General features: G+C 43.8%; 2 protein-coding genes across 4 annotated transcripts; both read right to left on the reverse strand.

The window, feature by feature from the left end:
- Positions 1–3,583: 3,583 nt before the first annotated feature.
- On the reverse strand, positions 3,584–11,401 carry LOC106562672 (SKI family transcriptional corepressor 1 homolog-B-like). The gene is given in 10 exon segments (XM_014127643.2): positions 3,584–4,043; positions 4,400–4,465; positions 5,142–5,216; positions 5,660–5,734; positions 6,757–6,825; positions 7,044–7,142; positions 7,232–7,319; positions 8,167–8,961; positions 8,963–9,914; positions 11,115–11,401. Coding segments are annotated over 9 exon segments (2,307 nt in total). The 5' UTR covers positions 9,905–9,914; positions 11,115–11,401; the 3' UTR covers positions 3,584–3,945.
- Positions 11,402–21,148: 9,747 nt separating this feature from the next.
- LOC106593578 (dual specificity mitogen-activated protein kinase kinase 5) lies at positions 21,149–120,322 on the reverse strand. 3 transcript variants are annotated; one of them, XR_006757579.1, is made up of 22 exons: positions 119,865–120,322; positions 119,695–119,743; positions 116,631–116,698; positions 101,832–101,901; positions 100,175–100,215; positions 95,779–95,837; positions 93,897–93,951; positions 89,335–89,399; positions 79,823–79,862; positions 78,433–78,501; positions 77,599–77,680; positions 76,798–76,859; positions 73,455–73,503; positions 71,726–71,799; positions 69,049–69,099; positions 68,707–68,795; positions 65,277–65,306; positions 58,366–58,392; positions 57,986–58,018; positions 34,785–34,846; positions 33,193–33,238; positions 21,149–22,924 (listed from the first exon to the last, which is right to left on the reverse strand). XR_006757579.1 is itself a non-coding variant. In XM_045689584.1 (22 exons), the coding sequence occupies exons 1-22, from the start codon at positions 119,994–119,996 to the stop codon at positions 22,817–22,819; spliced, it is 1,344 nt and encodes a 447-aa protein (XP_045545540.1). In that variant the 5' UTR covers positions 119,997–120,322; the 3' UTR covers positions 21,156–22,816. The 3 variants fall into 3 exon arrangements, 2 of the variants coding, with proteins under 2 accessions (XP_045545541.1, XP_045545540.1); XM_045689584.1 differs by having other exon boundaries at positions 21,156–22,924; positions 68,724–68,795; XM_045689585.1 differs by lacking the exon at positions 116,631–116,698 and having other exon boundaries at positions 21,152–22,924; positions 68,724–68,795.
- Positions 120,323–144,179: the final 23,857 nt, after the last annotated feature.

A 144,179-nucleotide genomic window follows, 5' to 3' on the forward strand; every position in this document is an offset into this window, starting at 1 on the left:
ACATATGCTGTATTTGAAAGCTAGCAAGAGGCACATGATGCACCCACAGCAGAGCGAGAGAGACAGCAATGACTTGGTGCACATATCTGCACATATGTGACATAGTACACCATTTTCGGGGGAACACTTTTAGCATGTGAGTACTACTTTCAGAACTACTGGCTAAAAAGTATACAAGAGTACCGGAGAATCCCTTTAATAGACCAATAAGACAGAGAGTTCCAAACCTCTGCCAATAATAGTTACATTTTCAGTTGTCCCCTCCTCACTCAGACCACTCCCAGACAATCCTAGCTAAATTCTTGCTTGAGAAATTGCCCTTCACTAAGAAGCAATTTGTGTTTGTTTTTGACCAGTTTAATTGAAAACAATCACCGTAAAGTACTTAATTGTTATCCAGATATGATTTGATATGGAGATAAAAACAGCTGCATTGGACCTTTTAAAACAGTTCATAGTGTACTCTCTCTTCAACTACAAACATTTTAGAACGTTGCCCACCCTGAATACATCTTTATAATATAGACTAACAAGGTGTCTAAAGCACCCAATAAATGAGTTCCAATAGGATTGGTAAACACGCAGCAACAGAAAACTAGTTTGGAACGAGAAAGCAGTGGGATTGGGCACTGCTTCAGAATAGGGACCTACCGACTTTACTTTATAAATGCTGGACATTCATGAGCCAGTAGATGGCACTATCTCCATTGTAATTCAGACTATGGTAAATACAGATTCCCCACTATTTTTCTGACATTTATAGAGCCCCCAAAGTCCTCATGAAAATTGTTAATATGACTATGTTATATCTAATCATGAATAAGATAATGCCCCCCAGCTTTCCAGTGTTGTACTGATATCTATGCATTTTCTTTGGTTATACCAGACATGGCTACTCCTTATCCCTAAGAGGGACATGAATAGAACACTGGGTGGAGTACGTTACTCCCTAACAATGCAATTCATCTTCAATGTAATGATTGATGACACAAATCCATTACGGATTACTTTAGTCAACCATAGAAGGCTCATGTGGAGGGGTATTTGAACATTTTCCAGTCCCCACCTGTTCAATGTGATGTCTACAGTGACAGGACAAGTGCAGGTTAACTTTGTATTGGTCTTTGTCAAAGGAGTCATTTAGAGTTAGATTCTATGACCGATGTTGGCATAATGAACAGGAACAGACATTATTTCATGGCCACTCTAATAGGTTGATGTACAAACCATACCCTTTCATTCTCATGTTTGGCCAGGCCATTTTGAACAATTGTAACAAAAAAGCAAATAAATCTGAAGTCATTCACTGTGAAAAATGGGTTCACTCATTACACCTGATATTTAAGTGGGCTTTTATATGTTTGGGCGTACCACGACAAACAGTTTGAGCGACTTTCAAAAGAGTATTGTTTTGTATTGAGGGCAGCCCTCCGATACTATTTACCAAGGGTGTAATGGGTTATGTGGTCTGTTCATTCTTATAATTTAACAAGACTTTTATTCATGGCTTCTCACAATCATGTATACAGTCATACTAAAATATATCTTAAAAAATATCATGATAAAAACTGAAAAATAATCCTACTTCAACGGTATCTGTTAATTATTGTAATGTAATCAATGTCACTATGTCAGTATTTCACTCAAATGTCAGTTGAACTTGTGAAGTTGTGCCGAGTCAAATGTTGAATAGTTTGTGATATTATGAGGCTTAACAAGCCAGTAAATATATAAATGATCATATCGATACTGTGTTCCTGATCTTAAATAAACCATGTACAACAGCAAAAAATGATCACATCACTTGTGTTCAATGCCATTCTCACGTGGATGGAACAGGAACATGAAAACTACGGTTCATAAACAACTTCTTCAGTATACCTTGTGTAAACATGTTACAATACCCACACGAGTGGTTAGTATTCAAATGAAAAGGTGCCTTCATGTGGGGAGCAATTACTGTCAAAAAAGATTCATATTCAACATGCATCACTGCCATTATGCGAGCATCTCTTACTCTCTTGTGCCTAGGGACAGAGGACCATCTAAAGAGCATTTAATCAATAGCTATTAGGCTTCACATCAGAATAATTAGATTTCACTTTTAAACAGGGCTATTCCCCTGACAGAATGTCGAACATAACTTGACTGGACTTCTGAGACAGCCCATGTATGGAATGAGTCGTTTGATATGATATAAAACAAAAAATTAAACAACCTGGATGCTAAATAAATTTTAAATCAGGTTGTTATTCCTTAAAGGTTCCAGCAGGTGTCAGTATCGTTCCTATTAAGAGACAAGGCAAAAATAGGATTCACTTTTTAATCGTATTTTACATTAATTTCTGATATAATACATACATGAGTCTTATTGGCCCTTAATGGGGTCACAATAACACTTTTTAAAGGTCTTATATATCGTGGAAAAAATAACCAACTGGCTTGGAATTGATAAAAAAAAGAATTGTTACAGAAATCAACTGAACAACATGGAATTCAGTCACAAATGACAGTTTCAAGTCTCTTTACGTGGTGTCTTGGTTTCCTTTAATCTCATCCCCACTCATAACTCTTGCCATGCACAAAGGATTGACATGACAAAATAAAGCCTACAAGACATAATGAAATACACAACAAATAGGTTTGGTTTCTGTGCCTGTGGTTTATTTAATGTATGGTAGGGTTCTGACCATGATTCAAACCCTTTATTAAGTACAACAGAAGCTGGGTGTGTCTTGTAACCGAATGCTCAAATCATACGGAAGAAATATACCTTTTATAATGAATATCCTGTACATGGTATCTATGTATGATTAAAAACAATCATAGTCGAGACTGAATGAACATTCTATTCACTGTAAAAGACTCATCTGTTGGGTGACATTTTAGGCAAATGGAACCTTTTTAATTAGCTCAAGGTTGAAAGGTCATTGGTTACTTCGAAATAAGTGCTAGAATAAATGTTGGTGCCATTAGAACAGTGTTTCCCCTTCCTGGTCCTGGGGACCCAAAGCCGTGCACATTTTTGTTTTGGAACAACACTCACACAGTTGTCAATAATCAACAATTCATCATCAAGCCTTTGATTTAAATCAGGTGTGTTAGGGCTAGGACAAATAACTAGAAGGGTGCAGCACCTTTGGATCCCCCTGGTCAAGCATTTGGGAAACGCTGCATTAGAAGGAAGTGTATTCTATACATTAGATGCTTAACAGAGTTTACTTTATTTCTTAGTACAGTGTGGTCCAGATCAGTAGTAATGTTGCCAATTTTTAAAGTGCTTTACATCAATAATATACATTGTTAAATGTTTCAGATGGACAGAACAGATTAACGACTAACTTAAACACAAATAAATATATGTAAAAACACATAGATAATGTGGTAAAACAACCCAAGAATGCTAGGGTTCGTGTTACTTATGAAATATCACATTATACAACTCATTGCACATCTCCACATATACATACATATATATATATATATACACACATATATATATATATACACATATATATATATATATATATATATACACATATATATATACACACATATATATATACATATATATATATATATACACATATATATATATATAAAGAGCAATGGATTATGATTCAAAGGGACTTGCTGTGTCCATATCAAGAGCTCTTTACAACTTGATAACTGTCTATAAATACAACACATACAATGGACCAGTCGTTTGGTCTTGGTGTATCTTCAAGAGTTCTTTTCAATGGAAGGTCTAGTTCTCCTAACCTCCATAGCCACTTCCTCTGTGTTAAATAAATAGAGCTGGAGTGTGTACACAGGTTGTGAATCCTTGGATGACTGGTGAGGGAGGGCAAAGAAGTTACGGAGAGACTGTGACTACTTGAGGTGGGTCTCTCTCTTTTTGGCTGCAGTGAGCTGTACTGGAGTCAGTGGGGGTCTTGTGGTCTATTATGGAGGCAGCAGAGGGGGTTTGAAAGTACAGGCTCCAGTACAGTGGCGAGGGGTCAGCATCTTGCAGGAGAAATGGTGCAGGGCATCATGAGCTTCTAGGGAGAAAGGGGATGTGTCACTTCAAACACTGGGCAGATTAAATGTATTTGTTGTATTTCTATCCACACTATGTATTCTATAGTCGTTCTTTCCTCTAAGTTCAGTCTACATGTCACAGTATTTCTTAGCAATATCAAATGTGCTATGAATTTGCATATCATAAGGACACACATGCTAGCGAAGAATAAAAAGTAGCACTTGCATAGGTACGGTTGGACAATAATTTGACAAATATTACTAGTCATATTCAAAGTCCATTAGAAGGCTATGCTCTTGCCCAGCTAGCCATTGAATTAATTCACAAATGGACTGAAACTGGATACATGTTCTGTTTTTGGACCATATAAATTACCTTTTAGCTTCTGTTGTATTGCATAACGCGCCTTTCTTTCTTGATCCAACTCGCTGCACAAAGTGTCTAAGCAAACAACAAATGAATAAGAAAAAAAAAACGCAATAATTGAGCTACAAAGCGGTGGTTTGTAAACTTTGAAATGGATGACTGTAATTTATGTTGTTCACCCTCGGGTATTTTGAGTGACCTCTTAGTGTAGTTGAAGTGTGTATTTACACTACTGCGTTCCAGTAACTCTAGAACTAGTCTATCCGTGAAAGGGCGGCATCAGCTGTTGTCGTCTACTGTATGTAACTGATACGACGATACGTAATGGTCTGCCTTTTACATTTTCCAGTGCGTGATTTAGGAGAAAATAACATTTACAAACAAAACACCGCGAAATCAATCTCTCTATGGTTTGATATTATTGCAGTTCATTCGACAATTTCCAGTCAAATCGCAAAAAATGTTGACTATTTTACAGGAATGGTAAGCTATTATTTGTAGATTGTGGACATACAGCCTAATTCTAATGACCGAATTTATGCAAGTGTCACTTTCCCCTCTTCATTCTTGTGTGGTACAAGGAAGCACAAAGTCAGTATGACTGTTCTTTTACATGCATGTTTTCATACTTTACAACATCAATGCTATAACGATATGGGTCATTTCATTCAATTTAAGTCGGGACATATTATTTAATTTATTAAAACACTGACCGTTTAGCATATTCCGATTATTTTTCCTGGAGACTCACCTCGGACAATATGAAGCTGTTGGACCATCTCTTCTCTGTAGGACAGTTCCCTCTTCATTTGGTCCTGAAAATTATCTGCATAGTGAGCAAGCAGACAGCTACTATTAACACAGTGCGCAAGTCCAAATAACATAATTTGAGCCTAATGTGTTCTCAACATTATGACATATGGAAATTAAAATCACTACATTAAAATAAAGACCTCAATGTGTGGGAAACAGGAGCAGCTCTCGCTTTTGAAGCTAAACAATAATGTACTTCCATTTCAGCACCATGCCGCTGTCCACTAATGTTTGCTTCATTGTAGTCAATATGTTTGCTGTATGTCTCTTTATGTTTAAACTCATTCTGATACAGGCCAAGATGGTGGAAACGTGAATGACTTTAACTCTTAAAAAATAAAGTTTTTTTTTTTTTTAAGAGCTCGAGTTACGCCTGTTTCCCCCGTGTAAATCTTTCATCTCAGCTGTACCTCGACTCTATGTATGTTTAAGCAGTAGGACAATAAAGCGTCCTACCTTTTAAACTTTGAAATTCGCGTTCCAACTTTTTTCTGAGCTCCACTTGTTCGACAAGCTGTTTCTGAAGTTCCTCTGCAAAACGAAGCGGTCATCACCATTATCATAATCGTCGTTGTAAAAAGGCAATAGGCAAAGCAGTAAATTCCAAATGTGGCTTTCCACATACTAGGCCTATATATTGCAGACCTATCTTAGATAGCCTGTTCAACAATTAAAGCATTTGATTTTGATTACAGGCCTAATACAATACAAGCCTATGGGTAAAAACAACCACAATGTTATCCGTGGTTTATTTCCCTATAGTATCGTAATAACTATTATCAGAAGGCCTATGGTTGGAACGCTAACAGTCGTTTAGCCTCACTGTGTCTCCAAGCATGGTATTGCTAAATAATTAGCTCCACCGCCTCGGGGTTAGAGGCTCGAGCGCCGCAGCTTAATGGCTGGGCTCGTTAAAATATTAATAGTGGGAAAACGATTTCGTGTTACAATAAGTAGAACAATTCCGTTTCTCATAATTTAACATTAGAGGAGGTTAACGAATGAAAAACAATTCAAACGTGACCGTGCAAACTTGTGTTAAGCTGTAGGCATAACATTTTTTTATCAAGCGATTTAAAAAAAATAGATTATTAGACAGATCATTATAGGTATTATTTTGTTAGTGCAGTACCTAGATATGGAAGGGAAAATCTCACCAGTCTAACATATTAGACTGGTGATTCCACACGTCGTAGCCTACACAAGACTAACATGGAAAATTGTTCTCATGTTCCATGAAAAGGCTTATAATAAACAGCACCAGGGTTTTTTCGAATGTTGAAATTGTAGACTTTGAGGAAGTAGAGCTACAAATAGAGCCGCATTCACACGTGTTCGTTATGTTTAAAATATAACTCTGTTAATTCAATGCTAAATATGATTTGTTTTTAATTCACAGAACCGACAATTATGTTTAGTGATTTCCACCTTGCTTTGTTCAATTTACGATGAGATCTAATGACTTGAAACGAGGCCTACTTGTCGGTCGTTTTGCATTAGGCTAATCAATATAAACAAATGTCAATGATCATTGATAAAAGTCAAATGATTACCTTTAGCCATGTTTTCGATATCTTTTTCGTGGATCATACTGACGTCATGCTGACGTAATGCCCCATCGCCTGCAAGAGAAATATTAAAGATGGCATCAACTCATTAATTCATCTAATTTACTCAATTTTCTGTTATAAATTATCATATTTGGAACAGTAAAAAGTGAGAAACCGTCGGCTAACAATTTCCTAACATAAAATATAATACAATAGGCTATATTACCATGGCAGGCCTACTAAACTTTTACACACTTACACATAACACACTCAGAGAGAGAGAGACTCACATGGTGGGCTTTCCTTTGCTTGGTCCTGAAAGGCTCTCTGTGGAACGTCCTCTCTTGTAGGAGAACGTTGTTTATGTGGGTCGGAAACATGGAGGACACCTGATAAAGAGAGACAGTAATAAGCGACGTGCCTATTTGCATACAGAAACTATACCATGAATATGTACTATGCAAAATAATAGACCTACCGTTCGATTGCAATGGGCTGCTGTGTTTTGATCCAAACGTAGATGGACCGGTCAAAGGCATGTGTCCATCCTTTTCATGTGTGTACACCTGCAAAATTAACCATCGCCATTATAGTCAATACAACTGCAATTATCTATAATTCTCTTAATTTCACAAGCAATTCTTTGAGCGGATATACCCACGTGACACGTCTCCAATTTATAATTATAGGGAAGTAATTCAATTGTTGTCCACCTATCTAAATTGCAGTTTGACTGACATTAGGACGAGGCCGACGCAGGCCTAACCTTTTCCCAACACACTACAAGGCTCGCAGTAAACACTCCAAAACAGAACCACTTGAATTATCTTTAGAACAAAAGACAAGACACAGACCAAGGCTCCCACTCAGCGACCTTATTAAAACAGGCCTACTCCATTCTCAATCTCTTTCATATTGGGACGATGCTCTTTTTTGTAAATGTCATTGCCAAAATGTATTTTAACAAAAGATAATTTCCATATTTGTTCCAACCTGCCAATGTATGTCTAAACAGGCTCAGCCTTCTGTAATGTCAGGGGTTTCAACAGCACAATAAAACCCCATGCGAGAAGTCCTGGATATAGTTCATATAAGTGTTTGTTTTCATTTGACCAAAATATGAAATCACCTTGCAAAAACGCGTTGAATACATCACATTAGCCTACTGTTTAGGCTTCAAACTGTTAACAGCTGCCAGCCATATCAACATCCTATATGGCATAGGCCTATGACTATTGGAACATTAAATATAGCATGATGACCATGCTTTATGCCCATGCACTTACAGGACCAAACATCACCCATTATCATATGAGATCCAAACAAGTCTCCGTGGATTGATGCATAAATTATTTGACAAACGTTTGCGTAAATAGATTGAACATCACAACATATGGACCTTGGCACACGTACTTCGTACACGGGTGTATCATGGCGCTCTGACACCTGTCCACCCTGCCTCTCGTCATCAGAGGACCCGGAGTGGGGATCTTCCGGGTGTGGTCCTGGACTTGTCCCCAGCTCTTGACTATCTTCAGGCCCGGAATGGGCTGAGTTGAGGGGCGGGGGACTCTGACGGTCCTCCACGGACAGTTGGACTGACTCTTCATCCTCTTGTGCCCTGTTTGACTCCACGTCAACGTCTGGGTCGTCCGCGCTATCCACATCCGGGGACATAGACCTATAGCTAGAACTTTCACTCACGAAATCTGGCGATAGGTAACCAGAGCGCACACCGCTGTACGTGTCCCTGTTGCCGTATAGCTTTGCAATGCTTTCGGCGTCTTTCACCACAGGTCTGAACGCAGAGATGTAATTTATCTTCCGTGGAGTTGTGGGGGGTCCTTCCGTCGACCGGGCCTCATCCCCGGATTTATCCTCGTCGTTCCGGGTGGATTGTGAGCTAGAGCACCGCTCGCTGTCGTGAAAGCTATCCTTAGGTGTGTTTGCGCACCGGTCACTTTGATCCGATAACTCGAGATCACTCTGTCGGACACTTAAGAGCTCTGTGGGTGGTTTGGCTGGTGACTGTTGATACGGTGGCATCGGTAGGCCACCGGCTGTAGGCCAGAACATCGGGAAAGAGGGATAGATACTGTCCTTTGCTCCTGGCCAAAAGACACCCGAAACGTTGGTTTTAATTGTCTCTCCCACTCCGTCGTCCTTCTTTTGACACAGTCCAAACGCAGGGAATCCATACGGGTGGGGGGAAGAGCGGTGGCGGGATCTTTTGAAGCATCCCAAAGCTCTTGCTGGGCACAGGGATAACCGGGTAGTTCCGGACGCCATTTGACAGACTGATGTTAGGCCTACCTCGGTCTTCGTCACAGCGCAACGTTTTATGGGGTACCTCAGGGGAACTTCTTTGGGTTGGGTTACTGGTGGAATGTGACTTCAAAGGAGAGGACATGGATGACCCACTCATAGGTAGCGTCCTCTTACGACTTCCCCCGTTGAACATCGCTTTAACATCCTCCCACGCGTGGGCAACATCATCTGACGAGCTTTTGTCTGTTAGTTTGAGATGGCGCCTCCACGAATTGAAGTTTGCTGCGTCTGGCTGTGTATACTTGGACTCGGGAGTGCGATGGGAGTGGAATATGAATTTATTCGGGGAAAAATACATGTTGCAATATGTGCATTTAATGCACTTGGCCCTCGAGCTGTTATACCTTGCAGGTATGAAGCTACCTCTGCTTCCCCAAGCGCATTCATGAGAGACATCAAAAGCGAAATTTTCCGGTAGCTTTGGTGGGTTGTGAGCACCTAGGAATGATTTACATAGCCTCTCCGCCTCCCGCTTGGTGATCATACCGCAGCGCCGCGAGGAGATTGGCATGGCGCCAGCGCGCCTCAGTATCTCGAGCTGGACGGGCGTGCACTGGACGCAGGTGATTCCAAGAGCAACGCGTCGGTTATGGATTTCGTTGTAACTGTAGTTTTTTAGCAATGTGTTGGATATCTGCGCCAAGCAAAGTCTTTCCTGGCCATCTATGACCAAAGACACGATGTGCACTCCATACAACGCGGTCTCGCTGACTTGGTTAGGCTTCAGTGAGATGGGGCTGGAGAAGGGCTGAACGTCCTGCTTGGAGCTGGGGGAAGAGCTGGAGTCTCGTCCCGCTGGTTGTTGATTGGGTATCGACTCCATTCCTGGAAGTCTGAAAATAAAACAATAATTTTAGGGTAGCCTATTGCACTACCATATAGGCCTACAGTTGGCATAACTCCTGTCAAAAAAATGCACTAGTCCTCAATTGTTTGCAATTCATTCCAAATCAACAAATAAATCAATAAATAAAGTTCATGAAATTATAGCTTTGTAATTAATCTTACCAATAGGCATATGCACGCACATCTCGTGCAATAATAATAATAATAATAATAATAATAATAATAATAATAATAATAATATGGTCAAGGTCTTAAAAGTAACGCAGAAGATCAGTGTTATTCTATACTAATAACTATGCATTATTATTATTATTATTACAACACACTTAGTGTTATTATAGAACAATCAAAAACATTTTCAACCCAGCATTATTCACAAAAGACAAGGATTAGTTAGTTATTCGTTTTTGGTGACCCAGTTGTAAATAAATACATAAATAATAGCCTAATAGATAAAATAGGTCTACATAATTTAATATAAACGTTCAATTTTATACGAGCATGTTTAGTAAAGGCCTATTAATATTACGTTTCTAAACCATCCGAAAGCAAATGTTTTAACATGACCTATTGGATTGTATTTTTGTGTAGGACTATGCCAACTAAGGCTATCCATGGTCAGTTAGTTGTTTATTGACGGGACCTTTTCCTGTCGTCTTTAAATCGGCTCAGAGGCGAGGGTGATTACTTAAGAACTACATAAGATCCTTATACGCAAAAGAGCAGAAGGAAAATACACTCTGAGCTGCGCCAATGCGCTTACCAGAGAGGAAAAGAACAGCTAAGCTGCTTTCTTGGTAATTACACGGGTTCAATTGTACGTATTTGATCTGTTAATAAAAGACTAGCCCTATATATAATTAAAACATCGCATGCGTGTCTCCCTAGATTAACGTTAGTACAACGGCTTATAGGCCTACAATAAAATCTAAAAATCGACTTTTACAAAAGGCAAATATTTCCCTCACATTTAGCATCGCACATCCGTCACATCGTTTTTGTTTTACGCAAAGGTTGTAAGTATATATTATATAAGTCTTCCGAAAATAATATATTCATTGGAAAATAAATGAAAGGTAAAACTTAGGAAAAACATGTGAAATATGAAGCTGTTGTGCTGGTGATGAGACATAAATATTTCAATAGAAAATACACAAGACAACGAATTGAAAGAGTAAGATCCTTACCTTTCTTTCTGGAAAAGAGCACAGTACTCCTAGGCTGAGGAAACAACTTTTCATCAAAAAGTTGAACAAAAATCACCGACACAAGCAAAGGTCTAGTCCGAGATAAAATATACTGTTGCTGGACCAAGCGTTCAGACTAGCCTAATGTTTCTCTCTCTCTGTAGTGTCTCTGTCTCAGTACAGTGAACGGACTTCCATCCTCTTCGACTCTCACCGGCTGAGTGGCGCACGAGAGAGTGACCGCATGGCAGTCCTCGAGCCTTCGCCACTCCTCAAGACAGCAGTCGACGCTCCTCACTGAAGAAGTGACCGCTAAACTAATGGATGGCAAGGCACACCCACTTAGCGTTCCCTCTCTTTAACTATATTATCTCCTGGACAATGAAGGAACAACAGACACTACTAGGCTATTACTTGATCCATTTAAACTTTACTCAGTGAATCTTTCATAGAAGTGGAAAAAAAATATTAAGAGAAAGATAGATGGATAGATATAGATCTATATAGATAGATATATATTGCATTAACATGGTGTGCTAAGTGGTAAGGTGCACTTGATAGATTTCTATATTGACACAATTAATGACCAACGATATTTTAATAATAGACAAATAATTATAATTATATGGGTGCATTTATTTGTCCTATTTCACACATGTAGGTACAAGTGTGTATTATACCCATGTGCTAATTGGAAATGTTTTTATGATTTTTTTGTTTTGTTGCCTATCCCAACTCTTCATCGGAGAGTAACTGCAGCTACCAAATGCCAATGAAGGCCTATATACTATTTCCACTATTAACAAACGAGCAAATTTAGGACAAAACTGAATATGATATCGAAGGCAACAAAATGGCTGAATGCATCATTTATCAAGTTACATGACCATCTGTTTTGCTTCTCGTGGACACGCAAATCAATTCCAGCCCTTCTGGTAAAGACGCCATGAATTTTAAGGCTCGCGTGCTTTTGTTCGAATGTCAAACAATTGGACACGTTTTAAATCACATACTGGGCATTCTTAGATTCTGCATTGAAAATGGACCGAATCCTAGATGAGCGGATAACTTGCCTCGGGCGGGACTGTCATATGCTGCTGCACACCCTCCCCCTCCCCTCTCTCAATACCCACCACCCACGAACCAAACTGTCAGTAAATGAAGCAAATTTGTTGAGCACACAGGACACGGCGAGAGCAGATTGCGTCTTCAAACAGAGTGATATATTAGATCAATAGGCTGAAGTTAGTGATGAAACCCAATACTGTAAGACCATATTAACTATTCAGAACCTGATCAATGCCCTTCAGTTAACCCCAGTAAGCCTTGTGCTGAGGTAGCAATACCTTGCCGGGGCAGAAAGTTCAAGGAAAGGCATGCTAACTTTTCTTTTTAGTTTAAAATAACATTATACTATTTGCACATGTAGGCCTAAATACACGGGTTGAACAAAATGTGGGTACAGTCTGAATGACAGAAGTTTACGTTTTGTTTGAAATGTTTAAAAAAAAAGTTGTTTTTCCAATTTGTTTTTTTATTGTTTAAGGACTTACTAAAATTGCCATTTGTTTGTTATTTTAAAATGCACATGTAGCCTGAATGCCTATATTCCCAACATTGTCTGTCCTAAATGGACACTGATTAAAATGTAATTAATCAAACTGTCCGGGCCAAAATGTGAACAATTACCACAATCAAATAGGAGTTAATAACGTCCACAAACGCCCTCCAGCCAACCATTGCTAAGTAGACACCATTAAAGTAGAACATCTATGCCCTTTAAACCTAGCATAAATTATCCTACACATTATATGTTGCCATTGACAACTACAATTTACATTATGGATAAGCTAGCTGCATATGTAGCCTACCTAGGTCTAGATGAACTGAAAACAGTTATGCGACAGATGTTTTGGGATTGACACCCTCTGTCTCGTAAAATAGATATCACGACCTTTTAAAACATCTATGGTTTCTTTATTAAAAAACAGATGTCAAAATAAATTATATCTATGTAGGCCTATTAAATAGCCATGCAAAACATTAGCCTATACTGAGCATATGGCCAATAATTCGTCTCTTCATAAATTTGGCCTGTTCAAATGTTATCAATCATTATTATGCTGATGAATATGAAAATAATTGTGAAAGTTGGACTTGGTTTTCTCTGCAATGCCCACGCACCATAGTCAGATAGCGAGGAAGAGGGTCAGTTTAACTCCCTGCAATATTGATAGAAGAGGAAACCTAAACCCGACCGGCTCCGTCGTGTCGTCTTTCACAATCAAACGGCTTTCCTGCAGCCCAATAATAATTACAATTTTATACTGTAATTATTCCTATGTTTTTAATTATTTAGACCACGGACTGAATACGCCATTGTCACCGTTTATCCCGGAGAAACGTGAGCTCACGTGGCTCTCATTAAAGACTGGAGTTCAGCGCAGGTATACAGCACGAGAGCAGCGCTTTTAATTAGCGGATTCAGCGGTCATTATAGGCGAGCCCTTTATTACCGCTGGATACACATCAATGACATCTTTTCTCGAAGAGTAAATTACCTTGAGACTCATTTATATGCATTCAATTGTTTAAACAAACCTGCGCTACAATATTAATGCGTTCCCTGTTTAAGTCGGTAGAACTCCAAACTCTGTAGAGGTGAACGTAATGTAATATTTAATACGCGGGTAGATTGGATATTGACAGTGACATTCTTTATTCTATCACTTTAACATTAACTTTTGCTACAACATAAGAGTAGGCTTTACCAAGTAGCCTGTATTCCAGTTTAGATGCATTATTGGAAAGTTTTTTTTCTTCATAAACCAATGTGACCAAAATAAACTTAAATCCCAAATGTTGTCACAGCAAATGACAGACATGGTAACAACCTACACTAAAATGATAGTAAATAATGAATTAGGATGTGAGGGACATGTATATATAGACCAGAGTAGGCTAGGCTACTATTTGCACTCTATCATATATTGAAGTAGTCAACAACAGATAATAAACAGAGAGGAGTTGGGTAAAAGGGGCTTCGCCAATACCGGTATATGAATGAAGGCATTATTAGCAGGTAGCATCTCGCAGGGCGCTCCACGGTGGTTCAGAGTGCTTATAGCCACATTGGAGGTGAGACATTATTAGCAGGTAGCATCTCGCAGGGCGCTCCACGGTGGTTCAGAGTGCCTATAGCCACATTGGAGGTGAGACATTATTAGCAGGTAGCATCTCTCCGGGCGCGATATCTTCAGAGGCTGGTGCGGCTCCATCTATGTTTTTGGTGCTAACCCGAAAAGGGACCACGAATATTTGACAACTTGGTTAAATGTAACATGAATGAATCTGAATAAACTATAATTCCATTAAAGTGATCAATATATATATGCCGATTAATTAGAGGTCGCTGCTAAACCAGGCCTACACTTCGTAAAATTGAGAAATTACGCTTGGCAACATATGGCAATCTAAGTGTTGATCCATTTTATATTTTGACTAACATAGGCTGGTCCAATTTACACTCTGCTAAGCTTGGAGTGAATCAGAATAAAACACATAGGCTCATAGTCTATTAATGCAAACGAGACATAGGTTCCAGTTTACTTACTGATACTACAGTTCTTACTGACACTAGTTAAATGTTTTCTGATTGTCTATTAACATACACGGAACTCTTATTTCAATCAAATCTACTTCTAGAGGCATTTCAAAATAACAAATAAAAGTAGGCTATATTAAACATTTCATTCAAGGTAAATCAGTCCTTTTTGTAAAAAGCCTTCATGGCCTTAAAGCAAGTTCCAAGTGGAAAAGATTGTCACATAAATCAAAAGTGCCTAATTCAGGAGAAGTTTAATAACAGAACCGATCGAGAGCGAATGTTCTATAATTAACAGTTGTATCAGCACCCTATAAAACCGTGACCCCTATACATTCCATTTTAGAAGCCAATCAATCCGCTTCTTACATATTGATCTCCCTGTGCTGATAGGCTACACTTAAATGGGCTCCCCGAGTCCTTTTGGTTTCAAGTGAAAAGAGCATTTCGATTACACTTTTTATTGGGAAAAGATTGCTCCAAGAGGAACGCGTTGAGTCGAAAATTAAACGGTGACATTTTAATTACTGGACATTGATAAAGGGATCCGGGTAATGGCGGAGCACAGCGCCGACGCCTATTGTCTGACCTGATGTGCTAATCAACTTGGACTGCTCTGTAAAAAGGTCACCGGGCGATACAATAAGGGCGCGTGCCTCGGTGGCAAATGGGAATATTAAGGCCCGGGATTGAGTAAAATGGAGACGCATCTCCAAACAAAACCCGGTCAATATCCCAACGGGGATGTTGATGGTAAAACGAGATTGAGCATCCACGTCTTCATCAGACAATAGGTCACATTTAACATCCCTATACATCATGTTTTACTCTTTCTATTTAGTACACCATTTGCATGGTATCAAATGTTCATTTCGAATACTTTGTATCAATTTCCAAACAAGCCTAGAAAAAGGTAGGCTGTTTATCAAATTGATTATCTGCATGGGTACATTTGAATCCACACAAAATGGATAATCATCAGAGCAGAGAGAGGGAGTGGATAGTCACTTGCGACCTCATCAGTTGTGACCAACTCTACTAACAATCTATTACTGCAGACATCCCACTTTTATGCTGCGAAAAAAACATGATTGGGTTGGATACTTACAGTACAGTCTACTTACTTACTTCTACCTTTGTGGTGGGGGGGGCTTGAGTTCCTTAAAGACCCTGAGAGCTATCCTGGGGGTGAGGAGGGGGCCCTGGTAACAAGGTCCTCCAGATGGTTGGTTGGATGTGGTTCTTTCTAATGATCCCACCATGTATTAACTAGATCATGGGTTCTCAAACTTTTTGGCTTCTTGACCCACCAATGACATTGTCTTTTGTGACCCAGGCGCAAAAATATACAGACTAAAAAATATAATTTTGGCAGTGAAGATAACTGCAAATTTCCTGCAATTCTACACATTTAGTCATGGAGCTGAAGTAAAATGTTGCAGTTTTAAAGCCACATTTTTTGCAATTCTACACATTTTGACATGGAGCTGAGAGAACATTTAGCAGTTACGCTAATATCCTGCAATTCTACACATTTTGACATGGAGCTGAGAGAACATTTAGCAGTTACGCTAATATCCTGCAATTCTACACATTTTGACATGGCTAATGCTGTGTTCTTATGCTCAAACATAACAAAATCACTGGTGATTGTCTAGCTTTTATTTTGTTGATTGTAAGTTCTCAAAGGCCATAATTTTAAAATATATAGTCCATTATCTTTTCTGCATACTTTCGAGTTGGTTTTAGTGGTTTCAATTTACACTTAAAACATTTTTCTATCACGAAAATGTATTTGTGGAATGCACAAAAAAATGTCATTCCGCAACCCACCTGGACCCCTGCCTCGACCCAAAGTGGGTCCTGACCCACAGTTTGGGAACCACTGTGCTAGACTGTAATTATTATGCAAACACTTTCTTGTGGCCTTATTTTGTAATGGGGATGAAGATGATGAAGTTGATAAGTGGCTAGCTAACAGCTAGCTTGAGTCTCCACACATCTGGTTTCCCTGGTTGAACGTGGTTTAACGTCTCAAGAACAGTACCTCTTTGCAGGGCAGTGTTCCTAATATTCTTAGTCCAACAGGTACAGACCAAAACCAGCAGAGGGATGGCAAAACTACTCTGCCAACGTTCTGTCTTTGCAGGCAAAGACGCCCTCACTTCAGGTTGTGCTCAACCGTTTAAAAAACATTTTTATTGGCATTTTCACCCAAGGGCATCTGTCTCAACCCGGTGCAAAAACAAAAAACACTGGCCGTTAGTAGTCTTGAAATGCCCAGGGTTAAAAATCGGACTCAGAGGGGAAAATACATCAACTTTAGTTTTATCCTGGAGTCACCCTGAGATGTGAACTCCTTCTGTGGTTTAGATTTACAAAAAGAAAAGAAAAAATCTAACATTTCCAAATAAAAACCCAAACTGAAATACAGACTGAACTTTAAAGGACATAGTAAGGTCATCTTACAAAAAAAACACAACTAAATTGTTATTATGAAAAGTGAATCACTTTAATCCATGTCTCATTCATCAATTAATCCAGTTCATGAAACAATTCAAACTCAAAAGGCATCCAATTTGCTACAGCTAGTTTGGACATAGAAATCTTTTCATGGTCATGGGTGACTGGGTACAGCTTATATTTTAAAACGCTCATGGTTATTGCAAAAACACTGGGCAATCTTTCAGTGAAGAGAGAATACATTATTGGTCGTAGAAATACAAGGACATTAAGATTTTTGTTATTGTTGATGCGGTTATATTATTGCACTCTCTTCCCCTGATCAAATGAATGAATGGTGATTTACATATCACATTGCACAACAACACATTAAACCAATTCAACTGGCATACTCAGACTGGGTGTTCACAGAAGGCCACTTAAACCGCATTACGGCAAAGTCTGACACAACTGTCTGAAAGGTTGTCACTACAGTGTCTAACAGAGTCTCTGCATACCAGATAGCTTTAAAAAAAAATCTGGGTCTGTATGTGTCAAGCGTCTCAGAGTAGGAGTGCTGATCTAGGATCAGGTCCCCCCAGTCCATGTAATCTTACCGTTGGGATCTAAAAGGCAAAACGGGTCCTAAATCAGCACTCCTTCTCTGAGACGCTTAATGCAGAACCATCTATTAAAGCACTGGAGAGTGCTGCCAAACCTCTCATTGCTGGGAATCATTTGGAGAACAAAGTGAAGCAAATGTTTCCAGTGTACCATGTAAAATAAAACAGGAGTAAAAGCTGATTGTGCTGAACTGTGAATGACTCCTTTATCTGATTTCTCTTTAAATATAATCCCCTCACACACAGACAACTGGTCCAGGTTTCTCTATTGAAATATTCATTAAGAAAATGCAATACCGCCTGCACCAAGCAACCAAGGCATTAAAGTGGAACTGACAGCATTTTAGCAACATGAAATCTTATTAAAATCCTGTTCATATAAACCCCCAGGAACAATTACACATTTTTTATATACATTTTCTGACAAGCGAGCACTTAGATATGGTCATTTTCACATTTTTATAGAATGTTTGGGAATGACGTAGAGTAAGGCATGTGAAAATTCTATAGCAATATAGAGTGGGAAAGTGTCTGTGTGTTTGGACAATGAGTTGACACTGCTGTAAATAAAACCTATTAAAAACATCTGTCTCGTCCAGGACCGGAGTCTACACAGACTGGTGCGCCAATCAGAGCTACAGTAGGCCTTTATGCAAATAAGCAATTTGTCACAGGGCCCTGCCATCATTCACTATGAACTGGACTGTGTGTTTACAGGCAGTAGCAACAGCGCGACTTTAGCTCATTAGAACGCATTCGCCAAAAAAATACACCTGAATTTATTTCTGCAAATAAATGTATGTGAATACCACAGGAGTCTTACATTTGGGAACTTTACAGTCCTTGATCAAACAACCATGAAAAGGTAGTCTCTCTCTACCTCAGTTATGCACATCAACAGCAAGATCAACAACTATTGCTAGCCAGAGGGAGATGGCCTAAAATCTAACAAGAGACAGTAGATAAAACCTCTCAAATTATTTCAGCTAGTTGGCAGTCAGAATTGCACTGATAAACGATGGGGAATTGTAGCCTGCTCACTGTTCTGCAGCCTGCCTGACAATGCATGCTTGTCCCAACCCAGGTTTTGACAACTGAATGGGAATTTGCCTGCCTGCCTGTCCATTTGATCGATGCCAAATACATTTGATTGACAACTAAGGGTGCGTTTGTAAATTGCTTCCCGTGTGTTAGTGCACTCTGCATTCATACATTTGGAGCGTTGTCAGATTGTAAATTCCGCACCGTTAAGTGCAGTGTGTGCTCTGGACGCTATGGCCGAGGAGTAGGGATGATCCCAGCCTTCCTCAACGGCAGTCAAGCATCCAAGCTAACTGCCTACAGTTGGCTAGCTTGCTAGCTACTTCGACACAAATGAGAGAACATCTCACTCTGACCATTTTACGCACCCTAGCAAAGCTGGTTAGGCTGTTTTCATGTTATCTAGAGGGTTAGTGACTAACGTTAACTGTGCTGCTGGCAACAATTTAATGACGTTTTTGCTTACGTTTACTGACACGGTCATATTCATCAGTTGTTCTGCGCTCTGGCACTCAGACGAAAGTGCTATGACATCGGAGTAGACAGCCAGAATGAATTGACGAATGCAAGATATATGCTAACTGATAACAGTCAGCATAGCTAGCTCAACATGGCTAGCTAGCTAGCAAAGCGATTCACATTTCTTGCTAGCTAACCAAATGACACCTGCATCTGTAACTGGAGACACCAAAAAAAAGTGAGGGGAAAAAGTCGGTCTTTCACTCACCCAATGACTTGACATCTTCCCAATACCTCCCATAAGCTAGCTAGCTAACGTTTGGCTCGGTGCTTTTACCTTGCTAAATAAATAGATACGCTAGCCCATTAGCCACATTATGACTGACTTGTGAGCACTGCCCTTGCTAGTTTGATTGTATTGACATTCCCAGCTGTTTTTGTCCAAAATATTGAGTCATTGAAAACAAACCAAGCATCCCGAATGAAACAAACCAACTATCCCGAATTGGGTGGAGGCAGCAAACAATGTACCAGGCCAGCTGCGATTTACAACCTGATAGCAATTTTTTGGGACTATATTAATCATGCATTAAACTGTATCCATTTATTCTGACAACAATGCCTTACTGTACGTCATGGATTTTCTTGTCAAATATAACCTATTTTTAAATCCTCTGACAAGTTGGTTTTGTAGCATAAACTGGGAATGGTATATTTTTTATTGATATGATTGTCTGTTTAATATCTGCAAAGAAGTTAAAATGCTGTCAGTTCCACGTTAAGAACAATCAAATGAAGTCAACGTTAAGGAGTATATTTGAGGGATAATATAAGTATGGTTATACAGGTGGTGGGTTAATAGAATCATCAACAAAAATCCAGTGCTCTTCTCCAAATTAACATCAATAAAAAATGGAAAGTACTTTAAGACTTTTCTCAAAGTTGTTGGTTCTTGTGAAGTTTGTTTGTGTTGCATCATTAACAGGTTTGGAAGAATGGAAGAGTAGAACTCCATGGCACTGAGTAGTTGAAGAGTCCCCACAATGTGGCCTGGTAAAGGTTAGGATCCCCATGCAGTGCTTCTACTACTACTACAGGGCTCTACGCTGACCTTTTTTTACAAGGAGCACGTGTGCACCGAAGTTGAAAAATTTAGCAGCACACAAGGAAATTGAAGAGCACAATAAAAAATATTTGACGTAACAAGCCATTTTCTTGTAGTAATGGTGCAAGCATGACTGTCATGAATCTACGCTCAGTGTATTCTCCATGGCACTTAGGGGCTGCGGTACAGTGAAGCAATCATTGCAACAATTATCTAGATGATTTTCACACAGCAAAATATTTAGACACATATGTGAGCAAAATGGTCGCCCTGTATCACTACTACAACTACTACTGAGGCCATTATACACTACACGACCAAAAGTATGTGGACACCTGCTTATCGAACATCTCATTCCAAAATCATGGCCATTAATATGGAGTTGGTCCCCATTTTGCTGCTATAACAGCCTCCACTCTTCTGGGAAGGCTTTCCACTCGATGTTGGAACATTGCTGTGGAGACTTGCTTCCATTCAGCCACAAGAGCATTAGTGAGGTCAGGCAATGATATTGGGCGATTTAGGCCTGGCTCGCAGTCGGCGTTCCAATTTATCCCAAAGGTGTTTGATGAGGTTGAGGTCAGGGCTTTGTGCAGGCTAGTCAAGTTCTTCCACACCAATCTTGACAAACCATTTCTGCATGGACCTCGCTTTGTGCACGGGACATTGTCATGTTGAAACAGGAAAGGGCCTTCCCCAAACTGTTGCCACAAAGTTGGAAGTACAGAATTGTCTAGAATGTCATTGTATTCTGTAGCGTTAAGATTTCCCTTCCCTGGAACTAAGGGGCATAGCCCGAACCATGAAAAACAGCCCCATACCATTATTCCTCCACCAAACTTTACAGTTGACACTATGCATTGGGGCAGGTAGCGTCCTCCTGGCATCCGCCAAACCCAGATTTGTCTGTCGGACTGCCAGATGGTGAAGTGTGATTCATCACTCCAGAGAACGCGTTTCCACTGCTCCAGAGTCCAATGGCGGCAAGCTTTACACTACACCAGCCGACGCTTGTGTATGGCTGCTTGACCATGGAAACCAATTTCATGAAGCTCGCGACAAACAGTTATTGTGCTGATGTTGCTTCCAGAGGCAGTTTGGAACTCGGCAGGGAGTGTTGCAATTGAGGACAGACGATTTTTACACTACGTGCTTCAGCACTTGGTGGTCCCATTTTGTGAACTTGTGTTGCCTACCACTTTGCTGCTGAGCCGTTGTTGCTCCTAGACGTTTCCACTTCACAATAACAGCACTTACAGTTGACCAGGGCAGCTCTAGCAGGGCAGAAATTTGACGAACTGCCTTGTTGGAAAGGTGGCATCCTATGACAGTGCCATGTTGAAATTCACTGAGCTCTTCTGTAAGGCCATTCTATTGCCAATGTTTGTCTATGGCGATTGCATGGCTGTGTGCTCGATTTTCTACACCGGTCTGCAACGGGTATGGCTGAAATAGCCAATTCCACTAATTTGAAGTGCTGTCCACATACTTTCGTATATATAGTGTATCTCGATGAGGTAAAGTAATGTCAAAGAAACGTCATTGTAAAAACATTAGGCACACACACGGTTACTGCCGTACACACCGGCACACCTCGACATTCACTAGAAAGCGACCAACAATAAAGCGTAACAGGTTATCCGAGCGTCATCCTGGAAAATAGCACTTCTTTGTTATTGTAAAGCCATTTGGGTTTTCAAGTCCCATCTCATCGTTGATCACTTACTCTGACATTCTGTCTAAAGTCTCTCTGAGTTAGAAATAACTAAGTAGGCAAACAGTCACGGAATAAGTCCCACTCAATTGTAAATTCATTGATGAAGCAGCGTCAACACAGAGCCAGGTTTGGAGTGTAAGAGTCCAGGATACACCATCAAGACATCAGTCAACGTGCTAAGGGCCCAGATAACAAAGTTCCACTTGCAATGAACTTTCAGTTGAAAATATACAGTATCCTCTTGGCTTACTGAAGTTGGACGTACAGACGCCCTCTTTACACCATGGACGTCATCAATACGTTTTAGAATCCGTGTCTTTGATATTTACTGTCCACTCCTGGGGTTCACGAATGGTCAAAGTCCAGAGAGATTGGGGCATGATATTAGGGCCAGGACGATACCAGTATCACAATATTGTTTCTATGGCAAAAATGAAAACACAAAGCAGACCAAACGCTTTAGTCCTTTAAACACCTGCTGTATGTAAAATATTGTGAGCTATAGATAGAAAATAAATAAATGTGACTCTGGGTGACATCATAATGATATTTTGTTTCCAACATTAGGGCAGTTTTCCTAACGAAGTTAAAAGCGCTTCGTGTTTTGTTTCTTTGCCACGATATTAACGAGTATAGAGATACTGGTATTATCCTGGCCCTACATGATACCTTTGACCGCTAACTTCTCTGTGGTCTCCTGTGTTTACGGGGTCACATCTGTCCCTGAGCCTGGGCTCTCCTCTCCTCTAGGCAGCGACACACCCACATGGACACCACCTCCGCATTGCCATCGTCGTAGAGCAGGATGAAGGCATGGTCCTGCGGACAGAGAAGGTAGAGAAATTGAGAGAGATTAATAGTGTCTCAGGTATGGATCCAGTGATTAGAGTATACTGTACATTGGTCGTGGCCTATGGAACAGCCAATCTCTCAGAACATCTGGAAAAATTACCACATTGATCAATAAAAACACACTGAACTAAAAATAATCAATTTTTTTCCCTCTTAGAAAGGAGATCAGTTCCGATCTCCTTTAGGATTTTTGTTAAAATTATTTTCAAGGACAGTCAGAATTGACGAGCGGGAGCGTCCACCAGAGCTGTTCCCAGAGAATTGAATGTTAATTTCTCTACCATAAGCCGCCTCCAAAATCGTTTTTGAGAATTTTTTGAGACTACGTTTATGGCGTCGTGTCGGTGAGTGGTTTGCTGATGTCATCGTTGTGAACAGAGTGCCTCATGGTGGCGGTGGGGTTATGGTATGGGCAGGCATAAGCTACGGACAACGAACACAATTGCATTTTATCGCTAACAATTTGAATGCACAGAGATACCGTGATGAAATCCTGATGCCCATTGTCGTGCCATTCTTCTGCTGCCATCACCTCATGTTTCAGCGTGATAATGCATGACTCCATGTCACAAGGATGTGTACACAATTCCTGGAAGCTGAAAATGTCCCAGTTCTTCCGTGGCCTGCATGCTCACCACACATGTCACCCATTGAGCATGTTTGGGATGGATTGATGTGTACGACAGCGTGTTCCAGTTCCCACCAATATCCAGAAACTTCGCACAGCCATTGAAGAGGACTGGGACAACATTCCACAGGCCACAATCAACAGCCTGATCAACTCTATGCGAAGGAGCTGTGTCGGGCTGCATGAGGCAAATGGTGGTCACACCAGATACTGACTGGTTTTCTGATCCACGCCCCTAACTTTTTTTAAGGTATCTGTGATGAACAGATGCATACCTGTATTCCCAGTCATGTGAAATCCATAGATTAGGGCCTAATGAATTTATTTCAATTGACTGATTTCCTTCTATGAACTGTAACTCTGTAAAATCTTTGAAATTGTTGGTTTATATTTTGTTCAGTATACATACTTAATAACAAAGAGTGGCTAGAGTCTTTGACAATTTTTATGGCCTTCCTCTGACACCGCCGGGTTTGGAGGTCCTGGATGGCAGGGAGCTCGATCGCAGTTATGTACTGGGCAGTACGCACTACCCTCCGTAGTGACTTGCGGTCAGATGCCAAGCAGATGCCATACCAAGCGGTGATGCAGCCAGTCAAGATGCTCTCAATGGTGCAGCTGTTGAACTTTTTGAGGATCTGAGGGCCCATACCAAATCTTTTCAGCCTCCTGAGGGGGAAGAGGCGTTGTTGTGCCCTCTTCACGACTGTTGGTGTGTGTGGACCATGATCCTTAGCGATGTGGACGCCGAGGAACTTGCAGCTCTCGACCTGCACCCCTGCAGCCCCGTCAATGTGGATGGGTGCGTGCTCGGCCCTCCATTTCCTGTAGTCCACAATCAGCTCCTTTGTCTTGCTGACGTTGAGGGAGAGGTTGTTGTCCTGGCACCACACTGCCAGGTGTCTGACCTCCTCCCTATAGGCTGTCTCATCGTTGATCAGGCCTACCACCATCATTCCATTTGCAAACTTAATGATGGTGTTGGGAGTGGTGGGAGGCCATACATTCGTGGGTGAACAGGGAGTACAGGAGGGGACTAATCACGCACCCCTGAGGGGCCACCGTGTTGAGGGTCAGCGTGGCACTATGGTGTCACCAGAGAGACACATTCAGTCAGGACAATAACTGCTACACCAAGACTCCAGCACAAGGCTTCTCATAGTCAATCAACCAATGCTCAAACCATACAAACACCAAATACATATAATCCTAACCATATAGAGTCCAACTAGCACTGTAGAGATGGTGACAGAGGTCACATGACGTGTGACACATCAGTGACAAGTGCACCATGCACTGATACAACCTCATTTGGAGAGCCATGTGTCGGTGATGACCTCCGCCGGTTCATACAGGGGTCAAGGGTGAAAGTGGTGGGGGTTGTCACGGAGACGGGCCAACGGTGACTGACCGCTACATTTATTTGGTGTGTCGAGTAGAGGGACAATTAGATAAACGACCAAAGCCACCGCTCTTTAAATGGACTTGTCACCCCTGGTTTCCCTGACACAGGACCTTCACTAACAGGCACTAACAAACAGAGCAGAGTGTTAATAAGAGTCCAATCTGGCCAAAAACAGGGGATATAAGGACCAGGGACCTTGTATGGGGGACAATGAATTTAGCCAAATAAAAAAATGAATGGAGGATGGATTACAGAGGGTAACATTGGAACAAGGACTTGATGGTGTTGAGGTGTTATATACAGTAATGTAAGTGTAGTTTGTATAAATACTTTACTTCAATATGTTTGGATTCTGTCATATATTTTACGTTTAAAAGGCAATGTTCTGCAACCATATCCCAAGTTACACCCCTAAGATAGACGCATAACTGGCAGTCCAGTCTGACGGGTCCGTTCCTCTCAGATCCAGTCCAGACAGGGCCGGTCCAGTCCTGTGTCCAGTGAGTCTGAGGGACTAGGAGAGCCCCATCAATCCTGGTGTCCTTCTAATGGGCAGCTGGGGCTAAGATAGACTGAGGTTAATTACTCTCATATCAGTGTATGTGAGAGAGAGCGATCTGGAGTGGACGCTCTTGGATGCCCCAATGTTCTGGGTACCCATCTCATCAATCATTGCTGTGCCTGTACAGAGAGAGAGAGGGGGGAGATGGAGGGAGTAAAGGGAGGGAGAGATGGGGTCCAGAGTAATGTCTTTAATATCCAGCTCCTGCTCTCTCTTCACCTCTGCTCTCGACCCTAACCCTAACAGACTGGCCACGTCTGATGGAATCTGACCTGAATGAAGGGGGGGACTTGGCTTCTGTCTTTTTAATACCCCATAGACAGATACACACAGACGTACGCACACACACACAGTTTAAAGACAGACATGGAGAAAACACACTAACTCGGACAAAGTTATTATTGGAATCCCAGTTGAGATGGTGTCATATTCAGGCTAAAATTAACACACGCACACCATGTTTTTTCAAGGCCAGCCAAATCTCCACAATGCGTGGACAATAAAGCTTTTCTAAATGTCACACACACACGTACGTCAGGGCCACGCGACCCGCCATTAATTAAAACACCTGCCACCAGAATTAAGCCAAAAACCAGGAGGACGTTATTAAGAGTCAAATGGAATAAATACTCTTTAGTTAGGTCATTTAAGGTGCTACAGCTTTACCTTTCCAACGAGCGCGTGGAGGATAGAGGGAGAAAACTCATTTAAAAAGTACCACTACATTAATCACAGTCTCAGCGCATCAAAGTGGGATAATCACCTGAACGGGTCGTTCAAATAAAACTGCCACAAATCCCAGGGGAAATTCTACCTTACTCTTTAATTGTTTGGAGTTCTTTGATAGGCTTTTTAATCGAAGATTAATTTATGCAATTTTAAGTAACTTCTACATATGATTAATAAGCTTGGAAAATTAAACGGAGTCGGAAGCAATTATAACAAGTGGCTGGTCATCACCTCATTAGACGTTGTTGGAGGAACGCGACGCAGTGGATGAGTGTGTGTGTGAAAAGCCATGTGTGTGTGTGTGAGAGAGGGGTGGGGAGAGAAAGAGAGAGAGGAAGACAGACAGAGAGAAAGGTTGAAAGGTCAGAAGAGTAACTAGGTCTTTGCAGATTTGCATGCTAATCTCCAGCTCCCACAAGGAAACTGACTGGCAGACAAGGGAGGTGTGTGTGTATATGACGAGGGCTCCTTGAGGTGACATTTTACTCCAGTACTTCCACTAAGTGTGTGTGTGTGTAGGTGTGTGAGAGATGGATTCTATATGAGATGATCCGTTACTCCAGTACATCAACTTAAAAGAGGGATGTGTTACATAGGCCAAATGGCACCCGTAGAGATGGTTAAATACCATATCTACCTACAGTCTGTGCTGAAAGGGAGCTGGCTACACTAACTTGTACCCTTGTAGTTATTCAACCCTGACTTTCTTGTCCTGATGAGGAAAATGAGACTCAGGGAACATTCTCTGGGCAGCAGTATGATGAGTTGACAAGCTTGGAAAGGTTTAAATTCTGTGACAGAGAGAGTAAAAACAGCTGCCATTAGGCTTTTATGACTTATAATCATGAATAAGAAGTTAGCATTATATAAAATATGTTTGCATGGTTATGTTCAACTGGTAAACACAGCCCACTCCCCCAAATCCAGAATTTTTCAAATTCTCCTATTTCACTTTGTGTAGCCTTCCTGAGTAAGAAGCCTTACTATGTTCAGTGTGAGGCCCTAGGGGTCAAATGTGATAAGAACGGCCCCGGTGTTAAAGTGTCGACACAGAAATGTCTGAGACGCTGAGAAAACTTTCCATCTTGCTAATGTGTAAACAAGTGGAGGAGATTGGAGTCCTTTTAAAATCCTGTCACTCACACGGGTCCCAGTGGTGATGGTGCGTGAAGGATGGGACTTTAAATCTCAGTTCTCTCTCTCTCTTCTGGGGCACCACAGGAGTACTGAACCCTTCCACCTCTTTACACCCTTAACAGCCCCTGCCGCACCTTTCAACCCCCCCAAACACACACTCAGATTACTACACTCAACAGTCATTTTTACATGTGGGTTTCTGCAGGGTTTTGGCAAGTGGAGGCAGTCAGGGTCCTTGATGGAGTTGGGGACTGTCTAAGACTCGACACACACAACACACACGCACGGCCCCTTTTGTCACAGACCAGGGGGCTCATCTGGCACCTCTGGGTAGGGGGGTTTGAAGGGGGCCGGGGGGGGCTGCGTTAGGGACAAAGGTGCTAAAAGGCTCGTTGACAATGAGGGCCCTCCGGTGGGGAATAGAGGAGAAGAAGAGATGTCAATCAAGTCACAATCAGAGACAAGGGGATGGTGGGAGGGAGTGGATCAGACACACACGCACACACCTCAAAATGGAAAGGGTGAGTACAGAGGCCCCTTACAGCGTTACAACAGCTCTTAACAAAAACGAGAGAGAGAGAGACACACACAGAGAGAGAGACACACAGAGAGAGAGACACACAGAGAGACAGAGAGAGACACACAGAGAGACAGGGAGAGAGAAAGACACACAGAGAGACACAGAGAGAGAGAAAGACACACAGAGAGAGAGAAAGACACAGAGAGACAGAGAGAGACACACACAGAGAGGCAGAGAGAGAGACACACAGAGAGACAGAGAGACACACACAGAGAGACAGAGAGAGAGAAAGACACACAGAGAGACAGAGAGAGAGAGACACATAGAGAGACAGAGAGAGAGAGACACACAGAGAGAGAGAGACAGAGAGAGAGACAGAGAGAGAGAAAGACACACAGAGAGACAGAGAAAGACAGAGAGACAGAGAGAGAGAAAGACACACAGAGAGACAGAGAGAGAGAGACACACAGAGAGAGAGAGACACACAGAGAGACAGAGAGAGAGAAAGACACACAGAGAGAGAGAGACACATAGAGAGACAGAGAGAGAGAGACACACAGAGAGACAGGGAGAGAGAAAGACACACAGAGAGACACAGAGAGAGAGAGAAAGACACAGAGAGACAGAGAGAGACACACACAGAGAGGCAGAGAGAGAGACACACAGAGAGACAGAGAGACACACACAGAGAGACAGAGAGAGAGAAAGACACACAGAGAGACAGAGAGAGAGAAAGACACAGAGAGACAGAGAAAGAGAAAGACACACAGAGAGACAGAGAGTGAGAAAGACACACAGAGAGACAGAGAGAGAGAAAGACACACAGAGAGACAGAGAGAGAAAGACACACAGAGAGACAGAGACACAGCGAGAGAGAGAGAGAGAGAGACACACAGAGAGACAGACATTCATTGCAGGGAGGAAGGAACGATGCATTTCAGAAGTATTCCTACCAGGTCAGACGACACTAGACTAGAGCATGGTGGAGCCCTGGTAATGTCCTGGGAGCAAGCCAATGGAAAGTCCTCAGTGTCTGGCCCAGTATGTCATCGGATTATGAACCCCTTGATAGGATATCATGAGGTAATGTCCTCCTAATGAAAGATGCATCAGTGGAAGGAGAACACACTGGCACTTTCCTGACAGACACAGCTGTTGTGATGCAAGTCCTGAACACATTATTTCCAAAGAGGGACACACACACACACACACACACACACACACACACACACACACACACACACACACACACACACACACACACACACACACACATAGCCATTCTGATTTCAGCTCACACTCTACTGGTTGACTGACCCTCTGCCCTGATGTTGACCTGATGACAACAGAGGGACATTGTTGAGTCGTCAATTTAACAGGTTCTTTCTCTTTCAGAAATGTTATCCTAGTCCCTATGTCTCCCAGTTGTAGTTCTGGGTTGGCCAGTTAGCTCAGTTTAGCTATGAAACATATCAGCTGTGGTTACCTGGACTTAAAGTCAGTGTAAACCGTTATTACCACTTGTTATAACATGAAGGCTGCTTTCCCAGACACAGATTAAGACTAGATCAGACTAAAAAGCACTTTAAATGGAGAAACCCTACTACAATGCTTTTTATTCCAGGACTCGTTTTATTAATCTGTGTCCAGGAAAACGGCAACAAGTCTCTCTCTTTCTACCCGCTCTCTCTCTCCTCCCTTTCCCTCTCTCTCCTCCCTTCCTCTCTCTCTCCTCCCTTTCTCTCTCTCTCTCCTCCCTTCCTCTCTCTCTCCTCCCTTCCTCTCTCTCTCCTCCCTTCCTCTCTCTCTCCTCCCTTCCTCTCTCTCTCCTCCCTTTCTCTCTCTCCTCCCTTTCTCTCTCTCCTCCCTTTCTCTCTCTCTCCTCCCTTTCTCTCTCTCTCCTCCCTTCCTCTCTCTCTCCTCCCTTTCTCTCTCTCTCCTCCCTTCCTCTCTCTCTCCTCCCTTTCTCTCTCTCTCCTCCCTTCCTCTCTCTCTCCTCCCTTCCTCTCTCTCTCCTCCCTTCCTCTCTCTCTCCTCCCTTTCTCTCTCTCTCCTCCCTTCCTCTCTCTCTCCTCCCTTCCTCTCTCTCTCCTCCCTTCCTCTCTCTCTCCTCCCTTCCTCTCTCTCTCTCCTCCCTTTCTCTCTCTCTCTCCTCCCTTTCTCTCTCTCTCCTCCCTTTCTCTCTCTCTCCTCCCTTCCTCTCTCTCTCCTCCCTTTCTCTCTCTCTCCTCCCTTTCTCTCTCTCTCCTCCCTTCCTCTCTCTCTCCTCCCTTCCTCTCTCTCTCCTCCCTTCCTCTCTCTCTCCTCCCTTCCTCTCTCTCTCCTCCCTTTCCTCTCTCTCTCCTCCCTTTCTCTCTCTCTCTCTCCTCCCTTTCTCTCTCTCTCTCTCCTCCCTTCCTCTCTCTCTCCTCCCTATGTTTTGTGTCCCTCTCCCCTCAGGCCCTTCATTTCCGTTCTCCGTGATGAGGCACGAGATGAGGTCACGGCCGCGTGCCTCTGTGGCGAGGGTCTGATTGTCTCACGCGCCCCTCCCCCCCCACCACCACCGTGTACATATTAACAGTCTATATACACATTCCATCTGTATGTTAATGCAGCTTGCCACAGCTGGAATCCCCACTACAAAGTGCCGTCGTTCACTAATAGTTATTATCTTCACGGCCTTATTCCTCCAGGAGAGCCGGTGGAAGACACGGCAAATTGTGTCTCTTTACGATTATGCCTCCGTGGGCTCGCTCATCAGCTTGGCATGGATGGTGGATGAGGATGGGACGCGGCTCCCTCTGATTATTCATATGGCTTTTATTGACGTCATTCCCGCTGTGGGGTTTTATGGTATGAGCATTAGTGGCTGTTAGTGATGCTGGTGTCCTGGGATATGTACAGTCTGTTTGGTTGTTGTCTGACTGTCTGTCTGACTGTCTGTTTGACTATGGGATGTCCTACTAACTAACTAACTGATAGAACTAAACTAAGCAGAGATCAATGCATTCTCTAAGAGAGGGAGAGAGAGAGAAAGGGAGGGTAGAGAGAGACGGAGAAAGAGGGAGGGGGAGAGAGAGAGATACAGAGAGAGATACAGAGAGAGAAAGATATGGGTCTGAGTCTTCAGCTCTCTTTCTCTCCCCTCCTCTTCCTTGTGTGAGAACACACTCACACACACACACACACACACACACACACACACACACACACACACACACACACACACACACACACACACACACACACACACAATCTATACACACAGAACCACAGTCTCTCCCTTCCCTGTCACAGCTCTTAAAAGGTAGCTGGTGTAAATTGCTGTGGCCTTGTGCGCTAACACCAGATGAGAGAAACCCATCAAGCCAATACTTGGAGTGAGACAGACTCAGTCAGACTCATTGGGGGTTAGAGGGGACATGGAACTCACGTCTAGACAGATATGTCTGTGTGATATCTTCCTACAGTCATGTTTTGGTTGACTTCCATAACCTTGGGAGGTTTCTATGGTCTGTAACATGGTAACTCACCATAAGGTTGTTAGGAGGTTTCTATAGTCTGTAACGTGGTAACTCACCATAAGGTTGTTAGGAGGTTTCTATAGTCTGTAACGTGGTAACTCACCATAAGGTTGTTAGGAGGTTTCTATAGTCTGTAACATGGTAACTCACCATAAGGTTGTTAGGAGGTTTCTATAGTCTGTAACGTGGTAACTCACCATAAGGTTGTTAGGAGGTTTCTATAGTCTGTAACATGGTAACTCACCATAAGGTTGTTAGGAGGTTTCTATAGTCTGTAACATGGTAACTCACCATAAGGTTGTTAGGAGGTTTCTATAGTCTGTAACGTGGTAACTCACCATAAGGTTGTTAGGAGGTTTCTATAGTCTGTAACGTGGTAACTCACCATAAGGTTGTTAGGAGGTTTCTATAGTCTGTAACGTGGTAACTCACCATAAGGTTGTTAGGAGGTTTCTATAGTCTGTAACGTGGTAACTCACCATAAGGTTGTTAGGAGGTTTCTATAGTCTGTAACATGGTAACTCACCATAAGGTTGTTAGGAGGTTTCTATAGTCTGTAACATGGTAACTCACCATAAGGTTGTTAGGAGGTTTCTATAGTCTGTAACATGGTAACTCCCCATAAGGTTGTTAGGAGGTTTCTATAGTCTGTAACATGGTAACTCCCCATAAGGTTGTTAGGAGGTTTCTATAGTCTGTAACATGGTAACTCCCCATAAGGTTGTTAGGAGGTTTCTATAGTCTGTAACATGGTAACTCCCCATAAGGTTGTTAGGAGGTTTCTATAGTCTGTAACATGGTAACTCCCCATAAGGTTGTTAGGAGGTTTCTATAGTCTGTAACATGGTAACTCACCATAAGGTTGTTAGGAGGTTTCTATAGTCTGTAACGTGGTAACTCACCATAAGGTTGTTAGGAGGTTTCTATAGTCTGTAACGTGGTAACTCACCATAAGGTTGTTAGGAGGTTTCTATAGTCTGTAACGTGGTAACTCACCATAAGGTTGTTAGGAGGTTTCTATAGTCTGTAACATGGTAACTCACCATAAGGTTGTTAGGAGGTTTCTATAGTCTGTAACATGGTAACTCACCATAAGGTTGTTAGGAGGTTTCTATAGTCTGTAACGTGGTAACACACCATAAGGTTGTTAGGAGGTTTCTATAGTCTGTAACGTGGTAACTCACCATAAGGTTGTTAGGAGGTTTCTATAGTCTGTAACGTGGTAACTCACCATAAGGTTGTTAGGAGGTTTCTATAGTCTGTAACATGGTAACTCACCATAAGGTTGTTAGGAGGTTTCTATAGTCTGTAACATGGTAACTCACCATAAGGTTGTTAGGAGGTTTCTATAGTCTGTAACATGGTAACTCACCATAAGGTTGTTAGGAGGTTTCTATAGTCTGTAACATGGTAACTCACCATAAGGTTGTTAGGAGGTTTCTATAGTCTGTAACATGGTAACTCACCATAAGGTTGTTAGGAGGTTTCTATAGTCTGTAACGTGGTAACTCACCATAAGGTTGTTAGGAGGTTTCTATAGTCTGTAACGTGGTAACTCACCATAAGGTTGTTAGGAGGTTTCTATAGTCTGTAACGTGGTAACTCACCATAAGGTTGTTAGGAGGTTTCTATAGTCTGTAACGTGGTAACTCACCATAAGGTTGTTAGGAGGTTTCTATAGTCTGTAACATGGTAACTCACCATAAGGTTGTTAGGAGGTTTCTATAGTCTGTAACATGGTAACTCACCATAAGGTTGTTGGGAGCAGGTCTCTCTTTAGGGAGTCTCTTCATGCTGAACAGAGAAAACAGCACAGTTTTATCACAATGTTGTTTAAGCATACAGAGACATTTTCAAAGGTAAGACTATTTCATTTTTTGGTTCATTAGTTACATTTTTCTATAAGTAATTTCCTAATGAGCATTTGTTCCTAATGAGCATCCAAGGACATTACTGACAAACCTGACAAGCCTAATTGCCAGATTGTCCCAATGGTGCTTTTGTTACACTATGAGCCCCACGCAGTGCAAATGGTATGGCTAGTACAATTTAACAATAAACTGTGTGGACAACCAGTCCATATTCCTTATACAAGAGGTCTCCTTGATGTTGTGTGTGTGTGTGTGTGTGTGTGTGTGCGCTGGCCTACTATCATTTGAACAATAAAGCCGATCAAAACCATCTTCATCAGCACCACTCTAACCACCAGTGCCAGCTCACACACACACTAAGTACCCAAACAGTCATTGACCCTGTGTGAGGCTCCTGCCAGTCCTGAGAATGAGGAGTGGAGATTCGTCAGGGCGACCTACATAGGGGACTGTGAAGGATTAGTAGTGGTTCTAGAGAGGTCCGTCTGGAGCTAACCGAGTTACTGTGTGATGAATCACAGTGGGCAGGGACCAGGGACAGGACAGGGACCTCTAAGAATAGCCTGGGAGGTGGCAGTGCCAACCTGGTGCCAGGGCTGGGGCGGGCACGGAGAAGAGAAACAGAGACCTGGCCTGTTTGAGTAAATAAGGCATAGAGATAGGTAAACAACAGCTGGCGGTGTGTAGACACACGTACAAGGACATACACATGCAGAAACATGTACACACTGTTATGGTCCTGCTTTTGGCCGGTAGGTCAGTCCATTGGGTACTTTCCCCCTGCTGTGTGTGTGTGTGTTTATTTGTGAGAGCATTTGGCTAACAGGGGGCCAACAGACCATGAGAGACATGGTCAGTGTAAATATTGTGCTGTGCTGCTACAGTAAAGAAACAAATCAGAGAGTTAATTTGTCCTTCAGGAGAGCCTGGTATACTGAGATAAGGCCTGTCCTTGTTATCCTGTCTCTGCTAGCTGCCCCATTATCACCCAACACCATTATCAGACAGGAGAGTGGAGGGCACTACAGTGGTAATGCATGTCCTACATGAGTCATCAAGTTCAAAAATACAGCCTACTAAATTCATATGAACGATTGCATTTAGTGTACTAAAGACAATGGATTTTTTTTTTAAATGAACATGGTTGAGGTCTGGTCTTTGGCAAATGAAATGCATTCTATCCAATTGTTTAACTTCATTTTTAAACATATTGAATCTGTTGATGTACTAAGCTTCTGTTTTTAGGTTTATGTCTGTTCAGATGAAACCAACACATTAAAAGGCTGATAAATGAGAGAGTGAGAGAGAGAGAGCGAGAGAGCGAGAGAGCGAGAGAGAGAGAGAGAGAGCGCTCGAGAGAGAGAGATAAGGGTTGTCTCACCTAGCTATTTTAAGATGAATGCACTAACTGTAAGTCGCTGTGGATAAGATCATCTGTTAAATGACAAATGTTAAAACATTGGACTCACCACTGTGTGATGAAGTGGACAAACTTCTGGCTGAACTGACCCACAGGAAGAATAGGAGGGTCCTGGGAGAAAAACAAGGCCACAACCGAACAACTTAGACCACACAGTATAAAATGGAAGCTGGGAAAGAATTATCTCACAATGTGATTTCTAATCTGTCACTAAAAGCTAAACCCATTTCTTAATTTTGTTGAAGAGATCCACTTTGACAAACATTACTAATCAACATATGAATAACTTGAAATATAACCGAAATGAGAGATTTAATTATACAAATCTAAAAATCCAAATTCTTCACAATCACTGTGCCTAGATCTGGTTAAGAATACAAAACCACAATTCCTCACAATCACTGTGCCTAGATCTGGTTAAGAAAACAAAACTACAATTCTTCACAATCACTGTGCCTAGATCTGGTTAAGAATACAAAACCACAATTCCTCACAATCACTGTGTCTAGATCTGGTTAAGAATACAAAACCACAATTCGGAGAAACCCCAAACCCTGAACTACATAGAATTCTAGTTATTAAAACACATTTTGCTGAGAAAGGCCGGCCTTGATAAAGAGGGTATTTCTAAACGCTGCGATACATTGTCTCGTCTTCTTAGTAAAAAGAGGTAGCTGCACCTGAACCCCACCTATTGTTGAACGAGCACAATGGAGTCAAGGAAAAGAATCTCCTTCAGGAATCAGTGAGGGGGGTCGGGTGAGCACAAGTGTGAGCGGCACCGGTCATCTTCGTTCCGATAAAAACATTAAAGGAGATTTCGCCATGAAAGGCGAAACATTTTCCTGTCAGATTGCAACAGTCATTTATTTTACATGAATGCCCTCTGAAGTCTATATTTTAAAGTATATTTTACTTGGCAATGGCACAGTATAAAATGTGTTTGAGGCATGAATACAAATGAAAACTTTATTAAAATCATATTATAAAGGTAGTTTGTTACAGTTTGATAGTCAAACACTAAAAGAATCAATTTGAGAAATGTTTCACCCTGCTGTGCACTCAACAACCACAGTCAACTACCACAGTGAACAACCACAGTCAACTACAACAGTCAACTACCTAAGTCAACAAATACAGTCAACAATACTGTCAACAACCACAGTCAACAACTACAGTCAACTACCACAGTCAACAACCACAGTCAACAACCACAGTCAACAACCACAGTCAACAACCACAGTCAACTACCACAGTCAATTACCACAGTCAACTACAACAGTCAACTACCACAGTCAACTACCTAAGTCAACAAATACAGTCAACAATAGTGTCAACAACCACAGTCAACAACTACAGTCAACTACCACAGTCAACAATTACAGTCAACAACCACAGTCAACAACCACAGTCAACAACCACAGTCAACAACTACAGTCAACTACCACAGTCAACTACCACAGTCAACAACCACAGTCAACTACCACAGTCAACTACCACAGTCAACTATCACAGTCAACATCCACAGTCAACAACCACAGTCAACAATTACAGTCAACAACCACAGTCAACCACCAGTCAACAATTACAGTCAACAACCACAGTCAACAACAGTCAACAACTATAGTCAACTACCACAGTCAACTACCACAGTCAACTACCTAAGTCAACAAATACAGTCAACAATACTGTCAACAACCACAGTCAACAACTACAGTCAACTACCACAGTCAACAATTACAGTCAACTACCACAGTCAACATACAGTCAACAATTACAGTCAACAACTACAGTCAACATCCACAGTCAACATCCACAGTCAACAATTACAGTCAACAACCACAGTCAACTACCAGTCAACAATTACAGTCAACAACCACAGTCAACAACTACAGTCAACTACCACAGTCAACTACCACAGTCAACAATCACAGTCAACAACTACAGTCAACTACCACAGTGAACAACAACAGTCAACAACCACAGTGAACATCCACAGTCAACAATTACAGTCAACAACCACAGTCAACTACCAGTCAACAATTACAGTCAACAACCACAGTCAACAATTACAGTCAACTACCACAGTCAACTACCACAGGCAACAATTACAATCAACTACCACAGTCAACTACCACAGTCAACAATTACAGTCAACTACCACAGTAAACAATTAGTCCAGTACCACAGTCAACAATTACAGTGAACAACCACAGTCAACAACCACAGTCAACAACCACAGTCAACTACCATAATGAACATTGTAGTGTGAGACAGTCAACTACCATAATGAACATTGTAGTGTGAGACAGTCAACTACCATAATGAACATTGTAGTGTGAGACAGTCAACTACCATAATGAACATTGTAGTGTGAGACAGTCAACTACCATAATGAACATTGTAGTGTGAGACAGTCAACTACCATAATGAACATTGTAGTGAGACAGTCAACTACCATAATGAACATTGTAGTGAGACAGTCAACTACCATAATGAACATTGTAGTGAGACAGTCAACTACCATAATGAACATTGTAGTGTGAGACAGTTAACTACCATAATGAACATTGTAGTGTGAGACAGTCAACTACCATAATGAACATTGTAGTGAGACAGTCAACTACCATAATGAACATTGTAGTGAGACAGTCAACTACCATAATGAACATTGTAGTGTGAGACAGTCAACTACCATAATGAACATTGTAGTGAGACAGTCAACCACCATAATGAACATTGTGAGACAGTCAACTACCATAATGAACATTGTGTGAGACAGTCAACCACCATAATGAACATTGTGAGACAGTCAACTACCATAATGAACATTGTAGTGTGAGACAGTCAACTACCATAATGAACATTGTAGTGTGAGACAGTCAACTACCATAATGAACATTGTAGTGAGACAGTCAACTACCATAATGAACATTGTAGTGAGACAGTCAACTACCATAATGAACATTGTAGTGAGACAGTCAACTACCATAATGAACATTGTATTGTGAGACAGTCAACTACCATAATGAACATTGTAGTGTGAGACAGTCAACTACCATAATGAACATTGTAGTGAGACAGTCAACTACCATAATGAACATTGTAGTGAGACAGTCAACTACCATAATGAACATTGTAGTGTGAGACAGTCAACTACCATAATGAACATTGTAGTGAGACAGTCAACTACCATAATGAACATTGTAGTGAGACAGACAACTACCATAATAAACATTGTAGTGAGACAGTCAACCACCATAATGAACATTGTGAGACAGTCAACTACCATAATGAACATTGTGAGACAGTCAACCACCATAATGAACATTGTGAGACAGTCAACTACCATAATGAACATTGTAGTGTGAGACAGTCAACTACCATAATGAACATTGTGAGACAGTCAACTACCATAATGAACATTGTGAGACAGTCAACTACCATAATGAACATTATAGTGAGACAGTCAACTACCATAATGAACATTGTAGTGTGAGACAGTCAACCACCATAATGAACATTGTGAGACAGTCAACTACCATAATGAACATTGTGAGACAGTCAACTACCATAATGAACATTATAGTGAGACAGTCAACTACCATAATGAACATTGTAGTGAGACAGTCAACTACCAAAATGAACATTGTAGTGAGACAGTCAACTACCATAATGAACATTATAGTGAGACAGTCAACTACCATAATGAACATTGTAGTGAGACAGTCAACCACCATAATGAACATTGTAGTGAGAGACCGTCACAGAGGACTGGGGATGGAGAGACCGGGGGGGATGGAGAGACCGGAGGGGGATGGAGAGACCGGGGGGGATGGAGAGACCGCGGGAGATGGAGAGACCGCGGGAGATGGGGAGACCGCGGGAGATGGAGAGACCGCGGGAGATGGAGAGACCGCGGGAGATGGAGAGACCGAGGGGGATGGAGAGACCGGGGAGATGGGGGAGATGGAGAGACCGGGGGAGATGTAGAGACCGGGGGAGACCGGGGGGAGATGGAGAGACCGGGGGGAGATGGAGAGACCGGGGAGATGGAGAGACCGGGGGAGATGGAGAGACCGGGGGAGATGGAGAGACCGGGGGAGATGGAGAGACCGGGGGAGATGGAGAGACCGGGGGGAGATGGGGAGACCGGGGGGAGATGGGGAGACCGGGGGAGATGGAGAGAAGACAAAAATGAAGTGTGTTAGAGGAGAATTGATGCCAAAGAGCAGTAACCCAAACCTCTTCAGCCAACAGAATGAAGACATTTAAACGGTCAAATTAACTGGCTTTAAGCAGCACTCCTACATGTGAGTTGCAAAATAAACATTTCTAAGAGCCACAAATCAGAAAGTGGTTTTATTACGATCCCAGTACTGAATCAGAATATAAGGAGGAACATTTCCTTTCTTAAGGGCCAAGCCCATCTTCTTCAGCCTTCTTCAGCCTCCCCATTGAGACCGTGGGCAAAATTAAAAATGGCGGTGTTCGCTTTAGCAATCTCACTAGTATAAAGACCTCCTCCATTCCTGCCATTATTGAAAGAGATTGTGATACCTCACATCTCAAAATTGGGTTACTTAATGTTAGATCCCTCACTTCCAAGGCAGTTATAGTCAATGAACTAATCACTGATCATAATCTTGATGTGATTGGCCTGACTGAAACATGGCTTAAGCCTGATGAATTTACTGTGTTAAATGAGGCCTCACCCCCTGGTTACACTAGTGACCATACCCCCCGTGCATCCGGCAAAGGCGGAGGTGTTGCTAACATTTACGATAGCAAATTTCAATTTACAAAAAAAAACAATGACGTTTTCGTCTTTTGAGCTTCTAGTCATGAAATCTATGCAGCCTACTCACTCACTTTTTATAGCTACTGTTTACAGGCCTCCTGGGCCATATGCAGTGTTCCTCACTGAGTTCCCTGAATTCCTATTGGATCTTGTAGTCATAGCAGATAATATTCTAATTTTTGGTGACTTTAACATTCACATGGAAAAGTCCACAGACCCACTCCAAAAGGCTTTCGGAGCCATCATCGACTCAGTGGGTTTTGTCCAACATGTCTCTGGACCTACTCACTGCCACAGTCATACTCTGGACCTAGTTTTGTCCCATGGAATAAATGTTGTGGATCTTAATGTTTTTCCTCATAATCCTGGACTATCGGACCACCATTTTATTACGTTTGCAATTGCAACAAATAATCTGCTCAGACCCCAACCAAGGAGCATTAAAAGTCGTGCTATAAATTGTCAGACAACCCAAAGATTCCTTGATGCCCTTCCAGACTGCCTCTGCCTACCCAAGGACGTCAGAGGACAAAAATCAGTTAACCACCTAACCGAGGAACTCAATTTAACCTTGCGCAATACCCTAGATGCAGTTGCACCCCTAAAAACTAAAAACATCTGTCATAAGAAACTAGCTCCCTGGTATACAGAAAATACACGAGCTCTGAAGCAAGCTTCCAGAAAATTGGAACGGAAATGGCGCCACACCAAACTGGAAGTCTTCCGACTAGCTTGGAAAGTACCCTCCTATGTTGAACATAATAAACGGCTCTCTATCCACCGGATGTGTACCAAGCTCACTAAAAGTGGCAGTAATAAAGCCTCTCTTGAAAAAGCCGAATCTTGATCCAGAAATTATAAAAAACTAATCGGCCTATATCGAATCTTCCATTCCTCTCAAAAATTTTTGAAAAAGCTGTTGCACAACAACTCACTGCCTTCCTGAAGACAAACAATGTATACGAAACGCTTCAGTCTGGTTTTAGACCCCATCATAGCACTGAGACTGCACTTGTGAAGGTGGTAAATGACCTTTTAATGACGTCAGACCGAGGCTCTGCATCTGTCCTCGTGCTCCTAGATCTTAGTGCCGCTTTTGATACCATCGATCACCACATTCTTTTGGAGAGATTGGAAACCAAATTGGTCTACATGGACAAGTTCTGGCCTGGTTTAGATCTTATCTGTCGGAAAGATATCAGTTTGTCTCTGTGAATGGTTTGTCCTCTGACAAATTAATTGTAAATTTCGGTGTTCCTCAAGGTTCCGTTTTAGGACCACTATTGTTTTCACTATATATTTTACCTCTTGGGGATGTCATTTGAAAACATAATGTTAAATTTCACTGCTATGCGGACGACACACAGCTGTACATTTCAATGAAACATGGTGAAGCCCCAAAATTGCCCTCGCTAGAAGCCTGTGTTTCAGACATAAAGAAGTGGATGGCTGCAAACTTTCTACTTTTAAACTCGGACAAAACAGAGATGCTTGTTCTAGGTCCCAAGAAACAAAGAGATCTTCTGTTGAATCTGACAATTAATCTGGATGGTTGTACAGTCGTCTCAAATAAAACTGTGAAGGACCTCGGCGTTACTCTGGACCCTGATCTCTCTTTTGAAGAACATATCAAGACTGTTTCAAGGACAGCTTTTTTCCATCTACGTAACATTGCAAAAATCAGAAATTTTCTGTCCAAAAATGACGCAGAAAAATTAATCCATGCTTTTGTTACTTCTAGGCTGGACTACTGCAATGCTCTATTTTCCGGCTACCCGGATAAAGCACTAAATAAACTTCAGTTAGTGCTAAATACGGCTGCTAGAATCCTGACTAGAACCAAAAAATTTGATCATATTACTCCAGTGCTAGCCTCCCTACACTGGCTTCCTGTTAAGGCAAGGGCTGATTTCAAGGTTTTACTGCTAACCTACAAAGCATTACATGGGCTTGCTCCTACCTATCTTTCCGATTTGGTCCTGCCGTACATACCTACACGTACGCTACGGTCACAAGACGCAGGCCTCCTAATTGTCCCTAGAATTTCTAAGCAAACGGCTGGAGGTAGGGCTTTCTCCTATAGAGCTCCATTTTTATGGAATGGTCTGCCTACCAATGTGAGAGACGCAGACTCAGTCTCAACCTTTAAGTCTTTACTGAAGACTTATCTCTTCAGTAGGTCCTATGATTAAGTATAGTCCGGCCCAGGAGTGTGAAGGTGAACGGAAAGGCTGGAGCAACGAACTGCCCTTGCTGTCTCTGCCTTGCCGGTTCCCCTCTTTCCACTGGGATTCTCTGCCTCTAACCCTTTTACAGGGGCTGAGTCACTGGCTTACTGGTGTTCTTCCATGCCGTCCATGGGAGGGGTGCGTCACTTGAGTGGGTTGAGTCACTGACGTGGTCTTCCTGTCTGGGTTGGCGCCCCCCCTTTGGTTGTGCCATGGCGGAGATCGTTGTGGGCTATACTCGGCCTTGTCTTAGGACGGTAAGTTGGTGGTTGGAGACATCCCTCTAGTGGTGTGGGGGCTGTGCTTTGGCAAAGTGGGTGGGGTTATATCCTGCCTGTTTGGCCCTGTCCGGGGTATCATCGGATGGGGCCACAGTGTCTTCTGATCCCTCCTGTCTCAGCCTCCAGTATTTATGCTGCAGTAGTTTATGTGTCGGGGGCTAGGGTCAGTCTGTTACATCTGGAGTATTTCTCTTGTCTTATCCGGTGTCCTGTGTGAATTTAAATATGCTCTCTCTAATTCTCTCTTTCTGTCTTTCTCTCGGAGGACCTGAGCCCTAGGACCATGCCTCAGGACTACCTGGTATGATGACTCCTTGCTGTCCCCAGTCCACCTGGCCGTGCTGCTGCTCCAGTTTCAACTGTTCTGCCTGCGGCTATGGAACCCTGACCTGTTCACCGGACGTGCTTGTTGCACCCTCGACAACTACTATGATTATTATTATTTGACCATGCTGGTCATTTATGAACATTTTAACATTTTAACATCTTGACCATGTTCTGTTATAATATCCACCCTGCACAGCCAGAAGAGGACTGGCCACCCCTCATAGCCTGGTTCCTCTCTAGGTTTCTTCCTAGGTTTTTGGCCTTTCTAGGGAGTTTTTCCTAGGGAGTTTTTCCTAGCCACCGTGCTTCTTTCACATGCTTTGCTTGCTGTTTGGGGTTTTAGGCTGGGTTTCTGTACAGCACTTTGAGATATCAGCTGATGTACGAAGGGCTATATAAAAATAAATTTGATTGATTTGATTTGAAGAGGCGCTGTTGCGCCTTCTTCACCATGCTGTCTGAACGTGTGTGTGTGTGTGTGTGTGTGTATTTCATGTGAATGTGTGTGGAGAGCACAGGCCAGGTCCAGTAGATGTTGTCCAGTAGATGTTGGCCTCCCTCCCGCCATAGCTCCTCCCTCTCCCCTCCCTCTATAGTTCCACCCTCCCCATCCCTTTATAGTTCCACCCTCCCTCTATAGCTCCTCCCTCCCCATCCCTCCATAGCTCCTCCCTCCCTAGCTCCTCCCTCATCCCTCCATAGCTCCTCCCTCATCCCTCCATCCATAGCTCCTCCCCCCTCCCCCCTCCATAGCTCCTCCCTCATCCCTCCCTCCATAGCTCCTCCCTCCCCCCTTTATCACTCTCTAGGGAGAGTTCTGACCCAATCAACACCGTATCTCTCTCCTATCCACACCAGACTGCACACACCATTCTAAGGGTTGATAGAGAGGGTGGAATGGAAATGACCCATCTGAGAATTTATTACGATATGATTTTTCACACAATGACGCTCCATCCTGTTCTCTATGCTTTCTAGTGTGCCAAAAGTCTTTATGGAGAAAACAGGGTGAAAAGGGAATTGGAGAGAGGAGAGGGAATCTATCTGTTGACAGGAAGTTGCCGTGTGACGCGCTCCGTAGAGAAATGGTCCTCCAAATCGGAGGCTATGCTACATGACTGCTTTGCTAGCGCTGACTGGAATATGTTCCAGGTCTCAGCCGATAGCGTCGACGAGCTAATCACCTCCACTACCGGCTTCATTAGGAAATGCATTGTGGACGTTGTCCCCACAGTGAAGGTTCTCTGCTTCCCCAATCAAAAGCCCTGGATTAACACAGAGGTTGGCGCTAAGTTCAAAGATAGGGCTACTGCACACAGGGCTATCGCAGCCCACCCTGAGGCTATGGCTGAGGACACAAACAAGTACAAGAAGTCCTGCTACGACATCTGCAGAGCCATCAAACAATCAAAAGGATAATATACTGTAGGAACAAGCTGGAATCCTATTATACAAGCTCTGATGCCCTCTGCATGTGGTGGGGGCTACAGTCCATTACGGATTACAAAGGAAGACCCAGACGTGATCTACCCAACGATGCCTCTACCAGATCAACTCAATGGATTTTATGCACGCGTCAACAAAAACAACAGCGAGCCATGCATGAGGGCCCCCGCCAGCACAGAGGACTGTGTGGTCTCGCTCTCCGAGGCCGATGTGAGTATGGTCTTTAAATCAGGTCAACACTCACAAGGCTGCGGGGCCAGACGGTATTCCAGGGCATGTTCTCAGAGCATCCTCAGAACAGCTGGCAGGCATATTCACAGTCATTCTCAACCTCTCCTTGCCCCAGTCTGTAATCGTCACATCTCATACTAACCACCATCATTCCTGTTCTCAAGTACTCTAAGGCTGCCTGCCACAATGACTACAGCCCTATAGCACTCACATCTGTAATCAGGAAGTACTTTGAAAGGACGGTTATGGCCCATATCAACTCCATCATCCCAGACACCCTAGACCCACTTCAATTTGCATACTGCCCCAAACAGATCCATATACGACACAATCTCAATTGCACTGCACACTGCCCTCACCAACCTAGATAAGAGGAATACCTATGTGAGATCGCTATTCATTGCCTACAGCTCATAGTTCAACACCATAGTCCCCTCCAAGCTCGGGACCCGGGGACTGAACACCTCCCTCTGCAACTGGATCCTGGACTCCCTGACGGGCCGACCCGAGGTGGTGAGGGTAGGCAACATCACCTCCGCCAAACTGACCTTCAACATGGGGGCCCCACAGGGGTGTGTGCTTAGTCCGACTCCAACACTATAATCAAGTTTGCTGACAACACAATGGTGGTAGGGCTGATCACTGGCGACGATGAAACAGCCTACAGGGAGGAGGTCAGTGACCTGGCATTGTGTTACCAGGACAACAACCTCTCCCTCAACATCAGTAAGGACGAGGAGCTGATTGTGGACTACAGGGGGGGGGGGTGAGCATGGCCCCATCCACAGTAGACATATTCACAGGGCTGTAGTGGAGCGGGTCGAGAGCTTTAAGTTCCTTGGTTTCCAAATCACTAAGGACTTAAAATGGTCCCTGCCATCCAGGACCTCTATACCAGATGGTGTGAAAGGAAGGCCTGGAAAATTGTTAAAGACTCCAGCCATCTAAGCCATAGACTGTTCTCTCTGCTTCCGCATGGCAAGCGGTAATAAAGCATCAAGTCCGACACCAACAGCTTCAATCCCCAAGCCATAAGACTGCTAAATGGCTACACAGACTTTCTGACTCTGCACACAAACAGGACTCTACAAACTCACTCACATTCCAACACGCACACACTTAATTTGCTCACACACATTCATACTGACTTTATACACACTTCCTAACAATCATCATATACACTGGTGCTACTCTGTTTATCATATATCCTAGTAACCTTACCCCTATACATATCTACCTCTATCACTCCAGTATCCCTGCACATTGTAAATATGGTATTGGCACTGACCCTGGAACTGACCCTGTATATAGCTACTGACCCTGGAACTGACCCTGTATATAGCTACTGACCCTGGAACTGTCCCTGTATATACAGTTGAAGTCGGAACTTTACATACACCTTAGCCAAATACATTTAAACTCAGTTATTCACAATTCCTGACATTCAATCCCAGTAAAATTTCCCTGTCTTAGTTCAGTTAGGATCACCACTTTATTTTAAGAATGTGAAATGTCAGAATAATAGTAGAGAGAATGATTTATTTCAGCTTTTAATTCTTTCATCACATTCCCAGTGGGTCAGAAGTTTACATACACTCAATTAGTATTTGGTAGCATTGCCTTTATATTGTTTAACTTGGGTCAAACGTTTCGGGTAGCCTTCCACAAGCTTCCCACAATAAGTTGGGTGAATTTTGGCCCATTCCTCCTGACAGAGCTGGTGTAACTGAATCAGGTTTGTAGGCCTCCTTGCTCGCACACGCTTTTCAGTTCTGCCCGCAAATTTTCTATGGGATTGAGGTCAGGGCTTTGTGATGGTCACTCCAATAACTTGACTTTGTTGTCCTTAAGCCATTTTGCCACAACTTTGGAAGTATGCTTGGGGTCATTGTCCATTTTGAAGACCCATTTGCGACCAAGCTTTAACTTCCTGACTGATGTCTTGAGATGTTGCTTCAATATATCCACATAATTATCCTACCTCATGATGCCATCTATTTTGTGAAGTGAAACAGTCCCTCCTGCAGCAAAGCACCCCCACAACAGGATACTGCCACCCCCGTGCTTCACGATTGGGATGGTGTTCTTCGGCTTGCAAGCGTCCCCCTTTTTCCTCCAAACGTAACGATGGTCATTATGGCCAAACAGTTCTATTTTTGTTTCATCAGACCAGAGGACATTTCTCCAAAAAGTACGATCTTTGTCCCCATGTGCAGTTGCAAACCGTAGTCTGGCTTTTTTATGGCGGTTTTGGAGCAGTGGCTGCTTCCTTGCTGAGCGGCCTTTCAGGTTATGTCGATATAGGACTCGTTTTACTGTGGATAAAGATACTTTTGTACCCGTTTCCTCCAGCATCTTCACAAGGTCCTTTGCTGTTGTTCTGGGATTGATTTGCACTTTTCGCACCAAAGTACGTTCATCTCTAGGAGACAAAACGTGTCTCCTTCCTGAGCGGTATGACGGCTGCGTGGTCCCATGGTGTTTATACTTGCGTACTATTGTTTGTATAGATGAACGTGGTACCTTGGAAATTGCTCCCAAGGATGAACCAGACTTGTGGAGGTGTACCATTTTTTTCTGAGGACTTGGCTGATTTCTTTTGATTTTCCTATGATGTCCAGCAAAGATGCACTGAGTTTGAAGGTAGGCCTTGAAATACATCCACAGGTACACCTCTGATTGACTCAAATGATGTCAATTAGCCTATCAGAAGCTTCTAAAGCCATAACATAATTTTCTGGAATTTTCCAAGCTGTTTAAAGGCACAGTCAACTTAGTGTATGTAAACTTCTGACCCACTAGAATTGTGATACAGTGAATTATAAGTGAAATAATCTGTCTGTAAACAATTGTTGGAAAAATTACTTGTGTCATGCACAAAGTAGATGTCCTAACCAACTTGCCAAAACTATAGCTTGTTAAAAATAAATTTGTGGAGTGGTTGAAAAAAAGAGTTTTAATGACTCCAACCTAAGTGTATGTAAACTTCCGACTTCAACTGTAGCTACTGACCCTGGAACTGTCCCTGTATATAGCTACTGACCCTGGAACTGTCCCTGTATATAGCTACTGACCCTGGAACTCTTTCTCGTGTGTGTTTTTGGTTTACTTTATAGTACTACTGATATTGATTACTGCATTGTTGGGAAGGAACTTGCAAGAAAGGCTTTTCACTGTACTTGTGCACGTGACAATAAAACTTGAAACTTGAATGTCAAAATAATATCTGTAATGTGTGTTTGCATGAGAGAAAAGGAAGCCTATAAATGGCCTAGTGACCAAATAAATGTGTAACAGCGCTTGAGCAGCTTGCTTCTTTTGGCTGTACGGCCCACTGGCACACACAGCCCCAAAAAAGGATGTTCAGTCAAAAAGAGGGAGTGAACTGTTTAAATCGATTCTATCGTAGTCCATGTGGGTTTTAATGACATTATGAAGGGCAGCGCTGAACAGTTGAAACTGGATTTTAAAGAGCTGATTGACTCTCTGCTAGACACTAACAAAACAACCCTCATATCTGGCCTTGTGCCCTCTCTGAATCGTGGCATTGAATGCTTTAGCAGGATTCTTTCTCTTCACAACTGGCTATGTGATTATTGCAGCTCAATGGGTGTAACTTTTGTTGACAATTTCAATACCTTTTGGAAACAAAACATGTTCTATAAGGAGGATGGGATCATTTGGGTTCCTGGATCCTTTCACAGCATTATAAGGCTGCGTTGAGACAATGACTTATCAATGACCCATGTCCAGCTCAGTTAATCCCTACCATTGTGTCGCTGAGTCATCATAATGCTTTAGCAAATGTACATTATAGCAGGGGCATTGGTAGACATAATGTAAGTAACCTAATTTATGTACCTCTAACTGCCCTGAATGCCTCTGCTGATCCTACAGCTATTGTATGCAGCAATAATGTGTCTATGAACCAGATTTATAATGTTAGCACTGAGATGGTGTGCCCTAGTAGGAAGTCCAATGTGTGCAGCTCACCCGCCACTAACATAAATAACATGAGAATATCTACTTATGCTAAGCTCCCAGTAAAGCAATGAAAACAAGCAAGCATCCCAGAAAAGTGCTCAAAATAACCCACGTTAGAAACAAGGTTCATGAAATTAATAACTTGCTAGTAACAGATGATTCATATTCTGACTATCTCTGAAACTCACTTAGACAATACCTTTGATGACACAGTGGTAGCAATACACGGTTAGAACATTTACAGAAAAGACAGAAATGCTAGTGGTGGAGGTGTTGCTGTTAATATTCAGTACCACATTCCTGTATAGATTAGAGAGGATCTCATGTGAAATACAGTTGAAGTAATATGGCTACAGGTTCATCTGCCTCACCTAAAGCCCATTCTGGTGGGAAGCTGCTATAGACCACCAAGTGCTAACAGTTAGTATCTGGATAACATGTGTGAAATGCTTAATAATGTATGTGAGAGATATTTTCTATATAGGGAAGGCTATTCAACAAGCACAGCACTTACACAAAGAACTGATGAATGGCTGAGAGAAATTGATGATAAAAAGATTGTGGGGCTGTTTTAACATTATCGATCATTATCTGCTGCTGGAGAAACATATCATGGCTTTACACCCCCTGCTATATTGTGGATAAAGAGTTACCTGTCTAACAGAACACAGAGTGTGTTCTTTAATGGAAGCCTCTCAAACAATCCAGGTAGAATCAGGAATTCCCCAGGGCAGCTGTCTAGGCCCCTTACTTTTTTCAATCTTTACTAACAATGTGCCACTGGCTTTGAGTAAAGCCAGTGTGTCTATGTATGCGGATGACTCAACACTATACACGTCAGCTACTACAGTGACTGAAATGACTGCAACACTTAACAAAGAGCTGCAGTTAGTTTTAGAATGGGTGGCAAGGAATAAGTTAGTCCTAAATATTACAAAAACAAAAGCATTGTATTTGGGACAAATCATTCACTAAACCCTAAACCTCAACTAAATCGTGTAATAAATCATGTGGAAATTGAGCAAGTTGAGGTGACTAAACTGCTTGGAGTAACCCTGTCATGGTCAAAACATTGATACAACAGGTGCTAAGATGGGGAAAAATCTGTCCATAATAAAGTGTTACTCTACGTTCTTAACAACACTATCAACAAGGCAGGTCCTACAGGCCCTAGTTGTCACAGCTGGACTACTGTTCAGTCGTGTGGTCAGATGCCACAAAGAGGCACTTTGGAAACTTGCAATTGGCTCAGAACAGGGCTGCACGGCTGGCCCTTGGATGTACACAGAGAGCTAACATTAATATGTCATGTCAATCTCTCCTGGCTCAAGTGGAGGAGAGATTGACTTCATCCATGCTTATATTTGTAAGAGGTATTGACATGTTGAAAGCACCTGTTTAACCTGTCTGTTTAAACAACTAGCACACAGCTCTTACACACCATGCATACCCTACAAGACATGCCACCAGAGGTCTCTTCACAGTCCCCAAGTCCAGAACAGACTATGGGAGGTGCACAGTATTACATAGAGCCATGGCTACATGGAACTCTATTCCACATCAAGTAACTGATAGAAGCAGTAGAATCAGATAAAAATACACATTATGGAACAGCGGGACTGTGAAGCAACAAACATAGGCACACATGATAACATACGCACTATACACACACATGCATTATGTGGTAGTTGAATATGGGCCTGAGGGCACACACTTAGTGTGTTGTAGATATGTGGTAGTGGAGTATGGGCCTGAGGGCACACACTTAGTGTGTTGTAGATATGTGGTAGTGGAGTATGGGCCTGAGGGCACACACTTAGTGTGTTGTAGATATGTGGTAGTGGAGTATGGGCCTGAGGGCACACACTTAGTGTGTTGTAGATATGTGGTAGTGGAGTAGGGGCCTGAGGACACACACTTAGTGTGTTGTAGATATGTGGTAGTGGAGTATGGGCCTGAGGGCACACACTTAGTGTGTTGTAGATATGTGGTAGTGGAGTATGGGCCTGAGGGCACACACTCAGTGTGTTGTAGATATGTGGTAGTGGAGTATGGGCCTGAGGGCACACACTTAGTGTGTTGTAGATATGTGGTAGTGGAGTATGGGCCTGAGGGCACACACTTAGTGTGTTGTAGATATGTGGTAGTGGAGTATGGGCCTGAGGGCACACACTTAGTGTGTTGTAGATATGTGGTAGTGGAGTATGGGCCTGAGGGCACACACTTAGTGTGTTGTAGATATGTGGTAGTGGAGTATGGGCCTGAGGACACACACTTAGTGTGTTGTAGATATGTGGTAGTGGAGTATGGGCCTGAGGGCACACACTTAGTGTGTTGTAGATATGTGGTAGTGGAGTATGGGCCTGAGGGCACACACTTAGTGTGTTGTAGATATGTGGTAGTGGAGTATGGGCCTGAGGACACACACTTAGTGTGTTGTAGATATGTGGTAGTGGAGTATGGGCCTGAGGGCACACACTTAGTGTGTTGTAGATATGTGGTAGTGGAGTATGGGCCTGAGGACACACACTTAGTGTGTTGTAGATATGTGGTAGTGGAGTATGGGCCTGAGGACACACACTCAGTGTGTTTCTGATATGTGGTAGTGGAGTATGGGCCTGAGGGCACACACTTAGTGTGTTGTAGATATGTGGTAGTGGAGTATGGGCCTGAGGGCACACACTTAGTGTGTGGTAGATATGTGGTAGTGGAGTATGGGCCTGAGGGCACACACTTAGTGTGTTGTAGATATGTGGTAGTGGAGTAGGGGCCTGAGGACACACACTTAGTGTGTTGTAGATATGTGGTAGTGGAGTATGGGCCTGCGGACACACACTCAGTGTGTTGCGAATTCTGTTAGGAATGTATTAATGTTTTTGAAATTGTATAATTGCCTTAATGACATTATGAAGGGAAGAGTAGCTGCTGCCTTGGCTGCTACTAATGGGGATCCATAATAAATAGCTGCTTCGCTGTTAAAATACCTCTGGGCAGCTGTCCCTATTCCTGACATATCGATCACAGAACCCAGAAAATGATGATACATGCACCTATTTAAACTAACAAAGGAATGGCTTACTATAATATCACTCTACTTCCTAGTGCTGCTGCTGCTTGGATGAGTAACATCTCTCTCATACACACACTACAGGCCAAATGCTTCAGTGGACACGCCGTTTAGAGAGAGAGCGAGCACCAAACTATTTTCCCTGCAGAGTTGTACTGTGTCGCAAACGCTGACACACATACACGAAACAAACATGAATGTGTTGTACAGTACACACACACCTGAAAATGCAGACACACACATGCACGACACGCACAAACACACACACACTCATGCATGTATTCATGGTCCCAGCTGAGGACAGCGGCAGACTTTGATGTATAGCGTTCTGAGATGAGCATGATGATGAAAGCCACGGTCCGTGTGTCTTCTCTCTGACCGCCGTTACACCCCCCCACCACACACACACACCTCAACCCCCTGTAACACATACACACACACACCGAGCAGTAAATATACATGTCATTGGCCCAGTGCAATTATCAGGCAAAATGAGATCCGTAATTACAGGGCTAGGGAAATTAAAGCAGAGTTCTTGTTAGTGGAACGCTTTGCTGCTCAACAAGTAGAAGAGACAAAGAGATTAATGAAAGAGAGGGACAGCAGGAGCGATGTGTGGATTCATGGAACTGGGAGATTGTCTCGTTCTAGATTTGCTTTTAGAGAATCGAGGCCAAATGTCCTCGTCTGTCCTCCCAAACAGAGGTGAGTTATGTGTGTTTGAAAAGAGAGAAAGAGAGAGAGAAAGAGAGAGAGAGAATACATGAACAAAAGGCAGTCCAGTAAACTGGTTCAGTAACACACAATCATTTTCCAGCTAATTTCACCCTCTCACCTGAGCCCCAGACTCCCAGCAGTCCCATGGCAACGTGGCGCGGCGTGTGTGTGAGTTGCAGCACTCCTGCTCTCCCCCGAACACACCTCCAGCTACAGCAATATCAATGATCCACTTAAAAGAGCCCCGTTTGTGTGTGTGTTTGCGTGTGTGTGTGTAAATCACACACAGACATTTTCAAATGAAGAGGGATCCAGATGATGATAACCGGGGACCTTTGATCTCATGCAAATTAATACAGAAATATTTAAACCATAACTACTACTGTAGACCTGGCTAGTCATAACTACTACTGTAGACCTGGCTAGTCATAACTACTACTGTAGGCCTGGCTAGTCATAACTACTACTGTAGACCTGGCTAGTCATAACTACTACTGTAGACCTGGCTAGTCATAACTACCACAGTAGGCCTGGCTAGTCATAACTACCACTGTAGACCTGGCTAGTCATAACTACCACTGTAGACCTGGCTAGTCATAACTACCACTGTAGACCTGGCTAGTCATAACTACCACTGTAGACCTGGCTAGTCATAACTACCACTGTAGACCTGGCTAGTCATAACTACCACTGTAGGCCTGGATAGTCATAACTACTACTGTAGGCCTGGCTAGTCATAACTACTACTGTAGGCCTGGCTAGTCATAACTACTACTGTAGGCCTGGCTAGTCATAACTACTACTGTAGGCCTGGCTAGTCATAACTACTACTGTAGACCTGGCTAGTCATAACTACCACTGTAGGCCTGGCTAGTCATAACTACCACTGTAGGCCTGGCTAGTCATAACTACCACTGTAGCCCTGGCTAGTCATAACTACTACTGTAGGCCTGGCTAGTCATAACTACTACTGTAGGCCTGGCTAGTCATAACTACTACTGTAGGCCTGGCTAGTCATAACTACTACTGTAGGCCTGGCTAGTCATAACTACTACTGTAGACCTGGCTAGTCATAACTACTACTGTAGACCTGGCTAGTCATAACTACTACTGTAGGCCTGGCTAGTCATAACTACTACTGTAGACCTGGCTAGTCATAACTACCACTGTAGACCTGGCTAGTCATAACTACCACTGTAGGCCTGGCTAGTCATAACTACTACTGTAGACCTGGCTAGTCATAACTACCACTGTAGGCCTGTCTAGTCATAACTACCACTGTAGACTTGGCTAGTCATAACTACCACTGTAGGCCTGGCTAGTCATAACTACCACTGTAGACCTGGCTAGTCATAACTACTACTGTAGACCTGGCTAGTCATAACTACTACTTTAGACCTGGCTAGTCATAACTACTACTGTAGGCCTGGCTAGTCATAACTACCACTGTAGGCCTGTCTAGTCATAACTACCACTGTAGACCTGGCTAGTCATAACTACCACTGTAGGCCTGGCTAGTCATAACTACTACTGTAGGCCTGGCTAATCATAACTACCACTGTAGACCTGGCTAGTCATAACTACTACTGTAGACCTGGCTAGTCATAACTACTACTGTAGGCCTGGCTAGTCATAACTACTACTGTAGAGCTGGCTAGTCATAACTACTACTGTAGACCTGGCTAGTCATAACTACTACTGTAGGCCTGGCTAGTCATAACTACTACTGTAGACCTGGCTAGTCATAACTACTACTGTAGGCCTGGCTAGTCATAGCTACTACTGTAGGCCTGGCTAGTCATAACTACTACTGTAGACCTGGCTAGTCATAACTACTACTGTAGACCTGGCTAGTCATAACTACTACTGTAGACCTGGCTAGTCATAACTACTACTGTAGACCTGGCTAGTCATAACTACCACTGTAGACCTGGCTAGTCATAACTACTAGTGTAGGTCTATCTACAGTATTTGGTTGGCACACTAGATTACCCTCTACTTCCTCCATATGCCTACTCATCCCTAGTTCTACTGGACCACATTTGCTCTTCATATGAGGGACGGCAAAGACTCCTCCGTCGAGCCCAGGTCACATAGATCCAAGCCAGCCCATACCATCCCAGCCTGGCCCAGTCCAACCCAGCCCATACCATCCCAGCCTGGCCCAGTCCAACCCAGCCCATACCATCCCAGCCTGGCCCAGTCCAACCCAGCCCATACCATCCCAGCCTGGCCCAGTCCAGCCCATACCATCCCAGCCTGGCCCAGTCCAACCCAGCCCATACCATCCCAGCCTGGCCCAGTCCAGCCCATACCATCCCAGCCTGGCCCAGTCCAGTCCAGCCCATACCATCCCAGCCTGGCCCAGTCCAAGCCAGCCCATACCATCCCAGCCTGGCCCAGTCCAACGCAGCCCATACCATCCCAGCCTGGCCCAGTCCAACCCAGCCCAGCCCATCCCAGCCTAGTCCAACCCAGCCCATACCATCCCAGCCTGGCCCAGTCCAACCCAGCCCATACCATCCCAGCCTGGCCCAGTCCAAGCCAGCCCATACCATCCCAGCCTGGCCCAGTCTAACCCAGCCCATACCATCCCAGCCTGGCCCAGTCCAAGCCAGCCCATACCATCCCAGCCTGGCCCAGTCCAAGCCAGCCCATACCATCCCAGCCTGGCCCAGTCCAAGCCAGCCCATACCATCCCAGCCTGGCCCAGTCCAAGCCAGCCCATACCATCCCAGCCTGGCCCAGTCCAACCCAGCCCATACCATCCCAGCCTGGCCCAGTCCAACCCATACCATCCCAGCCTGGCCCAGTCCAGCCCAGCATCCCAGCCTGGCCCAGTCCAGCCCATACCAGCCTGGCCCAGTCCAACCCAGCCCATACCATCCCAGCCTGGCCCAGTCCAAGCCAGCCCATACCATCCCAGCCTGGCCCAGTCCATACTATCCCAGCCTGGCTCAGTCCAAGCCAGCCCATACTATCCCAGCCTGGCCCAGTCCAACCCAGCCCATACCATCCCAGCCTGGCCCAGTCCAACCCAGCCGATACCATCCCAGCCTGGCCCAGTCCAACCCAGCCCATACCATCCCAGCCTGGCCCAGTCCAACCCAGCCCATACCATCCCATGTCTAACCATTCCTTACCCACCCTCTCCCATTCTCAACCCATTCCCAGCCGGGTCTCTCCACTCCGCTCCTCACCTCATCTCCTCTCCTTTCCTCATCACCTCTCCGCTCCTCATCCCCTCACCTCCTCTCCAAGTCCTTGGTCTGCTAGAATGGAGGGTGGGGCTAGCCGCTAGCCCGAGAGCTCCCGCTACCTCTCTCTCGTTGCCAGGGGAGAGCGGCGAAGGGCGAGGGAGAAAATAGTTTGAGTGATGCCTTCGCCTTGGTGACTAATGAACAGTTCAGCTGGGTCAACCCATTACAACTGCAAGCGTTTAATTATTAATTACACCCAATCTATACTCTGTAAAGGACGAGCTTGGTATGTTTAATGTGTGGTTGGTGTGTGTAGGGTTGGGCTCTCTCCTGGCATTGTGTTATTAGCGCGTGTCAGTGAGGAGCTGAAGAGGAAAGGAGAGTGGAGACAGAGAAAGGTCCCTTGTTTTAGGGGGAGAAAGGAGTGCTGCGTGCACACACACACATACACTGAAGAAAAACTACACTGAACAAAAATATAAACACAACATGTAAAGTGTTGGTCCCATGTTTCATGAGTTGAAATAAAAGATCATAGACATTTTCCATATGCACAAAAAGCTTATTTCTCTTAATTTTGTGTACAAATGTGTTTCCATCCCTGTTAGTGAGCATTTCTCCTTTGCCAAGATAATCCATCCACTTGACAGGTGTGGCATATCAAGAAGCATGATCATTACACAGGTGCACCTTCTGCTGGGGACAATAAAAGACCACTCTAAAATGTGCAGTTTTGTCACATAACACAATGCCACAGATGTCTCAAGCATTGAGGGAGTGTACAATTAGCATGCTGACTGCAGGAATGTCCACCAGAGCTGTAGCCATAGAAGTTGTTAATTTCTCTTCCATAAGCCTCCTTCAATGTCATGTTAGATCATTTGGCAGTACATCCAACAGGCCTCACACACACACACACACACACACACACACACACACACACACACACACACACACACACACACCCACCCACACCCACCCACACCCACCCACGCCAACCCAGGACCTCGACATCCAAACTGTCAGAAACAGGGAAGCTCATCTGTGTACTTCGTCGACCTCACCAGGGTCTTAACCTGACTGCAGTACCACGTCGTAACCTGTTTCACTAAATATCCTCGCTGTTAAAAATATATCATTCTAGAAAGGATTGATACACAACATTACATGTAGACTGAGGGGTACACTGCCCTTGACCCTGGCGTGTGTGTGTGTGTGTGTGTGTGTGTGTGGGTAGGACAGGGAAGTGTGTCAAGGTTCTGGGAACATGTGTTGCTAAGAGTCAGAGGTCAAGGTTAATGCTACATATTGGATGGCCTGACATCCTCTGTGCTCCGTAGACTGGTCATGCTACATTACCCCTGCCCGGTGTGTGTGTGTGTGTGTGTGTGTATTAAAGCACTTGAGTGTGTCTCTATATTAACCTTATGTAGCCTGGCAACAAGGGCTTGGCCATATTTGTTGCGATCAACATTCCGCACATTGACAAACAAACCCAGGGAGGAGATGTGGTTAAATATGAATTACATTGTCAAACTATTAAATATAGAAACCAATTCAACAGGGCACCACTGAAAAAGATACCCGTCTGAAATGGGGTTCCCTGTATAAATAAAGGTTCGATAAAAATTGCGTGTTTTCACATAGTATAAGCACTACGAAGCTAAAGTTAGCCTGTTAGCATTCCTATAGACTTAACATGGTGGGTTAGCTAGTTAGGTATGTGTAGGGTCCAGCCTTTTGGTCCAGTTCTGGAGGCCCTCTGCTTTAACTGCTACTTCCAGCATTATCCACTAGTGTTGCTGCAGGTAGAAAATCCTAGGAAATGTTCTGTAATTGACACAATGTCTCCAATCCAATCAATTATGTCTGTTTTGGCACCCGTGTGTTTTGGGGAATACCATTTGTAGTGATTCAACACCACTCTTTGCTTCATGCTGATGTTCTCTAACGGGGTCATCGGAAGTTGTACAACGGGTCAATTAGGGGCAGTTAAATGGCAGGAAATGAAACCAAGCATGGACGTATAAAGAAAATAACAGAGAATTCAAGATCAGAGTATTGACTGAAATAAAAGTGTCAAAACCCCGCTGGGATGCTCGTTGCAAATGTCAACAAATATATTCTGCAAAACCTGCTACCTTAGAATACAAAAGAAAATGCACAATAGACCGCCATCTGAAATGAAGCAACAAAAAGCTTGTAAAATAGATCTGGCTGAAGAACTAACAGCTGTTTGGACTGATAGAATGTAGTAAGCTTCCTCCCAGTATCTTCTATCCCTGGCCTGTGTGTGAGAAACTAGAAATACAAATCATTTTAAAACAACTAAAACTAAATAAAAACCATCAATTCAGGTCTGAAAACTAACTGAAACTAAACTTCAAAAAAAAAAAAATCATAAAACGAATAGAAATAAAAACACAAAACTATAATAACCTTTGAGTAGAACGACTTGAGGCAGCAGTGTGTGTGTCTATCAATGTGTGTGTGTGTGTGTGTGTGTGTGTGTGTGTGTGTGTGTGTGTGTGTGTATGTCTATCAATGTGTGTGTGTGTGTGTGTGTGTGTGTGTGTGTGTGTGTGTGTGTGTGTGTGTGTGTGTGTGTGTGTGTGTGTGTGTGTGTGTGTGTGTGTGTGTATCAATGTGTGTGTATAGAATGGTTCAAGGCAGTAGTACGTGTATCTCTATCTGTGTGTGTATACGTGCATCTGTGATCTGCCTGTGTGTGTGTGTGTGTATGTGTGTCTATAGAGCCGCTCAGGGTGGGTGCAGCCTGAGTGCGTGTGTGTGTGTGTGTGTGTGTGTGTGGAATGGCCCAAGGCGGTTGTGTGTGCGGGGCGAAGGGGGGGTGAGTGAGCGCGAGCGAAGCCGTCTGAGCACTGTGCTTCATTAGGAAACAAAATATAAGCTTTCCACACCATTAGGAATGACTTTAGGAGAGAAAGCACATAAGACGCCGACTCACCTCATCAACGATGCATTGCAGTAACTGGAGAGGCTTGAATGGGGAGACAGAGAGAGAGGAGAGAAGATGGGTAGAAGAAGAAAACAAAATAAGTATTAGTCTACATGCGACGTTACGACAGTACGGTGGCAGAGAAAATCACTAATGTAATAAAAAGGTATTTACATTAATCAAATGCACCAAGCTCCGGCACAGCCATCGCCTCCTGAATGTTTCTATTATTCTATAATAGCATCTAATCTAATACTGGCAGTTAAGGCCCGCTGTATCATTTCATTGCAACAACAAAAAAAAACGCAATTTGTGGGACGTTTCAAATGAGGGATCTACTCGAGAGTGAAACACTGTCCCCCCCCCCAAAAAAATACATAAAATCTCACCATTAAAGATCCTTGGTTTTTCTGAATCTGTAAAGGCAGACGAAGACAAGAAGATGAGAGAGAGGCAATATGTAATTAGCATGTCATAATCAAAAGCACACACTTGGACACATTATGATCACTGGGAGAAAGTGATGGTATCCCCGGTGGGCATGTGTTAACACCATTTACATAATAATAAAAAAACACCCAAACGTTAATAGTCTTGCTCTCATTTGGGAAGGGGGAAGAGATTCAGCAATGTTAATTTCATCTTCCCTGCTATCCCCTCCAGGTTGTCTAAAGATGCAGGGTTGTAGAATGAATTGTGCATAATGTACATTTCAAATAGGAATCTGCAGGCTGAGCAAACATTTCCACTCAAACAGAGAAAAATAATTAAATGTTCTTAAAAATAAAAAGGTAAGAGGCTAACATGGGGCTCTGGTCGACCACTAAAATGAATAATTAACCAGTCATCTCTGATGACAAGTATCTTGCACTACCAAATGACAAGGGCTCAGTATAGACTATTTTGCCTTCATCCATCACCACTCCACAGAAAACAAACAGGTTCCAACACAAAGTACGTGAAAGTCCAATGACCTAAAATGCTGGCTTTGTTCATCAACAGTTTGAATTATTTTACTTCAGATATAAAAAAAAACAGGCTTTGAAGTTTCTTTCATGGCTGAAAAGCTCAACACAAGAAACGGAGTTGTAGTCAGACAGTGAGAACGTTTTTAATGCACAGATAACAAGAGACCCAAGCTCTTCTGCTTTGAGCTAGATGATACCAAGAGACCCAAGGTCTTCTGCTTTGAGCTAGATGATAACAAGAGACCCAAGGTCTTCTGCTTTGAGCTAGATGATAACAAGAGACCCAAGGTCTTCTGCTTTGAGCTAGATGATAACAAGAGACCCAAGGTCTTCTGCTTTGAGCTAGATGATACCAAGAGACCCAAGGTCTTCTGCTTTGAGCTAGATGATAACAAGAGACCCAAGGTCTTCTGCTTTGAGCTAGATGATACCAAGAGACCCAAGGTCTTCTGCTTTGAGCTAGATGATAACAAGAGACCCAAGGTCTTCTGCTTTGAGCTAGATGATAACAAGAGACCCAAGGTCTTCTGCTTTGAGCTAGATGATACCAAGAGACCCAAGGCCTTCTGCTTTGAGCTAGATGATAACAAGAGACCCAAGGTCTTCTGCTTTGAGCTAGATGATAACAAGAGACCCAAGGTCTTCTGCTTTGAGCTAGATGATAACAAGAGACCCAAGGTCTTCTGCTTTGAGCTAGATGATAACAAGAGACCCAAGGTCTTCTGCTTTGAGCTAGATGATAACAAGAGACCCAAGGTCTTCTGCTTTGAGCTAGATGATAACAAGAGACCCAAGGTCTTCTGCTTTGAGCTAGATGATAACAAGAGACCCAAGGTCTTCTGCTTTGAGCTAGATGATAACAAGAGACCCAAGGTCTTCTGCTTTGAGCTAGATGATAACAAGAGACCCAAGGTCTTCTGCTTTGAGCTAGATGATAACAAGAGACCCAAGGTCTTCTGCTTTGAGCTAGATGATACCAAGAGACCCAAGGTCTTCTGCTTTGAGCTAGATGATAACAAGAGACCCAAGGTCTTCTGCTTTGAGCTAGATGGCCCATTATGTTTAGTCAATTAGTTGCTTGTTTCGTAGGCTCTTTTGATAATGCGTTAAAACTCTTATTGATTCATTCTCTTAATGAAATGACAGCTTTGCACTGGTGGTAAATATCAAGAGGCTCCTTCATGGCCTCTACACATATTTTTCCTGATTCAGACAGGTTATGGGCGACTACAGAAAACAAATTCATTCAGAAATAATTACTAAACAAAATTGCAAGCTGCTCAGGGGTTGAAATTGGATTGTTGAAGGCAAACTTATTTGAGTTGTACTTTGTTATTTTCCTACAAGGTAATTGGATCTGGCGTCAACAACGTGAGCCGTAACAATGCCGTCCCATCTTTCCATTTAACATAGTCATTGAACGATATAACTTGATGATCTAATTTACACATCACAACGTACTATATATTTGTCCTGGGGGTAATCAGTGCTTCATATGATGATTACGGTCTAACAAGAAATGATCCTTTCAATGAGTCCCTTGTTGTTTCTGATACAGAGTTGGTTTGAAAATGACCACTGTGGACAACAAACTGGAGAAGATTGAATCCTGCAGAGGAAAACAACAGGGTTCTGTGTTTCACATTCAGGTTAAAACACCTCGAATCATGAACAATAACCCCAAATAAGAGTAGAGGCAAAAATATGGACTTTTCAAGTCTTGGTTTCAAAATGGTCTCTCAATCTGACACTCAAGGTCAACCCAATGAAACTCCCTCGTTTCATCACAGTCATCAATCAAAACAGAATAGACCGACATGGTTATAAGCAATGGTATTCCTACTCAGTCATCTCAGTCACCAGGTAGAAGCTGTTCTCACAGTCTACAGAAAGGGAGACAATGGTATTCCTACTCAGTCATCATGTAGAAGTTGTTCTCACAGTCAGAGCTGCAGCACAGTCTACAGACAGGGAGACAGTACTGTATTGAAACACTCAATACTTCCATTGGTCTCCTATTTCTATAGATGTTAACAGCTGTGTTGATCTGAAGGCAGATGTTCCAGGGTTGAGGGGAGCAATAGCTAGAGCATCAAAAAGTACAAAACGTTCACAGACGGGGGAATGCAGCCTCTGCATAAAGCATTCAACATTTTGGGAAAATGTGATACTTCATCATATGAAAGTCCCCATGTCACAACGCAATATGGGGATAGTGTCAAAAGAGTCTACATTACTCAATACTTGGGAGTGCAATCACTGATCTGTTAAATCCCTCTACAGTTTGTTTGACATTTTTATGTGATCCCTTCATAACAACACCATCAAACATATTTGAACTACTTCCTGTTCTTGTTCTTCTTCTGTGGAACAATTTAAAATGGAGATGAGGAAAATGCAAAAAGAGCCCAAATCAATCAGGGGGGCGCTGCCCCGGCGGCTGTATACACATCACTTCCCGTCTGCTGTCTTCAAAGACTTTCAGAGCCGTGAGAAAACTCCATTAACTCCTCACAACGAATGCAAATGGATCACAACATGGGGTGAGGAGGAATTAAAGAGGCCGTCTCTAATCAATGACAAACACAGGATGAAAACGCTGTGGAGTGTGTTCTGTTATCGCCACCTCCGCCCGTACTGTTACTGTTAATCCATACTCCAGGCAACTCATATAACACACACACACACACACACACACACACACACACACACACACACACACACACACACACACACACACACACACACACACACACACACACACACACACACACACACACACACACACACACACACACACACCTCAAAATGGAAAGGGTGAGTACAGAGGCCCCTTACAGCGTTACAACAGCTCTTAACAAAAACAAAAACACCCCTCTGCCCTTCAAATCCACCCACATCCCATACCAAAACACTGACCCCATTCTCCCAAAACCACCTATCCTGAGCAAATCTCAGGTGCTTACAATTTATTCCATTCTCTGTATTTGTGTTGCTGCCACAGTCGGGTGGACTGTGGAGGGTGATAGCACAGGGGGCTTCTGCGCAGACAGCTGACAGCCTGGGCCCGAGGACGTTGGCCGGCTGCGCCTGGTGAAATGAAGCTACCCGTTCTACCAGGGATCTGCTACAGCCTGCAGGTGAACTGTCTGTAACGCCATATGGAGCAGGGAAAATGAACAGAGAGATGAGGAGAGCACTGGCAGCGGGAGATCTCCCTGGTGCACACACTGTCTCTTGGTGTAGCTTTAAATTCCATATGTAGGAGGGGAGAGAGAGAGAGGATGGGAAAGCGAGAGCGGGGGAAACAGTGAAAGATGGGGAGAGAGAGAGAGAGAGAGAGAGAGAGAGAGAGGGGGGAAACAGTGAATGATGGGGGAGAGAGAGAGAGGGGGGGAAACAGTGAGAGAGAGCAAGAGAGAGCGAGAGAAACAGTGGAAGAGGGGGAGAGAGAGGATGGGAAAGCGAGAGCGGGGGAAACAGTGAGAGAGACGGGGGGAATAATGAGAGAGACAGAGAGAGAGGGGGAAACAGAGAGAGAGAGAGAGAGGGGGGAAACAGTGAGAGATAGAAAGAGAGAGAGAGGGGGAAACAGTGAGAGAGGGGGGGAAACAATGAGCGAGAGAGAGAGGTGGAAACAATAAAAGAGGGGGAGAGAGAGGATGGGAAAGCGAGAGTGGGGGAAACAGTGAGTGAGAGAGGGGAAAACAGTGAAAGAGGGGGAGAGAGAGGAAGAAGAAATAAATTAATGGGGTGTGAAAACATTCAACGCTCCACCACAACGCCTATGGCTCCATTTGTAAAGAACAAGAAATAAGTTTGTCTTTTTTCTTCCTCTGGTTATTTAGGCTAATTTATGAATCAGATTCTGGCGGAAGTATACTGGCTATAGATTGGATTGAATATATTGGAGATATTAAAGTGTTACCAGAGGTCTCATGCCTATTAAAAAGAGACATGAAGATGCTGAGAATGACGCTCCCTTCCATACAAAATGGTGGATATGTAAATACCAGAGAAGAACAGACAAGCCCACATCTCTCCGCTTCTTATTCAAAAACTGTGTGCGTGTGTGTGTGTGTGTGTGACTGTGAGGCATTCATTATTGTATGTAATCATACAGTGTCTATTAACATGATAATGGCCATGTTAATAGACACTGCTGAAGATAAGAGTGGCAGCACTCTGAAATGAGACATGCCCGAGGCCACACACACAATAACCATGGAGACCTCATGTACGTCATCACAGCAGGATGAACACAGGGGGCACAAACACACGTTTGACTGGTCGCCTCAAAACAAGTTTAGTATTTCCCATGTCTCCAGGACGAGTATTAACAAAACTGATTCACTATGCAGCTTAATCACTGTGTAGCGGGCTTAAATCCTCTTAATTATTCTCTTCAAGACATCCATTTATTACAAACCCCCTACAGAAACACATCTAGGGATAACTATCACAACGACCCTAATTCACAGGTCTTACTCTGCGTACTAAACATCATAAACAAAAAATAAACAATGCCACAGACCCGAGACAATTCCTCTTCTGGACATGCAGCTACGGTATCTTACAGCTACGGAATAGATTCACAACCATGATACACTTGGCATCATATCCCAGTTTCAGTCAGTCAGTGGTATGGTCTCCCTCCAGTCTTATTTGGGTGTTCCAGGCCATCCACAGGCCTACGGTCATGGTAGCCGTGAGTAATGTTCATTAGATTGGTTCGCAGCGTGCCTGTTGGGTTAATTAGCGTTGGGAAACAAAGCGGTCACCAGCGCAGAGCTTGGACTAATGGTACTAGGGCTCTGCTCTAGCCCACTGGGCTCCTTTAAAATCAGCCTCCACGGAGTTTACATTTCACAGCTTGGAAACTGTGTACCTTATGAGTCACATATTAAAGGGGCAGTCCATCGACATTTGACTTTAAAAATAATCATATCTTGTTCTTGAGCACGAGAAATGTAACAGGAAGTTGTGTTGACGATTAAAAGGTCCCAGCGTATTGCCTTAGCAGTGGGTGATGCATTGGGACATCGAGACATGGACCTGAAAAGTGCATCGTAGAACCTAATGTCCCTTTTTTTTTTTAAAGCCAATATGCAGTTGCTTCATCCATTTTTGGACTTCTAAATGAATGAAATGTACTGATTGATTGTTGGAGAATATAACCTATAAATGTCTCATGAGCTTAGTTCAACTGTCGTACCCCATCTGAACCCAACATAAGCTTGTTTTGCTCCAATGTTTGTAAATAAACACTATAAAACCTCACAACATCATTAAAACTATATTTTGATAGGTCAGTCCTTAAATTCATAGACAGAGTTATGGATGTAATAGTGGTTAGATTTATCTAGCCCCAATTCCTCAGCTATTTACAGAAACAGGTGCAGGGAGAACGCTTTGTTATTGTTCCAACTGCTGATTGATGCATTTAGCAGATGCTCTTATCCAGAGAGACTCACATTAGTGAGTGCATACATTTTCATACTTTTGTTGTTGTACTGGTCCCCCGTGGGAATGGAACCCACAACCCTGTCGTTATAAGCACCATGCTCTGCCAACTGAGAAACACGGGACCCTTTATGTAGAAAGGACACATGTATTATTTGTAGGTATTTGGGACAATAATTGAGGTACCTGACTCCAGCCCATTTATTTCACAAAACAATGTTCTTTAAGACCTACATTTAATTATTTTATGGTTGTTTGGAGGTTTATAGAAAGTTCTACATACTCAGTAGCCATTTTGTCTTGTCATTCCATTTTCCTCTCAGAAGAATGAATAATGGAAAGTAAGTCGGAGTAGTTGAAGCACACAATGGATAAAGTAGATGTCACAAAGCCAGGTGACCTTTCAGAAAGGTCACTCTTGATCAAGTGAGAAGACCTTTTTGTCCAGTGACACATCATAAACAACACTCAAAGAATCAACTCAATAACCATCATTATAGCCACCATCCACATGGCTTTCCAAGATGGCCGCTGTGCAGCCAGTCACGCGAGGTAACCAAGTTCAGCATGCTCAGAGGAGGATTATGGTACTAAGCCCTCATTAGGGCCTAATTAAAGAGCTGATGGGATTCAGCAGACCTCTTCTGTGGCTCAGCAATTACATTTGAAGATGAGCGGGATTGTAGGAGTAGGGTCAACATGGAGAATGGATAAGAGAGTCGCTGCCGGACCACCAGTGACATCACACACAAAATTAAGGGAGTGAGAAAGACCCTATGACCATATGTTGTCATGACACCTTACTGTGTGGCTTCTACATAGCCAAACATGATACCATGTGCATGGAATGTAGTGAGGAAGGGACTCACCTGTGGATAGGGGAAAGCGCCCAGTGCCAACTGTAGAAAGAGAAAAACACGACAATAAGGGTGACGACAAAGGCATCCTGCTAAAATAATAAACTGGCCTACCGGGACTATCAACACTTCAGTTACGGGGGCCTCCCGACTGGCGCTGTGGTCTAAGGCTCTGCATCACAGTGCTAGCTGTGCCACTAGAGATTCTGGGTTCGAGTCCAGGCTCTGTCGCAGCCGGCCGTGACCGGGAGACCCATGGGACGGCGCACAATTGGCCCAGCATCGTCCGGGTTAGGGGAGGGTTTGGCCGGCAGGGATGTCCTTGTCCCATCGCGCACTAGCGACTCCTGTGGCGGGCCGGGTGCAGTGCACGCTGACACGGTCATCAGGTGTACGATGTTTCCTCCGACACATTGGTGCGGATGGCTTCCGGGTTAAGTGGGTATTGTGTCAAGAAGCAGTGCAGCTTGTTTGGGTTGTGTGTTTCGGAAGACGCACGGCTCTCAACCTTCGCCTCTCCCGAGTCCATACAGGAGTTGCAGCGATGAGACAAGATTAACTACCAATTGGATACCATGAAATTGGGGTGAAAAAGGGGTAAAAAAATAAAATATATATAATATATACACACATATATATACACACACACCTATATATACACACACACACACATATACATACATCTAAAAATACAAATACATATATATACACATACAAAAATGCAAAAAATAAATAAAAATGAAATATATATATATATAAAAAAGTGACTATTGGAAGAGTATTAGAAAGGGGAGGAAGTTTAATAAACAGGTCTACAGGGACTATCAGGAATATGAAGTGCCTATCAGTTTAAATGTGGTTGAACCACACAAGATCAGGGCTGACTGGACTTCTTTAGGACTGTGGTGGAAATGCATGTTAATAGTAGTTCACAGGTGGTCTAATCTCCTCACGGAGGGAGACTAGCTGAAGCGTGTTCCAGATTAGAGAGGCCAGTCTTTGAGAGGGGCTCAATGCGCCCCCGTCGAATAACCCCCTTCCTCAAAGAACCTCTACTATTAGTTAATAACACCCCCTGCAACCCCCCCCGCCGAGAACAGAGAGATAAGCAGAGAGATTGGAAAGATGGAGGGATAGATTCATGTGATGTATGACTACACTGGAAAATATCCAACCTGCTCGTGACATTTGGCAATTCACTTTGCGTTGCGCCTGGTGTCTTTAATCTTGGTTTTATCTCTGATGATGTTGGCGCCATCACGTTATTACGACGATGTCAATACACGGGAAAACCCATGCTGGCCTTGACCGTGGACCGACTGCTGGCGACGGCAGATTCATCCAAATTAAGAGGAGAGTTTAAAAGCCGTTTCATTTAGACTAATGCACACTTACCTGTATGGTTCCCTCTCTCTCGCTAACGATTCACAAAGAGGAAAGGGCTTTGATCCTGTGGCGAGAAAACTCTATCTTGATCAAACTGAGATTGTGTCGATAATTCAGACAGACTTTTATTTTCCGCAGCCCCATCCGTTACGGTTACAATGGTGATAATATTCAACGGTATTGACAAACAGTGTAGAGGCCAGAGAGGGTAAAGCGTTTGTCAGAGCTGTGGAAATAGGAGTCCTTGACAGGAATAGATTGAGAATCAATAGGTGTCAATGGGGACGACAGGGCCTGGCCAAATGTAGCACTGAAATAAAAACGTTATTCTAAAATGGAGCCCCTTGAGACACAGAGACAAACACACACCTGCACACTGCAATCACACACACACACACACCTGCAATCACACACACACACACACACACACACACACACACACACACTGCAAACAACACACACACACACACACACACCTGCACACTGCAATCACACACACACACACACACACACACACACACACACACACACACACACACACACACACACACACACACACACACACACACACACACACACACCTGCACACTGCAATCACACACACACACACACACCTGCACACTGCAATCACACACACACGCACACGCATCACACACACACACACACACACACACACACACACACACACACACACACACACACACACACACACACACACACACACACACACACACACACACACACACACAGCACACTGCAATCACACACACACACACACCTGCACACTGCAATACACACACACCTGCACACTGCAATCACACACACACACACACACACACACATGCACACTGCAATCACACACACACACACACACTCACAGACAGAGACACACACAAACACCTGCAATCACACACACACACACACACACACACACACACACACACACACACACACACACACACACACACACACACACACACACACACACACACACACACACACACACACACACACACACACACACACCTGCACACACAGACAGAGACACACACAAACACCTGCACTCTACAATCACACACACACACACAAACACCTGCACTCTGCAATCACAGACACACACACAAACACCTGCACTCTGCACTCACAGACACAGACACACACACAAACACCTGCACTCTACAATCACACACACACACACACAAACACCTGCACTCTGCAATCACAGACACACACACAAACACCTGCACTCTGCACTCACAGACACAGACACACACACAAACACCTGCACTCTGCACTCACAGACACAGACACACACACAAACACCTGCACTCTGCAATCACAGACACAGAGACACACACAAACACCTGCACTCTGCACTCACAGAGACACACACAAACACCTGCACTCTGCAATCACAGACACACACACAAACACCTGCACTCTGCACACAGAGACACACACAAACACCTGCACTCTGCACTCACAGACACAGAGACACACACAAACGCCTGCACTCTGCACTCACAGACACAGAGACACACACAAACGCCTGCACTCTGCAATCACAGACACAGACACACACACAAACGCCTGCACTCTGCACTCACAGACACAGAGACACACACAAACACCTGCACTCTGCAATCACAGACACAGAGACACACACAAACACCTGCACTCTGCACTCACAGAGACACACACAAACACCTGCACTCTGCAATCACAGACACACACACAAACACCTGCACTCTGCACACAGAGACACACACAAACACCTGCACTCTGCACTCACAGACACAGAGACACACACAAACGCCTGCACTCTGCACTCACAGACACAGAGACACACACAAACACCTGCACTCTGCACTCACAGACACAGAGACACACACAAACACCTGCACTCTGCAATCACAGACACAGAGACACACACAAACACCTGCACTCTGCACTCACAGACACAGAGACACACACAAACACCTGCACTCTGCAATCACAGACACAGAGACACACACAAACACCTGCACTCTGCACTCACAGAGACACACACAAACACCTGCACTCTGCAGTCACCTCCATGAAGGAGATGCCCACGCTCCAGACGTCTGAATGGATGCCATACTGCTCCCCAGATATCCTCTCCGGCTGCAGGGTACAAACAAGGGGGTCAGATGAGGTATGCTGTGGTTGACTTGAGATGTAGGAAACTTTATTGTGCTATGCTATACTGTGTTCAACTGAGCCATTTGTGGGTACTGCATCATCAGATGTGTCCTGTCAATGTTTCTCCTAGAACATTTTCAAGGCTGGCACAAAGGCCCCCAAAAACAACATCCAGAGCCTCTTTCACCAAGATGTCCAATTACCACCAACATGTATTCATATTAGGTCTACTTACTGCCATGTAGGCGTTAGTTCCCACATACGTCTTGGCGATGGAATTCACCAACTGCAAACAAAACAGGTTAGATTGATAAACTGTAGATGGATGAATGGGTTTCTTTCTTTCCCTCAGTAACAACTGACTGAGCAAAATACTTGTGCATTACTTTGGTCTTCCAGTCGATTTGTCCAACTGTTTCACATGAGAACAGACTGTACCATACTCTTAAAGGTCATTCAGTTCTGTCCAACTGTTTCACATGAGAACAGACTGTACCATACTCTTAAAGGTCATTCAGTTCTGTCCAACTGTTTCACATGAGAACAGACTGTACCATACTCTTAAAGGTCATTCAGTTTTGTTCAAATTATGGCAAACCAGCAAATTGATTTGTTTATGGGAAAAGTACACTTCACATTACACTGTATATAAATGGCATCATTACATTACAATACAATACATTACATGCTATTATATTACTGTATAACCAAAATGACCATAGTTATGGCTATAACTGAAACAAGGTGGCTATTTGTGAAACAAGATGGCTATAACTGAAACAAGATGGCTATAGCTGAAACAAGGTGGCTACAGCTGAAACAAGGTGGCTACAACTGAAACAAGGTGGCTATAACTGAAACAAGTTGGCTACAATTAAAACAAGTTGGCTACAATTGAAACAAGTTGGCTATAACTGAAACAAGATGACCATAGTGATGGCTATAACTGAAACAAGGTGGCTATAACTGAAACAAGATGACTATAACTGAAACAAGATGACTATAACTGAAACAATATGGCTATAACTGAAACAAGGTGGCTATAACTGAAACAAGGTGGCTATAACTGAAACAAGGTGGCTATAACTGAAACAAGGTGGCTATAACTGAAACAAGGTGGCTATAACTGAAACAAGATGGCTATAACTGAAACAAGATGGCTATAACTGAAACAAGATGGCTATAACTGAAACAAGATGACCATAGTGATGGCTATAACTGAAACAAGGTGGCTATAACTGAAACAAGGTGGCTATAACTGAAACAAGGTGGCTATAACTGAAACAAGATGGCTATAACTGAAACAAGATGGCTATAACTGAAACAAGGTGGCTATAACTGAAACAAGGTGGCTATAACTGAAACAAGGTGGCTATAACTGAAACAAGGTGGCTATAACTGAAACAAGATGGCTATAACTGAAACAAGATGGCTATAACTGAAACAAGATGGCCATAACTGAAACAAGATGGCCATAATGATGGCTATAACTGAAACAAGATGACTATAACTGAAACAAGTTGGCTATAACTGAAACAAGATGACCATAGTGATGGCTATAACTGAAACAAGATGGCTATAACTGAAACAAGATGGCTATAACTGAAACAAGATGGCTATAACTGAAACAAGATGAGTATAACAAACAAGATTAGTATAACTGAAACAAGATGAGTATAACTGAAACAAGTTGGCTATAACTGAAACAAGACGGCCATAGAGATGGCTATAACTGAAACAAAAGAGTCGGCATGGCAGAGACTGTTTGTCCTACATTAAGTACCGCTCCCATCCCCATCTCCTTTCCCTCCCAGACTTACATACCCAAATCTATTGAAACGTCAGTGTTACTGTGGTCTGTTCCCACCCCTCTCACAGGGGACTAGGATGAGGACGTGGGGACGTCGGAGTGTGTGTGTGAGCACAATGGGACATGCCATGGATGACAGGGCTGTGATAATGAGTGAATGATTGTGTTCCCTGATGGCTCCTGTGTTTGGAGGGGAGGTCCTGCTCAGGGAAGGCAGAGACACTGACCTTCCTACAGGGCAGTGTGTGTGTTGAGGTAAAGCTAGTATTCAGAAGCCTGTGCAGGGGTCAATGCTGCTTCACATCTCCAAGGAGAGAGGGATGAAAATTAATTAAAATTGGGGCGTGGGGGTGACAGGGTGAGAGAGAGTAGGGGGGAGTTATTCCTGAGGGTCTTTGGGGGAGTTGGAAGGGCTGTCCCAGGGTGACGTAATGACATGACACACAGACACACACACACCTCAGCTATTGTCTGTCCAGCCACGCTCTTGCCACGTCCATCAAAGGCATATCAATGAAGCTTTGGCATTGTGTGTGTGTGTGTGTGTGTGTGTACGTGTGTGTATGTGTGTGTGAGTAGTAATTATAACAACTGCATGTTTTGGAGTGCCTGTGGAACAATGGTAGTGAGGAAGTTAATGTGAGAGGCTGTCCCTCAAGGTGCTTCCACTGTCGTGAGGACACAATGAATAGGTCCAGATTGACAGGTCGACTAACACACACACACACACACACACACACACACACACACACACACACACACACACACACACACACACACAGGTTGAGAGAGACACACACAGAGAGAGAGAGAGAGACACACACAGAGAGAGAGAGAGACACACACAGAGAGAGAGAGACACACACAGAGAGAGAGAGACACACACAGAGAGAGAGAGACACACAGAGAGAGAGAGACACACACAGAGAGACAGAGACACACACACACACACACACACACACACACACACACACACACACACACACACACACACACACACACACACACACACACACACACACACACACACACACACACACACACACACACACACACACACACACACACACAAAAACAGGTATAAACACACGGGGGACTGTACCTGCGTGCTGACTCCAAAGTCACAGAGCTTCACTTGACCTCTAGTGTTGACCAGCATGTTGGAAGGCTTGACGTCTACAGAAACAAGTACATACAGTAACAGCTGCTACCTCCGCCAATCAGACTGTACTCATGATATATCTTCATTTCACCAGTTTCTCCCAGCAAGAAAATTATCCTGCAGAAACAGGAAATGATTATCCTGAAGCAACAGGAAATGATTATCCTGCAGCAACAGGAAATGATTATCCTGCAGAAATGATTATCCTGCAGCAACAGGAAATTATTATTATTATTGAATTATTATTTTTGTGATACATTTTTTTGGGGGGGGGCAAATCATGTCTGACATTTTAAAGTGGAAATTACAAACTTCAGAAGCCAATTTAAACCTTGAATACACTACTAAGTTACATTTTCTGCCGAGCAGGAAGATTCTCTGTGACAAAAGTGATCAAATTAAGATCGCATATCTGTACTGTATACAGCATCATGATTGTATCTCCTTTCATGATATTCTACGTATACCTTTCACCTCACTGACCTCTGTAGAATCTACTACCTTTCACCTCACTGACCTCTGTAGAATCTACTACCTTTCACCTCACTGACCTCTGTGTAGAATCTACTACCTTTCACATCACTGACCTCTGTGTAGAATCTACTACCTTCCACATCACTGACCTCTGTGTAGAATCTACTACCTTCCACATCACTGACCTCGGTAGAATCTACTACCTTCCACATCACTGACCTCTGTAGAATCTACTACCTTCCACATCACTGACCTCTGTAGAATCTACTACCTTTCACCTCACTGACCTCTGTAGAATCTACTACCTTCCACATCACTGACCTCTGTAGAATCTACTACCTTTCACCTCACTGACCTCTGTAGAATCTACTACCTTTCACCTCACTGACCTCTGTAGAATCTACTACCTTCCACATCACTGACCTCTGTAGAATCTACTACCTTTCACCTCACTGACCTCTGTAGAATCTACTACCTTCCACATCACTGACCTCTGTGTAGAATCTACTACCTTTCACCTCACTGACCTCTGTAGAATCTACTACCTTCCACATCACTGACCTCTGTGTAGAAACTACTACCTTTCACCTCACTGACCTCTGTAGAATCTACTACCTTCCACATCACTGACCACTGTAGAAACTACTACCTTCCACATCACTGACCTCTGTGTAGAATCTACTACCTTTCACCTCACTGACCTCTGTAGAATCTACTACCTTCCACATCACTGACCTCTGTAGAAACTACTACCTTTCACATCACTGACCTCTGTAGAAACTACTACCTTCCACATCACTGACCTCTGTAGAATCTACTACCTTCCACATCACTGACCTCTGTGTAGAATCTACTACATTCCACATCACTGACCTCTGTGTAGAATCTACTACCTTCCACATCACTGACCTCTGTGTAGAATCTACTACCTTTCACCTCACTGACCTCTGTAGAATCTACTACCTTACACATCACTGACCTCTGTGCAGAAACTCCTACCTTCCTTATCACTGACCTCTGTGTTGAATCTACTACCTTCCACATCACTGACCTCTGTGTAGAATCTACTACCTTCCACATCACTGACCTCTGTGTAGAATCTACTACCTTCCACATCACTGACCTCTGTGTAGAATCTACTACCTTCCACATCACTGACCTCTGTGTAGAATCTACTACCTTTCACATCACTGACCTCTGTGAAGAATCTTCAGGCTCCATAGATAGGTTAGGCCTTTCACTACCTGAAGACAGATAGGAGATATGGAGTTCAGAATTCAACAATACCCAGAACCACTGCTTTCAGAAACTGGTGGGCTAACTCATTTGGTAAACCATTTATATACAGGTCCTTCAGAAAGTATTCACACCCCTTGGCCTTGACTTATTCCACATGTTGTTGTTACAGCCTGAATTCAAAATTCATTAAATATATATTTTTTCTCTCACCCATCAACACAAAATACCCTATAATGTCAAAGAGAAAAAATGTTTTTAGAAACTTTAGCAAATTTATTGAAAATCTAATTCAGAAATATCTAATTTACTTAAATATTCACACCACAGAGTCAATACTTTGTAGAAGCACTTTTGCCTGTGAGTCTTTCTGTGTAAGTCTCTAAGAGCTTTCCACACCTGGATTGTACAACACTTGCCCATTATTATTTTCAAAGTTCTTCAAGCTCTGTCAAATAGTTTTTTGATCATTGTTAGACAACCATTTTAAGGTCTTACCATAGATTTTCAAGTAGATTTAAGTCAAAACTGTAACTCGGCCACTCAGGAACATTCACTGTCTTTTTTGTAAGCAACTCCAGTGTAGATTTGGCCTTGTATTTTAGTTTATTGTCCTGCTGAAAGGTGAATTAATCTCCCAGTGTCTGGTGGAAAGCAGACTGAACCAGGTTTTCCTCTAGGATTTTGCCTGTGCTTGGCGCCATTCTGTTTTTTCTTTTATCCTGAAAAACTCCCCAATCCTTAATTAAGGATTACAAGCATACCCATAACATGATGCAGCCACCACTATGCTTGAAAATATGGAGAGTGTTACTCAGTAAGGTGTTGTATTGGATTTGCCCCAAATATAACACATTGTATTGAGGTCAAAAAGTGAATTACTTTATTGCCTTGTTGCAAACAGGATGCATGTTCGGAATATTTTTATTCTGTACAGGTTTCCTTCTTTTCACTGTCAATTAGGTTATTATTGTGGAGTAACTACAATGTTGTTGATCCATCCTCAGTTTTCTCCTAACACAGCCATTAAAATCTGAAACTGTTTTAATGTCATCATTGGCCTCATGGTGAAATCCCTGAATGGTTTCCTTCCTCTTCGGCAACTGAGTTAGGAATGACGCCTGTATCTTTGTAGTGACTGGGTGTGTTGATACACCCTCCAAAGAGTATTACTAACTTCACCACGTTCAAAGGGATATTCAATGTCTGCTTTTTTTTTACCCATCTACCAATAGGTGCCCTTCTTTGTGAGGAATTGGAAAACCTCCCTGGTCTTCGTGGTTGAATCTGTGTTTGAAATTCACTGCTCGACTGAGGGACCTTACAGATAATTGTATGTGTGGGGTACAGAGATGAGGTATACCCCTACAACTCATCCAGAACGCCGCAGCCCGTCTGGTGTTCAACCTTCCCAAGTTCTCTCACGTCACCCCGCTCCTCCGCTCTCTCCACTGGCTTCCAGTTGAAGCTCGCATCCGCTACAAGACCATGGTGATTGCCTACGGAGCTGTGAAGGGAACGGCACCTCCATACCTTCAGGCTCTGATCAGGCCCTACACCCAAACAAGGGCACTGCGTTCATCCACCACTGGCCTGCTGGCCCCCCTACCTCTGAGGAAGCACAGTTCCCGCTCAGCCCAGTCAAAACTGTTCGCTGCTCTGGCACCCCAATGGTGGAACAAGCTCCCTCACGACGCCAGGACAGCGGAGTCAATCACCACCTTCCGGAGACACCTGAAACCCCACCTCTTTAAGGAATACCTAGGATAGGATAAAGTAATCCTTCTAACCCCCCCCCTTAAAAGATTTAGATGCACTATTGTAAAGTGGTTGTTCCACTGGATATCATAAGGTGAATGCACCATTTTTAAGTCGCTCTGGATAAGAGCGTCTGCTAAATGACTTAAATGTAATGTAATGTAATGTATTAATTCAAAATTAATGTTAAATACTATTATTGCACACAGAGTGAGTCCATGCAACTTATTATGTGACTTGTTAAGCAACATTTTACTCCTGAACTTATTTAGGCTTGTCATAACAAAGGGGTTGAATACTTATTGACTCAAGACATTTCAGCTTTAATATGTAGAAAATGTGTAAAATCATAATTCCACTGACATGAGGGGTATTGTGTGTAGGCCAGTGTAAAAAAAACTCTATGTAATCCATGTTGAAATCAGGCTGGAACACAACAACATGTAGAATAAGTCAAGGGGTGTGAATACTGTGTGAAGGCCATGTATCTGCTCATTGATCATGGACTGTACACAACATGCTTACTAGTCCAGAGCCACAGAGTTGCATAGCTACTTTGCATCTTTACGTTCTTGATATTAAAACCATTTGCTTTTATATGACTACAGCGAGCAGCAAAGACTTTAAGGATTCACATATTTTGGTTTATTATTGAGAAAGAAGATTCGACCACAAAACAACGTGCCAAATCTACTTCTCAATTCAGACAGAATCAAAAGATCTGATTGGACTGTGACTCTGGTGCCAAAACAACTGGTGTGCGTACGCAGCATCCATCTCGCCCTCCCGGGTGCTTTCCCCAGCGATAATTAACAGCTCTGACAGTGAGAGGGGGAAGAGAGGGAGGAGAGCTGTGAATTAGAATTAACGCTGACTAAATAGCTGTCAATGTTTGATTACAGGCTGAATCAGAGGGAGAGGGGCTAATAGAGGTGGAAACGCCCACGTTAGCCTGAATCAAACGCTCCTCTGTGCTGTGATGCTTGAGTGTGTGTGTGAGAGAGAGAGAGAGAGAGAGAGAGAGAGAGAGAGAGAGAGAGAGAGAGAGAGACTGTCCATTTCATCCCTTTCTCACTGATGAAGGCTACTTGGGAGATTCACACCTGTTGGCCACACTTGCCAAAATGGGTAAACTTTACCCGCAAAAGTCTCAAAGTTATTAATGAGTTATTATTTACTGAATTGGGTAGAATGATGAATTGTAGCCGATTTGTCAAACCTGTAATTCCCATACAAAGCTACCTGATCCATTGTCTTCCTAGGTGATGCTTTACAGAATGAGTCTCATTTTAAATAGCTGTGGTCAGTTCTAGAATATGAGAGTCTCATTTTAAATAGCTGTGGTCAGTTCTAGAATATGAGAGTCTCATTTTAAATAGCTGTGGTCAGTTCTAGAATATGAGAGTCTCATTTTAAATAGCTGTGGTCAGTTCTAGAATATGAGAGTCTCATTTTAAATAGCTGTGGTCAGTTCTAGAAAATGAGTGTCTCATTTTAAATAGCTGTGGTCAGTTGGTTTGAGAGCTGAAAGGCTGTTCACTCACCGCCACAGAGATCCTACCCAACACATGTTCTGGGATCTTCCTGTATACGTCCAGAGAGCCACCTGCACACACACGCACACACACCGTTGAGTGTTGATGGACGCATGCTGACAGGTCGTCCATCGAGGGAGATAATGTGTTATAACTGAGAAATCACTGTGTTAAATTCACACACACACACTCCCACCCTTGTAGCTTTTAGCAAAGATGCATGCTAGCCCCCAGCCACTGAAGATGACAGTCTTCCTCTAAGTAGAAGTGTAAATGGATACAGGGTGGTAAGAGGTTTGACATTCCAGCTTTCATAGAGCTCTGGATGGGAGTGGAGTAAAGGCCTCAGATAGCCACAGCCTCACCACTAACACCAGCCCCGGCGCTAACCCTAACCCCAGCCCTAACGCTAACCCCGGCGCTAACCCTAACACCGGCCCCGGCGCTAACCCTAACACCGGCCCCGGCGCTAACCCTAACACCGGCCCCGGCGCTAACCCTAACACCGGCCTCGGCGCTAACCCCGGTGCTAGCCCTAACCCCGGCCTCGGCGCTAGCCCTAACCCCGGCCTCGGCGCTAACCCCAGCCTCAGCGCTAGCGCTAACCCCAGCCTCAACGCTAACGCTAACCCCAGCCTCAACACTAACCCCAGCCTCAACACTCACCCCAGCCTCAACACTCACCCCAGCCTCAACACTCACCCCAGCCTCAACACTCACCCCAGCCTCAACACTAACCCCAGCCTCAACACTAACCCCAGGCTCAACACTAACCCAAGCCTCAACACTAACCCAAGCCTCAACACTCACCGTCCATATACTCTGTGCATATGGAGATCCTGTTCTCTACAAAGAAGGCACTGTAGAAGGTTATAATGTAGGAGGAATCACACTGCAAAACAAAAAGACAATTAACACAGTTCATCCACTCATTAATTAACATTGATGCATGTTGCAGTATTTATTGTTGAACTGTTTAGTTAGCCCATTTCACAGTCTACCTCAGAAGAAAAGGAGAGGTCTGGGGTAAATTATTGAGAGGGCTTATCAGCAATCACGTGTTCCTGCCTCGTGCGTGCGTATATCGACAATCCCTGGCTTGCCACACAGGAGGAGAGGAGATCCACTCAGATAAAAGGTGCTCCATGAACTAGTCTAAAGTAACAGAGTAGACTAAACAGGTCTGGCAGGTCTGATAAGAGAGGCTTCAGCTGGGGGAGAGATCTGACTACATGATTTGGGACAGTTGAGGGAGAGGTTTGACTACATGGTTTGGGCCAGTTGAGGGAGAGATTTGACTGCATGGTTTGGGCCAGTTGAGGGAGAGATTTGACTGCATGGTTTGGGCCAGTTGAGGGAGAGATTTGACTACATGATTTGGGCCAGTTGGGGGAGAGGTTTGACTACATGGTTTGGGCAAGTTGGGGGAGAGATTTGACTACATGATTTGGGCCAGTTGGGGAGAGGTTTGACTACATGGTTTGGGCCAGTTGGGGGAGAGATTTGACTACATGGTTTGGGCCAGTTGGGGGAGAGGTTTGACTACAAGATTTGGGACAGTTGAGGGAGAGATTTGACTACATGATTTGGGCCATATGGGGGAAAGATTTGACCAGTTTGGGGCTCTAGAGAATAGAAGCTGACCTTGTAGAGGATCTCCAACTCAGACATGATCTGTTTCTGTAGCTCCACTGTGATGTCCAGAGGAATGACCTGTAAAGTCACAAGCACAGCCCAAATGAGATACCAGTGTAACCAGTGCACTGGTTAATATGCAAGCACGCACACACCGCTAAAGCACTTCAAAAACACACACAGAAACATTTAAAGCAATGTACATTATTATTATAATGGAACTATGGGTGAAAATAATCCTGCACTGGTGGTAACAAATGACCTAGAAACCTTGTAGAGAAACTCATGATTCTTTCATGCCAACCTATCTGGATAGTGTGGATACCATACGGTAAATGGGCACTACCAGGGGTGTGAATTCTGATCTGGCCGCACTGAGCTTAGCTAATAGCTACAACAGTGGCACACTAGCATTAGCAAAGATTAGCTAAACTTGCAGCTTATCATTGATTACAGGTTAGAGAGAGAAGGGAGTAGCTACATGTAAACATCATTGATTACAGGTTAGAGAGAGAAGGGAGTAGCTACATGTAAACATCATTGATTACAGGTTAGAGAGAGAAGGGAGTAGCTACATGTAAACATCATTGATTACAGGTTAGAGAGAGAAGGGAGTAGCTACATGTAAACATCATTGATTACAGGATAGAGAGAGAAGGGAGTAGCTACATGTAAACATCATTGATTACAGGTTAGAGAGAGAAGGGAGTAGCTACATGTAAACATCATTGATTACAGGTTAGAGAGAGAAGGGAGTAGCTACATGTAAACATCATTGATTACAGGTTAGAGAGAGAAGGGAGTAGCTACATGTAAACATCATTGATTACAGGATAGAGAGAGAAGGGAGTAGCTACATGTAAACATCATTGATTACAGGTTAGAGAGAGAAGGGAGTAGCTACATGTAAACATCATTGATTACAGGATAGAGAGAGAAGGGAGTAGCTACATGTAAACATCATTGATTACAGGTTAGAGAGAGAAGGGAGTAGCTACATGTAAACATCATTGATTACAGGTTAGAGAGAGAAGGGAGTAGCTACATGTAAACATCATTGATTACAGGTTAGAGAGAGAAGGGAGTAGCTACATGTAACGAGGGTCAAGGAGGTACCCATTACATCTACCTTCCATTCCACTCCAATAGATTAGATTACTGGTAGAATTACAGAGCATGAGAACAAAGTGGATGAATGAACCAATGAGAGGGGGGGGATCACAGAGGTTGAGAAGCATAGAAAATGAAAGAGGGAGGGGAAAAGGACAGAGGTAGAGATACAGAAGAAGACTAGTGTAGTTGAACGTGATTGAGGAGAGGTGACCAGGAAAAGGAGAGGTGACCAGGAAAAGGAGAGGTGACCAGGAAAAGGTTACAGCAGTACATCTGTTGATCTCACCTTCACCGCCAACACTCTGTTGCCGAGAAGATGGTACGCTCTGTGGGAGAGAAAGAGAGGAAACATTAACATAGCTCAACAAAGAGTACGCCAGCGCTTCAGAAAAGTCCCTACTAAACTATTTCACACATTGAAACAACCCCTGTTACTGTTCATTCATCCGGGCCTTTAAAGTCATCATGTGAATGAAAATATGTTGAGTGGAAAAGGATTTGGGTGAACATCACTACATTCAGAATGGACATTCAGTAGAGAGGTCCAGACTAAACATGCTTATTCAAATCAGCCATCCACAATTTTCCTAGTTGGTGAGTTATAACATGAAGAAAGGGGTGTTGTCATAAAGGAAACCGTAGAATCCAAATGAGCATGACAACATGTCTCTTAGTCTAACAGTATTTCCATCATGAAAAGGTCAGAGGTCAAAACAATAGCCTTCATGACACATGGCCATTGAGGCCAGTCAGTCCTGTATCGTCACAGTTCTCCAGACAGGTTTCAGGTGGCAGGTAAACCAAACAGCCAAGGAGCGCCGGCTGGCCTAGCCGACCTTAATGATTTAATTATGAAACTCCTTAATGCCCACCATCGGGTTTAGTTACCGGGCAAGAGGGTCGGTTTACCAAAAGCGCCAATGTCTCAACATCCAATCCTCTTGTCCCCGTGGAACAGCTGCCGGCGGTGAGGGGCACAGGGAGGGCGTACGTCACCAGTTTGTTTACGACAGCCAGGTATACTGGATACCTCCCGTGGTTTCACCTGTCAACAGGGTAGGCCGGCGTGTATGTGCTCAGACCAGGGTGTGTGATTAATGTGTGGTAGATAGGAGCATCGTGTTACACCTCTAAACTGGCCCTTTAATTAATGACACCTCTTAGTGTCTCGTCTGGGTCGTCTGATAACTACCCTCCAGTCAGGACAAACATTAGTCTATCCCTCGTATGCCGGGCGCTCAGCGCTGGACGTACCAACACACTGTTTCTATTTAGATATTTATTGACAATGGAATTTTTAACTTGGTTTTAGCTTTATATGTAACAACTTCGTATCATAAGGTTTACTATAAGCATTCATGTCAAGTACTGGGTCCTAATTAGAGCTGAGCCTTAAATGCATGAAGACATTATAATGCATCAAGCACAGGTCCTTCGTAGGAACGGCTAACACTTTTTCCATCCCTGACTGTTTTCAGGTGAACACTCCTTTAGGTCTGGAAAAGGCCTCGGTGTATTTGAGGTGTACTTTCACCTTTTAGTTTTGATGTCTTACTCCTCCTTTAAGCTACAATCAATATCAATTAAGCACGACAACTGGTTCTTAATTAAGACAAGAGGAAGAAGTTAATTGAGACCGGAGCGGAGAGCCAGAGATGTTAAATACTGATTGGACTGATTCTGTGTGTAGCAAACGAACAGAGCAAGTAATCATTATTTTATCATGCTGAACATGTTCAGGTTCACAGAAAAAACCTGCTGACTCACTCAGGAAGATGTTCCTTTACGATGACACAACTTTGTGCCTTGTCGTGATTAGTAACTGCTTGGAGGATAACCTCTCTTTTGTCACGTCTGCACCATTCTGTCACTAATGAACCGGGAAACTAGGGGACAAGCAGGTGAACCATAACAACAGCTGTTGTGAAGATACAAGATCACATTTAAATCTAACAGTCCCCTCAGGATGAGTGTGTCACTTATACTAAGCATTTTAGTAGCCTAATGTTCCCCAGAATGCCTTCCTCTACTCCCCAACAGAGTGATGACACGACGACAGTACAACCTCACTGTTAGAGTGAGTGAGTAGTCGAACTCCAGTCTCTATCCTCCATGCAGCCTGTAATGTGGTGGGCCCAGTAGATCCACTGTCCTTGATGCCCCTCAGGGCCAACCCTCCACCGGTGAGTTACAGTGACAGGCCTGGTGACTAGAGGACCTGGGAGCAAGGTTACCCAGCCGCCCGTCCCCACCCCCTCTTCCCCCCCGTCCTGACCCCAGTAAACGTGCCCCATTGCCTGGATCTTATTTACACTCCAGCCCCTGGTGTAATAAAAGCTCCACCATGCAGTATTCATGGGCCTGGCTGGCTCTCTAAAGCGGCCCCCGAGCGGGCGGTCAGGGCTGGAGCGGTTGGTTTACAGTGCCACAGGGGTGGCAGGCAAGGCGACCTCTCTTCCAGCCAGACACTCTCACCTGAGACGGCCCGACCAGAACGACCACAGCGACTGCCAAACAGAGACTGACCTACCTAAGTTAAGAGTACATCGCTCTGCAGATGAAGAGGCTAGCCGGTACGACCACACCACTACAAAGTCACAAAGATGAGACATTACACAGACCCTCAACTATGAATATAAACAGAGGTTATATCCCCATGGTTATCAGTGGTGTCAGTTTCCCAGTCACCTGAGACCACTAAAAGCAGAGACAGAGGTGATGGAGGGAAGGAAAAGCAGAGACAGAGGTGATGGAGGGAAGGAAAAGCAGAGACAGAGGTGATGGAGGGAAGGAAGGAAAAGCAGAGACAGAGGTGACGGAGGGAAGGAAAAGCAGAGACAGAGGTGATGGAGGGAAGGAAAAGTAGAGACAGAGGTGATGGAGGGAAGGAAAAGTAGAGACAGAGGTGACGGAGGGAAGGAAAAGCAGAGACAGAGGTGATGGAGGGAAGGAAAAGCAGAGACAGAGGTGACGGAGGGAAGGAAAAGTAGAGACAGGTGATGGAGGGAAGGAAGGAAAAGCAGAGACAGAGGTGACGGAGGGAAGGAAAAGCAGAGACAGAGGTGATGGAGGGAAGGAAAAGCAGAGACAGAGGTGATGGAGGGAAGGAAAAGCAGAGACAGAGGTGATGGAGGGAAGGAAAAGCAGAGACAGAGGTGACGGAGGGAAGGAAAAGCAGAGACAGAGGTGATGGAGGGAAGGAAAAGTAGAGACAGAGGTGATGGAGGGAAGGAAAAGTAGAGACAGAGGTGACGGAGGGAAGGAAAAGCAGAGACAGAGGTGACGGAGGGAAGGAAAAGTAGAGACAGGTGATGGAGGGAAGGAAAAGCAGAGACAGAGGTGACGGAGGGAAGGAAAAGCAGAGACAGAGGTGATGGAGGGAAGGAAGGAAAAGCAGAGACAGAGGTGATGGAGGGAAGGAAAAGTAGAGACAGAGGTGATGGAGGGAAGGAAAAGCAGGGACAGAGGTGACGGAGGGAAGGAAGGAAAAGCAGAGACAGAGGTGACGGAGGGAAGGAAAAGCAGAGACAGAGGTGACGGAGGGAAGGAAAAGCAGAGACAGAGGTGACGGAGGGAAGGAAAAGCAGAGACAGAGGTGACGGAGGGAAGGAAAAGTAGAGACAGAGGTGACGGAGGGAAGGAAAAGCAGAGACAGAGGTGACGGAGGGAAGGAAAAGTAGAGACAGAGGTGACGGAGGGAAGGAAAAGCAGAGACAGAGGTGACGGAGGGAAGGAACAGCAGAGACAGAGGTGACGGAGGGAAGGAAAAGCAGAGACAGAGGTGATGGAGGGAAGGAAAAGCAGAGACAGAGGTGATGGAGGGAAGGAAAAGCAGAGACAGAGGTGATGGAGGGAAGGAAAAGCAGAGACAGAGGTGATGGAGGGAAGGAAAAGCAGAGACAGAGGTGATGGAGGGAAGGAAAAGCAGAGACAGAGGTGATGGAGGGAAGGAAAAGCAGAGACAGAGGTGACGGAGGGAAGGAAAAGCAGAGACAGAGGTGATGGAGGGAAGGAACAGCAGAGACAGAGGTGACGGAGGGAAGGAAAAGCAGAGACAGAGGTGATGGAGGGAAGGAAAAGCAGAGACAGAGGTGATGGAGGGAAGGAAAAGCAGAGACAGAGGTGACGGAGGGAAGGAAAAGCAGAGACAGAGGTGATGGAGGGAAAGGAGAGAAAACAGAGGTAAAAAAAAGGAGCTTAAATAAACCTTGACGTGGTCAGGTGCTAAACAGACCAGGCATTTCAACCCTACTTTATGGCCTGCAGCTTAAGGTATAGTAACCAACTAACACATTAACAGGCAGAAATGTTCCTGCTCCCCACGTCTAATATCAAATGGGAGATCAATAAGAAAACAACAAGGCTGGGGGACTTTGGGAGAGGCCACGCCGGTGTCTAAGTGGATGTAACTGCATGTAAATGTGCTTGTTCTAATTGCGCAGGTCCATCAGGCACAGAATGGCCACCTGTCCCCACACTAGTTATTTATAACCTGGTAGGACAGGCTGGACCTCAGAGAGGGAGAGTAGGAAGTCATAAAAAAACAAGGGACAACATTGATGGATCACCGGGTCAGAGACACAGAGGATAGCCAAGGTGTCAGCAACATCCAATTGAGTATAAATGTCCGTGGGTCATAAACAGGGTTAAGGGTTAAAGGTGGAGAGCCTTAAGTGGAGCTATTCACACTAGATAAGCGTAATATAAACCAGGCCAATAGGGAGACGGAGGAGAGATAATGACCTTCTTCAGAGGAGACCATGTTCACATTACAACATTTACTTTCAAATGAGGAGACTGGCTGGGGCGTTTTATTTATTTACCCTTATTTTAGCAGGTAAATTCTCATTTACAGCAATGACCTGAGGAATAGTTACAGGGGAGAAGAAGGGGGGATGAATGAGCCAATTGAAAGCTGGGGATGATTCGGTGGCCAATTTAGCCTGCTCCCCACAGTCTTGGAGGCAGTAAGTATGTATAAGTATGTGTGTGTGTGTGTGTGTGTGTGTGTGTGTGTGTGTGTGTGTGTGTGTATGCGCGCGTGTGTGTGTGTGTGTGTGTATGCGCGCGTGTGTGTGTGTGTGTATGCGCGCGCGTGTGTGTGTGTGTGTATATATAATATGTATGTCATTGGGTTAGCAACACTTCATACTCTGACATATAATAGCAGCAGTACAAAACACAAAGCCCAACAGAGAAGCCCACCAAATTATTTTTAAAGAAAGCAATTTACAGTAATACTCCAGGTGCCTTACTCCGTGGGGAAAAATCCTCTATGCATGTTTGACGGTCAAAGTGGTTTGTGTTTTACATTAACCAAAAGTGTTTAGGGTAGAGGTGACATAGGACACAACAATACAGATATTACAGGCCCTATTTTCCCCTTAGGGCAGCGCCCTGTGTTCGTACAGATATCCTCAAACGCTGGGTCCCCTTGCTGTCCCCAGCCTGGGACCAGGAACAACTGGGCTCTCTCTCCATCTGCTGTGTACAACACATTAACATCTGAAGGCACAAGCAGTGGTCTGGGATTCACATGCAGAACAGACAGACAGATGGACAGACAGACACAGACCAGAGGAGATGCAGGATCAACAGAAACAGTGTGAATGGAAGAAAACAAACACAATGACAGACAAGACAATGAAACCTAAGCCTCTACAGATGTAGGATCTTCATTTGATCAGCCTGTTGCAGGAGAACTTTCCTGCAGTGCAGCATATTTAAAACTTGTAGTGTATTTTGAGGTTTAAAAAGGCTTCTGAAGTTTGTAATTTCCACTTCGAAATTTCAGACTTGATTTTTTCCTTTATGAAAAAATGTATCAACCCCTAGAAAAATGTTGATACATTATAATCCACATAATAATGAATATTTGCTGTTGGATTATTTTCCTGCTGTAGCAAACTTGGCTCAAATTAAGATCCTTCATCTGTAGCAGTCAGTAAGTCTGGTCGTGCACCAAAACACAATGTCTGACTGACAGACAGACAGGTTACTAAACCCTAACCCTGTGAGTAGAGGACAGACACCAAGCCTGTACGTGTGTGTGTGTCTTGGTCAGTGGTGATAATGTGACAATGACACCAGAGGGCAGAGAGAGATGCCAGAGTGATTCCTATAGGCTCGCCATCCACTCCCCAAGCTCCACCTGGACTTCCTCTGATCTCCACACTGAACCTCATTAAGCAGCTGATTGGATAAGCTCAGCCACATTGTCCTTGTCTTTCAAGAAACAGCAGGAGGACAACAGGATCCTGAACAACAACTAGACAAGTCAGGAACTAAGTCTACTGTACTTCAGCCAATCAAGTGATTTAGATGCCAAGTAATACCCTTGAGGTCAGGTGTAGAATGTAGTCTAGTGTTCGAGGTAATCATTGCACAATGTGGATTAAAGTTGGCGGACAACGTCTAATTGTTGCTGAGGATTTGTCAGCCTTTGACCAGGTTAATCTGTGGCTAAACTACCGTACATCACTGTTTGGTGTAAGGCCACTGCATATATTAGAAATATACAGCCTGATAGGAACCAACTCCATCTATGTAAACAGTCAGGTGAAATATACAGCCTGATAGGAACCAACTCCATCTATGTAAACAGTCAGGTGAAATGTACAGCCTGATAGGAACCAACTCCATCTATGTAAACAGTCAGGTGAAATGTACAGCCTGATAAGAACCAACTCCATCCATGTAAACAGTCAGGTGAAATGTACAGCCTGATAGGAACCAACTCCATCCATGTAAACAGTCAGGTGAAATATACAGCCTGATAGGAACCAACTCCATCCATGTAAACAGTCAGGTGAAATATACAGCCTGATAGGAACCAACTCCATCCATGTAAACAGTCAGGTGAAATGTACAGCCTGATAGGAACCAACTCCATCCATGTAAACAGTCAGGTGAAATATACAGCCTGATAGGAACCAACTCCATCTATGTAAACAGTCAGGTGAAATGTACAGCCTGATAAGAACCAACTCCATCTATGTAAACAGTCAGGTGAAATGTACAGCCTGATAAGAACCAACTCCATCCATGTAAACAGTCAGGTGAAATGTACAGCCTGATAAGAACCAACTCCATCCATGTAAACAGTCAGGTGAAATGTACAGCCTGATAAGAACCAACTCCATCCATGTAAACAGTCAGGTGAAATGTACAGCCTGATAAGAACCAACTCCATCCATGTAAACAGTCAGGTGAAATGTACAGCCTGATAAGAACCAACTCCATCTATGTAAACAGTCAGGTGAAATATACAGCCTGATAAGAACCAACTCCATCCATGTAAACAGTCAGGTGAAATGTACAGCCTGATAGGAACCAACTCCATCTATGTAAACAGTCAGGTGAAATGTACAGCCTGATAGGAACCAACTCCATCCATGTAAACAGTCAGGTGAAATGTACAGCCCGAGTACAATCTTTGAGGTGCTGCCTTGTTTGCATGTTGACAAAAATACTAACAGAAAAGAAACATAACAATACCAAAACTAACATGAACAATTGGACAGGCGGAGAAAAAAATGACATCAGCAGTTTTTCTCCCGAGCAGAAAAACAATCTGCCGCAGAACCGGATGGATTTTCTGCTGAGCTCAATTGACTGAGAAGTTGTCGGAGGTTTGCAATATTGGCTTTCCTCAGCCCAGCGGAACAATTTCCCAAGCCGAGCGAATAGCCAGTCGCTTTCTCCCTCAACTATAAGAGATAGGCCGTTAATGAAACAACCTCACCACAATAAAACGGTAAAAGAAACGTAAAGAAAAAAACGATAGAAAAAAAGCCTGAACAAGCCTGTTAAAGAAATAAACAGGATTTGCTCTGGAAGAAATTTACGACGAGCTCTGACAGAGACGACAGAACCACAGCCTCTCTCTCCGTCAAGTCAAGGTTAGAGAAGTGATCAATACCACTATCTCAATAAAACAGTTCAATAACAGGAGATGAAGGGAGGAGGAGGACAGAGAAGAGAAGGAGGAAAGGATGACAGAGAAAAGAAGGAGGAGATTAAGGGAGGAGGAGGAGGACAGAGAAGAGAAGGAGGAAAGGATGACAGAGAAAAGAAGGAGGAAATGAAGGGAGGAGGAGGAGGACAGAGAAGAGAAGGAGGAGAGGAGGACAGACAAGAGAAGGAGGAGATTAAGGGAGGAGGAGGAGGACAGAGAAGAGAAGGAGGAAAGGATGACAGAGAAAAGAAGGAGGAGATTAAGGGAGGAGGAGGAGGACAGAGAAGAGAAGGAGGAAAGGATGACAGAGAAAAGAAGGAGGAGATGAAGGGAGGAGGAGGAGGACAGAGAAGAGAAGGAGGAGAGGAGGACAGACAAGAGAAGGAGGAGATTAAGGGAGGAGGAGGAGGACAGAGAAGAGAAGGAGGAAAGGATGACAGAGAAGAGAAGGAGGAGAGGATGACAGACAAGAGAAGGAGGAGATGAAGGGAGGAGAAGAGGACAGAGAAGAGAAGGAGGAGAGGAGGGCAGAGAAGAGAAGGAGAGGAGGACAGAGAAGAGAAGGAGGAGAGGAGGAGAGGATGACAGAAGGAGAAGAGGAGGACAGAGAAGAGGAGGACAGAGAAGAGAAGGAGGAGAGGAGGACAGAGAAGAGGAGGACAGAGAAGAGAAGGAGGAGAGGAGGACAGAGAAGAGAAGGAGGAGAGGAGGGCAGAGAAGAGGAGGAGGAGAGGAGGGCAGAGAAGAGAAAGAGGAGAGGACAGAGAAAAGAAGGACAGAGAAGGAGGAGAGGATGACAGAAGGAGGAGAGGAGGACAGAGAAGAGGAGGACAGAGAAGAGGAGGACAGAGAAGAGAAGGAGGAGAGGAGGACAGAGAAGAGAAGGAGGAGAGGAGGGCAGAGAAGAGGAGGAGAGGAGGACAGAGAAGAGAAGGAGGAGAGGAGGGCAGAGAAGAGAAGGAGGAGAGGAGGGCAGAGAAGAGGAGGAGAGGAGGACAGAGAAGAGAAGGAGGAGAGGAGGACAGAGAAGAGGAGGACAGAGAAGAGAAGGAGGAGAGGAGGGCAGAGAAAAGGAGAGTTATAAGGGGGGGGGGATTTGAGTGTGACGAACCAAATGCCCCTACTGTGTGTGTGTGTGTGTGTGTGTGTGTGTGTGTGTGTGTGTGTGTGTGTGTGTGTGTGTGTGTGTGTGTGTGTGGACAACACATCAGTCAGGTGATTTGGGAGGAGAGTCTTCTCTCCAGGTAACATGCTGTATGGTCCAGTGGGACAATCACTCTCATACCAGATCAATACCACATACATTTGGCAACCTTCACATCGTAAAAAGAATACATAAATAAATTGAATCGCCACTCGCGCCCCAGACACTAACCAGCCTGATGGATTTCAGAGGGACACAAGAGATTAACAGACAGAGAGAGATCAAGACAGACAGACAGACAGACAGACGGACAGACGGACAGACAGAAATAGAGAAACAGAGAAACAGAGAGAGAGAGATCGAGAGATATGGTGAGAAAAGGAGAACAGGGAAATAGGGTGGAGAGAGAGAAAAAGAAAGAGAAAGTTTGTAGTTGTAAAAGTCTGGATTGTAACATGGATTGTATATGTGAGGGGGTGAGTGTACACTTTAATGAACTCAAGTGGTAACTCATATTATGTTGTTGGAATGAACAGGCAGCAGTTAAAGGGCCAGGTTCAGAGAGCTGAGATGCATCTTCTACCCTTCACTGAGAAGCCCATACTCCAACCACGGCTCTTCTCTCAACACCATTCTTATTGTTATACCTACCAGTGACGGCACGAAGGCCCACAGTAAAGTAGAGACAGGCACCTACTTGTACACGGTCCCTCCGTTTCCATGGCCAAGCTGCTCCTGGTATTGTATGTCTTGGCCATTGATCTATAGAGACACAAACAGAGATCAATACAAATAGGATAGAAGATAGAAGAGTCAATGGAGATTTAGAAAGGGAGGGAGAGAGAGAGAGAGGGAGAGGGGGAGAGAGGAATGTTACGGGAGGCCATAAACAAGGAGACCTGCGTTCAGGTCATCCCAAGTTCAGAGAGAGAGAGAGAGAGAGAGAGAGAGGGAGATGTAGAGGGAAAGAGAGAGCGAGGGAAAGAGAGAGCGAGATCAATACAACATTTGCTGTCCAATTTCTAAAAGGACAATGGCGTGTAGGGGGGCGGGTGGGGGAGGAGTGATGGAGAGTTTAATGATGATTTGTTTGCTGTCGTCGTTCCAGTCCTGTGTTGATAGAAGGTGTCAGAACGGGGTAATATAACATGGCCCCGTGTGACATGGAGGGGAGGCTGGGGGAAAGTTTCCTCCTGTCAGACTGATGGGAGGAGGGGAGGGTGTGTTACAATTCACACACACACACACACACACACACACACACACACACACACACACACACACACACACACACACACACACACACACACACACACACACACACACACACACACACACACACACACACACACACACACACACACACACACACACACACACACACACACACACTGCATTTACTAGCCAAAATAGAGTATACTGCTCGGAATAAAACTCACAGACAGGTGTCCATCCAGCCACTATTCTAATATTCACACAAAAAGTAATTTCACTGACAGAGGTGTTTCCATCAAACTGACTTGTTGGGAATAAAAACCTTTGTGTAATGACGTAGTGCTGATAAAAAGCAATGTGACATAACATATTCAAATAAAACACATAGAAGTTCAATGTGCTTCCATCGCATTTTAAACTCTACCGATGGTTCTGCTACAAAAGTTTTTAGATAAATAGCAAACTTGTCCGATCTGGTCTTGGCACATGCTCTCTTGGCAGATAAAGTGATCTGGTCTTGGCACATGCTCTCTTGGCAGATAAAGTGATCTGGTCTTGGCACATGCTCTCTTGGCAGATAAAGTGATCTGGTCTTGGCACATGCTCTCTTGGCAGATAAAGTGATCTGGTCTTGGCACATGCCCCTCTTGGCAGATAAAGTGATCTGGTCTTGGCACATGCTCTCTTGGCAGATAAACTGATTTTGTCTTGACACATGCTCTCTTGGCAGATAAACTGATCTGGTCTTGGCACATGCTCTCTTGGCAGATAAAGTGATCTGGTCTTGGCACATGCTCTCTTGGCAGATAAACTGATCTGGTCTTGGCACATGCTCTCTTGGCAGATAAAGTGGATAAGCTTCATGATAAGATTAAAGATAATTTTTATTTCTCAAATGGCAGCCATGCACCATGATGTCACCAGAATAGCCTACAAATAATATCCTGAATATCCCAGATAGGCCTATTTCCTGGAAATGAATATCCCAGATAGGCCTATTTCCTGGAAATGAATATCCCAGATAGGCCTATTTCCTAGAAATGAATATCCCGGATAGGCCTATTTCCTGGAAATGAATATCCCAGACAGGCCTATTTCCTGGAAATGAATATCCCAGACAGGCCTATTTCCTGGAAATGAATATCCCGGATAGGCCTATTTCCTGGAAATGAATATCCTGGATAGGCCTATTTCCTGGGAATGAATATCCTGGATAGGCCTATTTCCTGGGAATGAATATCCTGGATAGGCCTATTTCCTGGAAATGAATATCCCGGATAGGCCTATTTCCTGGAAATGAATATCCTGGATAGGCCTATTTACTATAAATGAATATCCTGGATAGGCCTATTTCCTGGAAATGAATATCCTGGATAGGCCTATTTCCTGGAAATTAGCATCAAGCTCATCACCGCACATTCACCACCTTGAGAAGTTCATCATAACTTATTTCACCTGTAGTCAAATAAACACTTCCTGCTTTTCCACGTGGTAGCGGGAGGACAACATGATGTTGTTCTAGTAATACTGGAACATAATAGCATCTCCACCAAAATATGAAGCAGAATCTATTTCACCCACAGAAATGATCCACTCTTGTCCAACGCATTTAGTTTTGTGGACATTTCTGAAAGCTTACAGACAATTAGCTTTTTCCATCACACCTGTCGTGAGTGTTTTTATTAAGAGCCTGGTAATTCATACGCATAAAATGGTTGGATGGAAAAATGGTCCATGACAAATACAGCCTGTCTAAAAAATTGTCAGTTTCCATCAGCTTTTTATTTAGAAACCTTATACAAATTCTGCTCTCCTTCAGGACAAAACACTCTGACAACAACCCCGAGACATCCCAGTTTAACAGAGCTCTGTTGTGAGTGAGTATACAGGCTCAGTTCAAGCCTTTTTTATAAAGTCTATAGTCTAATAAAGACATGTCTTCGGCAGGCATGACGCTTGTCACTTCATCAATACCTACAACAACCCCCCACTCTCCAACACCCTTCCCATTTAAACCCCATGACAGCTATCAGATAAATATTTATATCTCATAACCTGTATTAGATAGATGCATCTGTTTGGGTGGATGGGGTAGGGGCTGGTCCTGGCTAGCAGGCTTGTCAATAGCCTGATTGTGTGGGCAGATGCTTGTTTGTGCTGCTGAGACCAGCATGATATCAAGTCAATGGCCTGCTGTCAAGGTTCATTTTGGCCAGGGGGAAAGGGGCGAATGGGACTACACTGGGGGTTAAAAATGACCCAGCACCACCTCCACCAAACAAGACCCATTGATTGGGTTACATGGGGGGGGATACTTGTCAGGTGTCAGAGAGAGCGAGAGAGAGAGAGAGAGAGAGAGAGAGAGAGAGAGAGAGAGAGAGAGAGACAGAGACAGACAGAGAGACAGAGAGACAGAGAGACAGAGAGACAGAGAGAAAGATAGAGAGAGAGAGAGAGAGACAGAGACAGACAGAGAGACAGAGAGAAAGATAGAGACAAAGAGAGAGAGAGACACACAGAGAGAGAGACAAAGAGACAGAGACAGAGAGAAAGATAGAGAGAGCGACAGACAGAGAGACAAAGTGAGAGAGAGAGAGACAGACAGACAGAGACAAAGAGACAGAGAGAAAGATAGAGAGAGAGAGACAGACAAAGAGAGAGACAAAGTGAGAGAGAGAGAGAGAGAGAGAGAGAGAGAGACAGAGAGACAGACATAGAGAGAGAGAGACAGAGAGAGAGACAGACAGACAGAGAGAGACAGAGAGAGACAGAGAGAGAGAGAGAGACAGACAGACAGAGAGACAAAGAGACAGAGACAGAGAGAAAGATAGAGAGAGCGACAGACAGAGAGACAAAGTGAGAGAGAGAGAGACAGACAGACAGAGACAAAGAGACAGAGAGAAAGATAGAGAGAGAGAGACAGACAAAGAGAGAGACAAAGTGAGAGAGAGAGAGAGAGAGAGAGAGAGAGAGACAGAGAGACAGACATAGAGAGAGAGAGACAGAGAGAGAGACAGACAGACAGAGAGAGACAGAGAGAGACAGAGAGAGAGAGAGAGAGAGACAGACAGAGAGAGACAGAGAGAGACAGACAGAGACAGAGAGAGACAGACAGAGAGAGACAGAGAGAGAGAGAGAGAGAGACAGACAGAGAGAGACAGAGAGAGACAGACAGAGACAGACAGAGAGAGACAGAGAGAGACAGACAGACAGACAGACAGACAGACAGACAGACAGACAGACAGACAGACAGACAGACAGACAGACAGACAGACAGAGAGAGGGGGTATGGCTCCATTAAACCAATGTGTTACAGGGGACATCAGGGGAAGTGGCTGGGCTTAATTGTCTGCTTGACACACTTTGCCTGGCCTTACGTGTGTGTGTCTTAGGCAACAGCGCACAGCTAAGACAATGAATATCTATCCAGTCGGTCAGGATAAAGATCTCACCCGGGGCTGGCGGTGAAACAGGAAGTGAGCAGCAGCTTTCAGAGGAAATCAATGACCAGCCACTCAGTAGCAGGGACATGACGTGTCTTCTCCAACAGGACCAGACACTAACAGGGACATGATGTGTCTTCTATAACAGGACCAGACACTAACAGGGACATGATGTGTCTTCTATAACAGGACCAGACACTAACAGGGACATGATGTGTCTTCTATAACAGGACCAGACACTAACAGGGACATGATGTGTCTTCTATAACAGGACCAGACACTAACAGGGACATGATGTGTCTTCTATAACAGGACCAGACACTAACAGGGACATGATGTGTCTTCTATAACAGGACCAGACACTAACAGGGACATGATGTGTCTTCTCCAACAGGACCAGACACTAACAGGGACATGATGTGTCTTCTATAACAGGACCAGACACTAACAGGGACATGATGTGTCTTCTATAACAGGACCAGACACTAACAGGACATGTGTCTTCTCCAACAGGATCTAACAGGGTGCAGGCCTAGACCCTGAGGACAGCGCCTAGTGGGAACACGTGTGTATTAGTTCAGATGGGGGAGAAATACAATACCTGTCCATTCGTCAAAATCTTCTTTAGCTCTGCGGATGACTTCTTTAGACTGGAACTGAATAATGACAACATCTGGATTCAGTCAAAAGACACAGGCTATAGAGCAAAGGTGTAATGTAGTTTGCAGTACCAGTCAAAAGTCTGGACACACCTACTCATTCAAAGGTTTTTCTTTATTTTTACTATTTTCTACATTGTAGAACAATAGTGAAGACATCAACACTATGAAATAACACATGGAATCATGTAGTAACCAAAATAAAGGGTTGAAATTAATTTTAGATTCTTCATAGCCACCCTTTGCCTTTACGACAGCTTTGCACACTCTTGGCATTCTCTCAGCCAGCTTCACCTGGAATGCTTTTCCAACATTCTTGAAGGAGTTCCCACATATGCTGAGCACTTGTTGGCTGCTTTTCTTTCACTCTGCAGTCCAACTCATCCCAAACCATCTCAATTGGGTTGAGGTCGGGTGATTGTGGAGGCCAGGTCATCTGATGCAGCACTCCAAAACTATCCTTCTTGGTCAAATAGCCCTTACACAGCCTGGAGGTGTGTTGGGTCATTGTCCTGTTGAAAAACAAATGATAGTCTAAGCGCACACTAAGCGCAAACCAGATGGGATGGCGAATCGCTGCAGAATGCTGTGGTAGCCATGCTGGTTAAGTGTGCCTTAAATTCTATCACTGACAGTGCCACCAGCAAAAGAACACCCACACCATCACACCTCCTCCTCCATGCTTCACGGGGGAACCACACATGCAGAGATCATCCGTTCACCTACTCTGCATCTCACAAAGACACGGCTGTTGGAAACAAAAATCTCAAATTTGGACTCGTCAGACCAAAGGACAGATTTCCACCGGTCTAATGTCCATTGCTCGTGTTTCTTGGCCCAAGCAAGTCTCTTCTTCTTATTGGCATCCTTTAGTAGTTGTTTCTTTGCAGCAATTCGACCATGAAGGCCTGATTCACGCAGTCTCCTCTGAACAGTTGATGTTGAGATGTGTCTGTTACTTGAACTCTGTGAAGCATTGATTTGGGCTGAAATTTCTGAGACTGGTAACTAATGAACTTATCCTCTGCAGCAGAGTTAACTCTGGGTCTTCCTTTCCTGTGGCGGTCCTCACCAGAGCCAGTTTCATCATAGCGCTTGATAGTTTTTGTGATTGCAATTGAAGAAACTTTCAAAGTTCTTGAAATTTTCCAGATTGACTGACCTTCATGCCTTAAAGTAATGATGGACTGTCATTTCTCTTTGCTTATTTGAGCTGTTTTTGCCATAATATGTACTTGGTCTTTTACAAAATAGGGCTACCTTCTGTATACCACCCCTACCTTGTCACAACACAACTGAAAGAAATTCCTGAAAGAAATTCCACAAATGAACTTAACAAGGCACACCTGTTAATTGAGATGCATTCCAGGTGACTACCTCATGGAGCTGGTTGAGAGAATGCCAAGAATGTGCAAAGCCGTCATTAAGGCAAAGGGTGGCTACTTTGAAGAATCTAAAATATATTTTGATTTGTTTAACAAATAATTCCATATGTGTTATTTCATAGTGTTGATATCTTCACTATTATTCTACAATGTAGAAAATAGTACAAGTAAAGAAAACCTTTGAATGAATAGTTGTGTCCAAACTTTTGACTGGTACTGTACATAGATACCAAGATATTCAAATACACTCTATATCTGAGAAGCACAATCATATATCCATCCACCAACCCACTCATCTATCCATCCACCCACCCATCCAGAAATTCACCCATATTTATCCATCCATCCACCCACCGGCATTTACATACACTCCCCCATCCATCCATCCCTCCTCCATCCACCCCCAGGCAGTTGGGCCTTAACCCTCCAGACTCCTCACCTATTGTTGGGCATAGAGCCAACGGCGGCGGGGGAACAGTCATTGGGCCTCGTGTTCACCTGCGGCCAAAAAGAGACAGAGACAATAAGTTGGCAAGGCCAACAGCCAGCCAGGCAGGCAGCAAGCACACAGGCCTTCTAATGAACCCATTGACTGACTCAACACAACACACTCTCTCTCGCTCTCTTTTTCTCTCAGTTCAAACTGAGGGTTAATTTACTTTTGTTAGAGAGAAAGAGAGAGAGCGGGAGAGAGAGAGTATGAGAGAGAAAGATAGAGGAGAGAGGACGAGGGAGACAGAAAAATAGAGAACGAGGGAGACGGGGAGAGAGAGAGAGAATAGAGAGAACGAGGGAGACGGCGATATAGAGGAGAGAGAACGAGGGAGACGGGGAGAGAGATAGAGGAGAGAGAACGAAGGAGACGGGGAGAGAGAGAGATAGAGGAGAGAGAACGAGGGAGACAGGGAGAGAGATAGAGGAGAGAGAACAAGGGAGACGGAGAGAGAGAGATAGAGGAGAGAGAACGAAGGAGACGGGGAGAGAGAGAGATAGAGGAGAGAGAACGAGGGAGACGGGGAGAGAGATAGAGGAGAGAGAACGAAGGAGACGGGGAGAGAGAGAGATAGAGGAGAGAGAACGAGGGAGACGGGGAGAGAGATAGAGGAGAGAGAACAAGGGAGACGGAGAGAGAGAATGAGGGAGACAGGGAGAGAGAGATAGAGGAGAGAGAACGAGGGAGACAGGGAGAGAGAACGAGGGAGACAGGGAGAGAGGGAGACGGGGAGAGAACGAGGAAGACGGAGAGAGAGAGATAGAGGAGAGAGAACGAGGGAGACAGGGAGAGAGAGATAGAGAGAGAACGAAGGAGACGGAGAGAGAGAGATAGAGGAGAGAGAACGAGGGAGACGGGGAGAGAGATAGATAGAGGAGAGAGAACGAGGGAGACGGGGAGAGAGATAGAGGAGAGAGAACAAGGGAGACGGAGAGAGAGAACGAGGGAGACAGGGAGAGAGAGATAGAGGAGAGAGAACGAGGGAGACAGGGAGAGAGGGAGACGGGGAGAGAACGAGGAAGACGGAGAGAGAGAGATAGAGGAGAGAGAATGAGGGAGACAGGGAGAGAGATAGAGGAGAGAGAACGAGGGAGACGGAGATATAGAGGAGAGAGAACGAGGGAGACGGGGAGAGAGATAGAGGAGAGAGAACGAAGGAGACGGGGAGAGAGAGAGATAGAGGAGAGAGAACGAGGGAGACGGGGAGAGAGATAGAGGAGAGAGAACAAGGGAGAAGGAGAGAGAGAACGAGGGAGACAGGGAGAGAGAGATAGAGGAGAGAGAACGAGGGAGACAGGGAGAGAGGGAGACGGGGAGAGAACGAGGAAGACGGAGAGAGAGAGATAGAGGAGAGAGAACGAGGGAGACAGGGAGAGAGAGATAGAGGAGAGAGAACGAAGGAGACGGAGAGAGAGAGATAGAGGAGAGAGAACGAGGGAGACGGGGAGAGAGATAGAGGAGAGAGAACAAGGGAGACGGAGAGAGAGAACGAGGGAGACAGGGAGAGAGAGATAGAGGAGAGAGAACGAGGGAGACAGGGAGAGAGGGAGACGGGGAGAGAACGAGGAAGACGGAGAGAGAGAGATAGAGGAGAGAGAACGAGGGAGACAGGGAGAGAGAGATAGAGGAGAGAGAACGAGGGAGACGGAGATATAGAGGAGAGAGAACGAGGGAGACGGGGAGAGAGAGATAGAGGAGAGAGAACGAGGGAGACGGGGAGAGAGAGATAGAGGAGAGAGAATGAAGGAGACGGAGAGAGAGAGGAGAGAGAACGAGGGAGACAGGGAGAGAGAGATAGAGGAGAGAGAACGAAGGAGACGGAGAGAGAGAGATAGAGGAGAGAGAACGAGGGAGACGGGGAGAGAGAGAGATAGAGGAGAGAGAACGAGGGAGACAGGGAGAGAGATAGAGGAGAGAGAACAAGGGAGACGGAGAGAGAGAACGAGGGAGACAGGGAGAGAGAGATAGAGGAGAGAGAACGAGGGAGACAGGGAGAGAGATAGAGGAGAGAGAACGAGGGAGACGGAGATATAGAGGAGAGAGAACGAAGGAGACGGAGAGAGAGAGATAGAGGAGAGAGAACGAGGGAGACAGGGAGAGAGAGAGAGATAGAGGAGAGAGAACGAGGGAGACAGGGAGAGAGAGAGATAGAGGAGAGAGAACGAGGGAGACAGGGAGAGAGATAGAGGAGAGAGAACAAGGGAGACGGAGAGAGAGAACGAGGGAGACAGGGAGAGAGAGAGAGAGAGGAGAGAGAACAAGGGAGACAGGGAGAGAGATAGAGGAGAGAGAACAAGGGAGACGGAGAGAGAGAACGAGGGAGACAGGGAGAGAGAGATAGAGGAGAGAGAACGAGGGAGACTGGGAGAGAGGGAGACGGTGAGAGAACGAGGAAGACGGAGAGAGAGAGATAGAGGAGAGAGAACGAGGGAGACAGGGAGAGAGATAGAGGAGAGAGAACGAGGGAGATGGAGATATAGAGGAGAGAGAACGAGGGAGACGGGGAGAGAGAAAGATAGAGGAGAGAGAACAAGGGAGGCAGGGAGAGAGAGAGAGAGAGAGAGGAGAGAGAACAAGGGAGACAGGGAGAGAGATAAAGAGAACGAGGGAGACCGGGAGAGAGAGAGGAGAGAGAACAAGGGAGACAGGGAGAGAGAGAGGAGAGAGAACAAGGGAGATAGGGAGAGAGAGAGGAGAGAGAACAAGGGAGACGGAGAGAGAGGAGAGAGAACAAGGGAGACAGGGAGAGAGAGAGGAGAGAGAACGAGGGAGACAGGGAGAGAGAGAGGAGAGAGAACGAGGGAGACAGGGAGAGAGAGAGAGAGATAGAGGAGAGAGAACGAGGGAGACAGGGAGAGAGAGAGATAGAGGAGAGAGAACGAGGGAGACAGGGAGAGAGAGAGATAGAGGAGAGAGAACGAGGGAGACCGGAAGAGAGAGAGAGATAGAGGAGAGAGAACGAGGGAGACAGGGAGAGAGAGAGATAGAGGAGAGAGAACGAGGGAGACCGGGAGAGAGAGAGATAGAGGAGAGAGAGAGAAGAGAGGAAGAGAGAGGGTGGCAGTGTGTGTAGTGGTGGTACAGAAATGAACATAATGACGACTATGGGAGGAGCATGGATGAAAAAAGGGATTGAAAGATTCACATTAGGGGGAAAAGTACCATCTCTCTAGGACATTCTTTCCAGCTCTGCATGGGTATGGTAGGGTTTTTACACAGAAGACCCAGCACACCCGGATTCAACCCAGGTTGAACAAAAGAGAAACAAGAGGGAAAACGGGGTGGTCGTTCTAAAAATAACTTGTTTAATTGAGGTCCACAGGTCACCGTGTTTGGTCCACTAAGGCAGGGATTCTCCCTTTAATTAGTGCCCAGAGAAGACCTGATTTAAATGTTCCTCCTCATTTTCTAAAGCCAATTCATTTGAGATGAAATATTATCAAAGGGTTTCAACATCATCTAGGGAGAAACAAACATTTGACCTTAAAAGAGATTCCCCATCAAAACATTGTCAACAGGAACCCTTGTCATATGTGTTAAATAAAATAAAGGTATGGTGATTTCAGCATTTCCAGGGAAGCCCAGCCCTACGATTAAAACACAACGCAATGTAGTCTCATTAGAATGGAACATGGATTTAACAATGACCTAGAGACAGGGTTGTCAGCTTGGTTAACCCATTTAAGACATTGTAATTAGCAGAAAGGTTTCAATAGCTAACATATGAGCAGAACATGGAGATGGAGTGTCTGGGGTGTTTCTGAATGGGGGTTCTGGGTAATGACCATTTCATGGTCGGGTGTAAAAGCCTTTCCTCCGTGGTGCTGCTTGACTTGACTTGGTCTAACCCTGCTCATCTTCAACATCCAATCAGATGTGTGAAAATTGAGGGGACCATGATGCTTTGGGGGGCAGCTTAGAATATAATACCCTGCTCTTAGCCGCCCATCAGAGTAACCAAATGAGTACTGGGAGCTGAGGAAGGAGAGAGAGAGAGAGAGAGAGAGAGAGAGAGAGAGAGAGAGACAGAGAGAGAGACAGAAAGAGACAGAGAGAGAGAGACACAGAGAGAGAGAGAAAGAGAAAGAGAGAGAAAGAGAGAGAGAGAAAGAGAGAGGAGAGAGAGAGAGAGAGAGAGAGAGAGAGAGAGAGAGAGAGAGAGAGAGAGGAATACAGCCACACATCTACATATATAAATACAAAGCGGAGAGAGGGTGTGTGTGTGTGTGTGAGAGAGAGAAAGAGAACCTTGACTTCAATTGACATTTCAATAAGTGGAACACAGCGTTACCAATCCATTTCGCCCCAACTTTTCTCCTGAAACAATTATTGAGATGGGTACCTTCAGGCCATGTATGTTCCGGATCCCTGGAGTCTTGCCGGCTGAAACAGTAATTGACTAAATTTTAGAACACATCACAGGGCCATTTACAAATGGTGCTGAAAAGGAATCGTTTAAAAAGGCGAAATGAGGGTGAATCTGAAATTAGCTGTGCAGAAAAATGATTGAGATGTGGCTCTGGAGACCGGGAGAGAGAGGGGAATTAGGAAAACTGTTTTTTTTCAGGCTCTGTTTATAAATGGGTTGCTGCTTGGCTGGAGGTGTGGAGGACTAGTAACAGACATTTGTAGTTATGCTCCGTTTCAGTTACACATATGCGGCTTGATGGTGAAGTGAAGCAACACTTGTACTATATGAATACATGGGCTGTGGGGAAGTATGTTCAAACAGTCTTTTCCAAGACAAATAGGTTCTATTTATACACTGTACATAAACATACTCCAAGTATTCAATAGAGCAGAGGTATTCAAGCCTGCTGGCTTTCTGTTCTACCTGCTGATTAACTACACACCCACCTAGTGAACCAGGTCTAAATCAGTCCTTGATTACAGGGGAACAATGAAAACATGCAGTGGAACTGGTGTTGAGGTCAGAGCTGAGTTTGAGGACAATAGAGCATTGTGTAATATCCTAACTCTTATCAACTGTGAACAAGACCACAGTGACAAGCAAGGAAAAACTCAGTGTTTCATTGGTGAAACAGAACACACATGAACAACTCTTTCTTTCTTAGTTGTGAAAACATTTAGAAAACGTAGAAAATCACAAATGGAACATCAAATGAATTAGAGCTTTAGTGAGTTTTAGAGACGAAGCCACTGCACATTTTCCTCAACACAATACCATTAAAGTCTATGTTAAAGGCTCTGTCAATTTTGATTGATTGTTTTTGCAGTGGCTGTGTTGATTCTTTCCACTCATGGGCACCCACAGTTCTCTAGTCCTCTACCCAGCACCCAGCCACTCTCTCCCCAGCACCCAGTCTCCCTCTCTCGCCCCAGTCTCCCTCTCTCGCCCCAGCACCCAGTCTCTCTCTCGCCCCAGCACCCAGTCTCTCTCTCACCCCGGCACCCAGTCTCTCTCTCACCCCAGAACCCAGTCTATCTCTCGCCCCAGCACCTAGTCTCTCTCTCGCCCCAGAACCCAGTCTCTCTCTCACCCCAGAACCCAGTCTCTCTCTCACCCCAGAACCCAGTCTCTCTCTCACCCCGGCACCCAGTCTCTCTCTCACCCCGGCACCCAGTCTCTCTCTCACCCCAGAACCCAGTCTATCTCTCGCCCCAGCACCCAGTCTCTCTCTCGCCCCAGAACCCAGTCTCTCTCTCACCCCAGCACCCAGTCTCTCTCTCGCCCCAGCACCCAGTCTCTCTCTCGCCCCAGAACCCAGTCTCTATCTCGCCCCAGAACCCAGTCTCTATCTCTCCCCAGAACCCAGTCTCTATCTCACCCCAGAAGCCAGTCTCGCTCTCACCCCAGAACCCAGTCTCTATCTCACCCCAGAAGCCAGTCTCTATCTCGCCCCAGAACCCAGTCTCTCTCTCGCCCCAGAACCCAGTCTCTCTACACAGCCAACATCCCTCCCCATCAATGAACTGTGATCTCGTCACAGAGCTTAGAAAACTAAGTTTGTAGTGCTCAGAACACAGACACAACATACCTCGAGGAAATATCTGGAGAGGCTCAGGCAGTAGGCCATTCATCCGCTGCTCCTTCACATTATTGCAGTACTGAGGAGAGAAAGGAAGAGATACCCAATAATCATCAGTGAGGAAGAGGAGGATAGAGAACGTAAATCCTTTTTAACCAAATGTTTTATCAACACCAGGGTGGTGAGAAGAGCATAGTCTACAACAAACACATGCTGTGTTGACAGCTGCTGCAGGTACAGTCTAGTGCCCTGTGGGCTAGTTCAGGAACGGCTGTAGCATCAACCTTCTCCTCTCCAGGTCATCAGCTCACCGTACAGTCAGTTAGACCCTGTTGGGATCTCTCACACACACACACACACACACACACACACACACACACACACACACACACACACACACACACACACACACACACACACACACACACACACACACACACACACACACACACACACCTTGGAGACTCCTGCCAAAGCAACATTGCAATTCATGTTTCAGTTAACTAAACCATCTGTTAAAAAATGTGCATGTGAGTGTGTGTTTAACCCCACCCCCTTCTTTGGAGGTTTGAGACCTTTGTAAATGTCAATAGAGGCCTTGTCCCTGACAATCAGGCCCATAAGGCCTTGTCCCTGACAATCAGGCCCATAAGGCCTTGTCCCTGACAATCAGGCCCATACGGCCTTGTCCCTGACAATCAGGCCCATAAGCACAGACGCAGATGGATAATTGCAGGGGGTGGCTAGAAATGTGTGTGACAGATTAAGGCTCAGTTTTTCCATGAGTCAGTCAGTGTATAAAAACCTAACAAACTCTGATGTTTATACATTTCCTTTCTAGTATAGATGTGCATATCACTGTAGATATTTAAATGTAGATGGGCAGGGCCAGCTTGGAATCAGAATGGATCTGAACGGCTCCCCAAGAGGCACAGCTGTTATTAAAAGGCCTATTTATCACTGTCAGCCTCTCCTCAGGTCCCATCCCTCCACTTGCCCTCCGGTGTTGTCACTAGGCTGAACAGGAACAATAGGACTAACACAGCAACATGCTCTCTCTCTCTCTCACACACTTTCACACACACCTTTAATTTTCCACTCTGCTACCCTATTGATTAAGACCGCAACAATTACCACCTAATCTTTTAAAAGGTGTATTAAAAGACATTCCCCTTTGTTGGCCAATAACTAAACAGCGTCGGATCACAAATACCATCGCTCAGCCTAGGGGGACAGGGGAGAGAGAGAAGAGAGAGGGGAGAGAGAAGAGAGAGAGGAGAGAGAGAGAGGAGAGAGAGAGGGGAGAGAGCGCAGGCCCAGGCTGCAGGAAGCTCATCATCATTAGCAGACGAGGAGGGGGAACAAGAGAGCACGGGATGCAATTAGGGCTGCTACCTCCGGGGGCATATGATAGGAGGAGGGGAATGAGGTCACGTGGTAGACGAGCTGACACGGGTCAGGCTTTAACTTTCACAACGGCGGCTCCAAGCCATTCAAGGTGCCGAGCAATGATTAGAGTTGCCTGGAAGACTGGCTTGTCTCACAGGACTCGCATACCAAAGGATGTGTTTTTTTATTTATTTTTTGTCTGGCTTTCAAAATAAAAGTCCTTAGAGAGTCATACACAGAAGATGGTTTAAGATTGACATGATGCTAATTAATTGATAGGTGCATATCAAATTCAAGGGTAGGGCTGGCACAATTACCGTATAATTGTGTAACCGACGGTTATGGGTGAAGACCGTCATAACCATTTGAAGAACAGCTGACTGAAGACGGGACGGCCAGGCTTTGGTGTGGTTGAGTCCGTTCCTGTGGTAACATGGACTTTTAACAATGTGATGGAACTTTGTTGCTCCTTGATTTTGTAGCGAACAAGTCTTGGGTTGCCTAGACAACAATCCTCTCCCTGCAGCAGCAGCAGCACACATAGAAATATAATAAATAGAACAGGCTTGGAACCTCTAACTCTGGCAATTTGACTGGTAAACTCATGAGTACACTGGCGATGGCTGGTATTATGACGCAATAATTGCCATGGTAATGTAGAATGTTAATTTAAATGATGTTAACTGATGTGGCTCATACAATAGAAGGTATTATTTCAGTTAAGTTGAATCAACAAATCACAGCACATATTGATGGACACACTTCCTGCTTTGCTCCTCAAAATGGCACCTGGCCCACATTATGCCATTATTGACTTGATGCCTGTTCTATTAATGATATATCTATGGCAGCACACAGGAGCTGAGGAAAGGAGAAAATGTGTGTTTTTTGCTATGAGACCAATTACAGCCATCTAGAGTTCCATGACCGTCACAGCCCTGTTAAAGTGTTTTAGATGATTTGTTTGGCCTTTTAAATGACAATTATATGAGATGAAATGGATTAAATGGTAGTTCATCACTCCTACTCTGAAACAGTGTTGAGGATAGGTACCTAATGAATTTCCCCCCCTTACGCACCTAATACATTGGCCTCTGTTAATTCATATTCATTTTGCACAATGGCTATCCAGTCATCTGGAATTAACGACAGCCAGGCAGAATGCACCTGGGTCTCTACGGAGGCCAAACGGCCATAGCAGCCAACCAAAGAAGCCCATATGCTTGAATATGAATACAAATGGATTGCTGAAATGCATAACCCTTGCATAAGACGCCCGGGAAGCTTGCCTCGCATATATTATATACCTGTATTACAATTTTTCCTGGCAATCAGCAGCTTTTCGCCAGACACGCTCGTCCCGAGAGGAGCAGAAAGCCATTATAGGGGGCCCGAATTCCTTTACCGAGAGATTGGAGATTTGTTGTGCAGCATCTGAAAATATGTGGACGAAGCAATGTGTTTTTGTGTCAGTGGCGGTGGGGAATGTTGTGTCGTATGAAAGCAAATATTTGAGTGAGTTTGGAGATGTGAAACATAGAAGTGGAGCAGGTAAGGTGGGATTCAGCCAATAACACACACCAACCAGGCGATAGAGCTAATCTGTGTGATTATGTTCCTGCTGAGATGAAATTAGCTCTTTCATTGATGAACAGCCACTATGATAGAGAACTATTGAAAGCCACTTGTGTTAAGGGCGAAAACACCAATTCATCGCATTTCACAAAGATTTACTGCATCTCAAGAGTAAATGTATCACATAACTTGACAAAAGAAGTAAAACCACTTGATTTCTTCATGATATATCTCATTCACTTCCCTCAGTGATGAGCCTCATCTTTGCAGTCTGTCTGCTAGTGTCATTGTAGCGCTCAAAGTCAACTGCCAGACTTATGGTGAATTCAAATGATCCATAATGGCTGAATCAGTCAGGGTCAAACGTCTCCAATAAAACTCTATTAACTTCCCACCTCTGCTAGCGTCCATCTTAAACCATGTGTACACTTGGCGAGGTTTAAGTGCCCAAACGGTCCACACAAATAGCTCATCCTGCCACACCAATATTTCTGCTCAACTTCCTCCTCAAACACAAACTACCTTGCACCGGCTCTATGCACACTCAAGACTCTACCAACACATACTACACTGACACCCACACACACACACACACACTTACTTTCAGGTAGGCTGCTGCTACTCTGTTTATTATTACCCACATGTAGATACTGTATTACCTAAACTACCTGGTACCCCTCCACATTGACTCAGTACGGGTACTCCTTATAGCCTCATTATTACCTAAACTACCTGGTACCCCTGCACATGGACTCAGTACTGGTACTCCTTATATATAGCCTCATTATTGTTTTAATTCTGCTTCCTTTATTTGTCCTCCTTTTTAACTCTACACTGTTGAGAATGGTCTCATAAGTAAGCATTTCATTGTAAAAAGTCTATACCTGTTGTATTCGGCGCATTTGACCAATACAACTTCATTTGGTTTGATTTGAGTGGGAGAAAATAGTAAAAAAAGTATCCCCTGAGGGTGAGGGACTTGTATATCAATCAAGGCAAGGTCAATATGTTTCCCGTCGTCCCTCTCACTACAGCTCGACACCACTACAGCTGTCTAGGCCACTCTGCCCGTTCAATCAGCTTCACACTAGCACCAGCAAACCCTGGGATAGCCAATGATACCCAATGACAACAAAGCATCCAAGACGAAGGAGTAATAAAGGCGCTGAAACAGAGGGAATTCAGCCTGTGGCTACAGCGCCATCATTGTAAGCTGATGGGGGGTAAAAGACATCCCCAGATGAAGAGTAGATTTTGACAAATATTCTCCGCCCAGGGGGGCCTGCTTTTTAATGAGGCGAAACTTTAAGTACTGAATAATAAATAATAAAAATGGATAGTTCATTTAGCTTTTCAGTGTACCTCGTGAAGAAGCCCATTACAAGTCATTACTCTTAATGTCCGTGATGTGAACAGTAACTATGAAGGAAGATGGTAACATCACGCGGGGGAGGGGGAAGCTGGTGGGGGGACTTGAAAAGTAAATCAACAAGACAAAAAAACAGGAGAGATGTGTTCCAAACACAAGTATAGCCTCTATTCAACAGATAGGTTTCTATAGTCTACATAACACATTTGAGTGTACTGTTACTTCATCAACATGAAGGCATAGATGTATAGGGTACATACGTCCATGAGGCATTTTAAATGGGTATACAAAGCCTCACTTCTCTCTCCATTTGAGCTCAAACTCTGAAGTAAAACGTGTTGACATGTCTAATTCCCTTCATAACCTTGGTGAAGTCAATAACATATCTTTATTTTTTTATTGTTGTCACTCTTTTGCCTAAACCCGGTCCAATGCAGAGGACTGAAGGTTGGCGGCACTTGCCAAAAAGGTCACATGTTACCATGACTACACCGATTGGCACATCAGACAGGTGCGATTCCACGTTAGCGGGAGTGGAAAATATTTTTGTTATGTTCTGGTAATTCTCACATAGGAACTTCATTAGGAGGAAGGATGTTTGATATGTTTTTTTTACATTTTGTGTTTAATAAGAAAATCATGATGAAAGTGGCCATTGTATAGACCTATACATGCTTCCTGTAAGACCTCAGGATCTATGAACCGTACATGTTGGTGGCTTTATACTCCATATAGTGTGCTCTAACAAATGTCCCCATTCGGAAATAAAAATGGCCACATTCATTTATTTAAAATGTAAATCTCAAAAGTGCCCTTTTTGATTTTGCCGAAATATTTATATTATTTTATGTTGAATAAATGTGCATAAGAATGAGGATATACTCCATATGTTAAAGCAGACTATAAGGAGTGTAACATGTATGGTTCATGGATCATAAGGTCTTACAGGGGGATTGTAAAGGTTTAAAAAGGGTTTACAACGGCCACATTCATCAGGATTTTCTCAAACGTGGCACAAATGTAAAAAAAATAAATTAAAACACGTCAGACATCCTTCCTCCCAACGAAGTTTCTATGTAAGAATTGCTAGAACAATCCTAGATAGTAAAAATATGTTCTGCTCCTGCTGGGGTGGAATCGCCCACATACAGTGCTTTGTTGTAGGAGACAGAAAGGCAGAAATATGTAGAGTTACTTGTCATCTTTACCAGTCTGCTTAGCAATGAGCACACTGTGGCCCTGGGTGAAAAGATATGCCGTAATAGATTTTTAATAGCTTCCCCCCTTCAACAAAAAACACTCAATAGCGGAGTGAAAAAGAAGGTTATAATTGCTGCCTCAATGGTATACCGGGGTCAGTAATTATATTTACTTTATTCCATTTTTAACAATTCTTCAACAGGAGATCATTTATTTTCCAAATGCAGTGTTATTTTCAATCTTTGGCCATAGAAACACTCATTCAACACAAAGGCTGTCATCTCAATCAAAAACACCCACACCAGAAAATAGACTTTTTAGGGGGTTTCATTTGCATTTTTATTTGTCAATGTAACTTTAATTAGTCTATATCATATCATGTTACTGTTCATTTGTATTTTTTTAAAGGATGTGAAAGGAAACGTAATTACAAGTTGGGACCTCTGTAAATACCAGAAGAACTCAGCTCACCTCTGCAACGTCCACAAGGTTCACCCCTAAAATGTAAACGGTTACACCAACTTTTGTTATTAATGTTGATGTGTCATAAACAATTACTGTCTTACTTGTGTACGTTACTTCTGAACGTTACTTGTGAACGCTACTTGTGAACGCTACTTCTGAACGTTACTTGTGTACTGGACCAAAAACTAAAATGCAGGAGAAAACACTTCAATGATTTGTCCTTCTTGATTATAACACTTGGCACAAGGAAAACCCACACCTAGACTAAACATCCCCTTAGTCAGGTAAACTGTTGTTATAGGAGTGTAGTCAGGTAAACTGTTGTTACAGGAGTGTAGTCAGGTAAACTGTTGTTACGGCAGTGTAGTCAGGTAAACTGTTGTTACGGCAGTGTAGTCAGGTAAACTGTTGTTACGGCAGTGTAGTCAGGTAAACTGTTGTTACGGAAGTGTAGTCAGGTAAACTGTTGTTACGGCAGTGTAGTCAGGTAAACTGTTGTTACGGCAGTGTAGTCAGGTAAACTGTTGTTACGGCAGTGTAGTCAGGTAACTGTTGTTACGGCAGTGTAGTCAGGTAAACTGTTGTTACGGCAGTGTAGTCAGGGCTCTAACTCCTCTAGCTCCACAATGAAATAGGGTGCAGGCCAGGCAGCAGGCTGTTAGCCAGCCTGCTAGTTTAGTGGACTCTGCCACTAGCACAGTCAGTGTAGTCAGCTCAGCTTTCCCCATTGAGACCGTGTCTGTGCCTCGATCTAGGTTGGGCAAAATTAAAGATGGCGGTGTTCGCTTTAGCAATCTCACTAGTATAAAGACCTCCTCCATTCCTGCCATTATTGAAAGAGATTGTGATACCTCACATCTCAAAATTGGGTTACTTAATGTTAGATCCCTCACTTCCAAGGCAGTTATAGTCAATGAACTAATCACTGATCATAATCTTGATGTGATTGGCCTGACTGAAACATGGCTTAAGCCTGATGAATTTACTGTGTTAAATGAGGCCTCACCCCCTGGTTACACTAGTGACCATACCCCCCGTGCATCCGGCAAAGGCGGAGGTGTTGCTAACATTTATGATAGCAAATTTAAATTTACAAAAAAAAAACAATGACGTTTTCGTCTTTTGAGCTTCTAGTCATGAAATCTATGCAGCCTACTCAATCACTTTTTATAGCTACTGTTTACAGGCCTCCTGGGCCATATGCAGTGTTCCTCACTGAGTTCCCTGAATTCCTATCAGATCTTGTAGTCATAGCAGATAATATTCAAATTTTTGGTGACTTTAACATTCACATGGAAAAGTCCACAGACCCACTCCAAAAGGCTTTCGGAGCCATCATCGACTCAGTGGGTTTTGTCCAACATGTCTCTGGACCTACTCACTGCCACAGTCATACTCTGGACCTAGTTTTGTCCCATGGAATAAATGTTGTGGATCTTAATGTTTTTCCTCATAATCCTGGATTATCGGACCACCATTTTATTGCGTTTGCAACAAATAATCTGCTCAGACCCCAACCAAGGAGCATTAAAAGTCGTGCTATAAATTCTCAGACAACCCAAAGATTCCTTGATGCCCTTCCAGACTCCCTCTGCCTACCCAAGGATGTCAGAGGACAAAAATCAGTTAACCACCTAACCGAGGAACTCAATTTAACCTTGCGCAATACCCTAGATGCAGTGGCACCCCTAAAAACTAAAAACATCTGTCATAAGAAACTAGCTCCCTGGTATACAGAAAATACACGAGCTCTGAAGCAAGCTTCCAGAAAATTGGAACGGAAATGGCGCCACACCAAACTGGAAGTCTTCCCACTAGCTTGGAAAGACAGTACCGTGCAGTATCGAAGAGCCCTCACTGCTGCTCGATCATCCTATTTTTCCAACTTAATTGAGGAAAATAAGAACAATCCGAAATTTCTTTTTGATACTGTCGCAAAGCTAACTAAAAAGCAGCATTCGCAAATGGAGGATGGCTTTTACTTCAGCAGTAATAAATTTATGAACTTCTTTGAGGAAAAGATCATGATCATTAGAAAGCAAATTACGGCCTCCTCTTTAAATCTGCATTGTACTGAGTCTGCACAACTCTGCCAGGACCTAGGATCAAGGGAGATACTAAAGTGTTTTAGTACTATATCTCTTGACACAATGATGAAAATAATCATGGCCTCTAAACCCTCAAGCAGCATACTGGACCCTATTCCAACTAAACTACTGAAAGAGCTGCTTCCTGTGCTTGGCCCTCCTATGTTGAACATAATAAACGGCTCTCTATCCACCGGATGTGTACCAAGCTCACTAAAAGTGGCAGTAATAAAGCCTCTCTTGAAAAAGCCGAATCTTGACCCAGAAATTATAAAAAACTATCGGCCTATATCGAATCTTCCATTCCTCTCAAAAATTTTAGAAAAAGCTGTTGCGCAGCAACTCACTGCCTTCCTGAAGACAAACAATGTATACGAAACGCTTCAGTCTGGTTTTAGACCCCATCATAGCACTGAGACTGCACTTGTGAAGGTGGTAAATGACCTTTTAATGACGTCAGACCGAGGCTCTGCAACTGTCCTTCTGCTTCTAGATCTTAGTACCGCTTTTGATACCATCGATCACCACATTCTTTTGGAGAGATTGGAAACCCAAATTGGTCTACATGGACAAGTTCTGGCCTGGTTTAGATCTTATCTGTCGGAAAGATATCAGTTTGTCTCTGTGAATGGTTTGTCCTCTGACAAATCAATTGTATATTTCGGTGTTCCTCAAGGTTCCGTTTTAGGACCACTATTGTTTTCACTATATATTTTACCTCTTGGGGATGTCATTCGAAAACATAATGTTAAATTTCACTGCTATGCGGACGACACACAGCTGTACATTTCAATGAAACACGGTGAAGCCCCAAAATTGCCCTCGCTAGAAGCCTGTGTTTCAGACATAAAGAAGTGGATGGCTGCAAACTTTCTACTTTTAAACTCGGACAAAAACAGAGATGCTTGTTCTAGGTCCCAAGAAACAAAGAGATCTTCTGTTGAATCTGACAATTAATCTGGATGGTTGTACAGTCGTCTCAAATAAAACTGTGAAGGACCTCGGCGTTACTCTGGACCCTGATCTCTCTTTTGAAGAACATATCAAGACTGTTTCAAGGACAGCTTTTTACCATCTACGTAACATTGCAAAAATCTGAAACTTTCTGTCCAAAAATTATGCTGTAAAATTAATCCATGCTTTTGTTACTTCTAGGCTGGACTACTGCAATGCTCTACTTTCCGGCTACCCGGATAAAGCACTAAATAAACTTCAGTTAGTGCTAAATACGGCTGCTAGAATCCTGACTAGAACCAAAAAATTTGATCATATTACTCCAGTGCTAGCCTCCCTACACTGGCTTCCTGTTAAGGCAAGGGCTGATTTCAAGGTTTTACTGCTAACCTACAAAGTATTACATGGGCTTGCTCCTACCTATCTTTCCGATTTGGTCCTGCCGTACATACCTACACGTACGCTACGGTCACAAGACGCAGGCCTCCTAATTGTCCCTAGAATTTCTAAGCAAACGGCTGGAGGTAGGGCTTTCTCCTATAGAGCTCCATTTTTATGGAATGGTCTGCCTACCAATGTGAGAGACGCAGACTCAGTCTCAACCTTTAAGTCTTTACTGAAGACATATCTCTTCAGTGGGTCCTATGATTAAGTATAGTCCGGCCCAGGAGTGTGAAGGTGAACGGAAAGGCTGGAGCAACGAACTGCCCTTGCTGTCTCTGCCTTGCCGGTTCCCCTCTTTCCACTGGGATTCTCTGCCTCTAACCCTTTTACAGGGGCTGAGTCACTGGCTTACTGGTGTTCTTCCATGCCGTCCATGGGAGGGGTGCGTCACTTGAGTGGGTTGAGTCACTGACGTGGTCTTCCTGTCTGGGTTGGCGCCCCCCCTTTGGTTGTGCCATGGCGGAGATCGTTGTGGGCTATACTCGGCCTTGTCTTAGGACGGTAAGTTGGTGGTTGGAGACATCCCTCTAGTGGTGTGGGGGCTGTGCTTTGGCAAAGTGGGTGGGGTTATATCCTGCCTGTTTGGCCCTGTCCGGGGGTATCATCGGATGGGGCCACAGTGTCTTCTGATCCCTCCTGTCTCAGCCTCCAGTATTTATGCTGCAGTAGTTTATGTGTCGGGGGGCTAGGGTCAGTCTATTACATCTGGAGTATTTCTCTTGTCTTATCCGGTGTCCTGTGTGAATTTAAATATGCTCTCTCTAATTCTCTCTTTCTTTCTTTCTCTCGGAGGACCTGAGCCCTAGGACCATGCCTCAGGACTACCTGGCATGATGACTCCTTGCTGTCCCCAGTCCACCTGGCCGTGCTGCTGCTCCAGTTTCAACTGTTCTGCCTGCGGCTATGGAACCCTGACCTGTTCACCGGACGTGCTTGTTGCACCCTCGACAACTACTATGATTATTATTATTTGACCATGCTGGTCATTTATGAACATTTTAACATCTTGACCATGTTCTGTTATAATATCCACCCGGCACAGCCAGAAGAGGACTGGCCACCCCTCATAGCCTGGTTCCTCTCTAGGTTTCTTCCTAGGTTTTTGGCCTTTCTAGGGAGTTTTTCCTAGGGAGTTTTTCCTAGCCACCGTGCTTCTTTCACATGCATTGCTTGCTGTTTGGGGTTTTAGGCTGGGATTCTGTACAGCCCTTTGAGATATCAGCTGATGTACGAAGGGCTATATAAATACATTTGATTTGATTTGATTTAGTCAGGTAAACTGTTGTTACAGCAGTGTAGTCAGGTAAACTGTTGTTATAGGAGTGTAGTCAGGTAAACGGTTGTTATAGGAGTGTAGTCAGGTAAACGGTTGTTATAGGAGTGTAGTCAGGTAAACGGTTGTTATAGGAGTGTAGTCAGGTAAACGGTTGTTATAGGAGTGTAGTCAGGTAAACGGTTGTTATATGACTGTAGTCAGGTAAACGGTTGTTATATGACTGTAGTCAGGTAAACGGTTGTTATATGACTGTAGTCAGGTAAACGGATGTTATATGACTGTAGTCAGGTAAACGGTTGTTATAGGAGTGTAGTCAGGTAAACTGTTGTTATAGGACTCTCGTCAGGTAAACTGGGGGTATGGGAGTCAAGTCAGGTAAACTGTGGTTAAAAGAGTCTAGTCAGGTAAACTGTTGTTATGGGAGTCTAGTCAGGTAAACTGTTGTTATAGGAGTCTAGTCAGGTAAACTGTTGTTATTGGAGTCTAGTCAGGTAAACTGTTGTTATAGGAGTCTAGTCAGGTAAACTGTTGTTACGGCAGTGTAGTCAGGTAAACTGTTGTTACGGAAGTGTAGTCAGGTAAACTGTTGTTACGGCAGTGTAGTCAGGTAAACTGTTGTTACGGCAGTGTAGTCAGGTAAACTGTTGTTACGGCAGTGTAGTCAGGTAAACTGTTGTTACGGAAGTGTAGTCAGGTAAACTGTTGTTACGGCAGTGTAGTCAGGTAAACTGTTGTTATAGGAGTGTAGTCAGGTAAACTGTTGTTACGGCAGTGTAGTCAGGTAAACTGTTGTTATAGGAGTCTAGTCAGGTAAACTGTTGTTACGGCAGTGTAGTCAGGTAAACTGTTGTTACGGAAGTGTAGTCAGGTAAACTGTTGTTACGGCAGTGTAGTCAGGTAAACTGTTGTTACGGCAGTGTAGTCAGGTAAACTGTTGTTATAGGAGTGTAGTTAGGTAAACGGTTGTTATAGGAGTGTAGTTAGGTAAACTGTTGTTATAGGAGTGTAGTCAGGTAAACGGTTGTTATATGACTGTAGTCAGGTAAACGGTTGTTATAGGAGTCTAGTCAGGTAAACTGTTGTTACGGCAGTGTAGTCAGGTAAACTGTTGTTACGGCAGTGTAGTCAGGTAAACTGTTGTTACGGCAATGTAGTCAGGTAAACTGTTGTTACGGCAGTGTAGTCAGGTAAACTGTTGTTACGGCAGTGTAGTCAGGTAAACTGTTGTTACGGCAGTGTAGTCAGGTAAACTGTTGTTACGGAAGTGTAGTCAGGTAAACTGTTGTTATAGGAGTGTAGTCAGGTAAACTGTTGTTATGGGAGTGTAGTCAGATAAATTGTGGTTATGGCAGTGTAGTCAGGTAAACTGTTATTATTGCAGTGTAGTCAGGTAAACTGTTGTTATAGGAGTGTAGTCAGATAAACTGTGGTTATGGCAGTGTAGTCAGATAAACTGTGGTTATGGCAGTGTAGTCAAGTAAACTGTTATTATTGCAGTGTAGTCAGGTAAACTGTTGTTATAGGAGTGTAGTCAGGTAAACTGTTGTTATAGGACTCTCGTCAGGTAAACTGGGGTTATGGGAGTCAAGTCAGGTAAACTGTGGTTAAAGGAGTCTAGTCATGTAAACTGTTATAGGAGTCTTGTCAGGTAAACTGTTGTTATAGGAGTCTAGTCAGGTAAACTGTTGTTATAGGAGTCTAGTCAGGTAAACTGTTGTTACGCAGTGTAGTCAGGTAAACGGTTGTTACGGCAGTGTAGTCAGGTAGACTGTTGTTACGGCAGTGTAGTCAGGTAAACTGTTGTTACGGCAGTGTAGTCAGGTAAACTGTTGTTACGGCAGTGTAGTCAGGTAAACTGTTGTTACGGAAGTGTAGTCAGGTAAACTGTTGTTACGGCAGTGAAGTCAGGTAAACTGTTGTTACGGCAGTGTAGTCAGGTAAACTGTTGTTACGGCAGTGTAGTCAGGTAAACTGTTGTTATAGGAGTGTAGTCAGGTAAACTGTTGTTATAGGAGTGTAGTCAGGTGAACGGTTGTTATATGACTGTAGTCAGGTAAACGGTTGTTATAGGAGTGTAGTCAGATAAACTGTGGTTATGGCAGTGTAGTCAGGTAAACTGTTATTATTGCAGTGTAGTCAGGTAAACTGTTGTTATAGGAGTGTAGTCAGGTAAACTGTTGTTATAGGAGTGTAGTCAGGTAAACTGTTGTTATAGGACTCTCGTCAGGTAAACTGGGGGTATGGGAGTCTAGTCAGGTAAACTGTGGTTAAAGGAGTCTAGTCAGGTAAACTGTTGTTATGGGAGTGTAGTCAGGTAAACTGTTGTTATAAGAGTGTAGTCAGGTAAACTGTTCTTATAGGAGTGTAGTCAGGTAAACTGTTGTTACAGGAGTCTAGTTATGTAAACTGTTATTATAGGAGTGTAGTTATGTAAACTGTTGTTATAGGAGTGTAGTTATGTAAACTGTTGTTATAGGAGTGTAGTCAGGTAAACTGTTGTTATAGGAGTGTAGTCAGGTAAACAGTTGCTATAGGAGTGTAGTCAGGTAAACTGTTGTTACGGCAGTGTAGTCAGGTAAACTGTTGTTACGGCAGTGTAGTCAGGTAAACTGTTGTTACGGCAGTGTAGTCAGGTAAACTGTTGTTACGGCAGTGTAGTCAGGTAAACTGTTGTTACGGCAGTGTAGTCAGGTAAACTGTTTTTATAGGAGTGTAGTCAGGTAAACGGTTGTTATATGACTGTAGTCAGGTAAACTGCTGTTATAGGAGTGTAGTCAGATAAACTGTGGTTATTGCAGTGTAGTCAGGTAAACTGTTATTATTGCAGTGTAGTCAGGTAAACTGTTATTATTGCACTGTAGTCAGGTAAACTGTTGTTATAGGAGTCTCGTCAGGTAAACTGGGGGTATGGGAGTCTAGTCAGGTAAACTATGGTTAAAGGAGTCTAGTCAGGTAAACTGTTGTTATGGGAGTGTAGTCAGGTAAACTGTTCTTATAGGAGTGTAGTCAGGTAAACTGTTCTTATAGGAGTGTAGACAGGTAAACTGTTGTTACAGGAGTCTAGTTATGTAAACTGTTATTATAGGAGTGTAGTTATGTAAACTGTTGTTATCGGAGTGTAGTTATGTAAACTGTTGTTATAGGAGTGTAGTCAGCTAAACTGTTGTTATAGGAGTGTAGTCAGGTAAACTGTTGTTATGGGAGTGTAGTCAGCTAAACTGTTGTTATAGGAGTGTAGTCAGGTAAACTGTTGTTATAGGAGTGTAGTCAGGTAAACTGTTGTTATAGGAGTGTAGTCAGGTACACTGTTGTTATAGGGGTCTAGTCAGGTACACTGTTGTTATAGGGGTCTAGTCAGGTAAACTGTTGTTATATGAGTCTAGTCAGGTAAACTGTTGTTATATGAGTCTAGTCAGGTAAACTGGGGGTATGGGAGTCTCGTCAGGTAAACTGTTGTTATAGGAGTGTAGTCAGCTAAACTGTTGTTATAGGAGTGTAGTCAGGTAAACTGTTGTTATAGGAGTGTAGTCAGGTAAACTGTTGCTATAGGAGTGTAGTCAGGTAAACTGTTACGGCAGTGTAGTCAGGTAAACTGTTGTTACGGCAGTGTAGTCAGGTAAACTGTTGTTACGGCAGTGTAGTCAGGTAAACTGTTGTTACGGCAGTGTAGTCAGGTAAACTGTTGTTACGGCAGTGTAGTCAGGTAAACTGTTGTTACGGCAGTGTAGTCAGGTAAACTGTTGTTACGGCAGTGTAGTCAGGTAACCGTTGTTATAGGAGTGTAGTCAGGTAAACTGGGGGTTTGGGAGTCTCGTCAGGTAAACTGTTGTTATGGGATTCTAGTCAAGTAAACTGGGGGTATGGGAGTCTAGTCAGGTAAACTGTTGTTATAGGGGTCTAGTCAGGTAAACTGTTGTTATAGGGGTCTAGTCAGGTAAACTGTTGTTATAGGGGTCTAGTCAGGTAAACTGTTGTTATAGGAGTCTAGTCAGGTAAACTGGGGGTATGGGTGTCCAACAAAGTTTCATGTTGAAGAGAAGAATACTCACATATGACAACATGGCTTTGAGTTCTTCATCACTCCTCACAGTGATTCTATCACCCACCTCATCCTCATCTGAAACATAGATTAACAGCTGTAGTTACTGGGCTGTTATCATTAACAGCTGTAGTTACTGGGCTGTGTTATCATTAACAGCTGTAGTTACTGAGCTGTGTCATCATTAACAGCTGTAGTTACTGAGCTGTGTTACCATTAACAGCTGTAGTTACTGGGCTGTTATCATTAACAGCTGTAGTTACTGGGCTGTGTTGTCATTAACAGCTGTAGTTACTGGGCAGTGTTATCATTAACAGCTGTAGTTACTGAGCTGTGTTATCATTAACAGCTGTAGTTACTGAGCTGTTATCATGAACAACTGTAGTTACTGAGCTGTGTCATCATTAACTGCTGTAGTTACTGGGCTGTGTTATCATTAACAGATGTAGTTACTGAGCTGTGTTATCATTAACTGCTGTAGTTACTGGGCTGTGTTATCATTAACAGCTGTAGTTACTGAGCTTGTTATCATGAACAGCTGTAGTTACTGAGCTGTGTCATCATTAACAGCTGTAGTTACTGGGCTGTGTTATCATTAACAGCTGTAGTTACTGAGCTGTTATCATGAACAACTGTAGTTACTGAGCTGTGTCATCATTAACAGCTGTAGTTACTGGGTTGTGTTATTAACAGCTGTAGTTACTGAGCTGTGTTATTAACAGCTGTAGTTACTGAGCTGTGTTATCATTAACTGCTGTAGTTACTGGGCTGTTATCATTAACTGCTGTAGTTACTGGGCTGTGTTATCATTAACAGCTGTAGTTACTGAGCTGTGTTGTCATTAACAGCTGTAGTTACTGAGCTGTGTTATCATTAACAGCTGTAGTTACTGAGCTGTGTTATCATTAACAGCTGTAGTTACTGAGCTGTTATCACTAACAGCTGTAGTTACTGAGCTGTGTTGTCATTAACAGCTGTAGTTACTGAGCTGTGTTATCATTAACAGCTGTAGTTACTGAGCTGTGTTATCATTAACAGCTGTAGTTACTGGGCTGTTATCATTAACAGCTGTAGTTACTGAGCTGTGTCGTCATTAACAGCTGTAGTTACTGAGCTGTGTTATCATTAACAGCTGTAGTTACTGAGCTGTTATCATTAACAGCTGTAGTTACTGGGCTGTTATCATTAACTGCTGTAGTTACTGAGCTGTGTTATTAACAGCTGTAGTTACTGAGCTGTGTTATCATTAACAGCTGTAGTTACTGAGCTGTGTTATCATTAACTGCTGTAGTTACCGGGCTGTTATCATTAACAGCTGTAGTTACTGAGCTGTTATCATTAACAGCTGTAGTTACTGAGCTGTGTCATCATTAACAGCTGTAGTTACTGAGCTGTGTTATCATTAACAGCTGTAGTTACTGGGCTGTGTCGTCATTAACAGCTGTAGTTACTGGGCTGTGTCGTCATTAACAGCTGTAGTTACTGAGCTGTGTTATCATTAACAGCTGTAGTTACTGAGCTGTGTCGTCATTAACAGCTGTAGTTACTGAGCTGTTATCATTAACAGCTGTAGTTACTGGGCTGTTATCATTAACAGCTGTAGTTACTGGGCTGTTATCATTAACAGCTGTAGTTACTAAGCTGTGTCATCATTAACAGCTGTAGTTACTGGGCTGTGTCGTCATTAACAGCTGTAGTTACTGGGCTGTGTCGTCATTAACAGCTGTAGTTACTGAGCTGTGTTATCATTAACAGCTGTAGTTACCGGGCTGTTATCATTAACAGCTGTAGATACTGGGCTGTTATCATTAACAGCTGTAGTTACTGAGCTGTGTCATCATTAACAGCTGTAGTTACTGGGCTGTGTTATCATTAACAGCTGTAGTTACTGAGCTGTTATCATGAACAACTGTAGTTACTGAGCTGTGTCATCATTAACAGCTGTAGTTACTGGGTTGTGTTATTAACAGCTGTAGTTACTGAGCTGTGTTATTAACAGCTGTAGTTACTGAGCTGTGTTATCATTAACTGCTGTAGTTACTGGGCTGTTATCATTAACTGTTGTAGTTACTGAGCTGTGTTATCATTAACAGCTGTAGTTACTGAGCTGTTATCATGAACAACTGTAGTTACTGAGCTGTGTCATCATCATGATAGTTTAAATAGAGACTGATTCATTTTAACAAAATCAATACAGCAAATTGTTAAGAACATGATTCTATCAAAGCAATGCTGTGCTTAACTTCAGCATTCAAGGTCCAGTGATGTGTATTCAAATATATATATATTTTGGAGGGTATTTTGACACTTTATTGAGACAGTATGGAAATCAGAGGGGGGTTGGGGGAGGAGGGGGGGGGTTGGCAGGTGGGGGACACAATAGGAAAGGTGGATGCAGAGATTGAACCCTGGTCTCCAGTGGGGAATTGTATATGTGACTTGTACCGGGAGTGTTACCCTCAAACACAGCTCTGCACCTTAGCAGAGTAGTCTGCCTTTAAATAGATGGCTGCTTTGTAACTGTGAAAGCCAATGTATAACATCCAACAAAGCAATTCATTCATCCTAAAGTTACAGGATAAGAAAATCAGACACGTGAGGACTGGAGTTTAAATATTGTGCCTTTAATGGAAGCCAGTCTAATGGTCCTGGTAAAGGCTTCACAAACTTGGTCCGGGCTAAGTTTACCCCTAGTACCGATCTTGGATCAGCTTCCCCATCCTAACCACGACCAGTAGTGGGGGAAATGCAAAACTACTGACCCAAGATCAGTGTCTAGAGGCAAATTGCACCCAGGAACATAGCCTACATGATCCTTTTGGTGTGCAAAAACCTCCAGAAGTGGTTCCTCAAGACAATCAGTCTTATTGGGTATTAAGGACAATACCAGCCAAAAAGGCAATATAAGTAGCAACTGAGTAGTAGTAGACTGAGCTTTTCAGTTGTAACTAAACATAGTTGGGTAGAAGTCTGCCAAACGGACTTGCACATTTGGTTTGTGAAAAACTGTCCCCACAACAGGAAACCAGGCTGATGAAATCTCAGAATGTCAATCTTTTCATGAGGTAACTTACATTCAAACGCAGTGATTGTGGTTTCGGGCATGACATCCCTTATAGCGACCTGCAAAACAGATTTAGAAAGACATGAACGTTAAAACAAAACAGTTGCTAACTAGCTAGGTCCTTAGCCTAGCTAACTGTAAACTTTGCAACTGTAGCTAGCTAATTAAGTTAGTGCTCACCAACAAGTCATTGAAGCTCAAAAGTGATGGGCAGTCCACGGATGAGTCCATATCCCCGACGGGAGTCTTTATACGGATCTCTATTCCCTCGGTGTCCATAGCGCAGAAGTTATTTAAAACAAGTAGAAGCATAACAGACGAATAAGCAGAAACATAATCAGTGTTGGCTGGCTAACTTCCTAACAGCACATCCTATTCCTATCCTAGCTACATTAGCTGTCAAGTTAGCCGTTAGCTAACAGTTACTACATTTCAACTAACGTTACTTGCATGACTAAGAGCAAGCCATTGCAGGTCTTGTCGATGAGAGAGTGCGTTTTAACGTTTCCAACACCGTTTGACTCACGGACATACAAAGAGCGTTTTAAATAGTTGGAAATGACATAGCTAGCAAAGTTAGCCACTATGCAAACAAAACCAGGAAGTTCACAGGAAGTTTTCGTATTTCCAACCGGATATAGATTTAGGAGCCACTCTTCACTCTGGCTGGATACTCTATCACGGTCTTTGACTCTATGGTTGTAGAAGGAGCCATAGGTTTCTTTGGCGCTGTAGACTACAATCGTTCAGATAATTATTGTCCCACATAATGAACTCGGGGAGGGGACTGTGAATCTGTCTCAATTTATTCGTTAATATGTTAGTGAAAGGTGGGTGTATGATATGTCTTGCCATAGAGATCCGGGATTTACAGAATTACACTGATTGGCCAGATGGTGGCGCTATAACGAGATTGAAAATGAAAACTTTGAAAAGTCACACCCATCACCCCTTTTGACCTAAAGTCATGAAATTTGGTACTTAGTTCCCTCTCCTCACAAGGAACACATTTGTCTCAGGGACCCATAAGGTCCGCCATTATAGATTTTCCGCCATTTAGAATTTTGTGAAAAACACTTAAAACTCTACTCTTCTGGCAACGAATGACCAATCTGTACAAAACTTGATATGTGGCATCTATGTACAAAGGTCTCTTAACCCAATATTTTTCAGACACGTACCTAAAAAAAATATGTCTGCTATTGACCAATAAACATTCACATGGGCGTGGTCTGGCACATAAATGCATATAAATCAGTCGAGGAACATAGCCGCGGGAGGTAGGGGTGCGGAGGGTGCTGAAAAATCAGAATGTAAAAAAAAATATGAATGAAAAATATGATTTTTGTGCAATGGGCCTTTACTAGTATTAACAGACCTATATAGACGTCTGTAGAGCAGGCAAAAACACAAACATTTTTAAGCATCTCCACTTTAGAGGTAAAATTAAGAACGTTATCTTGCATGATTCATTAGTTGGAATTGTAAGAGTTGTAGACCTGTCTCTTTCTCTGCAATTTTCATTCTAATGGAATCCAGAAAGAACATAACCCTGTCCTCAAACATTTACATCAAAAGGTATTTTTATTTATTATGGATCCCCGTACTCTTCCTGGTGTCCAGCAAAATGAAGGCAGTTATGGCCTTCCGAGTGGCGCAGTGGTCTAAGGCACAGCATTGCAGTGCTTGAGGTGTCACTACAGACCTGAGTTTGATCCCAGGCTGTGTCGCAGCTGGACACGACCTGGGAGACCCATGAGGCGGCGCACAATTGGCCCAGGGTTTGGCCGGTTTGGATGTCCTTGTCCCATCTCGCTGTAGCGACTCCTTGTGGCGGGCCGGGCACATGGATGCTGACTTCGGTCACCAGTTGTACTGTGCTTCCTCTGACACACTGTGTGTCAAGAAGCAGTGCGGCTAGGCAGGGTCATGTTTCGGAGGATGCATAGCTCTTGACCTTTGCTTCTCCCGAGTCCATACGGGAGTTGCAGCTATGGGACAAGACTGTAACTACCAATTGGATATCACGAAAAAGGGGGTAAAAAAAACATTAAGGCAGATATACAAATTTAAAGGTGCAAAGCTATTTTATTATTATTTTTTTATTATTATTTCACCTTTATTTAACCAGGTAGGCTAGTTGAGAACAAGTTCTCATTTACAACTGCGACCTGGCCAAGATAAAGCAAAGCAGTGTGACACAGACAACAACACAGAGTTACACATGGAGTAAACAATAAACAAGCCAATAACACAATAAACAAGTCAATGACAGAGTAGAAAAAAAGAAAGTCTATATACAGTGTGTGCAAATGGCATGAGGAGGTAGGCAATAAATAGGCCATAGGAGCGAATAATTACAATTTAGCAGATTAACACTGGAGTGATAAATGAGCATATGATGATGTGCAAGTAGAAATACTGGTGTGCAAAAGAGCAGAAAAGTAAATAAAATAAAAACAGTATGGGGATGAGGTAGGTAGATTGGGTGGGCAATTTACAGATGGACTATGTACAGCTGCAGCGATCGGTTAGCAGCTCGGGTAGCTGATGTTTAAAGTTGGCGAGGGAAATAAAAGTCTCCAACTTCAGCAATTTTTGCAATCCGTTCCAGTCACTGGCAGAAGAGAACTGGAAGGAAAGGCGGCCAAATCAGGTGTTGGCTTTGGGGATGATCAGTGAGATATACCTGCTGGAACGTGTGCTACGGGTGGGTGTTGTTATCGTGACCAGTGAACCTGAGATAAGGCGGAGCTTTACCTAGCATAGACTTATAGATGACCTGGAGCCAGTGGGCCTGGTGACGAATATGTAGCGAGGGCCAGCCGACTAGAGAGTACAGGTCGCAGTGGTGGGTGGTATAAGGTGATTTGGTAACAAAACGGATGGCACTGTGATAAACTGCATCCAGTTTGCTGAGTAGAGTAATGGAAGCTATTTTGTAGATGACATCGCCGAAGTCGAGGATCGGTAGGATAGTCAGTTTTACTAGGGTAAGTTTGGCGGCGTGAGTGAAGGAGGCTTTGTTGCGAAATAGAAAGCCGATTCTAGATTTGATTTTGGATTGGAGATGTTTAATATGAGTCTGGAAGGAGAGTTTACAGTCTAACCAGACACCTAGGTATTTATAGTTGTCCACATATTCTAGGTCGGAACCGTCCAGGGTGGTGATGCTAGTCGGGCGGGCAGGTGCGGGCAGCGAGCGGTTGAAAAGCATGCATTTGGTTTTACTAGCGTTTAAGAGCAGTTGGAGGCCACGGAAGGAGTGTTGTATGGCATTGAAGCTCGTTTGGAGGTTTGTTAGCACAGTGTCCAAGGAAGGGCCAGAAGTATACAGAATGGTGTCGTCTGCGTAGAGGTGGATCAGGGAATCGCCCGCAGCAAGAGCGACATCATTGATATATACAGAGAAAAGAGTCGACCTGAGAATTGAACCCTGTGGTACCCCCATAGAGACTGCCAGAGGTCCGGACAACATGCCCTCCGATTTGACACACTGAACTCTGTCTGCAAAGTAGTTGGTGAACCAGGCGAGGCAGTCATTAGAAAAACCAAGGCTATTGAGTCGGCCGATAAGAATACGGTGATTGACAGAGTCGAAAGCCTTGGCCAGGTTGATGAAGATGGCTGCACAGTACAGTCTTTTATCGATGGCGGTTATGATACCGTTTAGAACCTTGAGCGTAGTTGAGGTGCACCCGTGACCGACTCGGAAACCGGATTGCACAGCGGAGAAGGTATGGTGGGATTCGAAATGGTCAGTGATCTGTTTATTAACTTGGCTTTCGAAGACTTTAGATAGGCAGGGCATGATGGAAATAGGTCTGTAACAGTTTGGGTCTAGGGTGTCACCCCCTTTGAAGAGGGGGATGACCGCGGCAGCTTTCCAATCTTTAGGGATCTCGGACGATACAAAAGAGAGGTTGAACAGGCTGGTAATAGGGGTTGCAACAATGGCGGCGGATAGTTTTAGAAAGAGAGGGTCCAGATTGTCTAGCCCAGCTGATTTGTACGGGTCCAGGTTTAGCAGCTCTTTCTGAACATCTGCTATCTGGATTTGGGTGAAGGAGAAGCTGGGGAGGCTTGGGCGAGTAGCTGGGGGGGGGGGGTCTGTTGGCCGGGGTTGGAGTAGCCAGGAGGAAGGCATGGCCAGCCGTTGAGAAATGCTTATTGAAATTTTCGATTATCATGGATTTATCAGTGGTGACCGTGTTACCTAGCCTCAGTGCAGTGGGCAGCTGGGAGGTGCTCTTGTTCTCCATGGACTTTACAGTGTCCCAAAACTTTTTGGAGTTAGAGCTACAGGATGCAAATTTCTGCTTGAAAAAGCTAGCCTTTTCTTTCCTGACTGACTGCGTGTATTGGTTCCTGATTTCCCTGAACAGTTGCATATCACAGGGACTTTTCGATGCTATTACAGTCCGCCACAGGATGTTTTTGTGCTGGTCAAGAGCAGTCAGGTCTGGAGTGAACCAAGGGCTATATCTGTTCTTAGTTCTGCATTTTTTTGAACGGGGCATGCTTATCTAAGATGTTGAGGAAATTACTTTTAAAGAATGACCAGGCATCCTCGACTGACGGGACGAGGTCAATATCCTTCCAGGATACCCGGGCCAGGTCGATTAGAAAGGCCTGCTCGCAGAAGTGTTTTAGGGAGCGTTTGACAGTGATGAGGGGTGGTCATTTGACCGCGGACCCATAGCGGATGCAGTCAATGAGGCAGTGATCGCTGAGATCCTGATTGAAAACAGCAGAGGTGTATTTGGAGGGCAAGTTGGTCAGGATAATGTCTATGAGGGTGTCCATGTTTACGGATTTAGGGTTGCACCTGGTGGGTTCCTTGATGATTTGTGTGAGATTGAGGGCATCTAGCTTAGAGATTGTAGGACTGTCGGGGTGTTAAGCATATCCCAGTTTAGGTCACCTAACAGAACGAACTCTGAGGCTAGATGGGGGGCGATCAATTCACAAATGGTGTCCAGGGCACAGCTGGGCAAAGACACAAAACATCCACATCAAATTAAATATTTTTCTTTATCAAATAACATGGAAAACAAACACTTTTTGTGCAGTATTAATTTACCATCCTTACAAACCACTTAGTGTACATTACTGCATTGTACATAGGCTGGTCATCTAGGTTTGTACCTGTAGACTTTCCATCACCATGAAGGAAAACAATGACCAATACAGTAATTGAGTACATTGAGACATCAAGTGGTTTGTGATGATGAGATGTGATGATGTGGCTCAGATGGTAGAGCATGGTGCTTGAGATGCTAAGGTTGTGGGTTTGATTCCCACAGACGGAGGACCAGTATGAAAATGTAAGCACTGAAAAGGAATTAATAGACCATTTCAGTTTTCATATAGAAATAAGTGCATTTGCAAAGTATTTCAAGAAACTGGAAAACATATATCAAGCAAGTATTTGTATATACCACATATATGAAGCCGGTAGGGTAGGTAATAAAGACGTTTCAACTGATGATATCTACCAGTAAATGCTAACTAAGGCAACAATGGGTACGCAAAGCAGGTATTGAAAAAGTTTTGTCCGAACTCTTGATTAGTAGGTTATTTGTGATGTGCAATTCAGTCATCATGTGCTGTGTGCATCAGGGGCATAGCCCCCACCCCCCAGGTGGAAAACGAATTAAATAAAAACAGAAGGAAACCCAGGGGGCCTTTCCTTCGCTGGGCGGGTCGTTTGGGAAATTCTTTGCAAAATTAGAGTATACCCATTCTCCAGGCACCACTGCATAGGGCCGATGGAAGACAACAGTCACACACAGCATGATGTTAAAGGATAAGCAGTCCATTCACTCGGACATAATAAGCCAGTAGGTCCCAATCATAAGAATACAAAAACACAACCATTAGGCAAAGTATTTCCCAATCAAAACTATTACTTCCCTTTGCAAAAAACATTTCACATTTATCACACAAAGTAACCGGTGACCTAAAGTTAAATGCAACAATCTTTAACACACCAGTTATTTTCCAAGAGATGGCTAACAACAGGAAGCAGACTCCAATAAAAACACAGTTCCACTCACTAGATGATGATCATTTGAAACAACCCTTTCCTGCAGTCAATGACAAAAAGTGCCCTCTTTGGCCTCATGGGTGAAATGTTATTCATATTTTTCATAATTTCATAATAAATAAATATGATTTATTTTTTAAACTGATGAAAATGCAGTTTTCTGTGATGCATATAAAGTGTAATATTGTGATGCAAACTGAAAATGTAAGACATTTGAGCTGTATATCTGACATGGTACAGGTGTCTTCTGTTGTTTAAGCCCATAACCATGTGTGTGAGGTGTCTACTTTTGTTTCAGACTAGATTTGTTTAAGACTACCAATAATCACTCTGTTACCCTGATTTAGCCCACTGCAGTAAAATGTTAACTTCTTGTAGAAAGTTATTCTTGAAAAGGGACAAGCTAACAAATTAGCAACAACATCCTCTTCAATAACACCTGCTGCAGCCACTGCAAACTAGCCTACAACAAAAGATACCTAGCTAAACCATGGAAAAACTACTGCTCACTATTGTGCAGTGACCTATTTGTCTTTGAGAAGGCAGAAGTTTCCATACATTTTTTGTAAAAATGGTCCCACTCATTACAAGTCAAAATGTGATTGGTTGATTCCACTGCCACTCCAAAATGTTGCCTTAATACAGTTGAATGGCAGATGCCTTCTATCTAGCTTCTGATGGCCTAGTTAATGGCTGATTTAGCTAGCTAGATTTATCTCCCAGAGACCACCAAAGAAAAATCCTGATTGGATATTTTTTTCTCTTCAGTGTTAACCTTTTCCTTTCCAACAAAAACTGAAGAGATTAAATCCGAACATCATTGAAAATAAAAATATCATTACAATTATTATTGTTATTATTTTATAAATCCTTAGCCCTTTTCTGAAGGCTTAGAAGGCTCTCATTGTTCCCCACTGTGTTTGGGTCATAATTTGTACAGTGGCTCTATTGCCCTCAGCTTGCATTTTTTACCGTTCTGAATGTTTAAAGAATCCATATGTTCTTCTGAAATATGAACACAGAAATACTGGACATCTTAATTTGGTAGAGATTTCACAAAATGACAATCATGGTATTGAATTGGACTCACATTTTTCTGGTCTCGGTCTTGACTCGGTCTTGGCCCCCCTCAGGTCTTGGTCATGACTCGGTCTCTGCCCCCTCAGGTCTTGGTCTTGACTCGGTCTCTGCCCCCCTCAGGTCTTGGTCTTGACTCGGTCTCTGCCCCCCTCAGGTCTCGGTCTTGACTTGGTCTCTGCCCCCCTCAGGTCTCGGTCTTGACTCGGTCTCTGCCCCCCTCAGGTCTCGGTCTTGACTCGGTCTCTGCCCCCCTCAGGTCTCAGTCTTGACTCGGTCTCTGCCCCCCTCAGGTCTTGGTCTTGACTCGGTCTCTGCCCCCCTCAGGTCTTGGTCTTGCCTCGGTCTCGGCCCCCTCAGGTCTCGGTCTTGACTCGGTCTCTGCCCCCCTCAGGTCTCGGTCTTGACTCGGGTCTCTGCCCCCCTCAGGTCTTGGTCTTGACTCGGCCCCCCTCAGGTCTTGGTCTTGACTTGGTCTTGGCCCCCCCCAGGTCTTGGTCTTGACTCGGTCTCGGCCCCCTCAGGTCTTGGTCTTGACTCGGTCTCTGCCCCCTCAGGTCTTGGTCTTGACTCAGTCTCTGCCCCCTCAGGTCTTGGTCTTGACTCGGTCTCTGCCCCCCTCAGGTCTTGGTCTTGACTCGGTCTCGGCCCCCCTCAGGTCTTGGTCTTGACTCGGTCTCGGCCCCCCTCAGGTCTTGGTCTTGAATCGGTCTCGGCCCCCCTCAGGTCTTGGTCTTGACTCGGTCTCGGCCCCCCTCAGGTCTTGTTCTTGACTCGGTCTCTGCCCCCCTCAGGTCTTGGTCTTGACTCGGTCTCGGCCCCCCTTAGGTCTTGACTCGGACTCGATTTGCTCCGGTCTTGGTGTTGAATCGGTCTCGCTTTCGGTGGTCTCGAACACAACACTGGTTTAATTATTACTATTAGCCTACAGATACATTCAATATTCTTTGAATATATCACAAGAGAAGACCAGAAAATTCTACAAGCTTTGACGGAACTCCTTCCAATGTCACTTAATTTCAATTTAATTTCAAGCTTGATCTCTTGCCAATGTCAACCTTGAAATTTCACTAATTAATTTCATGACAACTTCTCCGTTGAAGAAACAGTGAAGAAAATGTGAATAGACGTCCTTCCTCGTAGCGATTGATCGTGGTGTTTCATTGTTTTTTTTCTGCTTCTTCCCTTTGCACCAGATTAACACAGCATTAGTATTTAAAGATTTCCACTTGGCAAGAGTCATCAGCAAAGTAATTGAATGTACTACAAACGGCACTTAAAACTTGCTTGATTCCTGCCTTATCGGTGGGGAGCTGATTGTGTGCGCGTGTTTGCGTGCAAGCGTGTGTGTGTGCTGATTCACTCTCTGTGACTGTCTCAATGATTGCAGTCCTCCTTACAAGACATTGATCCTTGGGCAAAGTGTGGCTGATTTTCCCCTTAATTTACAGCAGGGTGTGTTCTGCACCTACGATACTCTAGACTGTTGACCTAGGTTATGAGACGCAGCTGTTTAAGCTTCCTTCTGTCTCCTGCAGCTTAGACCTGCCTGGGCGAGCACCGCTGAAAACAAGGGCAATGCGATCTGTTCTCTGATGGCGTGGCACACAGGCTTGAGATTTCACTGGCTAACGTGGTGCTCTAAAACAGGGGGCCTAACTGTCACTAAGCTTCCATTAGGGAACCTCTATAGTAGGACCACAATGAAAGGTCCAACAGCTTAGATGGAGAATGCCCCATCTTTTCACATTCTCTGTGACCCATCTAAATCAACAACGAGTAAAAAGCTTAGATGTGGATTACAGAACAGCACCGGGAATAAAGAGGATATATTCAGAGTCAAACACAAAGGTTTGTATAAGGTCACTAAGGGCTATTAGTGGTACGATATGATGATCAGTGATTGATAGACAAAGACGAGTAATTGTGATGTGGAATCATAACGCCAGATTGATCACGTACACACATGCATACACGCACGAACGTACGCACTCACACACAGACACATGCACAAATACACAAATACACACATAATCAAATCACCTCTTCACTTGGGTTGAAAAACTATTGAATGAGGGCACCATCATTCAATCCCACATCTCTGACCCAATCCCACATCTCTGACCCAATCCATCATCTCTGACCCAATCCCACATCTCTGACCCAATCCCACATCTCTGACCCAATCCTACATCTCTGACCCAATCCATAATCTCTGACCCAATCCTACATCTCTGACCCAATCCCACATCTCTGACCCAATCCTACATCTCTGACCCAATCCCACATCTCTGACCCAATCCATCATCTCTGACCCAATCCCACATCTCTGACCCAATCCCACATCTCTGACCCAATCCATCATCTCTGACCCAATCCATCATCTCTGACCCAATCCTATATCTCTGACCCAATCCATAATCTCTGACCCAATCCCACATCTCTGACCCAATCCATCATCTCTGACCCAATCCTACATCTCTGACCCAATCCATCATCTCTGACCCAATCTCACATCTCTGACCCAATCCATCATCTCTGACCCAATCCATCATCTCTGACCCAATCCCACATCTCTGACCCAATCCATCATCTCTGACCCAATCCTACATCTCTGACCCAATCCATCATCTCTGACCCAATCTCACATCTCTGACCCAATCCATCATCTCTGACCCAATCCTACATCTCTGACCCAATCCCACATCTCTGACCCAATCCTACTTCTCTGACCTAATCCCACATCTCTGACCCAATCCCACATCTCTGACCCAATCCCACATCTCTGACCCAATCCATCATCTCTGACCCAATCCATCATATCTGACCCAATCCATCATCTCTGACCCAATCCCACATCTCTGACCTAATCCCACATCTCTGACCCAATCCTACATCTCTGACCCAATCCATCATCTCTGACCCAATCCTACATCTCTGACCTAATCCCACATCTCTGATCCAATCCTACATCTCTGACCCAATCCCACATCTCTGACCCAATCCATCATCTCTGACCCAATCCCACATCTCTGACCCAATCCCACATCTCTGACCCAATCCTACATCTCTGACCCAATCCTACATCTCTGACCCAATCCTACATCTCTGACCCAATCCCACATCTCTGACCCAATCCTACATCTCTGACCCAATCCCACATCTCTGACCCAATCCATCATCTCTGACCCAATCCCACATCTCTGACCCAATCCCACATCTCTGACCCAATCCATCATCTCTGACCCAATCCATCATCTCTGACCCAATCCTACATCTCTGACCCAATCCATAATCTCTGACCCAATCCCACATCTCTGACCCAATCCATCATCTCTGACCCAATCCTACATCTCTGACCCAATCCTACATCTCTGACCCAATCTCACATCTCTGACCCAATCCATCATCTCTGACCCAATCCATCATCTCTGACCCAATCCCACATCTCTGACCCAATCCCACATCTCTGACCCAATCCCACATCTCTGACCCAATCCTACATCTCTGACCCAATCCCACATCTCTGACCCAATCCTACTTCTCTGACCTAATCCCACATCTCTGACCCAATCCCACATCTCTGACCCAATCCCACATCTCTGACCCAATCCTACATCTCTGACCCAATCCATCATATCTGACCCAATCCATCATCTCTGACCCAATCCCACATCTCTGACCTAATCCCACATCTCTGACCCAATCCTACATCTCTGACCCAATCCATCATCTCTGACCCAATCCTACATCTCTGACCTAATCCCACATCTCTGATCCAATCCTACATCTCTGACCCAATCCCACATCTCTGACCCAATCCATCATCTCTGACCCAATCCCACATCTCTGACCCAATCCCACATCTCTGACCCAATCCTACATCTCTGACCCAATCCCACATCTCTGACCCAATCCATCATCTCTGACCCAATCCCACATCTCTGACCCAATCCCACATCTCTGACCCAATCCATCATCTCTGACCCAATCCTACATCTCTGACCCAATCCATAATCTCTGACCCAATCCCACATCTCTGACCCAATCCATCATCTCTGACCCAATCCTACATCTCTGACCCAATCCATCATCTCTGACCCAATCTCACATCTCTGACCCAATCCATCATCTCTGACCCAATCCATCATCTCTGACCCAATCCCACATCTCTGACCCAATCCCACATCTCTGACCCAATCCCACATCTCTGACCCAATCCTACATCTCTGACCCAATCCCACATCTCTGACCCAATCCTACTTCTCTGACCTAATCCCACATCTCTGACCCAATCCCACATCTCTGACCCAATCCCACATCTCTGACCCAATCCTACATCTCTGACCCAATCCATCATATCTGACCCAATCCATCATCTCTGACCCAATCCCACATCTCTGACCTAATCCCACATCTCTGACCCAATCCTACATCTCTGACCCAATCCATCATCTCTGACCCAATCCTACATCTCTGACCTAATCCCACATCTCTGATCCAGTCCTACATCTCTGACCCAATCCCACATCTCTGACCCAATCCATCATCTCTGACCCAATCCCACATCTCTGACCCAATCCTACTTCTCTGACCTAATCCCACATCTCTGACCCAATCCCACATCTCTGACCCAATCCCACATCTCTGACCCAATCCTACATCTCTGACCCAATCCATCATATCTGACCCAATCCATCATCTCTGACCCAATCCCACATCTCTGACCCAATCCATCATCTCTGACCCAATCCCACATCTCTGACCCAATCCATCATCTCTGACCCAATCCCACATCTCTGACCCAATCCCACATCTCTGACCCAATCCATCATCTCTGACCCAATCCATCATCTCTGACCCAATCCATAATCTCTGACCCAATCCCACATCTCTGACCCAATCCATCATCTCTGACCCAATCCTACATCTCTGACCCAATCCATCATCTCTGACCCAATCTCACATCTCTGACCCAATCCATCATCTCTGACCCAATCCATAATCTCTGACCCAATCCCACATCTCTGACCCAATCCATCATCTCTGACCCAATCCCACATCTCTGACCCAATCCTACATCTCTGACCCAATCCCACATCTCTGACCCAATCCTACTTCTCTGACCTAATCCCACATCTCTGACCCAATCCCACATCTCTGACCCAATCCCACATCTCTGACCCAATCCTACATCTCTGACCCAATCCATCATCTCTGACCCAATCCCACATCTCTGATATAATCCCACATCTCTGACCCAATCCTACATCTCTGACCCAATCCATCATCTCTGACCCAATCCTACATCTCTGACCTAATCCCACATCTCTGATCCAATCCTACATCTCTGACCCAATCCCACATCTCTGACCCAATCCATCATCTCTGACCCAATCCCACATCTCTGACCCAATCCATCATCTCTGACCCAATCCCACATCTCTGACCCAAAGAGGGTAAGGGGTCACTTCTCAACAGGAGAGGTTAAGGGGTCACTTCTCAACAGTAGAGGTTAAGGGGTCACTTCTCAACAGTAGAGGTTAAGGGGTCACTTCTCAACAGGAGAGGTTAAGGGGTCACTTCTCAACAGTAGAGGTTAAGGGGTCACTTCTGAACAGTAGAGTTTTAGGGGGTCACTTCTGAACAGTAGAGGTTAAGGGGTCACTTCTCAACAGTAGAGGTTAAGGGGTCACTTCTCAACAGTAGAGGTTAAGGGGTCCATTGATTTCCATGTTAACGTCTGAAATTATTACTTTGCCTAATTGTTGCGGGGGATAGGTGGAAACAAAGCGGGGCTATCAACCAGCCAGATTAATGCCCACTACAGCACAGCTCTCTGGTGAGAACAGGGGAATCTATATGGCAGTTTGTCAAACACACTCTCCCAGGACTGGACGATAGTGCCTTTTGCTGTGAGAAGGCCAAGATGACGCCTAGTCAGCAATCCACATTATCAGAAATCAAACTCTCTGATTTAGCTGGGAGGAGGAGGAGGAGAAGAGACGGGGAAGAGAGGGGGAGAAAAAGGCTAGCAGCATTCACTGTCTGGTAATTAAAAAGCATTTGATCAGCGCCACTCTCTCACCAGTCCCTCTTCCCTCTGTATCGACAAGCTGCTTAGCTGAGAGTGAGCTCAATTTGACTGTAAACATATGAGCTGCACTTATTTAACACTCTACAAGAAGAGGGAGAAAACAAGTTAACCACACAGTGCAGACAACAGAAAGTTCAATTCTCCATCGGCCAATCACTAACGAGATTCACAAAGGGCGATTGAACACTCTTGTGCCCACACTGAAATGTTGTCTGTATTGAAAACGGTGACACATACATAACACATTTTTTAAATAATGAGTAGAGTTCGATACTATCTCCCTCCTTGGCCGAGGTTAATGCTGTTTTTGACATCTTGTAACATTTCCATGTATTGGTTGTTAAGGATCTTCCACAAAGACAGGAAGGTTACCTATTAATGGTTTGTTTGTTTCTCAACACATCATAGAGGCAGACAGTTAGACTATTGTCTTGGGATATCATGCTAATTGATTATGGCCCTCCACAAGTATTCACCACTATTGACCCAGCAAATGGAAAGGATGAATGAATGATAGCTTAAGTTGACTTTATTGTTGTATTACATTGTAATTATAACATTGGTTGAAAACATGAACCAATTGCATGCATTTTTGCAGTGTAACAAGGTTTTTTGACTTGATTTCAGACCATGTTTATACAGGGCCCTGAACAGCTGCACGCTGACCACACTGTGTGGACAATAACCAGTAGACTAATCAGGTTGACTAATTCATGACTGCCGGGGTCAGACGGGGTCTGCTTTGACTGGTCTGATCAAGAGAGTCTTGTCAGGTAAGAATGCCATCCTTCTAGAGCCTGATTCCACTGCAGGTCTCTAAATGAGTGAGAACAGTCCTGTTGAAAAGGAGACGTCTCCATTCAGCCTTGAAGCCCGCTCTTGTTTATTGATGCTGCCAAAGACCTTGGTGTGATCGATACAATCCTTCTTCGCTGGACCTTCGACAAACAGCCCCAAATTGAGGTCAGGCTATTAGGAGGTTTACAGTACCTCAGCAGTTGCTGGGTTATGGTATAATTTCTTACTTTGTGTAAAGATTGGTTAGTTTGACGATATATGGCATTGAAATACTGCTGATTTAGTGAGATGTTAGTGAGATGTGAAATTTCACTAGAGGGTAAAGAGCCTGTACTGTACAAAGTGGAAATGGACTCAGTCTACCCTGGAGCCTAAGAGGCTGGTTTTCTCTCTTACCCTCTGTGCCATATACACTGGAGACATTTGTCTTTTATGACTATTTAGTCTCCAGTTGTTTAGTAATAAAGAGGAAATATTGTTGCAATCTTCAGCCACTCATATGGACCATCTCAGAATTGATGGGGTGTGTCTTCCGACAGAGGTTACAGGTGAACCTTGACACTGGTTTAGTTAAAGCTACTGAGCTCTACAATAAATAACACATCTCACCATCTCACCAAACCCTTGTGGCAATATGATACACTGGAGACAATGATGGAAGATTTTATTATACAGTAGGAACAGGTGCATTGGTTACTTATATTCCAGTCACTCATTTCTGCTAAAATGATTTCCTTCATTTGGAAGGATGACAAAAAAATCATATTTCATTGCCATTTTGAGAGCCTAATTATCCTCTCTGCTTCATTCATGTTTCCACTATAATTCCTATAAATAAAGTCATGTAGTAATCATGTACATACTAATCAAATGAAATCAAATGTAAAAAAACTGGTGTGGACTAACAGTGAAATGCTTCCATCCCAACAATTCAGAGAGAAAGAAAACAGACAAACACTAGAAAAATTAAAACATGTTTTTATACAAGTAATAATAGATACATAATGAGTAATGATAACTTGGCTATATACAAGGGGTACCAGTACAGAGTATATATGCAGGAGTATGAGGTAATTGAGATAGATATGTACATAGAACTAGGAATAAAGTGACAGATAATAAACAGTACCAGCAGCGTATGTGATGAGTCAAAATAGTTAGTGCAAAAAGGCTCAATGCAGATAGTTAAATAGTTAACCAATAGCTACCCGGACTAACAATTTAGCAGTCTATGGCTTGGGGATAGAAGCTGTTCAGGGTCCTGTTGCTTACAGACTTGGCGATCTGGTACCGCTTGCCGTGCAGTAACAGAGAGAACAATCTATGACTTGGGTAGCTGGATTCTTTTACCATTTTAGGGCCTTCCTCTGACAACGCCTGGTATAGAGGCCCTAGATGGCAAGGAGATCAGCCCTAGTGAAGTACTGGGCTGAACGCACTACCCTCTGTAGTACCTTGCGGTCAGATGCCAAGCAGTTGCCATACCTAGCTAGTAATGTCAAACGATCTTGTAGAGACAGATTACTTTGGACACAGGTTGTTGTGAGGTATACGAGAAGAAAATCTCAATCATTAGTCCATTAAAGCTAGAATCCTTAATTGAAACAATAACAAAGCGTTCTCCCCACCCCTGTTTCTCTAAAAAGCTAAGGGATGGGGCTGGATAAATGTAACCACTGTCAAATGAATACACAGAGCTATGGATGCAGACTGCCCATCCATGATATACAGGGCCTATTGCCCATCGATGGCCACCAGATTATCGCCAGTTGATCTCTCGTTAAACCATCAATACTAAAATCACCTGCACAACTGATCTCAATTCTAACCAAATTGACCACAGATTGACCCCTCCTTAAAGCTTCGAGTCCTGATTTGCTGCCAAAGCCTTTTAAGATATGATCATCACAAATGTATCCTACTTTTTGAGCAGACTAGGGCAATTTATTTACTTGACAATCATTCCTTACAACTGAAATAAAGTATTACCTAATTTACCACAGCAAGTCTACTGTGGTAATTTACCCAACATTTTGGATGAATGGAAAACACATGTTGGTGAAACATTATACATTTTTTTCCCAATATATGTAGTCCATTAAACGTAAGTCCAGAAAAATACAGTCTTTATATATATATATATATATATATATACAGTACCAGTCAAACGTTTGGACACACCTACTCAATCAAGGGTGTTTCTTTATTTTTACTATTTTCTACATTGTAGAATAATACTGAAGACATCAACAATATGAAATAACACATATGGAATCATGTAGTTAACAAAAACATGTTAAACAAATCAATATATATTTTATATTTGAGATTCTTTAAAGTAGCCACCCTTTGCCTTGATGACAGCTTTCACACTCTTGGCATTCTCTCAACCAGCTTCATGAGGTAGTCAACTGGAATGCATTTCAATTAACAGGTGTACCTTGTTAAAAGTCAATTTGTGGAATTTATTTCCTCCTCAATGCGTTTGAGCCAATCAGTTGTGTTGTGACAAGGTAGGGGGGGGGGGGGGGGGTTTACAGATGATAGCCCTATTTGGTAAAAGACCAAGCCCATACTTTGGCAAGAACAGCTCAAATTAGCAAAGAGAAATGACAGTCCATCATTATTTTAAGACATGAAGATCAGTCAATAGATAACATTTCAAGAACTTTGAACGTTTCTTCAAGTGCAGTCGCAAAAACCATCAAGCGCTATGATGAAACTGGCTCTCATGAGGACCACCACAGGAAAGGAAGACCCAAAGTTACCTCTGCTGCAGGGGAGAAGTTCATTAGAGTCAACTGCACCTCAGATTGCAGCCCAAATAAATGCTTCACAGAGTTCAAGTAACAGACACGTCTCAACATCAAATGTTCAGAGGAGACTGCATGAATCAGGTCTTCATGGTCGAATTGCTGCAAAGAAACCACCACAAAAGGACACCAATAAGAAGAAGAGACTTGCTTGTGCCAAGAAACACAAGCAATGGACATTAGACTGGTGGAAATCTGTAATTTGGTCTGATGAGTACAAACTTTTTATCTTTGTGAGATGCAGAATAGGTGAATGGATGATCTCCGCATGTGTGGCTCCCACCGTGAAGTATGGAGGAGGAGGTGTGATGGTGTGGGGGTGCTTTGCTGGTGACGCTGTCTGTGATTTATTTAGAATTCAAGGCACACTTAACCAGCATGGCTACCACAGCATTCTGCAGCGATACGCCATCCCATCTGGTTTGTGCTTAGTGGGACAATGACCCAAAACACGCCTCCAGGCTGTGTAAGGGCTATTTGACCAATAAGTAGAGTGATGGTGCTGCATCAGATGACCTGGCCGCCGCAATCACCCGACCTCAACCCAATTGAGATGGTTTAGGATGAGTTGGACTGCAGGGTGAAGGAAAAGCATCCAACAAGTGCTCAGCATATGTGGGAACTCATTCAAGATTGTTGGGAAAGCATTCCTCATGAAGCTGATTGAGAGAATGCCAAGAGTGTGCAAAGCTGTCATCAAGGCAAAGGGTGGCTACTTTGAAGAATCTAAAATCTAAAATCTAATTTAATTTGTTTAACAGTTTTTTGATTACTACATGATTCCATATGTGTTATTTCATAGTTTTGATGTCTTCACTATTATTCTACAATGTAGAAAATATAAAATAGAAAAACTCTATCTATATATAAATAAATAAATTCCTTCTTAATGTCGTGATCACAACTTCATTATCTCACGATCACAAAATAACAAAAGTTGTTTTGTCGAGATCACAAGATAAACTCTATAAATAGGAGTGTGGACGTATTGACGATGGATTTGTAAGTCGCTCTAGATAAGAGCGTCTGCTAAATGACGTAAATGTAAATGTAAATGGATTGACAGTATGGCTGAGGCAGCAGAGCCCACGGTGGGTCAGCACACATGTTTTTATTAATTACTACACTAAGGGATGGTACATTTTATGCTAACATCATGTTTTCATTTGTGATTGTAGCTCATTATCAGTTTATGTATCAGAATGTTAGCAACTTAAATGTCCCTTACCTTGCGCTAAAAGCTCTGGGGCATCTAAGCCCTCATGGGGGGTTTTAAACCCTGAACGATGCCTGCCAGGCTGCCCTGTCTCCCAGGCTGTCTGCCACCCCCAAGACCACAGCCAATTGCATGCAAGCAACAATGCAGCTAACTTGGCTAGTGTTGTGAGCGAGAGACCTAGCTAGCTAGGTAGTCTTGTTACCCATGCTGGTTGATAGCTTGCCTAACTGATATGTGTATAATGTTAAGGGACACCATGTTTTATGGATAATATTTCAATTTACGGAGTCAGTGAGCTCCATTCCTGACAAGCTGATGAGATTCAATTTCAGCCTCATAGCTTGATCTGATTCAATAGCAGCCTCAGTGGCTGATAAGTCAGGATACTGCCTAGGCTTTCACAGGTAATGAATCATGTGGAAATTGAGCAAGTTGTGGTGTCACCTGACCACACAACACGAAGTGTCTAAACTGCTTGGAGTAAGCCTGGATTGTAAACTGTCATGGTCAAAACATGTTGATACAACAATAGCTAAGATGGGGAGAAGTCTGTCCATAGTAAAGTGCTGCTTCACTTTCTTAACAACACTATCAACAAGGCAAGTCGTACAGGCCCTAGTTTTGTTGCACCTGGACTATTGTCTAGTCATGTGGTCAGGTGCAACAAAGAGGGACTTAGGAAAATTGCAATTGGCTCAGAACAGAACAACACGGCTTTCCCTTAAATGTACACGGAGAGCTAACATTAATGACATGCATGTCAATCTCTCATGGCTCAAAGTGGAAGAGAGATTGACTTCCTCATTTCTTGTTTTTGTAAGAAGTGTTGACAAGCTGAATGTACCAAGCTGTCTGTTTAAACTACTATCACACAGCTCAGACACCCATGCATACCCCACAAGACATACCACCAGAGGTCTGTTTAAACTACTGACACACAGCTCAGACACCCATACATACCCCACAAGACATGCCACCAGAGGTCTGTTTAAACTACTAGCACACAGCTCAGACACCCATACATACCCCACAAGACATACCACCAGAGGTCTGTTTAAACTACTAGCACACTGCTCAGACACCCATGCATACTCCACAAGACATACCACCAGAGGTGTGTTTAAACTACTGACACACAGCTCAGACACCCATACATACCCCACAAGACATGCCACCAGAGGTCTGTTTAAACTACTAGCACACTGCTCAGACACCCATGCATACTCCACAAGACATACCACCAGAGGTCTGTTTAAACTACTGACACACAGCTCAGACACCCATACATACCCCACAAGACATGCCACCAGAGGTCTGTTTAAACTACTGACACACAGCTCAGACACCCATACATACCCCATAAGACATGCCACCAGAGGTCTGTTTAAACTACTGACACACAGCTCAGACACCCATACATACCCCACAAGACATACCACCAGAGGTCTGTTTAAACTACTGACACACAGCTCAGACACCCATGCATACCCCACAAGACATGCCACCAGAGGTGTGTTTAAACTACTGACACACAGCTCAGACACCCATGCATACCCCACAAGACATGCAACCAGAGGTCTCTTCACAATCCCCAAGTCCAGAACAGACTATGGGAGGCGCACAGTACTACATAGAGCCATAACTACACGGAACTCTATTCCACATCAGGTAACTGATGCAATCAGTAGAATCATATTTAAAAAACACTTTAAAAATACACCTTATGAAACAGTGGGGACTGTGAAGAGACACACACACAGACAAAGACACACCCCAGGAAGAGTAGCTGCTGTCTTGGCAGGAATTAATGGGGATCTATAATAAATAGAGTCTAATAAGTCAGCCTGTAGGCTGTCTGCAAGGAGCCTTACACATGAAACAGCCTACAAGGCAGCATTCTGATTGAATCTGATCAGCCTGCAAGGAATAGAGCTCATTCTCTCTGGAATATATGCATCAGCCTATAAAGCGCTGACAGTTAACCTGCCTGCAAGGAGCGTTACCTATCAAACAGCCTACAAGGAAGTATCCTGACATCAGCCTCTGAGGATGCTATTGAATCTGATCAGCCTGCCAGGAATAGATCTCACCACCTGGATCAGATATGCATCTGCCTTTAGAGCACTTTGACAGTTAATCTGCCTGGAATGAGCCTTACCTATGAAACGGTCTAAAAGGCAGCATCCTGATGTATCAGCCTCTGAGGCTGAAATTGAATTTGATCAGCCTGGCAGGAATGGAGTTTACTCACTGTAAATGTAAATATTATCCACAAAACATGAAGTGTTCCTTTAGAATTATATATCAGTTATGGTAGCTAACAACCAGCATAGTTAACAAGCTAGCTTGAAAGCTAGCTAACAACACTACCTAGCTAACTAGCTAACTCACAAGACCAGCCAAGTTAGCTGAATTTTTCCTTGCATGCGATTGGCTGTGGACTTGGGTGCGGCATGCAGCCTGGGAGACAGAGCTGCCTGTCAGGCATTGTTCAGGGCTTAAATGCCCCACGAGCGCATTGTGATCAATGCAGCCACAGGGCTCCTTCATGAGGTGGTTATCATGCATCTGAACAAATGAATGGATGATGGTGGTACTTTGATTATGTCACGACTTCCGCCGAAGTCGGCTCCTCTCCTTGTTCGGGCGGCGTTCCATTTTTCATATATCCATTTGTCTTGTCTTGTTTCCATACACACCTGGTTATCATTTCCCCATTTTTCATATATCCATTTGTCTTGTCTTGTTTCCATACACACCTGGTTATCATGTCCCTTGTATTTAACCCTCTGTTTCCCATCATGTTTTGTGTGTAATTGTTTCATGTTGCTGTGGTGTCTTTTACGTGCTTTACTTTTGTTATGTTCCGTGTTTTTTGAGCGCATTTAATTTATGTTGTGCTCTCATTTTGGAACTTTAATAAAGTGTGCCTGTTTACATCACGCTAATCTCCTGCACCTGACTTCACCTCTTTTACACACGCTGACAGATTATCTTGTGATCTCGACTAAACCACTTTTGTTATGTAGTGATCATGAGATAAATAAATAATGATCTCGACATAACAAAGAAATATATTTTTGGATTCTCTGGACTTCCATACCATTCATTACAAATTGTCTTATTAAGACCAGGGGGAAATATCCCTGCACTGTCTATATTTGAAATGAATGGCATATATTATATTATTTTGCCATTTAAGGTGAAACTTTGAATGAAGTATAGGCCTGCTACCTCTATGTTCTTATGATACATTCATCAGCCTTAAGGGTTCTGATGCCCCTGAAAGGTCTTTATTTAATTGGGGTCAGGAATAGTGAACCGATGCCGCATTCGTATGCTATTCAGATCTAGGAAGCTCTGAAATGTTCGACGTGCTAACTGGTTGAATGCGGCATGTGTTTAACTACATCCGGTTAGCAAGTCAGAAATTTCAGAGTTCCGACTAGCACGTGAACGCGGTAGCCTACTAGACAACAAAAATTGCAGCTGTCTGCTATCAATGTAAGATCAGAAATGTACTGTTTTTTGTTGTTGTAATCAAGCTAATTTTAGCAGGCAGGTGCATGTAACCTTCCGCTATAAGAAGTCCAGCGCTAACACGGTGCTCCATGGGAAGTTCCAAGTCTCCGTTGTAATCCACCGTAAATGTATAGTTTTAACCATGTTTTGAGGCTATACAGTGTTTGATAACATGCATGTCATTTACAAACACTGGAGTAAAACAAGCTCATATTTTTGGTTCTGATGGGGTACGACAGTTGGTATAAGCTCACGAGGCATTTATAAGTTAAGTCCAAAAATGGATGTAGCAACTAAGGATTATAGTTTTAACAATTAACACCTCAAGTTACAATGACTTTGCTGTTTATTGAAAGCTTTTCCTGAAGCATGACTGAAAGATTCAGCCAGAGGTCAACCATGTTCCCCTGAGGGACAGCCCTCTGACACAATGTCCAGTTAATGACACCACAAACAAATGGTTTTTACTAATGACTCTCACTGCTAGATCACCACAAGACAATCACCAATGCATGGGCACACAACAACTCCTGGGGGTATTGTGAGAATGGTTGGTGATTGAGTTGCTATATATCTTCTGTTGTCTGAGGGATACTTTAACTTTAGAGGATTCCTTGATGTCTTCTCATCTATCCGTGGAGTACGTCAATATTTGCTGATTGGTCGACGTGACTTGTTCAAGCACCATTGGGACAGCTATCCACTCTGATCTACCTGTTGTAACTGTAACTGAAGCTGTAACTGTAGCTGTAACTGTAGCTGTAGCTGGGCACTGTAACTGTAGCTGAAACTGTAGCTGTAACTGTAACTGTGACTGTAGCTGTAGCTGTGACTGTAGCTGTAACTGTAACTGCAGCTGTAACCGGGCACTGTAACTGTAGCTGTAACTGTAACTGTAGCTGTAGCTGTAACTGTAACTGATACTGTACTGTACTATACCGTACTATACTATGTTATACTATACTGTACTATACTATGGTGTACTGTACTATACTATGTTATACTATACTGTAGTGTGCTGTACTATACAGTGTTATACTATGTTATACTATACTGCACTATACTATGCTATGCTGTATAGAGGTCGACCGATTATGATTTTTCAACACCGATACCGATTACAATACCAAAAAAAGCCGATACTAATTAATCGGCCGATTTTTATATATTTGTAATAATGACAATTACAACAATACTAAATAAAGAATGAAAACTTTTATTTTAACTTAAAATAATACATCAATAAGATCAATTTTTTTTATTTCATTTTTTTATTTAACTAGGCAAGTCAGTTAAGAACAAATTCTTATTTTCAATGACGGCCTAGGAACAGTGGGTTAACTGCCTTGTTCAGGGGCAGAACGACAGATTTTTACCTTGTCAGCTCGGGGATTCGATCTTGCAACCTTTCGGTTACTAGTCCAACACTCTAACCACGAGGCTACCTGCCGCCCCGGTAGCATTATTTAAACCAAATTGAGCATGTTTCATGTTTTATTTGAGACTAAATACTAATCGGTCGACCTCTAGTACTGTACCATACTGTACTATACAATGTTATACTATACTGTACTATACTATATTATACTGTACTATATTATACTGTACTATGTTATACTATACTGCTAAAAATAATAAAGGGAACACTTAAACAACACATCCTAGATCTGAATGAAAGAAATAATCTTATTAAATACTTTTTTCTTTACATAGTTGAATGTGCTGACAACAAAATCACACAAAAATAATCAATGGAAATCCAATTTATCAACCCATGGAGGTCTGGATTTGGAGTCACACTCAAAATTAAAGTGGAAAACCACACTACAGGCTGATCCAACTTTGATGTAATGTCCTTAAAACAAGTCAAAATGAGGCTCAGTAGTGTGTGTGGCCTCCACGTGCCTGTATGACCTCCCTACAACGCCTGGGCATGCTCCTGATGAGGTGGCGGATGGTCTCCTGAGGGATCTCCTCCCAGACCTGGACTAAAGCATCCGCCAACTCCTGGACAGTCTGTGGTGCAACGTGGCGTTGGTGGATGGAGCGAGACATGATGTCCCAGATGTGCTCAATTGGATTCAGGTCTGGGGAACGAGTGGGCCAGTCCATAGCATCAATGCCTTCCTCTTGCAGGAACTGCTGACACACTCCAACCACATGAGGTCTAGCATTGTCTTGCATTAGGAGGAACCCAGGCCCAACCGCACCAGCATATGGTCTCACAAGGGGTCTGAGGATCTCATCTCGGTACCTAATGGCAGTCAGGCTACCTCTGGTGAGCACATGGAGGGCTGTGTGGCCCCCCAAAGAAATGCCACCCCACACCATGACTGACCCACCGCCAAACCGGTCATGCTGGAGGATGTTGCAGGCAGCAGAACGTTCTCCACGGCGTCTCCAGACTCTGTCACGTCTGTCACGTGCTCAGTGTGAACCTGCTTTCATCTGTGAATAGCACAGGGCGCCAGTGGCGAATTTGCCCATCTTGGTGTTCTCTGGCAAATGCCAAACGTCCTGCACGGTGTTGGGCTGTAAGCACAACCCCCACCTGTGGACGTCGGGCCCTCATACCACCCTCATGGAGTCTGTTTCTGACTGTTTGAGCAGACACATGCACATTTGTGGCCTGCTGGAGGTCATTTTGCAGGGCTCTGGCAGTTCTCCTCCTGCTCCTCCTTGCACAAAGGCGGAGGTAGCGGTCCTGCTGCTGGGTTGTTGCCCTCCTACAGCCTCCTCCACGTCTCCTGATGTACTGGCCTGTCTCCTGGTAGCGCCTCCATGCTCTGGACACTACGCTGACAGACACAGCAAACCTTCTTGCCACAGCTCGCATTGATGTGCCATCCTGGATGAGCTGCACTACCTGAGCCACTTGTGTGGGTTGTAGACTCTGTCTCATGCTACCACTAGAGTGAAA

The sequence above is a fragment of the Salmo salar genome, chromosome ssa11, assembly GCF_905237065.1.
Source record: "Salmo salar chromosome ssa11, Ssal_v3.1, whole genome shotgun sequence".
Classification (NCBI taxonomy): Eukaryota; Metazoa; Chordata; class Actinopteri; order Salmoniformes; family Salmonidae; genus Salmo; species Salmo salar.

What these genes read in the sequence shown, in the direction of transcription:
- LOC106593578 (XM_045689584.1), bottom strand. Translation starts at nt 119,996, where the DNA reads ATGCTTCTACTTGTTTTAAATAACTTCTGCGCTATGGACACCGAGGGA. An exon ending in CCTGAAGATTCTTCACAGAG is followed by an intron (nt 71,800 to 73,454) that starts GTCAGTGATGTG and finishes TTGTTTCTGTAG; the next exon opens with ACGTCAAGCCTTCCAACATG. An exon ending in TGGGCATCTCCTTCATGGAG is followed by an intron (nt 65,307 to 68,723) that starts GTGACTGCAGAG and finishes CTCTTTCTACAG; the next exon opens with TTGGCACTGGGCGCTTTCCC.